Source organism: Caretta caretta, chromosome 24 (assembly GCF_965140235.1).
Source record: "Caretta caretta isolate rCarCar2 chromosome 24, rCarCar1.hap1, whole genome shotgun sequence".
Taxonomy (NCBI): Eukaryota; Metazoa; Chordata; order Testudines; family Cheloniidae; genus Caretta; species Caretta caretta.
In genome coordinates, this window is record NC_134229.1 from 18,461,586 (window position 1) to 18,600,387 (window position 138,802).

At 54.9% G+C, this 138,802-nt stretch overlaps 4 protein-coding genes, 2 long non-coding RNA genes and 2 pseudogenes across 13 annotated transcripts; 2 read left to right on the top strand and 6 right to left on the bottom strand.

The window, feature by feature from the left end:
- Positions 1-450: 450 nt before the first annotated feature.
- Positions 451-4,908, bottom strand: LOC142068289 (persulfide dioxygenase ETHE1, mitochondrial-like). 2 transcript variants are annotated; one of them, XM_048827829.2, is made up of 7 exons: positions 4,123-4,279; positions 3,161-3,305; positions 2,744-2,892; positions 2,299-2,428; positions 1,757-1,846; positions 1,446-1,562; positions 451-1,250 (listed from the first exon to the last, which is right to left on the bottom strand). In XM_048827829.2, the coding sequence occupies exons 1-7, from the start codon at positions 4,180-4,182 to the stop codon at positions 1,198-1,200; spliced, it is 744 nt and encodes a 247-aa protein (XP_048683786.1). In that variant the 5' UTR covers positions 4,183-4,279; the 3' UTR covers positions 451-1,197. The 2 variants fall into 2 exon arrangements, with proteins under 2 accessions (XP_048683786.1, XP_074979001.1); XM_075122900.1 differs by lacking the exon at positions 1,446-1,562 and having other exon boundaries at positions 4,123-4,908.
- LOC142070007 (uncharacterized) lies at positions 2,288-6,505 on the top strand. The gene is made up of 3 exons (XR_012665976.1): positions 2,288-2,377; positions 3,123-3,272; positions 6,025-6,505. It is a non-coding gene; the product is annotated as an uncharacterized LOC142070007 (long non-coding RNA).
- A 1,343-nt stretch (positions 6,506-7,848) lies between these two features.
- On the bottom strand, positions 7,849-12,220 carry LOC125625582 (uncharacterized). The gene is made up of 2 exons (XR_012665977.1): positions 10,715-12,220; positions 7,849-9,703 (listed from the first exon to the last, which is right to left on the bottom strand). It is a non-coding gene; the product is annotated as an uncharacterized LOC125625582 (long non-coding RNA).
- Positions 12,221-13,688: 1,468 nt separating this feature from the next.
- LOC125625578 (persulfide dioxygenase ETHE1, mitochondrial) lies at positions 13,689-38,268 on the bottom strand. 7 transcript variants are annotated; one of them, XM_048827821.2, is made up of 22 exons: positions 38,149-38,268; positions 37,802-37,894; positions 36,586-36,693; positions 36,193-36,351; positions 34,757-34,837; positions 34,426-34,543; positions 33,957-34,105; positions 33,153-33,273; positions 32,702-32,912; positions 32,161-32,277; positions 31,758-31,857; positions 31,404-31,578; positions 31,253-31,307; positions 30,767-30,906; positions 30,384-30,474; positions 29,921-29,996; positions 17,552-17,696; positions 16,902-17,050; positions 16,464-16,593; positions 15,941-16,030; positions 15,630-15,746; positions 13,689-14,497 (listed from the first exon to the last, which is right to left on the bottom strand). In XM_048827821.2, exons 1-22 carry the CDS (start codon positions 38,197-38,199, stop codon positions 14,445-14,447), a joined length of 2,529 nt encoding a protein of 842 aa, XP_048683778.2. In that variant the 5' UTR covers positions 38,200-38,268; the 3' UTR covers positions 13,689-14,444. The 7 variants fall into 7 exon arrangements, with proteins under 7 accessions (XP_048683778.2, XP_048683773.2, XP_048683779.2 ...); XM_048827816.2 differs by having other exon boundaries at positions 32,702-32,918; XM_048827822.2 differs by lacking the exon at positions 15,630-15,746 and having other exon boundaries at positions 32,702-32,918.
- Positions 38,269-44,089: 5,821 nt separating this feature from the next.
- Positions 44,090-50,633, top strand: LOC125626073 (phospholipase A2 inhibitor and Ly6/PLAUR domain-containing protein-like). The gene is made up of 7 exons (XM_075123053.1): positions 44,090-44,268; positions 46,567-46,667; positions 46,720-46,896; positions 47,244-47,360; positions 48,449-48,601; positions 49,234-49,374; positions 50,308-50,633. Exons 1-7 carry the CDS (start codon positions 44,090-44,092, stop codon positions 50,463-50,465), a joined length of 1,026 nt encoding a protein of 341 aa, XP_074979154.1. The 3' UTR covers positions 50,466-50,633.
- Positions 50,634-86,428: 35,795 nt separating this feature from the next.
- On the bottom strand, positions 86,429-91,222 carry LOC125629807 (phospholipase A2 inhibitor and Ly6/PLAUR domain-containing protein-like; annotated as a pseudogene).
- Positions 91,223-122,272: 31,050 nt separating this feature from the next.
- Positions 122,273-127,052, bottom strand: LOC142070075 (phospholipase A2 inhibitor and Ly6/PLAUR domain-containing protein-like; annotated as a pseudogene).
- Positions 127,053-130,738: 3,686 nt separating this feature from the next.
- LOC125629809 (phospholipase A2 inhibitor and Ly6/PLAUR domain-containing protein-like) lies at positions 130,739-136,737 on the bottom strand. Its single transcript, XM_075123055.1, has 5 exons — positions 136,689-136,737; positions 135,051-135,167; positions 134,540-134,692; positions 134,206-134,349; positions 130,739-130,899 (listed from the first exon to the last, which is right to left on the bottom strand). The coding sequence occupies exons 1-5, from the start codon at positions 136,735-136,737 to the stop codon at positions 130,739-130,741; spliced, it is 624 nt and encodes a 207-aa protein (XP_074979156.1).
- Between the last annotated feature and the right edge of the window lie 2,065 nt (positions 136,738-138,802).

Sequence of the window (138,802 nt, forward strand, 5' to 3'; positions counted from 1 at the left end):
TGGCTCTCCCCTCCCTGGAGAGGAGGGAAGGGAAAACGGAAGACGGAAGAACTAGCAGGATTGGATGAAGGAAGGATGGGGGGCAAGTTTGGCTCTGCAGGGGGCAGGAAGCCGAGTCTCCTTCCCTCTCGCCGTTCTTTGGGCCAGGGCCAGGGCCACGTGTAGGCACCTGCGGCTGTTCCTAGGGGGGAGTCGAGGGGGCATGGGGGAGGAGAGTACCCACAACCCCCCAGCTGCAAAGCCGGAGAACAGGCCGGGAAAAAAGTGAGGGAGCAGCACCCTCTGGTGGGAAACTGCAGTAACAGGCTGGCCCCATGGGCCCAGCCAGCCTGGGGTCCTGCCCCCCAACCTCAGCCCCAGGAGCCCACTAGCCCAATATCCCACCCTGCCTGAGTCACATGGGCCCATCTACCCCGGCATCTCGCCTTGTGAAGCAAACTCAAGTCCAAATGGGTCCAACAGAATTTTATTCTCTTGGCAGCAGCAGCTCGTTTCCAAACCCCGCCGAGGTTCAGCCCTGCTCCCAGACAGGGCCCCCTTCCCTTGCCCTCGCCCCCCACAGAGCAGGGAGTCCAGGGCCGGGCTCGCCAGAGACCCAGGGGGCAGAGATGGGGAAAGTCCAGTGAGTGCAAACAGCACTAACCCCGAGCCCCTGGGAGGGGGGGTTCCGCCCTGTTCAGCTGCAGGGTGGGGGAGGGACCTAACCAAACCAAGTGGGGTTCCCCCAGGGCACCCCGCTATTCAAACACAGGGCATGGAGGGTTGAGGTCTCTCTCGAACCTCAATGCAGGCCACTGGCCTGTGTTGGGGGTTCTCTGCTATCAGCACTGCAGGCTCAGGGAAGAGGAGGGGTGTCTTTGCTTCCCAGGGGAGGCCAGGGGGACACCCCCACATGACAGCCAAAGCAGAGGAAGGTGCAGACTCCCTAATGCCAGACTGGGGGTGTCAGAGGAATGGGGGGCTGGCGGGGGGCGGGGGAAGGGAACCTTAACCACCCCCATTAATGGATGCACAATGCCGCCGAGGACACAGAGGAGGGAGCTCCCAGCTTTCACTTAAAGGTGGGGACCGGAGTGAGACTCAGGGACAGCCACCCCCAAGCCAAAGGGCCTTACGGGTCAATGAGAGGCCATGGCCTATGTGGAGGTGGGAGGGGCTTGTTGTGAGGGGTGTGGCCTTGGAGTAAAGAGGGTGGGGCTAAGTCTCCACATCCTGGATCCCGCACTTCAGGTTTGCCGGGACAGCGATACCTGCAAAGGACAGAAAAAGAGACACAGGTTAGACAGAACGGGACGGGGTCCTGGCCTCCTCTACACCATCCACGGCCCACTACTGGGAATAGAACCCAGGAGTCCTGGCTCCCAGCCCCCCGCCGCTCTAACCCACCAACCCTTCTCCCTCCCAGCCCATGGAGAGAACCCAGGCGTCCTGGCTCCCAGCTTCACCAATTTGTTTGGGTTGAGGAAGGTTCAAGCTGTTCATCAGCTGGACAAAGGCCTCGCAGCTCTGGGTCAGTCGGGGGTTCAGGGTCCTCTCCTCCTCCACCGTGGACACCGTCTGGCCTGCAGGGGGCGCCAGGGGGCAGGTGAGAAACAGCACCAGCAGGGGGAGCCCCCACCCCTGCGGGCCCCCCACCCGGCTCCCTGGAGCACAGCGCCCCCTAGTGCCGGGCTGGGGCATCGGGGCCAGCCCTGACTGCCCCACTGAGCCCCGCCCCCTGCAGCACAGCGCCCCCTAGCGCCGCGCTCGGACTCACCCGTGTAGTCGTGGGCGGGGTAGATCAGACAGTCTCCGGGGAGCGTGAAGATTTTCTCGTGCACGGAGCGGTACAGGGTCTCCGGGGAGCCTGGGGGGCGGAGAGAAGTGGGGCCTGGTTACCATGGGGTGAGGGACACACCAACCCCCTGGCATGGCACCCCTGACATCCCCCAGTGCCCATGGGAACCCCAGCTCCCTCTTGCCATACCCCCCCAGCATAGCACCCTGCCCGTCCCCCACAGCGCCCCCTCTCTGAACCCCCTGGCACGGCACCCCCACCATCCCCACAGCACCCACTGGCTGAGCCCCAGAGACACACCCTGCCATCCCCTTGGCAACCAGCAGCCATGGTCCTCATCGCTATGGCAACTGCTGGGCATGACCTGGAGATGTCCCCCGTTGCCATGGCAGCCACCGTCATATCCCGGGGATGTATCCTCTTGTCCCCACGGTAACCATTCACCAGCCCTCCAAGAAACCCCTCCCCCTGGTAACACATTCCCCCCCACCCACCTCCCCATCACCCCAGCTCGCCCTCACCCTGCTGGAAGTCGGTGCGGCCGCAGCCCCGGATCAGCAGGGCGTCCCCGGTGAAGGCCATGGTCCTGTCACTGAGCACGTAGGTCAGGCAGCCGTCCGTGTGTCCAGGGGTGGAGCGGGCTTCCAGGGCCTGCAGACAGGAGGAGCCAGCGACATGACCTCTTCATGGGACCCAGGAGTCCTGGCTCCCAGCCCCCCCTGTTCTCACCACTGGAACCCCAGGCCTTCCAAGAGCCAAGTACAGAACCCAGGAGTCCTGGCTCCCAGACTGCTACTCTGACTCCACTCTGCTCCCAGAGCTGGGGAGAGAACCCAGGAGTCCTGGCTCCCAACTCCCCCTCCCTCCACACACACACGCTCTAATCACTAGACCCCCCTGCCCTTCCAGAGCTGAGGAGAGAACCCAGGAGTCCGGGCTCCCAGCCCCAGTGCCCAGGTGACTTACGAAGGCCCCGAATTCCAGGGCGTGGCCCTCGCGGAGGAGGATGTCGGCCAAGGCCCCGCTGTCCTGGGAGATCACACTGCGGCAGCCTGGGAGCATCGTCTTCAGCAGCCCGGTGCCCGTGATGTGGTCTGCATGGCAGTGGGTGTTGGCTGCGCGGAGCAGAACCAGGGATTTACAGATGGGAACCTGACCCGCTCCCCACCCGCCCCGCCAGCCGGTCCCTGCCCTGGGGCCGGATCGGGGCCGATGCCCTCTAGAGGGACATGGGGCCTTTCCCCATTCTCCACCCCCTGAGCCAGCCAGTCCCTGCCTTGGGGCTGGATCTGAACCGGCGCCCCTTAAAGGGGAACGGCCCTGACCCCATTCCCTTCCACAACAGGACAGTCCCCATCCAGATCCCATGGGAGCTGCTCTCACCTGCGTACAGTAAATTGAGGCCCAGCTCCTTCACCAGCTTCACGTCCCGCTTGGCCGTCTCCAGAACCGGGTCGATCAGAACCGCTTCCTTGGTCTTCAGATCCGCGAGCAGGTAGGTGTAGGTGCAGCTCACGGGCTCAAAGAGCTGTGGAGGGGAGATCCAGTTAGCACCGGCAGGAGAGTGGGGTCTAGTAGTTAGAGCAGGGGGCTGGGAGCCAGGACTCCTGGGTTCTATTCCTTTCCCTCCCCCCTCCAGCATGGCATCAGTTGACGGTTGGTAAATCTCTCCCTCCCAGATATAATCACCCCTGACAGCCCAGCAGGAGTTACCGTCTCTTCACACCCAGCAGCTCCGTCTCCCCTGCTCGGCACCGAGCCACGTTACTGGGTTCCCAGCCTGCGCCCTTGGGCCTAAAATCACACACCCCCTGCCCCGGAGCCCACACAGGCCTTGTAACCACAGCGCAGCCAGGAGGGAATGATCACGGCACGGCCCCGGGGCTGGCCCCCAGGGACCCAACACCAGTGCACTGTATGCACTTATCTCTACAGAACCCAGGAGTCCTGGCTCCCAGCCCTCCCGCTCTAACCACTAGACCCCACTCCCTTCCCAGAGCCCCACAGAGAAAACCCAGGAGTCTAGGCTCCCATCTCCCACCACCAGCCACCTCTCCCCTCCCAGAGATGGGGCTAGAACCCGGGAGTCCTGGCTCCCAGCCCCCTCTGCTCTAACCACTCGACCCCACTCCCCTCCCAGAGATGGGGAGAGAACCCAGGAGTCCTGGCTCCCAGCCCCCTCTGCTCTAACCACTCGACCCCACTCCCCTCCCAGAGATGGGGAGAGAACCCAGGAGTCCTGGCTCCCAGCCCCCTCTGCTCTAACCACTCGACCCCACTCCCCTCCCAGAGATGGGGAGAGAACCCAGGAGTCCTGGCTCCCAACCCCCATGCCCGGAGCTCACCTGCCGGAAGAGCAGCCCCTGGCCCTGGGCACGGCAGGTACAATGCTGTCTCAGGGTCATGGCCGGAGCGTGCTGGTGGCTGGAGCCTTGGGTGATGCGCTGGTGCCAGGCTGGGGGGGGGTGAGTCCTTTAAATGCCAGACGGTGGGGGCGGGAGGGGAGGAAGGGGGCGGAGGCAGAGGCGGGGAGGACAGGGCAGGCTGGAGATCTAAAAGCGGTTGGAGCTGGGGGGTGGGGCTGGGAGCCAGGACTCCTGGGTTCTATTCCTTTCCCTCCACCATGGCATCAGTTGCCGGTTGGTAAATCTCTCCCTCCCAGAGAGAATCACCCCCCAGCAGGAGTTCCCGTCTCTTCACACCCAGCGGCTCCGGTTCCCCAGCCATGTTATTGCCACGGCACGTCCCCAGCCTGCTCCCAGGGGCCCAAAATCACCCCCCTTCCCCGGCCCCGGAGCCACCACAGGCCTGGTAACCACGGCGCAGCCAGGAGGGAATGATCACGTCACGGTCCCAGGACTGGCCCCAGGGACCCCACAGACAACGGGATTGAACGGTGTGCGCTCATCTCTAGAGAACCCAGGAGTCCTGGCTCCCAACCAGTCTAACCAGGCCTTTGCCCTTGCGGTGTAGTTACACTGAACTCTGCCCTTTCAGCCCTTTTGGGCGGTGACAGTCGTGGCAGGCAGGATTCTCCCTCACCTGCCTTCTCAGGGACCCCCTGGCCCCCAACGGAGTCCCCCCTTCTCGCTATGGAAGCCCTGGTCACCAGCCGGCCAGGGGCCTCCTCCAGATCTCTAGGCTCCCCTGCTTCCAACCCTGCGGGTTTCTGCTTTTCAGGAAGCAGCTGAGCTGTTTGTAGAGTGGCTGGGGAGAGGTAATGGGTTGGGGAGGGGGGAGCCCAGACACCTGAGTTCTCTCCCCGGCTCTGGGAAGGGAAGGGAAGGGAAGGGAAGGGAAGGGAAGGGAAGGGAAGGGAAGGGAAGGGGGTCTCGTGGGTTAGAGGAGGTGGGCCGGAGCCAGGATTCCTGGGTTCTCTCTCCAGTTCTGCCAGGTCCTTTCCCCTCTTTGTGTCTCAGTTTCCCTGCCTTGCAGCAGGCTGATCGTTCCGAGCCAGGGCGTGGGTTGGCTCCCACCCCTGGGGGGCCAGTTAATTTTAGGGTGACCAAACAGCAAGTGTGAAAAATCAGGATGGGGTGGGGGGTGATAGGAGCCTAGAAAAAGACCCCAAAATCGGGACTGTCCCTGTCAAACTGGGACACCTGGTCACCCTAGTTAATTTCAATGGAGTTGGATGTTCAGGGAGACACACAGCGGGATGGGGGATCCACGCAGAGCCACAAACAATCCCCCCCCCCGGCCCCCAAGCCACCCCTGCCACCCACTCCGGGCACCTTCCCTCCTGGGAGCCTTTCCCCGGGCACAGGGCCCTTCTCCTCGAGGGGGTGCCGACTCCAATCCTGCGCCAGGTGGGCGACTGGCTATCTCAGGGGAGGCTGGGGGGGGGGGAGAAATCAGACACTCATAGACATGTCAGCCTGGAAGGGACCTCGCTCGGCCATCCAGTCCAGTCCCCTGCACCGAGGCAGGGCTAGGTATTACCCAGCCCACCCCGGCCGGTGTCTGTCCCACCTGTTCTGCAAAACCTCCAGTGATGGAGATCTCACCACCTCCCTGGGCAATTTACCCCAGAGCTTAACCCCCCTGGCAGGTAGGAACGTTTTCCTAATGTCCAACCTAAACCAGCCTCGCTGCCATGTAAGCCCACTGCTCCTTGTCCTGGCCTCAGTGCACAAGAACAATCTGCCACCCTCCTCTTAACTTTTTAGGTACTTAAAGATTGTTATCCTGTCGTCCCCCCGCCCCCGTCTTCTCTTCTCCCGACTAATTTCAATCTGCCCTCGTAGGCCATGCGTTCCAGACCATTCATCGTTTTTATTGCTCATCCCTGGACTCGCTCCGATTTGCCCACATCTTTCGTCGCGTGTGGTGCCCAGAACTGGACGCGAGACTCCAGGTGAGACGTCATCAGGGCTGAGCAGAGCTAAAGAATCACTTCTCGTGTCTTGCTTACAACACTCCTGATGAGACATCCCAGAAGGACGGCCTCTGGTTTTGCCACATCATTGCACTGTTGACTCACATTTAGCTTGTGATCCACTCTGACCCCCAGATCCCTTTCCACAGGACTCCTTCCTAGGCGCTCATTTCCCATTCTGTGTGCATGCAACCTTCCGAAGTGGAGCACTTTGCATTTGTCCTTATTGACTGTCATCCTGTTTACTTCAGACCATTTCTCCAGTTTGTCCAGATCATTTTGAATCTTAATCCTGTCCTCCAGCGCGCTAGTGTAACAAAGTGGGGGATTTTCTTAGTGTTTTGCATGAACACTGTGTGTGCCTCAGTTTCCCTGTGTGCTGTGTGTGTAACGAGGGGGTGGGAGGGGGTTTGTGGTTGCAGGGGACCAGGTGTGACCTCGCCTAGCAGCCAGGACCCCAGACACGAGTCTGGAGATTGGGAGCCAGCCGGGTCCAGCCGGGGGCGAACAAAGGACCGCAGAGAGGGGCCCAGGCTGCCTGTTTACCTGGCATGGAAGACAAAGGGCAGAGGAGGGGCTGGTGGGGGAGGGGATTTAGGGGGCTCGGCTGGAAGGAGGGGCTGGGCTGGGGACAGGGAGCAGCCGGAGCCCATGGGGACGGGGACAGAGCCAGTTGGATGGTGCTGAGACTGGCCAGGCCCGAGGGCCCCGAGAACTGCCCGGGCTGGGTCCAGACATTCAATAAACCTCCTGTTTTATGCTGGCAAAGAGTCCCTGCAGCTAGAGATCGGGGGGTGCTGCTCCCTCTGGGGGTGGGGGTCCCGGGGGCCCAGAGCGAGGGGACTCCCTGAGGGGGCCCACGGCAGAGCCAGGCTGCTGGAGGCTCAGACATGCGTTTCCAGGAGGCACTGGAGCCCATTAACCCCCATGAGAGATTGTGACCCCCAAGAAGGGCTGTCACACTGGGGGGTTCGTCCCAGGGGCTGTACGGAGCTGAGAGAGCCCGGGGCCTGGGAGACTGTGACAGCTTGCAACCCCTCCCACCCTGGTGTTGTCCTCAGACTTTATAAGTGCGTTCTCTATGTCATTATCCAAATCACTGAACAGAACCGGACCCAGGACAGATCCCTCCAGGACCCCACTCAAGGGGTCCTTCCAGCTTGACTGCGAACCGCTCACACCTGCTCCCTGGAGCGGTTTTCCAACCAGGTGTGCACCCACCTTCGAGTAGGTTGGTCTAGGTTGGATTTCTCTGGTTTGTTTATGAGGAGGTCATGTGAGACTGTATCAAAAGCCTTACTCAAGTCAAGATAGACCACGTCTACTGCTTCCCCCCGATCCACCAGGCTTGTTACCCTGTCGAAGAAGGATCTGAGGTTGGTTTGACACGATTTGTTCTTGACAAATCCATGCCGAGTGTTACTTATCACCTGATTATCTTCTCGGTGCACACAAATGGATTGTGTGATTATTTGCTCCATTATCTTTCTGCGCACCCCAAGTGAAACCGACTGGTCTGGAATTCCCTGGTTGTCCTTATTCCCCTTTTTGTAGCTAGGTACAATATTTGCCCTTTTCCAGTCTTCTGGGATCTCTCCCGTCCTCCAGGAGCTCTCACAGAGAATCGCTACAGGGTTCAGAGTGGTGGCGGGTGTTCGTCTGTATCAGCAGAAAGAACGAGGGGTCCTTGTGGCACCTTAGAGACTAACCAATTTATTGGAGCATGAGCTTTTGTGGGCTAAAGCCCACTTCATCGGATACATGCAGTGGAAAATACAGTAGGAAGATCGATATACACAGAGAACATGAAACAATGGGGGTTGCCATACACACTATGATGAGAGTGATCAGTTAAGGGGGGCTATTATCAGCAGGAGAAAAAAAAACTTTTGTAGTGATTATCAGTATGGCTCATTTCAAACAGTTGACAAGAAGGTGTGAGAAACAGTAGGGGGAAATTAGCCTGGGGAAATAGTTTTTAGTTTGTGTAATGACCCATCCATTCCCAGTCTCTATTCAAGCCTAATTTAATGGTGTCCAGTTTGCAGATTAATTCCAGTATGCTGTTTCTCATTGGAGTCTGTTTTTGAAGTTTTTTTGTTGAATAATTGCAACTTTTAGGTCTGTAATCGAGTGACCAGAGAGATTGAAGTGTTCTCCGACTGCTTTTTGAATGTTATAATTCTTGACGTCTGATTTGTGTCCATTTATTCTTTTGCGTAGAGACTGTCCAGTTTGGCCAATGTACATGGCAGAGAGGCATTGCTGGCACATGATGGCATAGATCACATTGGTAGATGTGCAGGTGAACGAGCCTCTGATAGTGTGGCTGATGTGATTAGGCCCTGTGATGGTGTCCCCTGAATAGATATGTGGGCACAGTTGGCAACGGGCTTTGTTCCAAGGATAGGTTCCTGGGTTAGTGGTTCTGTTGTGTGGTGTGCGGTTGCTGGTGAGTATTTGCTTCAGGCTGGGGGGCTGTCTGTAAGCGAGGACTGGCCTGTCTCCCAAGATCTGTGAGAGTGATGGGTCGTCCTTCAGGATAGGCTGTAGATCCTTGATGTGTTGGAGAGGTTTTAGTTGGGGGCTGAAGGTGACGGCTAGTGGCGTTCTGTTATTTTCTTTGTTGGGCCTGTCCTGTAGTAGGTGACTTCTGGGAACTCTTCTGGCTCTATCAATCTGTTTCTTCACTTCCGCAGGTGGGTATTGTAGTTGTAAGAATGCTTGATAGAGATCTTATAGGTGTTTGTCTCTGTCTGAGGGCTTGGAGCAAATGCGGTTGTATCGCAGAGCTTGGCTGTAGACGATGGATCGTGTGGTGTGTTCAGGGTGAAAGCTGGAGGCATGTAGGTAGGAATAGTGGTCAGTAGGTTTCCAGTATAGGGTGGTGTTTATGTGACCATTGTTTATGAGCACTGTAGTGTCCAGGAAGTGGATCTCTTGTGTGGACTGGACCCGGCTGAGGTTGATGGTGGGATGGAAATTGTTGAAATCATGGTGGAATTCCTCAAGGGCTTCTTTTCCATGGGTCCAGATGATGAAGATGTCATCAATATAGCGCAAGTAGAGTAGGGGCATTAGGGGACGAGAGCTAAGGAAGCATTGTTCTAAGTCAGTCATAAAAATGTTGGCATACTGTGGGGCCATGCGGGGACCCATGGCAGTGCCGCTGATCTGAAGGTATACATTGTCCCCAAATGTAAAATTGTTATGGGTGAGGACAAAGTCACAAAGTTCAGCCACCAGGTTTGCCGTGACATTATCGGGGATAGTGTTCCCGACGGCTTGTAGTCCATCTTTGTGTGGAACGATGGCGTAGAGGGCTTCTACATCCATAGTGGCCAGGATGGTGTTTTCTGGAAGATCACCAAGATCGCTAGTGGCTCAGAGATCTCGCCAGCCAGTTCCTTACGTATCCGAGGTCAGATTTCGTCAGGCCCTGCCGACTTGAAGACATGGAACTTATCTAAGTAATTCTTAACTCGCTCTTTCCCTCTTGTAGCCTCAGATCCTGCCCCATGTCCGCTGATGTTCACTATGGTAGTCGGCTGATGAAAACGGAAACAAAAAAAGCATTTTACACTTCAGCCATTGCTTCGTTTTCTGTTACTGGCTTTCCATTCTCACTGAGTAACAGACCTGTCCCATCCTTGGTCTTCCTCTTGCTTTTCACGTATTCACAGAATGTTTTCTTGTTGCCCTTGCTGTCCCTAGCTGGTTTAATCTCGTTTTGTGCCTTGGCCTTTCTCATTTTGTCCCGACATGTGTCGTGTGTTTATGTTCACCCTTCGCAATCTGACCTAATTTACACTTTTTGCAGGATTCTTTTCTGCGGTTCAGCTCATTGACGATCCCCTGGTAAGCCAGAGTGGTCTTTTGCCATCCTTCCTACGCAGCAGGGTAGTTTGCTCTTGTGCCCTTAATAACGTCTCTTTAAAAACTGCCCTGAATTCTGTGGCCCTCAGACTTGCTTCCCACGGGATCTCACCACCAATTCGCTGAGTTCACTGAAGTCGGCCTTCTCCAAGTCCATTGTCTGATCTCTGCTGTTTTCCCTCCTCCCGTTCCTTAGCAGCGTGAGCTCTGTCATTTCCTGACCCCTTTCACCCAGGCTGCCGTCCACCTGCAGATTCTCAACCAGTTCCTCCCTGTGGGTCAGAACCAAATCCAGAACCGCCTCCCCCTCGCTGCTTTCCCCAAAGCTGTCTCCAATGCATTCCAAGATCTGTGCCCGGCTGTGTTATTTTCCCAGCCGTTCTCTGGGTGGTTGAAACCCCCCGTCGCCACCACGGCCTGGGCTTTGCATGATTCTGTGAGTTGTTTAAAAAAGCCTCACCCACCTCTTCTTCCTGGTTAGCTGGTCTGTCGCTGACCCTCCCATGGCGTTCCCCCCCCCCCCCCCCCGGGTTGTTACCCCTTTTATCCCGACCCGGAGACTTTCAACAAGTCCGTCTCCTATTCCCATCCCAGCCTCTGAGCAGGTGCAGACACCTTGGCTATACCAGCAACCCCTCCTCCCTCTGTCCCTGCCCGCCTGAGTAAACCGTGCCCTTCTGTACCGATATTGCAGTCACGGGAGTTAACCTGCCGAGTCATTGTGATGCACCGTGTGTCGTAATTGGGATTCTTCACGGGGATCTCTAGCCCTTCCTGTTGACTCCCCATACTTCGTGCATTAGCACACAGGCAACTAGGACGTTCATTAGATTTGCCCTTTAGTGTCTCCTCTGCCCCTGCCCACGTTCCCCCCAGATTCCCACCCTTCACCCAGGTTCTGCCACCTTGGCTGGCATCATATAACCTCAACCCAACACACCTGTGGCGTGGGCCTGGTATAAACATGGGGCGGGTGGGTGGGAACTGGAGAATCGGCCACACCCCGGATTTCACAGGTCACCTGGCTGAAAGCAGGGGGGCCTGGGAGCCAGAACTTCTGGGTTCGCTCCTCAGTTCGGCGAGGGGAGGGGAGTCTAGTGGTTAGAGCAGGCGGGGTTGGGAGCCTGGACTCCTGTGATCTATCCCTGGCTCTGGGAGGAGAGTGATGTCAAGTGGTTAGAGCAGGGGCCAGCTGGGAGCCAGGACTCCTGGGTTCTCTCACAGTTCTGGGAGGGGAAAGGAATCTAGTGGTTAGAGCAAGGGGGCTCTAGGACCCAGGGCTACTGGGTTCTATCCCCAGCTGTCCTGCACAGATTTCACCTCTTTCTGCCTCAGTTTCCCTCACTGTATAATAGCATTGAGTTTGCTTGACTCAGTTTCCCCAGGGAAGGAAAGGTTTGTCAGGGTCCACTAATTAACCTGTGTTAATTGCTTTAAGATCCAGGGCTGGAAGCAACAGCAGAGAATGCTGCTGGGGCAGCTCGGCGAGATGGTGCCAGGCTCCCTGCTCTGGGGGGAATTCTGCACCAAAAAAACAAAAAGTTCTGTGCACAACATTTAAAAACCCTGTGCATTTTCTTAGAATTGTAGAATATCAGAGTTGGAAGGGACCTCAGGAGGTCTCCTAGTCCAACCCCCTGCTCAAAGCAGGACCAATCCCCAATTTTTGCCCCAATCCCTAAAGGGCCCCCTGAAGGATTGAACTCACAACCCTGGGTTTAGCAGGCAATGCTCAAACCACTGAGCTATCCCACCCCCCAAATCCCATATCATCCCCTCACTTTCAACTACTTTGGTAATTTATTGCAAAATCCCTGTCAGCCAGTCTGTCTGTAACGAGACAGACAACCCCCCAGGAGCAGAGAGAGACAGAAACCCCTGTGCCCACGTGGATCCTTGCTGCAGGCTCAGGGTGCAGGTTACCCGGAAACACGGGAGCTGGGGGTAAGGCAGAGAGAGCTGATGGCACAGAGAACGCATTAGCATAGTGGGATCTGTCCCAGTCTCTTCCCAGGCAGAGGTGAGGGGGCTCCCTGCTTCTCAGTAGGCAAACACACCCCAAGACCCACATAGCTACTCCTAGCCCCCCCACGCTTCCTCAGCTTCCCCTCCCTCATCAGGATCCTTGTCCCATGGACCGTTCCCCCTCAGCCCTGTGCCCTCATCTCTCCCTTCCCCTGGAGATTGACTCCCCTTTCCCATCCCACAGCCCCCCCCACCCCCAGGCTCCAAAAAACCCCGTTCTACCACTGGGGAGCTCTCCTCCTCCTCCCCCATTCCACTGGGGTCCCTCTGCTTCCCCCTCACACCCCAACTGACCCCTTACTTGCCTGGCCCACTCCCAAGTCCCTAGCACTGGGAGCCGCAGCTGGAGAACCCCGCTCCTGGAGAAGCTGTGCAGCCTGAAAATCAGGGGGCAGGTGCCCCCCCCCATGGCACCCCTGGCCAAGGCTCCCCATGGTTTCCCCACAGCTGCTTGCGTCAGCCCCACGCCTCTGCAGGGCAGGCGCGGCGACGTGGACAAGGGGCACACTCCGGGGCTGCCTGCCAGTGGGGAGCGCGGGCCCCTGGCTGCACGGAGGTGGCGGGGGGGGGGATCACCTGCAGCCCCCCCCCCGCCCCCTGACACAGACTCAGCCGTGCACCCGCCACCGCAGAAGGGCCTGCTTTTCTGCAGCGGGCACGCCCAGCCCCAGCGGTGATTTACACCCCTCCCGGCTGCTCCCAGCGTGCCCGCTCGAGACCACGGCCAGGGAAGGGCGCGTGGCCCCAGCGGCATCTCGTATTCTGCAGGGAAACACAGAAAAGCTGGGGGGGGGACACCCCAAATTCTGCACATGCGCAGTGGTGCCCAGTTGCCCCAGGAGTGTCTCGCAGCGGCTGGCTAGCTAAGGTGTCCAACCCCCCATATTTACCCGGACCCTCCTCTTGGTAGCCGAAAAGGGAGCCCCTTTTATAGCCCTGGTCCCTTCCCAGCATGCCTTGCTGCCCAGCTTACAACACCCATCGACCCCGGGGACTACATCTCCCACACTTCCTTTCTTTCAGGGCTGCAGCCTTAAAGGGGCAGCACCCCTTATTGAAGGGGGGTGTCTGGGGTGGCTCCATCCCAACCCTGTGGAGTTCGCTGGGCAGAAAGACCTTCCCCCTCCAGCTGGGATGGAGCCCCACCAGCGTTGCGCCTGGCTCCGAGGTGGTGTCCAGCTGGCTGAGCCTGTTTGCAGGGGTCAGGGTGGGTGGGAACAGACCGAGGGATGGGGGGCTCCCTTTTTTAAGCAGTGGGGGTTGTGGCCGGGGTTTACCCCTCCCTAGAGAGGAAGGAAGGGAAAAGGAAAGAACTAGCAGGACGGGAGGAAGGAAGGAATGGGGGGTGGGGGTGGCGAGTTCAGCTCTCAGGGGTGGGGGGGGGGGGAAGCCGATTCTCCTTCCCTCTTGCCCTTTCTCTAGGCCAAGGCCACGTGCAGGCTCCTGCAGCTATTCCTGGGGCGGGAGGTGAGGGGGTCTGGGCCCCCTGGGGTCTATGGGGGAGAGCAAACCCCGGGAACAGGCCTGGGAAAGTGAGGGAGCAGCACCCTCTGGTGGGCAACTGCAGTAACACGCTGGCCCCATGGGCCCATCTCACCCAGCATCCCGCCTTGGGAAGCAAACGCGATTCCGCTGGGTCCAGCACAACTTTATTCTCTCAGCAGTGGTTCATTTCCAACCCCCTCCCTCCCCAAGACTGAGCCCCATTCATAAAGAGGGCCCCACCCTTCCAGCCCAGAGTGGGGAACACCCGCTCCCAGCTCTAGGCCCACGGGTGCCGACGCCCCACAGAGCAGAGGCAGTCCAGCTGGTGCAAACAGCAAGTGGAGGGAGCCCTGCAGCGTGGGTGGGACCCCCCAGTTCAGGCACAGGGTGGGAAGCAGGGCCTGACAGAACTGAGCAGGGTCCGCCCAGGCACCCCGTTATTCAAATGCAGAATATGGGGGCCTGGGGCCTCTCTCAGACCCTAATGCTGGCTGCAGGGGTTCCCTGCTGTCTGCACACCAGGCTCAGGGAAGGGGGGGGGGCTTTGCTCCCCAGGGGAGGCTAGCAGGAAGCTCCCACCCCACAGTGAATGCAGAGGAAGGTTCAAACTCCCTAATGCCAGACTGGGAGGGGAGGGGAGGGGAGGGGGGGGGGTCGGGAAGCTGCCATGGTTGAAGATCATTAACCCCCTCCCCAGTCAAGGGATGCACCCTCCCACTCAGGACCCCAAACAGGGAGCCCCCAGATTTCGCTTAAGGGAGGGACCAGAGTGAGAGTCAGGGACAGCCAGCCCCAGGCCAAAGGACCTTCCATCATCATAAGGGTCAATGAGAGGGTGTGCCCTATGATGAGGTGGGTGGGGCTTAATACAAGGGGGCGGGGCATTAGAGAAAGAGGGCTGGGCTAAGTCGCTGCATCCTGTATCCCACACTTGAGGTTCGCTGGGACAGCAAAATCTGCAGAGGATGAAAAAACAGACACATTAGACAGAGCGATAGGGGCCCTGGCCTCATCTACGCCCCCTGCCAGCCCTCAACTGGGATAACTCCACCCCCCCGCTTTAACCACTAGACCCCCCACTCCCCTCCCAGCCCCGTGAGAGAACCCAGGCGTCCTGCCTCCCAGCCCCCCACTGCTCTAACCCACCAACCCTGAGGGGGGAGGGATAGCTCAGTGGTTTGAGCATTGGCCTGCTAAACCCAGGATTGTGAGTTCAATCCTTGAGGGGGCCATTTGGGGTCTGGGGCAAAAATTGGGGATTGGTCCTGCTTTATTTTTCACTTAGGACGGAAGAACCCAATGCACAGCTACAGACTAGGGACCGAATGGCTAGGCAGCAGTTCTGCGGAAAAGGACCTAGGGGTGACAGTGGACGAGAAGCTGGATATGAGTCAGCAGTGTGCCCTTGTTGCCAAGAAGGCCAATGGCATTTTGGGATGTATAAGTAGGGGCATAGCGAGCAGATCGAGGGACGTGATCGTTCCCCTCTATTCGACATTGGTGAGGCCTCATCTGGAGTACTGTGTCCAGTTTTGGGCCCCACACTACAAGAAGGATGTGGATAAATTGGAGAGAGTCCAGCGAAGGGCAACAAAAATGATTAGGGGACTGGAACACATGACTTATGAGGAGAGGCTGAGGGAGCTGGGATTGTTTAGCCTGCAGAAGAGAAGAATGAGGGGGGATTTGATAGCTGCTTTCAACTACCTGAAAGGGGGTTCCAAAGAGGATGGCTCTAGACTGTTCTCAATGGTAGCAGATGACAGAACGAGGAGTAATGGTCTCAAGTTGCAGTGGGGGAGGTTTAGATTGGATATTAGGAAAAACTTTTTCACTAAGAGGGTGGTGAAACACTGGAATGCGTTACCTAGGGAGGTGGTAGAATCTCCTTCCTTAGAGGTTTTTAAGGTCAGGCTTGACAAAGCCCTGGCTGGGATGATTTAACTGGAAATTGGTCCTGCTTCGAGCAGGGGGTTGGACTAGATGACCTTCTGGGGTCCCTTCCAACCCTGATATTCTATGATTCTATGAACCCTTCTCCCTCCCAGCCCATGGAGAGAACCCAGGCGTCCTGGCTCCCAGCTTCACCAATTTGTTGGGGTTGAGGAAGGTTCAAGCTGTTCATCAGCTGGACAAAGGCCTCGCAGCTCTGGGTCAGTCGGGGGTTCAGGGTCCTCTCCTCCTCCACCGTGGACACCGTCTGGCCTGCAGGGGGCGCCAGGGGGCAGGTGAGAAACAGCACCAGCAGGGGGAGCCCCCACCCCTGCGGGCCCCCCACCTGGCTCCCTGGAGCACAGTGCCCCCTAGTGCCGGGCTGGGGCATCGGGGCCAGCCCTGACTGCCCCACTGAGCCCTGCCCCCTGCAGCACAGCGCCCCCTAGCGCCGCGCTCGGACTCACCCGTGTAGTCGTGGGCGGGGTAGATCAGACAGTCTCCGGGGAGCGTGAAGATTTTCTCGTGCACAGAGCGGTACAGGGTCTCCGGGGAGCCTGGGGGGCGGAGAGAAGTGGGGCCTGGTTACCATGGGGTGAGGGACACAGCCAACCCCTGGCATGGCACCCCAGCCACCCCTGGCACTACCTGGCCAAAGCTCCCTGGCATGGCACCCCCATCATCGCCCCAGCACCCACTGCCATCACCTTGGCAACCAGCAGCCATGTTCCCCAGGGCTATGGCGACTAGGAGGTGAACCCAGAGATGCTCCCTCCATCTCCATGGCAACTACCAATCATGTTCAAGAGATAATGCACCCCCCCCCCCCACCCCTCACCATGGCACCAGCAGGTCATGCCCAGCGGTTGTCACCATAGCCATGGCGGTCACCATCATATCAAAGGGATGCACTGTCTTGTCCCCACGGTAACCATTCACCAGCCCTCCAAGAACCCCCCCCCCCCCCCATCACCCCAGCTCGCAGCTCACCCTGCTGGAAGTCGGTGCGGCCGCAGCCCCGGATCAGCAGGGCGTCCCCGGTGAAGGCCATGGTCCTGTCACTGAGCACGTAGGTCAGGCAGCCGTCCGTGTGTCCGGGGGTGGAGCGGGTTTCCAGGGCCTGCAGACGGGGAGCCAGCGACATGACCTCTTCATGGGACCCAGGAGTCCTGGCTCCCAGCCCCCTACTCTGACTCCATTCTGCTCTGCTCCCAGAACTACGGAGAGAACCCAGGAATCCTGCCTCACAACCCCCCTGTTCTGACCCCACTCAGCTCCCAGCTCTGGGGAGAAACCCAGGAGTCCCAACTCCCAAGTCCCCCTCCCTCCACAAACACATGCTGTAATCACTAGACCCCCCTGCCCTCCCAGAGCCAAGGAGAGAACCCAGGAGTCCGGGCTCCCAGCCCCAGTGCCCAGGTGACTTACGAAGGCCCCGAATTCCAGGGCGTGGCCCTCGCGGAGGAGGATGTCGGCCAAGGCCCCGCTGTCCTGGGAGATCACACTGCGGCAGCCTGGGAGCATCGTCTTCAGCAGCCCGGTGCCCGTGATGTGGTCTGCATGGCAGTGGGTGTTGGCTGCGCGGAGCAGAACCAGGGATTTACAGATGGGAAGCTGACCCGCTCCCCACCCGCCCCGCCAGCCGGTCCCTGCCCTGGGGCCGGATCGGGGCCGGTGCCCCCGAGAGGGGACAGGCCCCGTGCCCCATTCTCCACCCCCTGAGCCAGCCGGTCCCTGCCCTGGGGCCGGATCAGGGCCGGTGCCCCCGAGAGGGGAAAGGCCCCGTGCCCCATTCTCCACCCCCTGAGCCAGCCGGTCCCTGCCCTGGGGCCGGATCAGGGCCGGTGCCCCCGAGAGGGGAAAGGCCCCGTGCCCCATTCTCCACCCCCTGAGCCAGCCGGTCCCTGCCCTGGGGCCGGATCAGGGCCGGTGCCCCCGAGAGGGGACAGGCCCCGTGCCCCGTTCTCCACCCCCTGAGCCAGCCGGTCCCTGCCCTGGGGCCGGATCGGGGCCGGTGCCCCCGAGAGGGGAAAGGCCCCGTGCCCCATTCTCCACCTGCCTTCCAGGGCTGCTCTCACCTGCGTACAGTAAGTTGAGGCCCAGCTCCCTCACCAGCTCCGCGTCCCGCTTGGCCGTCTCCAGAACCGGGTCGATCAGAACCGCCTCCTTGGTCTTCCGATCCGCGAGCAGGTAGGTGTAGGTGCAGCTCACGGGCTCAAAGAGCTGTGGAGGGGAGATCCAGTTAGCACCGGCAGGAGAGTGGGGTCTAGTGGTTAGAGCAGGGGGCTGGAGCCGGGACTCCTGGGTTCTACCCATGGATCTGGTGCTATCCCTCCTGCCCCATCAGTCATTCCCAGCTCCAGACTCCCTTTACCCTGGGAGCGGGACAGGAAGTCAGGAGCCCCGCAAGCAGGGCGGGGAAGTTACAGCACCAAGGATCTGATCAGACCAGCAATAAGGCGGGCTGGGATTTCCTGACTGCCAGAGCGCGTTCTTCTGGGGAGAGAACCCAGGAGTTCCAGCTCCCAGCCCTGCCCCCCTGCTCTGATCACCAGCCCCCACTCCCTTCCCAGAGCTAGGGAGAGAACCCAGGCGTCCTGGCTCGCAGACCCGCCCCCGCTCTAACTACCAGACCCCACTCCCTTCCCAGAGCTGTGGGGAGAACCCAGGAGTCCTGGCTCCCAGCTCAAACCACCAGCCCCCACTCCCCTCCCAGTGCCAGGGAGGGAACCCAGGAGTCCTGGCTCGCAGACCCGCCCCCGCTCTAACTACCAGACCCCACTCCCTTCCCAGAGCTGTGGGGAGAACCCAGGAGTCCTGGCTCCCAGCCCCCCCTGCTCTAACCACCAGCCCCCACTCCCCTCCCAGTGCCAGGAAGGGAACCCAGGAGTCCTGGCCCCCACTCCCCTCCCAGTGCCAGGGAGGGAACCCAGGAGTCCTGGCTCGCAGCCCCCAGGCCCGGCCCGGGGCTCACCTGCCGGAAGAGCAGCCCCTGGCGCTGGGCGCGGCGGGTGCAGTAGGGTCTCAGGGCCAGGGCCAGGGCGCGCCGGGCAGCGGCCGCTGCAGGGCGGCTCCGGGACAGCCACATGGCCGGGGCAGCGGGCGCTACGCTGGTGCCAGCTGCGGGGACGGACCCTTTAAATGCCAGGGGTTGGGGAGGACGGGAGGGGGCGGGGACAGGGAGCCTGGAGCCCTTAAAGGGCCAGCTGCACGGGGGGGAAGCTGGGTCCGTGGACATAGAGATGCCCCTGACACACGAGGGAAGGGTAACACAAACAGATACACACACTAGGGAAGGGTAACACCCACACACAGAGACACGTGCATAGAAATATGGAGTGCCACACATGTACACACAGGGATATAATTACACACAGGGTTCCAGATACACACACACATACACACACACTAGGGAAGGGTAACACAAACAGATTCACACACAAATACACACACACTAGGGAAGGGTAACACACACACATACACAGACACTAGGGAAGGGTAACACCCACACACAGAGACACGTGCGCAGAGACATGGAGTGCCACACATGTACACACAGGGATATAATTATACACAGGGTTCCAGATACACACACAAGTCCCTCTCATAGATACACACTCTCCCTGGAATACAATTATACACACAGCAGCCCTGGCACGTGCGCGCACACACAGAGATACAATGCAACACACACTGGGTTACACACATATCCAGAGTCCCCCTCTCTGTCTCACAATGTACACAGGGTTACACTTACACACACACATGCAGCCACACTGGGCTACAGTCCCGCTGGCATACCCCAGGTGCACCGAGAACAAGACACAAGCACTCACAGGTCAGCCTCTTTGGAAACACACACCCACACACAGTAAAGATTTACCCCTGCAACCTGTTAATTGCACTGCTTTGTTGCTGTAGGGTCTTCCAAGGACAATTAGCAAACACATGGAAGAGGGTACAACACTGGGCCCACAGCTACAGATCGAGTCCCCTTTAAATATGCAAATGAAGGTCGCAATCCCTATCCTGATTGGTCCATTCTGCAGGACAGCTCCCGGGCTGGTAGTTTCATTTCCTGTTCATCTTATTAACCCTACAAATGCCAGATATAGGGGAGGCCGCATCACCTAGCGGAAAGGGGTGGGGTGGGGTGGGGTATGGAGCCAGGACTCCTGGGCTCTCTCCCCAGGGCTCTGTTAAGGCAGAGGGGTGAAAGGGGCGAGAGCCAGGGGCAGGGCTGGGAGACAGGACTCCTGGGTTCTCTCCTGGGCTCTTGGGAAGGCAGTGAGACCTAGTGTTTAGAGCAGGGTGGGGCTGGGAGCCAGGACTCCTGGGTTCTCTCCCCAGCTCGGGGAGGGGAGTGGGGTCTAGTGGTTAGAGCAGGGTGGGGGGCAGTGGGCAAGGACCAGGGGACTTTAACTGTCCCTATAGATTCTTGTCCAGCTGGTCTCTGCCCTTTGCCAAAGAAGCAGCTGAGATTAACCCTTCTCCTGCCAGCCCTTTCCTCCGGGACAGGCGCCCGCAGCCCACCTGGGAGAGGGTTAGAAACCCACGAAGCAGCTCAGCGCCGGGGGTCGGGATAGGGATATGGGGAGGGGGGGAGAAGTGACGTCATTGTTTATTGTCTTGGCCATATGGACTTCGTTCCCAGGGCACAAGTCAGGACTCCAAGCCCGGCCCCTGGCTCTAAGTACTGGGTGTGAGCTCCAGTCGTTAAAAGGGTGTGGCAGGCCTGCCAGCCAGGACTCCTGGGTTCTCTCCCCGGCTCTGGGCGGGGAGTGGGATCTCATGGTCAGAGCAGGGGGGCTGGGAGCCAGGACTCCTGGGTTCTCTAGAGATGAGTGCATTCTGTGCAGACCCGTTGCCTGTTGGGTTCCCAGGGGGCATGAGGCAATCATTCCCTCCTGGCTACTAGGCCTGTGTGGGCTCTGGCAGGGGGGTGATTTGGGGCCCCCGGGAGCAGGCTGGGAACCTGCTGTGGCAATAACATGGCTGGGTGCAGGGCTGAGGAGCCCGAGCCGCTGGGTGTGATGAGACGGTAACTCCTGCTGGGGGCTGATTATATCTGGGAGGGAGAGATTTGCCAGCTGGCAACCGATGCCATGATGGAGGGGGGAGGGAAAGGAACAACGCCCAGGAGTCCTGGCTCCCAGCCCCCTGCTCTAACTACTAGACCCCACTCCCCTCCCTGAGCTGGGGAGAGAACCCAGGCGTCCTGGCTCCCAACCCCCTTCCTTTGCCCTTGCGGTGTAATTACAGTAGCGCTGAACTCTTCCCTCCTTTCAGCCATTTTGGGCGGTGACAGTCACCGTGGGCAGAACTCCCACGCCATGGAGTCCCCCTATCTTGTCAAGGAAGCCCTGGTCACTGGCCAGCCAGGGGCCTCCTCCAGCAATCAGCCCGATCTCCAGGGTTTCACATCGTTGCTCCCCTGCTCCCAATCCTGCGTTTTTTTACTTTTCAGGAAGCAGCTGGCTTGGGAGCTCTAATGGGTTAGAGCCGGGGGCCAGGACTCCTGGGTTCTCGCCCTGGCTCTGGGAGGGGAGTGGGGTCTAGCGGTGAGAGCGGGGTGCTGGGAGTTAACCCTTCTCTTCCCCCCGCCCCCCACCACAGGCTGTTTTCTGTATTTCCTGCTCCCTCAATGATCTTTTCTGACAGAAATTAAAATAAAATGTCGAGCCAAAGCCACTGAGCAGAGGGAAACCCTACGATAATAAGCCAGCCTGTGCAGTGTCAGTTCTCAGGGCAGACCCCAGAATAAACAGCATGCCCGGCCGCCCAGCGCTCATAAGCAACCCTACAGCAATAACCCTAGGCGGTGCAAACCAAGGTCTCCGGAGAGACCCCGCAATAAACAAACCACTCTGCCCAGTCACCCTCCACGGAGCAAGGGAGCGTGCATAGCCCCGGAGAGAGCCAACAGACAACACATTAGTGTCTGTAGCCCCAGGGCACGTGAGAGACCCTACCGTAAACAAACATACCAGTGTTCACAGGAGACCCTACCGTAAACAAACAGGGCTCTGCGGCCCTGGTGCTCACAGGAGACCCTACAATAAACAAACGAGCCCGTGTGACCCCAGTGGTCACGGAAGACCCTACAATAAACAAACGAGACCTTGCAGCCCCAGCATGCACAGGAGACCCTACAATAAACAAACTGGGATGCCCAGATACTCCACCATCAACAAACCATCCTGCTGCACAGCCCCGTGGTTCATGAGAGACCCTGGCCTGGGAGGGGAGACCGAGCCTGGAACAGCCTGCTGCTGGGAGCTGCGGCGGGGGGGGGGGCGGGGATGGACGCATAGAAAGAACAGCCACCGCGCGTTGGCACGATGAATTTTGTCCCTTGCCCGAGCTGGTGAGAGAAACCAGCGCGCGAAGGGGGAGCCCTGACGCGCCCCCGTGCGGGCACTTGGTATAGCCCAGCGCTCGCTCCCTGCTCCTGGCCCCTCCCAGCGGCTGGGTTGATTCGGCCGCGTCCGGCGGCGGCTCCTCCCTCCTCCCCCTCCTTCCCCGGTGGATTCTGCTGCGTCCGCCCCCTGTTCCCTGGGGATTCCCCCCTCCCAGGGATTCCCCCCCCCCGCGATATTTACCCCCCTTCCCGCTGGGATTTGCCCCCAGCCCCAGGAATTCACCCCCAGGATTTGCCCCCCTCCCTCACTGAGCCTCCTGCATTGTCCCCTCCCCCTGCTCTGCCCGGACTCCAGGGTTCTCTCCCCGGCTCTGGGAGGGGAGTGGGAACTGGGGGAGGGCTGGGAGCCCGGACTCCTGGGTTCTCTCCCTGGCACCAGGAGAGGAGTGGTGTCTAGTGGTTAGAGCGGCAGGGGGCTGGGAATCAAGCCCCAGAGGCAGGAATGGAACCCAGGAGTCCTGGGGGGCATGCGGGCCCCGTATACGGGTGAACCTCCCCTCTTATGAAACAGGGCTCAGCCGCCCTTTGGGGGAGCTGAGAGCCTGCATGGCCAGGCTGACAAATAGAAAATCCTAGGGAAATTAAATGCAAACGACCCCAGTTAACGCTTCATTACAGGGCTGAGATATTCCACGCCCCGCAGCTTATCCCACCCCTGCCACCAGCTCTGCCCTGACAGTCTCAGACACGGGATTTTCCCTTCTCCCCTCTGCACGTCCCAAACCAACCAGAGCCAGGGCTCTTGATGGCCCGCCAGTCCTGCACCCTTTAGAGTAGGATCCCTGAGGAGAAAGCTGCCCGTCTACATACGTCTGTCCCATCTTTGTTACCCAAGATCAGAGCCCTGTCACTCCGGGCGCTGCACAGACCCAGACTAAGATCAGCCCCCCCCCCCATGTGCTCCATCCTGACCCACAGCGACCCATCCAATATTCCAGTGAGGAGATGAACTGAGAACAAGTCTTTGGGGGGAGGGCACTGGGAGGGGTATATGGCACAGGATCGAGGGGTAGGCGGGGTCTGATGTGGGGCTGGATCTGGGGGATATGTGCATGGTGGAATGGGAGGGAGAAAGCTATATAGATAGATGAGGTTGATGGGGGAGTGGGTATATGGGGTCAGTATGTGGGGCTGGAAGCTCCCCGGGGGGTGTGTGTGTGTGTAGCCAGGTCCCCCTAACTCCAGCCCTGTCATAACCATAAGGGTAGCCTAAAATTCCTCCTTACCTGTAAGGGGTTAAGAAGCTCAAATAACCTGGTTGGTACCTGACCAAAGGAACCAATGGGGACAAAAGATCTTTTCAAATCTGGGGGGGCCTTTGTTTTGGGTTCTTTGCCTTGGTGTTCCTTTGCGCTTGAGACTAAGCGGGACTGGACATCAGTCCATGTCCTCCAAACCCTTCTGAACCAGTCTCTCCTATTACAGAAATTCTAAGTACAGCCAGGCAAGGTGGATTAGTTTCTCTTTGTTTTCTCAGCTTGTGTATTTTCCCTTTGCTGGAGGGAGGTTTATCCCGGTTTTGTTGTAACTTTGAAGCTAAGGCTCTGGGGGGGGGGGGGGGGGGGGGTTCTTCTGTGTTTTGTGCATCGTTTGTTACCCTGTAAAGTTATCTTCCAACCTGACTTTACAGAAGGGATTTTTACCTTTTCTTTTTCTTTTTAAATAAAATTCTTTTAAGAAGGGATTGATTTTTTTTTTCAGTGTCCAAAGATCTAGGGGTTTGGGTCTGTGTTCACTTTGTAACCAATTGGTTAGGATATTCTCAAGCCTCCCCAGGAAAGGGGGTGAAGGGGCTTGGGGGACTATTTTGTGGGAACAGGAACACCAAGTGGTCCTTTCCCTGATTCTTTGTCTAAACCCCTTGGTGGTGGCAGCATACTGTTCAAGGACAAGGTGGAATTTGTGCCTTGGGAAAGTTTTTAACCTAAGCTGGTAAAAATAAGCTTAGGGGGTCTTGCATGCTGGTCCCCACATCTATCCCCCAGAGTTCAGAGTGGGAAGGGAACCCTGCCATGGTGGCAGCGGTGGGCCCCATACGCAGCCCCGACACTGCCCCGCTCCCCGCAGCTGCCTGCACTGTGCCCATCACCCCGGGCCAGCGGGTCTGAGGGACCAGCTGGAGAAGGACAGAGACCAGTGGCTGGGGCGGGGGGGGAAGGAATATGACAGGTGAGCAGGGGATGGGGACAGGTGAGCAGGGGGGATGGGGACAGGCGAAATGGGGGTGTAGGGAGATGGATGGAGGGACAGAGGACATGGGATGGATGGAGGTATAAGGGGATATAGAGACGTGGGGCTGGGGAGCTGGAAGGGGGACTGGTACCCAGAGGGACGATGGCCAATTGTAACACAAGGGTCAGTTTTGGCCCGTTTGTATCTTGGGCCGGGTCTCAATGGGGCCAGAGCCCCAGCGGGCAGGAACTGGCCATCGCTCTGGCGACACTCCCTTTCTCATTCACAGCAGGGCATTTCCCCTGTGTAAATCCCAGCCCGGTTTTGCTCACCCCGATCTTGGCCTGAATCCGGCCCCCGAGACTGGATTCCCGCTTCTTGGGCCCAAATCCCACCCAGAGGACTAAACTCCAGCTGCTGCTGGTGACATGCAGGCCAGGCTGGACTATTGGTGCATGACAGTGAGGTGACGCCAGCGAAATGCCTGAGGGACAGCACCATGCGGACTGGGGGGACCGGGAAACCATCGATAATCGGTCAAATGACATCATTCATTGCAGGGCCCCGCTCTCGGCCGGGGTCTGCACAGCGCCCCGGCGCGAGGGGACCCCCGCTCTCGGCTGGGGTCTGGGTTTATTGTTGTACAATCTCTAATTTATAATATTAACTAACAATATGATAATACTTATAAATGATATAATTATCAATTACTACATTTTAAATGAGAGATTGAACAATACTTTATATTATAAATACATTATTTGTAATTAATTATAAATTAGATATTGCATATTATATATGTTAAACAATATTAATCATTTCTAATAAACACAATTATTTAACTAAATGATTACTACTATTTATCATTTATAACATATTATATCATAAATGAGAAATTAGTAATAAATCAGGGACTATATATTAAACACTACTTTGTATTATAAATGATAAATTAGTAATTATTATAAATTGGGCACTATTCAGAATATATTAAAATACATTAGTAGTAAGACTAAGCTTTTATCAGGGATATTTTTAGTAAAAGTCGGGGACAGGTGATGGGCAAAAAAGAAAAGTTCATGGAAACTGTGACCTGTCCTTGAATTTTACTAAAAATATCCCGGACAAAATGGGGATCGGTGGGTCCCCACACTGTCTGAAGCGGGGCAGCTGAACTGGGGCTGTGGGGTGACCCTGCCCCCTGCAGCTCTGGGGGCCCACAGCGGCTGGGAGCTCGGGGGTTCCGCCATCGCAGCTGGGGGCTGTAGGGGCTGCCAGAGACGGTAGAGGTACCCCACAGCTCCCTGTCCCCGCGGGCAGCGGGGGACCCACAGCTCCCGACCACCGCAGGCTGAAGTCACGAAGGTTGCTGGAAGTCACAGATTCTATGATGAAATCAGTCTTATTAGTAATTATCAGTAATTATAAATTAGCAATTGATACTCACTCTCTGTATTAAACACCACTAATATTTTCTATTACAGATGATAAACTATTTGATTCTTCTCCTTGCCTCAGGCCCGTCTCCCTGGGGCTGGCTCGTCTCCATTCCCATCTGTCTTGGAGCAGTTCCTCAGAAACGCTGCTGTTCATCGAAGCCCAGCTAGCGCTGGGTCTTCCAACCCAGCTTTTACCTGCCACGTCTAACTTCAACCCCCCCATTTCCTGGCTGTTCTTCCGATCTTCCAGCCCCCTGGCCAAACCGTCCAAGCCTGGATCCCCTCCGCAGTTCTAGAATTGGTGCTACCTTCCCCGAATTCGTTTGTTCCAAGCACAAATTCATCCTCGTTACCCCCAGGGTCCAGCTGAATGGGTTTATTACCATTCTCTGCAAGATCTGCACCGGTCGCTTCCTCCGTTCCCAGCATTCGGAGCCATACACGCTGCAGGCCCAATTACCGACTCGTAGTTCTGACTTGTCACTGTGCTAGCCAGCCTCCTACCGCAGGTCACGCCTCACTCCTCTTTATGGACTCGACGCCTTTCCTGCTTCGAAGATCCTTGCTGAGTTCCCCATTTTCCTGCTGCGGGGACTGACCGCTGGCTGTAAGACTTTGCCAGAGACAGGATAACTGACCAATTGGTTGTGTTAATTATTAACATTTTGTTGTAAAACCCAGATTGCACGTTTAACGAACTCTGACAAGTCATGTTATACCTAAGCCTTGGAAGGGGTTGGTTTTTTATCAGTAAACATCGATAAAAGTCAATTTCACCGCACCCACGGAAACTGATGGAAAAATCTTTCTATTGATGATCATCAAAATGTCCGGATGGGCGACGTGAGACCAGCCCGGCTGGGGAATGGAGCGGAGCTGGATTTCAGGATATTTGCTTTGTACATGTCGACAATGTGTGTTTTAACAGGTATAAAGCTTTCACTTTTTAAAATCAACGTTTAGTCATTCAATAATTATTGTCTGACCCGCCCTGTTGCATGACTGCCCCATAACTTCCCGCAACAGCGAACATTTAAATCAGTAAAAAAATTTAAAATGCTTTAAAAATTGGTATGTCAAAAATGATAAAAACTCAAATTGTCAAGCCTAATTATACATTAGCCATTAGTTCCTAATTATTAATAAGTATGAATTCTTACTATACATTCTCAACAGATCTTGGATGATAGATTATCAGTGATCAGTTACCAATTATTATAACCAGGTGACAATGTGTTGGCTACAAATCGATAGTCACGCAGTAAAATTAATCAGATGAAAGAATGTGACGGAAAAAAAACAACAAAAATAACAAAGATAAATTGTGAACTGGGAAATTTCTGTAGCAGGTTAAAAAAAAAGTCGAGTAACAAAAATAACTTTACCCAGATTTTAATTTTAAACATGTAGGTGAAATTTAACCAATCTGCAAAAAGAATTGAGAGAAAGAAAATACTAAACAACAGAGTAAAAATAAATCACCCTTGAGGGGGATAAATAGCTGGGTAGAAATTTTGAGGTTTAAAAAAATCTGGCATTTGAGGGCTGGGTTTCTAGTGATGAGAAATTAATGCCCTAGGAGTTCATGGTCCATTTCATACTGGGGTGACAGATTTTCATTCAAAAGTCAATCCTGACCTGCAGCCCCCTGTTATCCCAGCCCTGAGATGCCCCCCCACAGCTCTGCCAGTGCCCCTCACTCCTGACCCGCAGCCCTCTGCACAAGTCACAGATGTTTTCTGGGTCCTGTAGGTTATAAGTACCCCAAACCCAACCTGCTGCTGCGGCTGGAAAGGGGATGAAACCATGGGGCAAGGTTGATCCCTGTTATAGAAACGTCTTCCAGTGTATTATATGCACCCCATGGGGAGGACAGGGCGGGGGAGGGAGGGGGGAAATTCGCTCATTTTATTTTTTGGTACATTAATCTAAAAAAAGTAATGACTCTGTCTGTCCATCCTCTGCTGGAGGGGCTGACTGCCCCCTCCCCCAATCTTACACACATCACCCCCTGGGAAGTCTTGAATTCCCCCAAAGCCCAACTTCTCCACAACACCCCCTGCCCCTCCGAAAAGGTTCCAGACTCCAGCTCAACAGGCCCCTCCCCGGTCTGTGAGTGCCCCTCAATTCCAACCCACAGCCCCCTGCTATAACAGCCCCGGGCTCCCCCCCGGCTCCGTTCATGGACCTACCTCTCGGTCTCTGTCAGCCCTGCTATCAGCCCCACTGCTTCGTTTCTGCCACTCACTAGCAGCTGTGCGGTCAGATCAACACAAGGGGGCCACAGCTGGGCTCATTAACAGGTTTAATTAGGAAAGATACACACTGGCCATGCAGCAAAGGACAGGGCCCCCCAGGTGGTGTGGGGAGCAGCTGAGCTGGGCTCTGGCTCAGGACCCCCACACCCTCTCTTCTCCCCCAGCTGGTCTGAGTCAGGAAAGCACTGTGGGGCACAAGAGAGAAAGTTCCCCTGCTGGATTCCCCTGCCCAGGCCAGACAGAACATGCGGAGACCCCCACCCCTGGCTACAGCTCAGAGGGAGAATGGATGGGTTATGACTCCATGGCTGGAGATGGGGGTCACGCAGACCCAGAGCAGCTGAGGGGTGGAGCAGTAGCTCCAGCCCCATTCAGGCCCAGAGAGCGAGATGCCGCCGCTCATCACACACGTGTCCTGAGTTTCAATACAGAGGCCGCTCCCTGAACCAGTGTGTGTGTGGGGGGGTGTTCGAGTTCATGGCAGCAGGGCCAGTAGCTTTTCCGCAGCAGCTCCCTGGGGGATGTGGGTTTATGGGGGCACAGGCTCAGCAGCACATCTTCTTTCGAAGGACAATGTGGGGCCCTTTCAAAAAATCCCACTGGGACAGAGCAGGGTCCCCAGCATGCACCCTCCGCTGTGCTGGGTGGGAGGGAGCCCAGGACTTGCAACCTAAATTCAGTGTGGGGCCCAAGCCAGGGCCTCAGGGAGACCAGACCCACCCCCCTGTTAAAGGGAGTTTTTAAACCAAGCTTCACCTGAAAGCCCTTTATTTTGCTCAAAGAAAATGTTGTAGAAAAGAGCTCCCCCCCCAAATACAAACAGCACCCCAGGATCTAGGGCAGGAGAAAGGGAAACCATGGAGACAGGCACACAGCAACCCTGAAACTGACCAGACACACCCACCTAGGTCCCTCTCCCCCCAGCCTGAAACCGACCAGGGAGAGAAGGAAAGTAACCAGCTTAATTTCCTTGCTCAGAGCAGTCAAATGGTAAGACCTGAACTCACCCACCGCCGTGGCTCGGTGAAAATTCACGGTGCCAAGCGGTTCCTGGCTGCACCGTTCCCAGGGCGGTAAGGCAGGGAGGGAAGGTTTCCTGCATTTCATCTGGGTTTGTAAATTCTCCAGAGTTTAGCATCTAACCCCGCCCCGCGGGTTCCTCCCTCCCAGTCACAGACTCTGTCCAGCACAAGTCACCTGGGTTTAACTGAAAAGGGGGCCCACGCAGGTGAAGGGGACTGGACATGGGGGGTCCAGCGGATGCAGACACCCGTTCAAAGGGATGTGATTGTAGGGCGGGCGAATGGCGAGAAGCAGAGTCAATCCAGGATTAACCCAACAGGTGGAAACGACAGCGCTGGCGGAAAGAAGGTTGAGGGGATGGGTGGTGAGGGCGCCTCACAGATTGGGGGGAGGGGTATATTGAGGGGAACAGGGAGGAGGAGTCAGATCAGCTGCGGGGGGTGGGTACATGTGGGGCGGCCCTGCCCCGGCACAGAGCCCAGCTCAGCCCCTGCAGTTGACGTTGATGCGAACAGGAGGCTCAGGCAGGGGCCGGAACCGCCCCGCCCAGCGTGTCATCCGTACCCAGGTACACGGGGGGGCTCCCAGCCCCGAGTCTGCGCTGGGGGGGTCTGCGAGCGCCGCCCTATGCTTGGGGCACCACCACGTAGGGCTGGTGCGGGATGAGCCGCTGGCGCTGGTTGCAGGCGTAGATCCAGCGGGGGCGGACGAAGGAGAGGTTGGCATTGTCGTTCAGAGCCTGCGGTGGGCGACGGCAGGGAAGTGAGGGCCACGCGCAGAAGAGCATCTGACCAGCCCCCCTGCTTTAAGCCCCTCGACCCCACTCCTCTCCCAGAGCTGGGGAGAGAACCCAGGAGTCCTGGCTCCCAGCTCCCCCTGCTCTGAGGCACTGGACCCCACTCCCATCCCAGTCAGGGACAGAACCCAGGAGTCCTGGCTCCAGAAACTCTAGCCTGCACCCTGCATTAAACACCCAAATGCGACAAACAGGTTAAAGGCCCCGTGTCCCGTTCCCTGCCCCACGGAGCCAGCCAGCCCCCTGCCCGCTCCAGGGGAGGACACGTGCACCTCATCCATTAGGGGTTGCTATTCTGGTGCTGGGGGGCAGGGGGAGAACGGGGGGAGCCCTCTCACCTCCTCGAAGGTGTCGTCCCACTCCTGGGCCGTGATGACGTAGTTCACCCGCTCGTTCATGTAGCCCTCCACCTCCCTGGGGGCAGGACGGCAGCATCAGTGAGAACCCCTCGCTCCGACCCACCGTCCGTCCCCCCAGCTCTGCCCGCGCCCCTCGCTCCGACCCGCGGGGTTCCCCCCAGCTCTGCCCGCGCCCCTCGCTCCGACCCGCAGCCCCCGCGGGGCTCCCCCCCAGCTCTGCCCGCGCCCCTCGCTCCGACCCACCAATCGATTATAAAGAATTGCTCGCTGAACACAGATGTGTGTCCAGCACAGAGATGCAGCTGTCTCTAGGGTGGGGCGCGGAGGCTGTTTAACAACCTCCCAGAAACAGATCATGCCTAGGACAGCAGCGAAGGAGAATTTTATAACTACAAAGGGGACTTCGGGAGCTACCCCCAACCAGCAGGATTTCACCCCTCACCCGCTGAACGCCGTGATGTAGCGATTCAGGAGGCGTCGCTCCTGGGAGGGGAACTCGCCATAGAGGAAAAAGCGTTTGCCCACGAAGAAATCTGGAGGAGGAGGAAAGGGGTCACGTAAAGAGCGGGATGCTCGAAAACCGCTTGGGCGTCTCCCTGTCAGAGTCGTATGGTGTTCACCTGTGGGACTCCCTGCCGCAGGATATTAAGAATCTCCTTCATGTGTTCTACTCAAACTCACTGTTAACTGCGGTTACCCATCCCCTAGAGGAGACAGGCCCCGTGCCCCATCGTCCCCCACCCAAGAGAGCCAGTTCCCCCCATGGGGCCGGATGGAAGCCAGAGGTCCCTGGAAGGGAAAGGTGCCATGTCCCACCACACATACCAGGAAGCTCCGGGATGGGCTGATCTGGCTCCTCCTCTACATCTGTGTTCTCATCTGTAGACCCACCATAGGGGTCGTCATCGGGGTCCGGAGCTGCCTCCCGACCCGCTTGCTGCTTCTTGCGGTGCTCCTCCTCCACCCTACATCAGGGAGTGTGGGTCAGCCAGGGGGTGACACCCCTCCCGCTCCTCTGCTGAAGCAATGGAACCCCCTGCCCTACCTCATCTCCACCCCCCTCCCAAAGCCAGGGAGAGAACCCAGGCATCCCGGCTCCCAGCCCCCCTGCTCTAATCACTACACCCCACTCCCCTGAGCTACAGAGAGAACCCAGGAGTCCCTCCCCAGAAAGAGCACCGGGGGGGAGGCGGATCTCCCCCTGGGGCCCTTTTCCCATCCCTCCTGTCCCCACCCCCCTCTCTGGATCAGCCCCCATGGCCAAGGGGCACTCGCCCCAACTCACCGGGGGCCAAGCTCTGCTGTACCCACCTCCTCAGCTCATCGTCTGTGTCGCCGGAGTCGCCCTCCCCGCTGTCTCTTGCCCCTGGAGAACAGCACGGGAAATCAGTCCCAGCCACCCCACAGCATTGTGGGATACCTCCCGGGGCAGGGAGCCAGGACTCCTGGGTTCTCTCCCTACCTGCAGGCTCCCCGCTGTCCGTGGAGGCCGGGGAGCTCTCCCCCCCGGCCCGCGAGTTGCCGGCGTTGGCCCAGGATGTGCCGGGCTCTGTCTCCTCCCCCGAGGACTCACCCTGAGGCGGCAGGGCCCTGGCAGGTGCCTTGCCCTGGTGGTTGGAGCTAGGCAGCCCGGCTCTCTGCAAGAGAAAGGTCCGAGGGGGGGGGTCTGTGCAAGGTGGTGTAATGGGGGCAGGGGCTTGGGAAGCTAGACCCCACCCCCCTCCCAGAGGTGGGGAGAGAACCCAGGAGTCCTGGCTCCCAGCCCCACCCCACTCCCCTCCCCGAGCCAGGCCCTGCCCCATCTGATGCCCCCTACCTGTCGGGGGGAGGGGGTCTTGCGGGGCCGGGCAGGCGGCTCTTCCTCACTCTCCTCTTCCTCCTCACTGCCCGAGGCAGGAGGACCGTCCATCAGGTACCTGCCCAGGGACACCCCTCGGTTATCCCCTCAGCCAAGCGCTGCTCCCCAGCCCCAGGGAGATCCGCCTATACCCCCTGGAGCCCCCCCACCCCCCTGCAGTCCCCTACAACAGGACTGAACCCCCTGGGCTCCAGCCATCACTGATTGCCCCCCCCCCCATGAATGACCCCCCAGCACCCTCCCCCACCAGTCTTGCTCCCCATCTGACCCCGATAGCATATAACCCCCCAAGCCCCAGCCAGTGCTGACACCTCCTGGATGGCCCCCCAGACCCACTGGATGTAGGGTGCCCCCTCCTCACCGTTTGCAGGGCAGGTGCCGCCGGGCCCGGTGGCAGTCCAGCACCCACTCTTTCCGCACAATGGTGCCCCCGCGCCCCTTCACCTGGCTGTACTTGGGGGTGTTGGCGAAGGCACAGCTGGGGGAGAGGGAAGCAGAAGGGAGATCAGAGAGAGGTAGATCAAGGCATCAGGACTCCTGGGTTCTTTCCCCAGCTCTGGGTTGGGAGTGAAGTCTAGTGGTTAGACGAAAGTACCTAGATGAGGCGGGTGCTGTCGGGGGTCCAGTTGGGCTGGCCGGGCGGTACCGGCCGGGCAGAGGCAGGGAGCCGGCAGTACCAACGTGAGGTGGGTGCTGTCCCGGGTCCTGTCGGGCGGTACCAGCCAGGCGGGGTGGGGAGGGGAGCCGGCAGTACTGATATGAGGTGGGTGCTGCCAGGGGTCCAGTCCGTCTGGCCGGGCAGGGAGCCGGCGGTACCCACATGAGGTGGGTGCAGTCGGGGGTCCAGTCCGGCTGGCTGGGCAGTACCGGCCTGGCGGGGGCAGGGAGCTGGCAGTACCTACATGAGGTGGGTGCTGTCGGGGGTCCAGTCGGGCCGGTACTTGGCGCCCATCTCCAGCGCCTTGTCCCGCAGTTCGGAGCGGAAGGGGTTCTGGAAGCCGCTCAGCACGAAGACCGTCCCCTGCAGGAGCCTATGAAAATCCTCCCCTGCCCCCTCCGGCGACGGCTCCTTCGGCTGCTTCTTGTGGGCCGGCAGCCTGCTGGGGGGTGGCTCTGGGGTTGGGGGAGGACAATAGGGGGGGTTCATGATAACACCCACCTACTGGGACACCTGAGCCAACTGAAACACTCGGCCAAATGAGTGACAGATCTGCCCTCCCCTCCTTACACTGTACCCCGCCCCCCTTTCTCTGGCCCTTAAGGTACCAACAGACCTCGACCCGTCATACTGTAGACCCGTCATACTGTATACTATGGAGAGAGCTGGGGAGAGAACCAGGAGTCCCCTCTCACCTTTGGGCTTCTTGGGGGCTGGCTGCATGGAGTGGGGGGCCTCGGGGTCAGGCTTCCGAGCAGAGGCGGGGACCGAGTTCTCCTTGCTGAACTCAAACTTCCTCTTGGTGGGAGCCGGATCCTGAGGGAGAAGAAGTGAATCAGGAGCGAAAGATAAACAACTGGTACGATCAGCATTGGATTCCTGAACGCAGCCACCACTGCGGGGGCTGTTTATACAGGGACCCCTCACCGGGTGCTGAGATGCGGCAGCTTTAAGACAAAACGTGAAGGAGAACCCTGTACCCAAGCAAATCTGCAATGCAGCAGATTGTGGGTACCAGAATGCAGTCCCCAGTGATGGGAGCCGGCCCGGACGCCAGGGTTCACATAGATGACTACATTCCCAGGTCAGCAGGGCCACCTGTGCCCGTCAGCCCGTTCCAGACAGCCCAGGCCAGAGACCGGCCCCCCAGTCACTCCTAGGGTCGATCTTACCAAGGAACCCCCTGTCTCAACTGAGAAACTGCCTGGGATGGAGAATCCCCCGCGCCCCTTGGGCACTTGTCCCAATGTTTCATTGCCCTCCCTGGTGAGCACTGATGCCTTATTCCCAGGGTGAATAGAGACGGGATCGCAGCTCCCGGGAGCCTTCCCTGGGTTAAACCGAACGGGTCAAGTGCCTGGCGTCACTTGCTCTGCGGGGAATTTTCAAGCCGTTCTTTGTTCTCGCGGCTCTTTGCCAGGGGAGGACACAGGAACTGGCCCCCGGGTTCCAGCAGCCCCCGCCACTGCGAGGGCTGCGCCTGGCCGAGAGGACTGTACCTTGGGGGAGGCTGCAGCGCGGCTCGGGGAGGTCCTGGCGGTGGGTTTCTCTGCAGCGGGTGGGGAGGGGGAGGAGGCGGCAGCGCTGGGTGTACTGGCCTGGAGGGTGGCCACGGCGTAGCTGGGGGACAGTTCCTCCGTCTGCGGGGCTGCACGGGAGAGCAGACAAGAGATGTCGCAGCCACAAATCACAGTAGCAGCCCGCGGAGCCAGAGCTAACCAGACGTACCACAGAGGGCAGGGGACAGCCCCTGGAAACCGGCATCTCTGGGTAACCTAGGCAGACGGCCAGCACACCCAGCTGTGGAGAGAACCCAGGAGCCCTGGCTCCCAGCACCCACCACTAGACCCCACTCCCCTCCCGGAGCCGGGCAGAGAACCCAGGAGTCGTGGCTCCCAGCCCCCACCCCATTCTATCCCACTAGACCCGCCCCCCCCCCCCCGGCTCCCCTCCAGGGGTTCATGGTACCTCTGGGTGGTGTGAGAAGCGGTTTGCTAGCTCGGCTGAAGAACAGGGCCCCGGGCCTCATTGAGGCAGAACTGCTGTCCTCGTCCTTCACCTTAAACTGGCCCAGCTTGGTCACCTTCTGTACGGAGAGAGATGCACAGGGCTGGGCTAGTTCGGGCTGCAGGTCGGGCGTGAGGGGCACCGGCAGAGCTGGGGAGGGGGGAGCCCAGGGCTGGGCTAGCAGGGGGCTGCAGGTCAGGAGTGAGGGGCACTGGCAGAGCTGAGAGAGGGGAGGGGGGAGTCCATGGCTAGGCTAGCAGGATTGAGGGGCACCACCAAAGCTGTTACTCACCGGGGAGGCAGATTTTGATTGGGTTTCGTTGTTTTCGGGTGGCGAGTGGAACTTCACAAAAGACAGCCCATACGCTAGGGTCTATGGGGAGAACAGCCAGAAAGAAAGTGACCCATTGGCAGAGCTGGGAAGAGAACCCAGGAGTCCTGGCTCCCAGCCCGCCTCCCCTGGTCTAACCACTAGACCTCACTCCCCCCGCCCCCGCCGAGACACCCTGTACCCCATGTTAGGCACTTTTATAAGGTTATGAAATATTTGGTACAAAGTCTGCTTTGTGAGCTATCATTTGAAAACTCATCATTTGCTGAACATCACTGTCCTTTTAAAATGTGTGTAACAGTGTGTGTAAAGCTACGTACTTTTACTATACGATGTTACTAAAATATGTTAGGATTCTGGGGAGCACCCACAGACTAGCTCTTCAGAGACCACAAAGGACAGAACAATACCCCACCAGGTGTTAAGAAACTATCAGCTGGGTAGGCGGCCGTTCTCTGGCAGGGGGAAGGTGTGAGTAAGAAATGTACATTTCGCCCCAGAGATGGTTCAAGCCTCACGTACACAAGGTGTGGGGTAATCCTCAGGGGGGAGGGGGTAAAGGAATGAAACAGTGGCTTCTACCTCACCTCTCCCATCTCTCTGCTCATGACATCAGTGTATTCCCTGGAAAGACACTGAACCAAAGTGGGGGATCCCAGGCTGAAAGGAAATCCAGCCTGTGAAATCTACCACAAACTTTTGGCGAGAAAAACCCTTTTTTGCTTTTAACTCCACTCAGGGGGTAAATTAGGCAGTAGCTTGCGTGCTTATTTCCTGTCATTTTTCTTTGCACCCCATTCTGGCTTTTACGTCTCATCACTTGTAAGCGATTGGAATCGACCTTTCAGCAGGTAAAAACCTTCTCAAATAGTTTCATCCAAAACAGAGTGTTTGGAGCGAAGTGTTTGGGAACCTCCACTTGGCTGGTGCACAATACCTTCCCTTTGATGGGATTTCTATGAGCTCGTGCTGTCCAGGAGGGTGCTGGGCAGTACAAAACGCACATTTCTGGGGGACAAGGCCGGGACTAAGGATTTGCGGGTGCTGCCCAGTGTGTAATTGAGGAAGGGCTGGGAAAGTGTTCCTGTAACTCAGCTCGGGGTGACTTTGCATGCTGCAGGCTGTGTGAGAGGGCCAGGACTGGTGGCAAAGCAATGTCAAAGAGACCCAAGGGGACACAGCTGTTCCCCACTCCAGACTGTACCCTGGGGAACATCACCCCCACCCCGCTTGAGCGGGTCGCACTGACAATGGATCACGACGTCACCACTGTTCTGCACTGCCCACTTTCACTCACCCACGTGTAATCCCTTCCACCCCTGCCTGGCCAGTATGCGAGGGGTCCCCAGACCAGGCTGTACTGCGGAGGAAGGTCCCAGGGTCGGGAGGGGTCCCACCTTGGTGTAGGGCTGGGTGCAGACAATTTTCACCCGGTCCCATTTCTTCTCTGCTGCTGCCTTCACCAGCTTGTCCGGGCCGAACATCCGGACCCGGTTGAGGTTGGTGCCAGCCTTGCTCTCCGAGGGCGACATGAAAGACGAGGTGACCAGCAGCACCTTGCGGGGGGGGGGTGGGAGAAGAGAGCCCGGGTTAGAGAAGCCTCTGCAAACCCCTGACATCCCCCCACCCCAAATCCTGTCGTCGCCACAGTCCTAAACAGTTAAGCCCCCTGCCGTCGCTCAGCTGGGCCCCACCCCACAGGGCTCACTGAACCAGGTCGACCCCTCTGCCCCCCACCTTAGACCTGGGAGTTCCCCAAAGCTCAGCATGCACTGCTTCCTCCCCCTCACCTCGTAGTCCTGCTCGCTGGGTGAGGCAGAGCTGCCGGCCAGCACCTCCACGAAGGCTGAGCCCTCGTTGCCCACGTCGATGCTGTGGATCCGCTCCTCCTTCTCAAACTGCCGCGGGCGGAAGGGGAGAGAGTCAGGGGCCGGGGATGCGGTGCCCACCCAGGGCCCATTCCCAACCCACTCCGGGAACCAGGAGTCCAGGGTCCCCCCTACACCCTAGTCCCCTCCCAGGGACAGAACCCAGGAGTCCCGGCTCCCCCTTGCCCCCCCCCCGCTTCCAGGGACAGAACCCAGGAGTCCCGGCTCCCCCTTGCCCCCCCCCGCTTCCAGGGACAGAACCCAGGAGTCCCGGCTCCCCCTTGCCCCCCCCGCTTCCAGGGACAGAACCCAGGAGTCCCGGCTCCCCCTTGCCCCCCCCCCCCGCTTCCAGGGACAGAACCCAGGAGTCCCGGCTCCCCCTTGCCCCCCCCCCCCGCTTCCAGGGACAGAACCCAGGAGTCCCGGCTCCCCCTTGCCCCCCCCTTCCAGGGACAGAACCCAGGAGTCCCGGCTCCCCCTTGCCCCCCCCTTCCAGGGACAGAACCCAGGAGTCCCGGCTCCCCCTTGCCCCCCCCCCCCGCTTCCAGGGACAGAACCCAGGAGTCCCGGCTCCCCCTTGCCCCCCCCCCCGCTTCCAGGGACAGAACCCAGGAGTCCCGGCTCCCCCTTGCCCCCCCCCCCCGCTTCCAGGGACAGAACCCAGGAGTCCCGGCTCCCCCTTGCCCCCCCCCCCGCTTCCAGGGACAGAACCCAGGAGTCCCGGCTCCCCCTTGCCCCCCCCTTCCAGGGACAGAACCCAGGAGTCCCGGCTCCCCCTTGCCCCCCCCGCTTCCAGGGACAGAACCCAGGAGTCCCGGCTCCCCCTTGCCCCCCCCCCCACTTCCAGGGACAGAACCCAGGAGTCCCGGCTCCCCCTTGCCCCCCCCCCCTTCCAGGGACAGAACCCAGGAGTCCCGGCTCCCCCTTGCCCCCCCCTTCCAGGGACAGAACCCAGGAGTCCCGGCTCCCCCTTGCCCCCCCCTTCCAGGGACAGAACCCAGGAGTCCCGGCTCCCCCTTGCCCCCCCCCCTTCCAGGGACAGAACCCAGGAGTCCCGGCTCCCCCTTGCCCCCCCCCTTCCAGGGACAGAACCCAGGAGTCCCGGCCCCACGGGGGGGGGAGAGGAGGGGGAGCTCACCTGCAGGATGACCGACAGCTGCTTCTCGCCCGCCTGCGCCGCCTTCCACTTGCGGTAGGTGTCGGCTTTGAGCAGGTTCTCGGCGCAGTGAGTCTGGGGAATGGGGGGGGGGTGGTCAGGGGGGCGAGACACCCCCAAGGATGGTCTCTCCCCCCCCCCAGGAATGGTCTCTCCCGTCCCCCGACAGGGAATGGTCTCTCCCACTCAGCTCTCCCGTCCCCCCCCACAGGGAATGGTCTCTCCCGTCCCCCCCCACGGGGAATGGTCTCTCCCGTCCCGTCGTGGTCTCGCCGACCCAGACCTGACCCCCCGGCCCGGCCCGCCCCCGGGAATGGGCTGCCCCGCACCGGGTCGGCGCTGCTCGCGGACACCACATGGCGGACCCCGATCTCCGGCATCCCCGCGCGCCGCCGCTGCTGCCCCCCCCCGCCCGGAAACAAAACTCCGGCGCCCCCGGAAGTGAAACCGCTCTGCGCCGCCCGCTCCGCTCTATGTGGGCTCGGCCCTCCGAGCCGCTCTGCGCAGGCGCCGTTGCCCAGCGAGGGATTGTGCGCGTGCGCAGCGCCCGATCTCGCCCGAGCAGCGGAGCGCGTGCGTGGTTCCTTCGCGCCTCTTTCGCCCGGTCCCCGCTCGGTCGCGGCGCATGCGCCCCGAGTGCTGCTGGCGGCTCTTACTAGTGCGCATGCGCCTTGCTCTCGTGCAGCCCGCTCGCACCTGTTCCACCTCCTGGCGGCGCAGAGGTGAAGTCGCATCAGAGCGCGACATGACGTCATGCTGTGGCGCACGCGGCCCCAATTTTAGTTAATTGTGGTGTCTTAGTGACTAATAATGACATCATCATGACATGACATCATCAGCATGAGCAGTCTTCCTGGTGTAACATCATCTGCGGTGACATCATCAGCCTATGACACCACATCACCAAGTGGTGATGTCATCAGCCCCATGGTGTGATGTCATCAATACGTGCAGACACCTGGATGTGATGGCCTGAGAATGTGACATCATCAAAATAGGCAGACATTATGATGTGACATCATCATGGGGCTGTCACGGGGTCCCCGGGCGTTTCTCGGGAACTGCTCCCTGCGAAGCCGGGCAGGACTCTGGGAGCAGCCTGTCCCCAGGGCAAGAAGCTTCCCCGGCTTCCCCCTTCCTGCGTCTGACCTCGGAGCATTCAGCGTCGCCTGCCCCACCGTGCGCTTCCTGCAGCGAATCTGCCCAGGCAGGGTCCTGGGGCAGCCAGAGGGTCCTGCCCCCCAACTCCACAGTCAGACGGGACTCTCAGCCAGGCGGGAAAACAGAAGGTTTATTAAACAACTAGAAGACAAGCCTTTCCCCTGCGCCCCAAGCCTGCAGAGACCGACTTGCTCCAGCTGCCTGGCACTGCCCTGCCCGATGCTCCTCCTCCGGCCTTTGTCTCCCTTCTGGGCCGAGAGACACCTGGTCGCATCCCCCTCCTGGGTCTCAGGTTACGAAGGGGCAGCCACAGCATCCATGCAGGCAGCTGGAGCAGCCCTCGCAAAAGTCACACGCTTATTCCCACCACCCAGACATTGGTGCAATACATAGGGAAACAGAGGCACACGCAGCATTCATGCAAAACAGTAAGACTCACATAGGCTCACGTAGGCCCCACTTTGCAACATCTCTCCCCTCTTCGAGACCGAACTGAGCGGGGTTTCTTTAGCCAGTGACCTGGGGAAGTTCAGGCCCTGCTCTCCGGGACAAAGCATCAGCTATAACATGTGCACTCCCCTGAACATGGACCGCCTCCATCTCATATTCCTGGAAGGACAGACTCCACCTCAGGAGCTTGACGTTGGCCCTTCTCATCTGGTGCAGGCACGGTAGGACAAGTGGTCCGGGTACACAGTGAAGCGCCACCCAAACAGATCCGGCTGCAGCCTTTCAGGAGCCCACTCCATGGCCAGTCACGTCTCCTCTATGGCCGCAAAGCCTTGCTCCCGGGGCAGCAGCTTCCTGCTCAGCTACTTGATGGGGTGTTTCTCCCCTTTTGCATTGGCCTGCCTTGGCACCGCACCCACCGGCAGCCAAGCTCCGCCCCGCCCCCCGCCTCGCCTTCCCCCACAAGTGTGCTGCGTTCCCGCTCCTCCCCCTCCCTCCCAGCTCTTCCTGCTCCCTGCTGCCTAACAGCTGTTTGGCGGCGCTTAGGACTTTCCCAGAGGGAGGAGGAGGAGCGGGGACACGGCATGCTCAGGGAAGGATGCGGAGAAGAGGTAGGGCAGGGGCGGGCACTTGGGGGAAGGGGGTGGAATGGGGGTGGGGTGAGGGTGGTGCAGGGATGGGAAGAAGAAGGACGGGGGAGGGGCCAGAGGCAGGTGTGGGGGTTGAGCACCCACTGGGCAGAGGGGAAGTCGGCGCCTATGCCCCACTGATCATGGACTCACAGGCCTGTGCTCTGTTCGCTGCCCATGATCCCTGGGAGGAACCCCTTCAGTGCGACAGCCCTTCTCGGGGGTCCACTCTCTCTTGGGGTTAAGCCATAGGCTCCTCCACCTCCTGGAACCGCACCTCTTGGAGCCTTCAGCACGCCCATCTCCCGCTAATCCCCCTTCGTTTTACTGCTCCCCAGTGACTAACTGCAGGATGGTCTGTCCGTGGGATGCAGTTGATCCCACCACTGCCACCAGGTGTCATGGAGTCATTGGGGTGATGCTCTGGAACTATTCCCTACAAAGCCAGTCAGGAGTCTGTGGGAGCCTCTTCTCTCTGAGCATGCTGTTTCAAGGGCAAAAAGCTCTGAGCTTCCTGGGTCTGATCTCGGAGTATTCAGCATCCCCTTCCACACCGTGCGCTTCCCGCAGTGAGTCCACCCGTAGCGGAGCTTCTGGGGGAGCCAGAGGGCCCTGTTGTGACGAAGTGGGACTGTTCTTAATGTTTCCTCTGAATAGTGTGGGGGTGCCTCAGTTTCCCCTAGGCAGTTCTTAAGTATCTAGGGGGTGGGGTAAGGGTGTCTGATCATTGCAGAGCCCTAGAGGGCAGGGGTGTGCAGGGGTCTGGAGACAGAGAATGGCCGACACCCTGTTTCCTGGCCACTGATGGCCTGGGCCCTTTCCCCCTGCAAGGTGAGAGCTGAAGGGTTGGAGAACAAAGGAATCAGGTGACCTCCTGGCCCGGGAAAGGGACAAAGCCCAGAGGAGGAGGGGCTGGAGGGGGAGGGAGTTTGGGGCTGGCTGGGACATGGAGTGAAGGGCAGATGGGGTTGTCTGGCTCACTGCCCCCCAAAATGGACCCAGCTGAGGGGTCCCGTTCTCTGCACCTGCAAGCTCTGTGTTAGACCATGTCCCTGTCGTCTAATAAACCTTCTGTTTTACTGGCTGGCTGAGAGTCCCGTCTGACTGCGGAGTTGGGGGGCAGGACCCTCTGGCTTCCGCAAGACCCCGCCTGAGCGGACTCGCTGTGGGAAGCACACAGAGGGGCAGAGGATGCTGAATGCTCCGAGGTCAGACCCAGGAAGGTGGAAGCTGGGCAAGCTGTGTGTCCTGCAGACAGGCTGCTCACAGAGAGGAGACTTCCCCAGAGTCCTGACTGGCTTCATGGGGAGCAGGTCCAGAGCATCGCCAAGGGACTCCCTGCACCCCAACTCCGCACTCACACCTGACTCTCAGCCAGCCAGGGAAACAGAAGGTTTATCTGTCGACAGGAACACAGCGTAGGACAGAATGTGTTAGCACAGAAATCAGTGACTTTAAGCTAAGTCCATCTTGGGGGGACAGTCCTCCCCCTGAGCCCCAAGCCTGCCGAGACCAACTCGCTTCCAGGTGCCTGGCGCCTGCCCTGGCCATTGCTCCTCCTCCGGCCCTTGTCTCGCTTCTGGGCCGAGAGTCACCTGGTCGCATCCTCCTCCTGGGTCTCAGGTTATGAAGGGGCAGCCACAGCATCCATGAAGGGAGCTGGAGCAACCCCCACAAAGGTCACACGCGCTTATTCCCACCACCCAGACATTGGTGCAATACACAGGGAAACTGAGGCACACCCGGCATTCATGCAAAACAGAAAGACTCACATAGGCTCACGTACAACATAACAAGGGGAAATCCCCACTTTGTCACAGGGGCACAGTGCATGCAGTGACATCAGCCTGATGTGACATGACATCACAGGCTGGTGACATCATCCAGATGAGCAGACGTGATCAAGATGGCCCCATCCCAGCACGCCGTCACCATGCCAACAGCCCAAGGCCCTCATGGCAGCAGTGTCCCTGTGGCACAGTGGCGTTACGGTGGTCCGGCAGCACGATGACAGCATCGTTAAGGGACATCGCCATCACGTAACATCACCTGGGGTTGATGGGCTGGAGCAGGTGGTTGGGAGGGATGTGAGGGTGTCTCTGGCTGAGGGTGTGGGCTCTGGGGTGGGACTGGGGATGAGGGGGTTGGGGTTCAGGAGGGGGCTCTGGGCTGGAACCGAGGGGTTCGGATTGCGGGAGGGGGCTCAGGACTGGGGCAGGGTGTTGGGGCATGGGAAGGGGTGAGGGTTGCAGGCTCTGGGTGGCGCTTACCTCGGGTGGCTCCCAGAAGCGTATCTGGCTCCCAGGCGGAGGCGTGGCCAGGTGCGCTCCCCCCATCCGCAGGTGCCGCCCATGCAGCTCCCATTAGCTACAGTTACAGGCGGTCCCCGGAGACTCTCCAGTCTGTCTTGTCACCCAACTAAACTGGGCTTAGTGACCAGTAATCACTTACACCAAAAATCACCCCACAGAAGGTCACTTCCTGAGATCAATTGGTGCCCTAGATCCTACACCAAAGACAAGGCCTGCTGCAAATCCTGTAATAAACCATCTAACGCATGCCTGACTTGTAGTGATCTGTCAATTCGAAGTGGCTTCCAGGGTGGGCCCAGGGGTCACCCTTGGGGATCTCGGCCTCAGTTTAGAGATTCTGGCCCTGTCGGAATTCAAACAGTGAAGAGAGAGATGGACAATTTTCCCGTGCTTGGTTTTATTTCCTTCATTCAGCTTCCAAGCCTGCAGGCCGAGCTTCTGTGCACCGTTTCCCAGGTGCGACAGGGCCGTTAACCAACCCTCTGGATTGCAATGGTCCTGGCTGGCCCGTCTGATTCGGATAGGCCTGCTGGCTGGGCGGGGGGACGATTCCCAGGCTGGGTTCACAAGTTCAAAGCAAACGTTTTCAAACTCTAGAGCAAAACTGAGCTATTTCCTTGTAGGCTGGAACCCAGACATGGCACGGGAGGTTAATGCAGGCAGCCAGCGGCCTCTCTCGAGGCTAAACGTTAAATACAGTCGTACCAGACTGGCACCAGTTCTGAGCAAAGTAACACACGGGTAACCTGGGCTGGTCCCCAGTTCTTAGCTAATTCCGGCCTGCCAGTGTCACCCCATCCCTCCCCACCCGTCCTGCTTCATACACATCCCTCTGACTGTCCATCCGTCCCCATGCACACCTTCCTGCCCATCCACCCATCTCCATCGCCACAGTGGTGCTGATTCTCATGATTCTGTCATGAGTCTCATGATAAGTATTGTTTTCGTTTAAGCCCCAGCTCCCGGAGTCAGGTGGGTCTGGGCTGGTTTCAGCCTTAAAGAAGAGGGCCGTTTCGAGTCCTCCCGGCTGTGGAGAAAGCTAGAAACCGTGACCCCCGGGGCCCCCTAACGGCTCAAAGAGCAGACGGCAAATAACAAGACCCCCAGATCTCATATCTTTACGTAATCTCATCACTTCTGAACCTTTGGGGTTGGCAACACTGCCTCCATCTGTCCTGTTCGCCATCCCCATCCCCAGTCCTCAGTCTCCCTGCCTATCCCCATATAGACCCATCCGTGCAGCTAAGGTGCCCCTCTAGCCTAGCATCAGGGCCCCCCTGGGATCACTCTCCCCCCCAGATAAGCGGGGATCCGCGGCCCACTGGGGATCTGTGAGCCCTTTCGCTGAAACCCTGCGCCCTGGTGCCCAACTCCCCTGCCATGGGGCTGAAACCAGGAGTGGCGTGGGGCTGAAACCCCGAGCTCCCTTCTCCCCCTCCTCCCACTGAAGCCGGGACCAGCATGGGGCTGAAACCCTGAGATCCCCCCCCCCCCGACCCCCGCTGAAGCCCCAACGTGGGCAGAAGCCCTGAGCCCATGGACAGAGGTGAGGGGGCATGAGGTCATTGCCCCCCCAAACTGCAGAGTCTTACCCAGAGTGGGGCAGTCCTGGGGGCAGCTCCACCCCGCCCCCCTCAGGTCCTGCCCTCTGGCCAGGTCCTAGGTGAGAAGCCGGAGCCAGGCAGTGTGGGGCAGCTCCTTCTCTGGCTGGTGGTGCCATGGGGCGGGCAGCCATGGCATTCCCCGTCTGCTGCTGGTGCCCGGGGCTGCGGCTGCTCCCAGCCCCCTTTGACTGCTCCTGCAGCCGGTCAGAGCCGCCCGGGCAGGGACCCGGGGCCGGCAGAGCCCTCGGGGAGCAGCTGCCGGCACAGCCCCAGACAGGCGGGGGGCTGCTGAGGTGAGTCCGGGGCTGGAGGCGACTTTCCCTCCCTGGACCCCGCTGTGCAGAGCTGGCCCCTCCCCAAATATAGAAGTCAAACTATGCCTATGCCCCAGGGTCCCACCCCTGGCCGGAGCCTCGAGTCCCCCTGGCCCCCGCACCGGGCCCTGGAGTCTTTATAGCACTCAGGGTCCCGGCGCGGGGCTCAGGAAGGGAAAGGCTGAGAACCCCATGCTAGATCCCAGCCAGCCGGGGGTCCCTGGCTTGTCACTGGAGCCGGCTGGCCAGACCTCAGTCTTTGCTGCTGTCTGACTGTCCCAAAGGCCTTTCTCCAGGGCCCTGCCCAGAAACTCTCCGTCCTGCCCGCGCTGGCCCCCAGCCAGGCCAGCCGCGCCTCTGCCAGCAACCTGGGCGCTTGGCTCAGCTTCCCTCGGCCCTCTGCCCGGAATCAGAGCCGGGGAGAGAACCCAGGAGTCCTGGCTCCCAGCCCCCTCGCTCTGAGCCTCAGCTCCCCCTGCTGGTCTCGGGAGGGGGTTCTCTGCCCTGGTCTGAGCCCACCCTGCTCTCTGTAACCGCCCCCTCCCCACATGTGGTTCCTGGTACCTCCAGCGGATGCCCCCCACCTCCCATGGGCTGAACTGCCCAGCCTCCTTCGCCATGGACGCTGACACCTGCCAGGGGGACCCCGGCTTGAGCTGCGCAGGGGCCGAGACCCACTGGGCTGGGGTGGAAAAGGTGTCGTGCCGAGCTGGTGCCAGGCCAAGCGCTGGATTTGCTGCACTTAGGGCAGGGCTGAGGTGTTGTCAGGTGGGGGATTCTCCAGGCCCCGTTGCTGTCCCTGGCCTGGCCATCTCCCCGATGCGACATAGAGCAGCCTTGGGGCTGCTCTATTTTACAATCTGCCCTATGGGCCGTGAGGGGCAGGGAATAGCCACAGCGCAGAGCGCCCCAGCTACACCCCCGATCCTTTGGGCCCTGGAGACAGGAAATAGCCACAGCACAGTGCGCCCCGGCCATGCCCCGATCCGTCCCATGGGCCCTGGGGGGCAGGGAATAGCCACAGCAAAAAGCAACTCTCTCTCACGCTCCACAAGGCCCCTTTGTCCCTCTTCACGGTGTGGGGCTCTCTGCCCCCCGACATGTGTCTGCCCCGTGGGGTTGCTGTATACCCGGAGAGAGGCCATCTGCACCCTGGCCTGACAACAGCATCACCCAGAGGGGATGGCCCCCGGGGCACCTGCTGCTCCAGCCCACCCCCTCCGGATTGCCCCCTCCCCCCACTGGGATCTCATTGTGGCTGGATCTGTGCTCCAGCTCCTCTTCCCCCAAGGGTCTCCCCCAAGCGAGGGTCCTGGACCCCCCCCATCTTGCCACTTTTGGGGGTGGGGGCAATTCTCATTGCTTTCCTGCAGCCTGTCCCCGAATAAACCAGTGCTGGGAAACAAAAGGCTATTGTTTGATGTCTATCCGTTTCCAGCCTACTCTGACCCACCAGCCCCTGGTCCCCTGCCAGGGCTGGAAAGGGAACCCAGAAGTCCTGGCTCCCAGTCCCCCTGCTCTAACCCACTAGCCCCTACTCCCCTCCCACAGCCGGGGAGAGAAAATCCCTGGTGTGGACTTTCCATTCCCCCCTCGGCCAGACAAAGACACTCCCTCTAGGACCCCGCCTTTATACAGGAATAGCAACAAAGTAGGTAATATCCCCTGATGGGGCTAGTTACCACCCGTGTACCGGCTGGTTGACCCAGGCTCAAGCCATCTCTGTTCATGCCCCTGTCATTCTGAGTCTAGCCTTGGGAGGGGTCCGGGTGTCCCCGTATCGCCTTTGGGGAGTGTGTTTACCCCTAACTCGGTACCCGGGGGGATCCTTCGGGAACGTCTTTGGGGAAGTGCCCAGCACCCCGCCTAGCACATCTTAGGAGTGTCTGTGGGTTTGCAACCCCAACCGGGTTCTTGCCAAGTTCCCGTACCGGACGGAGAACCTGCAGGAGTCCTGGCCCCGGCCCAGCCAGCTCATCCTCCCCTCTGGACAATTTCACTGGATGCTCAGAGGCCTGTCTCCTTGGCATCGGGGCTACATTCCCCCCTTGATCTCGGCCCCCTGCCACATGCTGAGGCACTGGCTGGCCTGTGTCCCTCCTGGGCTCCCTGGGCTGGGGACAGGGAGAGCCCTTGGCCGGATTACAGGCTGGGGCAATAGGGGGGTCAGGCCGCACCGGTCCGGTGACAGGCTTCCCTTAATGAGATCCCCCATATTCCACCCCCGGGCTCCCCAAACTCTCACCCCAACCCTGGCCCCCCTCCACCCACCCACAGATACCCCATGGTCGGAGAGCGGCAGCCCCAGGCCTGTGGGTGCCACGTCCCCAGGCCGGGCGGGGTGCGTGGCAGGGATCGAAAGGGAGACGTGGCCGGCGGTGAGAGGTCCAGGCCAGGGTAATTGATGGCCCCGGAGCCGGATCCCTCCAGGAACTGGCTGTTCCCAGGCCCTGTTCCCTGCCCTGGCCCAGCCCCGGGGCTATAAATCCCCACTGGGCGCAGTGCTGGCTGCATCCGACGGCCAGCTGTGCTCGCTGCCCCGCGCTCTGCCCTGCACCATGGTGGCCCACCTGGCCCTCTGCCTGCTGTCTGCGCTGCTGGCCACGGGTGAGTGGTAATGTCTGTCCAGCACCAACCGCCAGCTCCCACTCCCCTGCAGAGCTGGGGAGAGAACCCAGGAGTCCTGGCTCCCAGCCCCCCTGTTCTAACCCACTAGACCCCATTCCTCTCCCAGGGCTGGGGAGAGACTCCAGTAATCCTGGCTCCCAGCCCCCTGCTCTAACCACTAGACCCCACTCCCCACTCAGAGAACCCAGAAGTCCTGGCTCCCAGAACGGCAGCCCCAATCTAAGCTCCGCTAGTCAGCTGCTGCACCCCCACTGGAACTATCCATTAAGGGGGGGCTGGTGGCCCTGCAGATTATCCCTCTCCCAAGTCCTCCCCTCTCTCCCCAGGTGGCTGCCTGAAGTGCGAACACTGCAGGAGCGCTGACAAGGCGTGCTCCGGAGAGCCACAGGACTGCGCACCCTCCCAGACTGCCTGCCTCATCCTCAGCTCGGAGACCAGAATCGGTGGGTGACGGCACCATGCCCGGGCATTGCCCCTGCCCCGATGGGGAGGGGCTGGGCTCTGCTGCTGGCCAGCCAGTGGTGCCCCCGTCGCACCAGGCACTGCCCAGACCTCAACTGAGATCGGGGCCCGTTGCGCTGGGAGCTGTGGAGTCAACTTGTGGAACTCCTTGGTAGAGGACATTGTGAAGGCCAAGACAATAACAGGGTTCAAACAAGAACTAGATGAGTTCCTGGAGGACAGGTCCATCGATGGCTATTAGCCAGGATGGGCAGGGATAGTGTCCCTGGCCTCTCTTTGCCAGCAGCTGGGAATGGGCCACAAGGGATTGGTCACTTGATGATTCCCTGTTCTGTTCATTCCCTCTGGGTAGGGTGGCCAACTTTCCAATTGCAGAAAACCAAACACCCCTGCCCCGCCCCCTTCCCGAGGCCCCACCCCTTCTCCTCCCCACCACTCCATCCCCCCTCCCTCCATCGCTCACTCTCCCCCTCTCTTGTTCAGTTTAACGGGGCAGGAGGTTGGGGTGTGGGAGGGGGTGAGGATTCCAGTGTGGGACCAGAAATGAGGGGTTGGGGGGGTCCAAGCTGGGGCAGGGGGTCGGGCTATGGAGGGGGGTGCGGGCGCTGGTGTGGGACTGGGGCTGAAGGGTTCAGCATGCCGGAGGGGGTGTGGGCTCTGGGAAGGAGTTTGGGTGTGGGAGGGGGTTCGAACCTGGGGCAGGGGATTGGGGTGTAGGAGGGGTTTTGGGGTGTGGGGTCTGGGCGGCACTGACCTCAGGTGGCTCCCAGAAGTAGCCGGCATGTCCGGCTCCTAGGTGGAGGCGCGGCCAGGTGGCTCTGTGCGCTGCCCCCATCCACAGGTGTCGCCCCCGCAGCTCTCATTGGCCATGGTTCCCAGCCAATGGGAACGGCGGAGCCAGCACTCGGGGTGCGGGCAGCGCATGGAGCCCCTGTTAGGAGCCAGAGGGGGGACAGGCTGGCCGCTCCCAGGAGCCGAGCAGAGCCAGGGCAGGCAGGGAGCCTGCCTTAGCCCCGCTGTGCAGCAGCCCGTTCGGCTTGGTGACGCCTCCCCCGTGTCTTGCCCCCAGGGCAGGAGCAGAAGCTGGGCACCTACAAGGGCTGCACCGAGACCAAGTTCTGTCCCCCGCGATCCTCCAGCCTCAGCGCCGCCTTCGGCCTGCGTGTGCGGAGCGCTGCCAAGTGCTGCCAGCGGGACCTGTGCAACAAGGGAGCCGTGAGGTGTACGGGACCAGTCGCCTGCCCGGCCCCCACTCGAGCCACAAGACCCCGCTCCCCTGCCTGAGCCGGGGAGAGAACCCAGGAGTCCTGGCTCTCCTAGTTCCCCCGCTCTGACTCACGAGACCCCGCTCCCCTGCCTGAGCCGGGGAGAGAACCCAGGAGTCCTGGCTCTCCAAGTTCCCCCGCTCTGACTCACGAGACCCCGCTCCCCTGCCTGAGCCGGGGAGAGAACCCAGGAGTCCCGGCTCTCCTAGTTCTCTCGCTCTGACTCATGAGACCCCGCTCCCCTGCCTGAGTCGGGGAGAGAACCCAGGAGTCCTGGCTCTCCTAGTTCCCCCGCTCTGACTCACGAGACCCCGCTCCCCTGCCTGAGCCGGGGAGAGAACCCAGGAATCCTGGCTCTCCTAGTTCCCCCGCTCTGACTCACGAGACCCCGCTCCCCTGCCTGAGCCGGGGAGAGAACCCAGGAATCCTGGCTCCCAGCCCCCACCCACACTTCCCATTCCAACCCAGTACACCCCACTCCCATCTCAGATTCAGGAGTCTGCTGCTCTGACCATTAGGACACCCAGCCCCATCCCAACGCCCTTCCCTGCTCCGAGCACAAACACTGACTGTGTCTCTCTGTCCCTAGTGCCACGGGCCCAGCCCAAGCCCAGCGGGCTGCAGTGCCCGGGCTGCTTGTCAGAGGGCACCGAATGCCAGGCCAATGAGACCGTGACCTGCCTGGGCCCCGAGAACCACTGCGTCTATTTTGCTGGATCCATCACAACTGGTAACCGCTCGGGGGAGACATTTGGGGCGGGGAAGGGCTCTTGCATCTAGCGGAGGACGGCAGGGCAAGGAGCGAGCGCGGGCGTTAACGCCAGGCACAGTCCAGTCAGAGATAAGGCCCCGTTGTAACAAGCTCCTGCGGGCTGGGGTGGGTTTGCCCCCGCAATGTGTCCTCTCTGGCACCTGCTTTAGCGGAATACAAGTCACTGACCTCCGTGCCGGGGGAGACTCACCGGGGCTCTGCGGGAGGGGAAACTAGCCAAGAACATTGTTAAATTAAAATGCAGGTAAGATTCAGAAGAAGAAAAACCCCTAGGAAAATTCCCCACCCGCGGGAAAGCTCTGGAAAGCCAGCCACGCAGAGGGTGAGGTCCTGGCTCGGGGCCGGCCAGGCGGAGGGTGAGGTCCCGGCTTGGGGCCGGCCAGGTGAACGGACAGAGGGTGAGGTCCCGGCTTGGGGCTGGCCAGGTGAACGGACGGAGGGTGAGGTCCCGGCTCAGGGCCGGTCAGGTGAACGGACGGAGGGTGAGGTCCCGGCTCGGGGCCGGCCAGGTGAACGGACGGAGGGTGAGGTCCCGGCTCGGGGCCGGCCAGGTGAACGGACGGAGGGTGAGGTCCCGGCTCGGGCCGGCCAGGTGAACCGACAGGGGGTGAGGTCCTGGCTCGGGGCAGGCTGGTCAGGCTCTGGTAGCCCTGGGACCTGCATCCAGGATACCCTGTGGCTGGCAGCATGGTACCGTCCCGGCACCCACAGGACCTCCCACCTGGTGAGCTGCGGGGGGCGGAGGGGCTGGGATCAGGGCGTCCCCCTCCCCTCAGCAGGCAGGTGCCTGGCAGAGTTTGGTCGCAATCGAAGCACCTCGGGGGGGCTGTTCCCAGGGGCCTCTCCGGGGCGCGGTCCCCTCGGTGACGCCCTTCTCCACTCTGCTTCCAGGCACCCGGAATTACACCTATGCCGTGCGCGGCTGTGCCACGAAAAGCACCTGCACCAGCAAGGTGGGGGTGTACAAGCTGCCGGGGGTCTTCACCGACATTGTGATAACGTCCGAATGCAGCCCGGCCCCCACCCCTGGCCCCAAGCAGGGCACTTAGCCCCCCACAGCCCGGGGCACACGCAGCCCTGCTGGGTGGTCGCTCCTGTCACCGTCGGCTCTCAGCATGATCCAGCATCGAGCTCCGGCATCGGGCGTGTGCCGCAAACGGCCGTGTTGGGGGGTGAGGGTGATTTCCTGGGAGAACGTCCCTGAATAAAGCATCACCAGAGGGCGAGGGGCAAAAGACGTCTGATTTTTTAACACTGGCGCAAACATGGCGCAACAGGGTGTCACGGCCTCCCAGGTCGTGCCCTCTCCTGGCCCTGTACGGTCCCTGGGGGGACCCCCCTTCGGTGTGACAGCCCCTCTCGGGGGGCCACTCTCTCTCGGGGGTTAAGCCCCTCCACCTCCTGGAGCCGCACCTCTCTGAGCCTCAGCACACCTGTCTCTCCACTCCCAGAGGGAATAATCCCCCCCCCCCCGGCATCTCTCCACTCCCAGAGGGAATAATCCCCCCCGGCATCTCTCCACTCCCAGAGGGAATAATCCCCCCCGGCATCTCTCCACTCCCAGAGGGAATAATCCCCCCCCCCGGCATCTCTCCACTCCCAGAGGGAATAATCCCCCCCCCCGGCATCTCTCCACTCCCAGAGGGAATAATCCCCCCCGGCATCTCTCCACTCCCAGAGGGAATAATCCCCCCCCCGGCATCTCTCCACTCCCAGAGGGAATAATCCCCCCCCGGCATCTCTCCACTCCCAGAGGGAATAATCCCCCCCCGGCATCTCTCCACTCCCAGAGGGAATAATCCCCCCCGGCATCTCTCCACTCCCAGAGGGAATAATCCCCCCCCCCGGCATCTCTCCACTCCCAGAGGGAATAATCCCCCCCCCCCCCGGCATCTCTCCACTCCCAGAGGGAATAATGCCCCCCCCGGCATCTCTCCACTCCCAGAGGGAATAATCCCCCCCCCGATCTCCCCACTCCCAGAAGCAATAATGCCCCGTGTCCTCTAGCCCGGAGCGACTCTCAGCCGGGGTAACACAGGAGGGTTTATTGAGCATCTGAACCCAGCACAGGATACTCTCCAGCCTCAGGCCTGGCCTCCCCCAGCCCAGCCCAGCCCAGCCCAGTCTCCCCTGCACCCAGGGGGGCTCTGCCTGCTCCCTCCCTCCAGCATCGAGCCCCCCTGCTTCCCCGCTGGGCATCTGCTATCACTGGCCCCAAGCCCCCCCTCTGTCCATTGTCTCCTCTCCAGGGAAATGGGGTCACCGGGGCCCCCTCTCCCCTCTTCTGTCCTCTGGCCCCTCTGGCTGGACCCGGCTGCTCCGGTCACCAGGGTCCCCGCAGCCCCTTGTCCTCCCGCTGGCCAGACCCGGCTGCAATTCCCGAGCTGGGCTCCGGGTCCCCAGGTCCCCAGTTGCTGGGGTCTCCATTCTCCAGGCCATTGGCCGGGGTCCCAAGTGCTGTCGCTGGTCCTGTGTCCCAACAAACTCCCTCTCCCCTCCCCTCGTTAAACCTGTAACACCCAGGGAAACTGAGTCCCACCCCCTCTGCATGCAACCCATTGGAAAAACCAAGGAAAAACCAAGAACCCTCCACCCCCACTTCATCACACAGGGCCCCAATCTCGGCTGGGGTCTGGACAGCACCCACCACCGGGGGGACCCTGGACTTGATTGGGGTTGGGGCAATACCTGACACAGGGGGACCCTGGTCTTGTGCAAGGTTTAGGCAGCGCCCAGGGAGTCTTGGCTGTGCCTGGTGTGAAGGGGTCTCCAGTCTTGTTTGGGGGTTGGGACCTCCCCCACACACACCCAGAACCTCCCGCACTGAGTGCCCCCCAGACCCTCTGACGAGCCCCTCCCCGCACTTGAATCCCTCCGCTGCTGAGCCTCAGCCCCTGCATGCGGATCCCGCCCCCCAGATCCTCCACGAGCCTGCCCCCCACCCCTTGTCCCCCCAAATATGGACATCAGACAACACCTATGGCTGCAACGGCCCTGATCTGGTGCCACTTTGTCACTCTGAGCCTCAGTTTCCCCTTCTGTGCAATCATCTTTTTCTTTGTCTGTTTAGATTGGAAGCTCTCCAGGGCAGGGGCTGGCTCTCAGTGTGTGTCTGGGCAGTGCCTGGCACAACAGGGATTCCCTGATCTCAGCCAGGGGGTCTGGGCAGAACCGGCATAATAGGGCCCCCAACCTCAGTTGGGGTCTGTGGCCCCCGGCACCCCATTGTGACACCCTGTACCCCAAAGCAACACCCTCACACCCCCATATTTACCATGGTGATAGCATTGTGATGTGTTTTGTACACAGTCTGCCTTGTGAGGTATCATTCTAAAAGTCTTGATCTGTTGAGCATTAATCTCCTGTTGGATTGTGTGTGCTAGCATTGTATGGGGAGTGTCACGGAGTGTGGGGGAGTCCAGGCCCTGCACCCCTCTTCCTGGGATCCACTGAGACTCTCAGCCAGCCAGTAAAACAGAAGGTTTATTGGACAACAGGAACACAGTCCAAAACAGAGCTTGTGGGTACACCCAGGACCCCTCAATCACGTCCTTCTGGGGGAGCAGGGAGCTTAGACCCCAGCCCTGGGGCTCCCTGCGTTCCTCCACCCAGCCCCAAACTGCCAACTAAACCCACCCAGCAGGTTCCCTGCTGCAGTCTCCCTCCACATTCCTGGGCAGAGGTGTTACCTCCCCGTCCCCCTCCTGGCTCAGGTGACAGGCTCTCAGGTCTCCCAACCCCAGGGCACATTCCCAGGTCAACACTCCCCCCTCCCTGCTGAGTCACATCGTCACATCTCTCCCCCCTTCGAGACTGAACTGAGCGGGGTCACTGTGACCAGTGACCTGGGGAAGTTCGGGGCCCCCTCTCCGGGACAGCGCATCCGCTATCAGGTTGGCCCTTCCCTTCACGTGGACCACGTCCATGTCGTAATCCTGCAGGAGCAGGCTCCATCTCAGGAGCTTGGCGTTGGCTCCTTTCATCTGGTGCAGCCAGGTCAGGGGAGAGGGGTCGGTGTAGACGGTGAAGTGCCGCCCGAAGAGATAGGGCTCTAGTTTCTTGAGGGCCCACACCATGGCCAGGCACTCCTTCTTGATGGCTGCATAGTGTTGCTCCCGGGGTAGCAACTTCTTGCTCAGGTACACGATGGGGTGTCTCTCCCCCTTTTCATCCTCCTGCATTAACACCACCCCCAGTCCCGTGTCGGAGGCGTCGGTGAACACCACAAAGGGCTTGTCAAAGTCTGGGTTTGCCAGAACTGGGCCACTGACCAGAGCCTCCTTCAGCGCCCGGAAAGCCTCCTGGCCCTGCTCGGTCCAGACCACCTTGTCTGGCTTCCCCTTTTTGCATAGCTCAGTGATGGGGGTGGCTATGGCGCTAAAGTGGGGCACAAATCTTCGGTAGTATCCTGCCATCCCAATAAAGGCTTGGACCTGCTTTTTGGTGCGGGGAGCGGGCCAGTCTCTGATCACCTCCACCTTGGCTGGTTCCGGCTTTAGGCGGCCGTTCCCCACCCGATGGCCCAGGTAAGATACTTCAGCCATCCCCACCTTGCACTTCTCCGCTTTTACAGTCAGCCCAGCCCCCTGGAGTCGGTCCAGCACTTGTCTAACCTGGGACACGTGGTCCTCCCAGGTCTGGCTAAAGACACAGATGTCATCAATATACGCCACGGCAAAACTCTCCATCCCCCTCAGGAGCTGGTCCACCAGGCGCTGGAAGGTGGCCGGCGCTCCCTTGAGGCCGAAAGGCAGGGTCAGGAACTCATAGAGCCCCAGAGGGGTGATAAAGGCCGATTTCAGTCGGGCATCTGCATCCAGCGGCACTTGCCAGTAGCCCTTTGTAAGGTCCATGGTGGTGAGGTACCGAGCTCCTCCCAGTTTGTCTAGGAGCTCGTCTGGCCTGGGCATGGGGTAGGCATCCGATACAGTGATGGCATTGAGCTTCCGATAGTCCACGCAGAACCGGACCGACCCGTCCTTTTTGGGGACCAGCACCACCGGCGAGGCCCAAGGGCTGGCCGATGGCTGGATCACCCCCAAAGCCAGCATGTCCCGGACCTCTCTTTCCAGGTCCTGAGCAGTTTTCCCTGTGACTCGGAAGGGGGAGCATCTTATCGGCGGGTGCGACCCTGTCTGCACCCGGTGGACAGTCAGATTAGTGCGTCCAGGCTGGTTGGAAAACAGCTGTCGGTACGGATGCAGCACCCCCCTGACCTCAGCTTGCTGGGCAGGGGTTAGCTGATCCGAGAGGGGAATTGTTTCCAGGGGGGAACCAGCTCTGGTCCCAGGGAATAGATCTACTAAAGGGTCATCTCCCTGCTCCTCCCACTGTCCACACACGGCCAACACCACATTCCCCCTGGCATAATATGGCTTCATCATATTCACATGGTACACCCGGCGGTGGTGCGCCCGGTTCGACAGCTCCACCACATAGTTTACCTCATTGAGCTGCTTGACGACCTTGAAAGGGCCCTCCCAGGCGGCCTGTAGTTTGTTCTTTCTCACGGGGATGAGAACCATCACCGGATCCCCGGTGGCGTAGGCACGGACCCGCGCCGTGCGGTCATACCAGACCTTCTGTTTCCTCTGGGCTCTGGCCAGATTCTCCCTGGCCAGGCCCATGAGTTCAGCCAGTCTCTCTCGGAAGATCAGGACATACTCCACCACTGACTCTCCATCGGGAGTGGCCTTCCCCTCCCACTCGTCTCTCATCAGGTCCAGGGGCCCCTCACCCTCCTTCCATATAACAGTTCGAAAGGCGAAAATCCGGTAGACTCCTGGGGCACCTCTCTGTACGCGAACAGCAGGTGAGGTAAGTACTTGTCCCAATCCTGCGGGTGCTGGTTCATAAAGGTTTTCAGCATCATCTTTAGCGTCCCGTTAAACCTCTCCACCAGCCCGTTGGACTGGGGGTGATAAGCTGAGGCCCAGTCGTGCCGGACCCCACATTTCTCCCACAAGCACCGGAGCAGGGCCGACATGAAGTTGGAGCCTTGGTCTGTCAAGACTTCCTTGGGGAACCCCACTCGGCTGAAAATGGTCAGGAGCGCGTCGGCCACGGTGTCGGCTTCGATGGAAGCTAAGGGCACTGCCTGGGGGTAGCGGGTGGCAAAATCTACCACGACCAGAATGTATTTCTTCTCCGACTGGGTTGTCTTGCGGAGAGGTCCCACGATGTCCATGGCCACCTTCTGGAAAGGCTCCTCTATGATGGGCAAAGGTCTCAAAGCCGCTTTCCCCTTGTCCCGGGCCTTCCCCACCCTCTGACAGGGGTCACAGGATCGGCAATACTGCCGGACCGTGGTAAAGACCCCGGGCCAGTAAAAGTTCTGTAGCAGCCTCTGCCGGGTGCGCCGGATTCCCTGGTGCCCTGCGAGGGGGATGTCATGGGCCAGGGACAGGAGCTTGCGGCGATACTTCTGGGGGACCCCCAGCTGCCTCCTGATCCCACAGGACTCTACTTCCCTTGTGGGAGCCCATTCGCGGTATAGGAACCCCTTCTCCCACAGGAACCTCTCCTGGCAGCCTCTCCTCATGGTCCGTACCACACCAAGGTCGGCCAGGTCCCTGAGCTTCCGCAAGGAGGGATCTTTCCTCAACTCGGCCTGGAACTCAGCGGCTGGGGAAGGGATGGGGACCGGTTCCCCCACAGTGGCCAGGTCTGAGGCCTCCGCCTCTCTGAGCCGTGCCCCTCGGCACTCCCTCCCCACCAGGGAAGGGTCCTGCGCCTCCGGTGCGGTACCCTCCCCGAGGTCAGGGAGCAGTGCCCCTCGCCGGCTCTGGCTACGGGTCACAACCAGGGCGGTCTGGGGCTTGCTTGGCCAGTCCTCTAGGTCTCCCCCCATCAAAACTTCAGTGGGCAAATGGTGGTGTACCCCCACATCCTTGGGGCCCTCCTTGGCCCCCCATTTCAGGTGTACCCTTGCCACGGGCACCTTGAATGGGGTCCCGCCCACCCCTGTCAGGGTCAGGTAGGTGTTGGGCACCACCTGATCTGGGGCCACCACCTCAGGCCGGGCCAGCGTCACCTCCGCGCCCGTATCCCAGTATCCATTGACCTTCCTCCCATCCACCTCCAGGGGAACAAGGCACTCTCTCCGGAGGGACAGCCCCGCGCCCACCCTGTAAACCGAGCACCCTGAGTCCAGAGCCTCCAGCCCTCTGTCGGAGCTGGCCGGGGGTACTCTTCCCTCCTGAGCAGGTGGTAAACTGGTAGGCCCCCTTTCCTGGGTCGTCTGCCCCTTGTCCAGCTGGGTCCCTACCCAGTTAACCCTGGGTAGGTTGGGTCTGCTCAGTTTGTCCCTGAGCCCGGGGCACTGGGACCGTACGTGGCCTCTCTGGCCACAGTGATAGCAGCTCAGGTCACGTTGGTCCCCTCGAGCAGGTCGGAGGGGCCCGACGCCAGGCGTTCCCCTTTGGAGGGGGTTCTCCCTATTTCCCCGCGGGGGGCCCCCTGGTGACTCTCTCTCTGCATCGGGGGGACCCTGTTCTTTTGGGGCTCCTCCCGGCTACCCCCTGACCGACAGTTCACAAACTCGTCGGCCAGCTGCCCTGCGTGCTGGGGGTTCTCTAGCTTTTTTTCCACCAGCCACAGCCTCAGGTCGGAAGGGCACTGTTCATACAGTTGCTCCAGTACAATTAGGTCAAGCAGGTCCTCTTTAGCTTGGGCCCCAGCTGTCCACTTGCGGGCATATCCCTGCATCCGGTTGACCAGTTGTAGGTAGGTGACCTCAGGCGTTTTACGCTGACTCCGGAACCTTCTCCGGTACATCTCGGGGGTCAGCCCAAACTCACGGAGCAGGGCCTGTTTGAACAGTTCATAGTCCCCTGCCTCCGGCCCTGTCATCCGGCTGTACACCTCCACGGCTTTGGGGTCCAGTAAGGGGGTGAGGAACTGGAGCCTGTCTGCGGGGTCAACCCTGTGCATCTCGCAGGCATTCTCAAAGGCCGTCAGGAAGCTATCTATGTCCTCCCCCTCCTTACGCTGGGCCAGGAAGCACTTATCAAAGCTCCTTGCAGTCTTGGGTCCCCCCTCACTCACCACAGCCGGGGCCCCACTGCTCTTCAGCCTGGCCAGCTCCAGTTCGTGCTGTCTTTGTTTCTCCTTCTCCTGACGTTCCCTCTCCTTCTCCTCCTGCTCATGTTGACGTTGTTTCTCCTCATGTTGACGTTGTTTTTCATGATCCTCCAGCTCCCTCATTTTCATCTCCCTCTCCCATTCCAGCCGCCTCCGCTCCAGGGATGGGGAGCTCCGCCGGGAGGATCCCCTGCTGGCTGCTGGGGTCAGGGTGCCCTCGGTATTCGCTGGGCTTCCCCCAACCCCTCCCCCAGGCATAGGTAGGAAGGGTCTCGGGATGTCCTCGGCAGCAGTCTCAGGGACAGGGATCGGGTTATCCAAGCGATCCCTCTCCTCCAACTGGGCAATCAGCTGTTCCTTGGTGGACCTCCCAATGCGCAGCCCCCTCTGCCTGCACAGCTCCACCAGGTCGCTCTGAAGGCGTTTAGCGTACATCTCCCTGCTGGCCACTCGCAGGCCGGGCATCTTCCCACGGTTTCCAGGAAAAGCCCTTAGTGTGCCAGTCCTTCTTGAGGTCACCGACTCTTTGCCAGGGTCGAGCTGCAGACTCCTCCGCCCCTGGGACCACTCGCTGCAATCCCCCAGGGGACCCTGTTACTGCAAAAGTCCTTCTCTCTGGTCACACATTCCCAGGGGTTAACCGCCCCCTGAAACCGTCTCTCTCTGAATCTTCAGCATGCCTGGTCCCTGTCAATTCCCCTTCGTTTTACTGTTCCCCAGTCACTTACTGCAGGAAGCGCCGTTCACGGGGTGCAGTACATCCCACTGCTGCCACCAGTTGTCACGGAGTGTGGGGGAGTCCAGGCCCTGCACCCCTCTTCCTGGGATCCACTGAGACTCTCAGCCAGCCAGTAAAACAGAAGGTTTATTGGACAACAGGAACACAGTCCACAACAGAGCTTGTGGGTACAACCAGGACCCCTCAATCACGTCCGTCTGGGGGAGCAGGGAGCTTAGACCCCAGCCCTGGGGTTCCCTGTGTTCCTCCACCCAGCCCCAAACTGAAAACTAAATCCACCCAGCAGGTTCCCTGCTGCAGTCTCCGTCCACATTCCTGGGCAGAGGTGTTACCTCCCCCTCCCCCTCCTGGCTCAGGTGACAGGCTGTCAGGTCTCCCATCCCCAGGGCACATTCCCAGGTCAACACTCCCCCCTCCCTGCTGAGTCACATCGTCACAGGGAGTTATGACGTTTTGCTACGTGTGTGTTACTGAAATAGGTTGTAAGGTTGGGAACACCCACAACCAGCCTTTCAGGTGCAACAATGGAGCAGCCAGACAGTGTTGCCCATTGAAGGGACTCCACACTCCCAAGGACGACCCCAGGAACTGGATACGATGGAGACCTCTCAGGGAGAGCACGGAGACAATGGAGGCTGCTAGACTCACATCACAGCGAAAGCTCTTTCCAGCCAACTGGAGGAACCTGTAAAGGGAGGGAAGTGACGTCTTCACTTGTCTTCTCTCCCCCCACAACCCAACACCTGCAAACACGTCTGGAGGACAAAGACTGAATGGGGGAGCGGATCCCCGGGCTGGAAAGGAGAATGCCAGTCTGTGTATCAAGGATACTGTACTGTCAGGGTGAGACATGGCCTGATTCAAACCCTGGCTAGTTTCTAGAACTCAGCCTGTGATTTTACTTTTTATTTCGTAGGTGACCAGCTTTGATGTGCACATTCACTCCTTACAGTCACTGAACATCTCTCTGTCTGCAGTTAATAAATTGGTTTTATATTTTACCTATAACAGTGGCTTTTGCGTGAAGTGTTTGGGGAATCTGCACAAAAGCTGGTGCACGTCCACTTTCCTTTGTAGAAATGAACTTACACTGGCAGGCTTCTGACCAGGGTAGGACAGTACAGCCTGGGGGTCCTACACTGGGGAGCCGGGGGAATTGGCTGCAGCCTCTCTATTGGTGGTTCATGAGTGGCTGGGAAAAGCATTCATGTAACTCAGCTCGGAGTGTCCCTACCTGTGGATGTCTGGGTAAGTGCAGGAACTGGAGGGGTTTGCAGCTTGTCACAGCATCACAATGTGAGAGGGAGCCCAGGTTGGTGCGACAGAGGGCTCAGTGGTACCCCAGTTCCAGGTGGCTCCCCAGGGAATCTGTCACACTTGGGCAGCGAACAGTGTGAAATGCACAGCTTGTTGTTCTGAGTGAGATTTGCACTTCATACACTAGTGTAGAGCTTTGAAGCAAGATGTTAAGTGTGGTGGCTAAGAACACTCAGAGAGGTTACCAGTTTGTTATTTTCTGTTTGCTTATTTTGGGAAAGGGAAGTAGGGACAGAAAAGCAGCAAGATGAGTGAAAACAGAGAAACCATTGAGACTGGGAATGGTTGATGCATCATAAAAAGTAACCTATTTCCCCTTGTTTATTCCTCCCCGCTCCCACTGTTCCTCAGACGTTCTTGTTAAACCCTGGATTTGTGCTGGAAATGGCCCACTTGATTATCATACACATTGTAAGGAGAGTAATCACTTTAGATAAGCTATTACCAGCAGGAGAGTGGGGTGGGGGGAGAGAAAACCTTTTGTAGTGATAAACACCCATTTTTTCATGGTCTGTGTGTATAAAAACATCTTCTGTCTTTTCCACAGTATGCATCCGATGAAGTGACATGTAGCTCACAAAAGCTTATGCTCAAATAAATTGCTTAGTCTGTAAGGTGCCACAAGTCCTCCTGTTCTTTTTGCGAATACAGACTAACACGGCTGCTCCTCTGAAACCTGTCATTGAGTAGCTGGAGCTGTTCAGATTGCAGGTAGCAGAAAAAGAGAAAGAACACCGGTGAATTTTGGAGCTAATGCTGGCAAACACTGCCAGAGAGGAGGCTGCACACAGTACTCCTGGGGGAATTCTGCACCAAAAAATTAAAAACTTTGCACACAACATTTGAAAATTCTACAAAATTCTCTTCTTCTCCAACACTTAGCCAGACAGTTGGCCATGGCAATCGTTCGCCATTTGGTCCATTCCTGCACAACCACAAAGGCTTGACGGCCTGAGAGTCCAACATTGGAACAGACTTGTTGAACCCATGTAATAGGGGGTCTGCCTCTGGGCCGCCTCCACCCCTCGGTTGGTGGAATTTTATCCCGGATGTTACAAGCCACCTGGAGAACGATGTTCACTGGAATGTCTTGTGGCATCCTTGGGACATGTCCGAAAAGCGTAAGGACCACCTGTAGACAGTGACCTCAGTAGTCTGTAGACCAGAGTGACCATAAACATCTGCATTACAGATGAAGTCTTTCCACTTTATGCCCAGTATACAACGTTGACATTTTGTGTGGAAAGCCTCTAGCTTTGTCCAGTCTGCATGGCGGAGTGTCCATGTTTCACAGCCGTACAACAGTATGGGAAGGATACAGCTCGAATAAATCCTGAACTTGGTTGTCACACTAAGATGATGTGGATTCCATATCCGTTGTAAACAGCCCGTGGCAGATGCTGCGATGCCAATCCGATGGAGAACCTCCGTGTGAGAACTGGAGGAGCTGGTAAGTATAGAACCCAGATAGCAAAAGCTGGAAACTGATTTGATGGTTTCGTTGTTCAAAGAGATTGGAGTCGTGGGTGGACCTGGTCCTAGATTTTGCAGTTTTGTCTTTGACCATGAAACATGGAGACCAATCTTCACTGACTTCTCCTCCATATGCTGGAGTGCCTCACAAAACCTGTCAGGGCTCCGTACTAAAAAACCAATGTCATCAGAGTAGTCAGGGTCTGTGAGCGAGAGATCACCAATCTCAGCGCCCGTGGGCCTGATGGAATGCTGCATTATGAAATCCATTGCCCGACAAAAGAGTGCAGGGGCCAGAACGCAGCCCTGCCTGACCCCAGACACTGATTTAAAAGGTGCTGCTGTCCGGTTGCTCAGACGAACATGGGCAGTGGTTCCATTAAGCAGCTCTCTAATCAAGTCCAGCAGAGTGATAGGGGCACCTATGCCCTTTAAGGCCTTCCATGACGCGACATGGTCTACTGACTCAAACGCAGCCTTAAGATCAACATCCAGTATGTGCAGGGGCTTCCTGAACTCGCGATGTATCTGTGACAACAAGTGAAGGGCCAAAATGGCATCTAATATGGACCTGTTCCTCGTAAAGCCTGCCTGTTGGGGATGACGCTTCCGATATAGCAAAGGCTCCAGGCATGCCAGAAAAACATGCACAAACACCTTCCCTGGAACGGGGAGCAAGGTGATCAGCCTGTAGCTCTTACATTCACTGCGCGGTGCCTTGCCCTGATGGAGTGAGATCACAATCCTGTCCTTCCAGGCGGCTGGTAGGGCTCCAGTTCTCCACACCAGACGAAAGATGGCCAGAGGTGATTCTGCTCCTGAATCAACAGCACCTTTTAGCAGATCTGAGGGGATGCCATCGGCACCGGCTGTGCGTCCGTTTTTCAGTTTGGAGATGGCGCACTTCACTTCATCCAGTGTTGGTGCATCCATACAAACGTCTGGATCCGGAACCGCAGTGACAGCCAGATCATCCAGCTCTGAACAAGTGGCAGCTGGAGGACGGTTCAGGACACTGTGAGAACGTTCCACCCAGCATGAGAGAATGAGATTTCCATGGATGGCCTCGGCTGCCATTCACGATGCAAAATACAAAATTCTGCATATTTATTTGTCAAATTAACACAATAGAATCATGTTAGTTTCAGTGATTTTGGTCATTTATTTCAAAATATCGGTCAGCAAGCATGGCCGTAACAATACAGACCAAAAAAGAATGATTCTGGTATTTTTTTTTTTTGGACAAATAGATTCCTTACGAGCATTTTAATACAGAACTTTGTGTAATTCATTTAAACGACACAACAGACCTGTATGTCCCGCATCCGCCAGAAGCAGGGCAAAGGCCAGCGGGAGTTGGGGTAACAGAGGAGCTGAGGGAGGGGGAAAAAGCCTGGGAGTGAACCTGGAGGCTGTTGGGGGGGGGAAGTTTTTCTTTGGGGGAGGGGGATTGTTAGGGAGTTGGGGAGCCTCCCCCATGCAGACCCTGCCTGACCCCAAGCCTCTCCTGTTCAGTCAGGCACATTTGCCCCTGTCCCCTTACCCCCCATCCCCATGGGTCTCTACAGCCCCCCTCCCGCGTCCCCAGGCTCAATGCTGGCTCCCCACTAGCTCCTGAGCCCCAGTCTGTGACCCCCCAGCAGCCCTGGGTGCCCCCTGTACTATCCTGGCTCCGCAGGCAGGGGGGCGGTGCTGAGCTCTGCTCGGGGGGCAATTCTGCAGCCCTGGGCAGAGAATTTTGTGTTTTCGTGCCCCCGAAGCGCTGCAGTCCCGCCCTGTGCCCACCAGAGGCCACTGTGGCCTGAGAACAACCAGCGGGAACGCAGCTGGCTGGTCTGGTGCCAGAGCGGCCTCTGTGGGCACAGGGCGGAACTGCAGCGCTTCTTGGTCCAAATATATTTTATGCAGGGAAATCCTGGTCCCAGGTCTCCTGGGGAACCAGGAGCGCCCAGAAGCTGCTATCCCTGTAATTCCCCTCCACCACGCTGAGCTTTTAATCTGCCGGGGGGGGGCCCTCAACCCCAAGTTTCAATCCCAGGCCTCGCCCCCACTCTACCCTTTCCCTGACACCCCCACCCTGCCCCGCCTCTTCCCACCCCCATTCTGCCACCTCCCCTGAGCGTGCCCTGCCTTCCCCACCCCCAGTGCCTCCTGCATGCCTCGGAACAGCTGATCCACGGGGGGCAGGAGGCACTTGGAGGGAGGGGGAGTTTCTGATCGGCGGGGTGTTAGGGAAAAAGGGTTCCCCTCCCGTCTAGGGTTAGGAGGGTAGCCTTCCCTGGACTTCTGTATTAGCCAAACAAAACACAGAGTCTTGGCTCTTTGATAAAGTGAGGCACTTTATTGCTAGCAAATACGACAGCTGAAGGGCTCACCAATTCCTTTTCAGAGGAAAATGGTGAAGCCCCGAACAAAGAACAGGGATGAGCTTTTATAGCTTGGTTCAACATACATTGTGATATCTCTTCCAGTTCGAACCGGTTAACCCAGTCTGTTTGAAGTTCTGGGGTAGGTACGAGCATGGAGGCTTATCTGTATAAGGAATTCTCTCCCCAAAAGCAGGGAGTGCAGGTTACACACAGTTCACATTCTTTCTATCCATAAACAAAGTAGAAAGGACAGATAAGCATAGAAAAAAGACAGCAGCGTAGCTTTACATGATTATAGGGTCGTTTTCTGGGTTTTTTTCCCTATCAGTTCCCCCCTTTGAGCCTGAAGATAATTATCTTACATGGCTCATTATTCATTGTTTAACATGTTCATATGTTTCTCATCTTGGTTAACACCACCCTTCTTTACATATAGTATCTTTGCTGGGCTCATGGTTTTGGTACATACCCGGTGGAAGAGGGCACAACAACTGGACGCACAGCAGAACAGCAGACCCACAATCATAAGGAATCCCACTCCATACACAAACAAGGTTTTTAGCCATCCAAAGTTAGGCAACCAGCTGGTGAGCCAGCCCCACAAGTCAAAGCCCACACTGGGAGAAATAGAGGCCTGCTTATGAAAGAAGGCTGACACGTTTGCAATTATGTTAGTATCTGTGACTATGCGTCCGCTTTGATTTACATAAAGGCAGCATGTGGCATTGAGAAATGTGCACACCCCTCCCTGTGCACTTAAAAGCTGATCCAGGGCCAACCTGTTTTGCATACTGTAGCGAGCTAGTGAGCTTATTTCTTCTTGCAAAGCTTGGATTGCATCTCGAGTGGCGTTAGTAAATATTTCCATTTCGGCTGACATATTTTTTAGCGCGTATTCAAGTTGGCCCACCCCCACCCACGGAAAAAGAATACGGAAGGCGCGCATACCTGTACTGCCTTCCTCGACAATAGGATTATAACTGGTATCTCGACGGGTTCGTCGGGTTGTGTCTCTGATTTCTATTAAGTCTCTACGATGCATCCCTCCTGGCCAGGCAAAGGTCACCGTGCATCTTCCCAACCACTTTGGGGGCAAGGTCTTTCCTGCCCAAGTGCCACATACCCACCATAAGTGATGATCTCCTAATACTATGCTATAGTTGCCTTTATTGCCCCCTGAGTTCTGAGATACTTCCTGCAATCGTCCCACCAGGGATGCAGCATCATCAGGATTGGGTCCTATTCCCCCCCATTTCCATAATGTAAGGCCAGCAAATTGAGTCGCATTTTCTCTGAGAATGTACCCCACATAGCCTCCAGCACGGGCATAGTTGGCTACCTCAGTACCATTGGGATACAGCAAAAGAGTGGTACTTGCATTGTTTCCCAAAATTAGAATTTTCTCACAGTGGGTTTTCGGGTATTTTCCCAGAGTAGTTTTGCCTCGGGTGCGTAGCGACCTTTTTTCTACGCACAAGGGGGCCTTAACGAGCAAGTCTGGGCGATGGTTCGGGATCCAGGTCCTAAAATCTATGGGTCCCCTTCCCCTTTTTCCCTTTTGGCCGTACCACGCCAAACCATTTTGCCAAGAATTGAGGAGCGCTGGAACCGGCAAAATGGGGAACCCTTGCAGTGAATGGGAAGAGAAGTGGGAACACACCCAACAGTCACTAACATTCCATGCGTTGGTTAAATTTTGGGCTAATTGTAGAAATGTATTTTTATCCCAACCCCCCAGGGCAGAGGTCCAGGTTAACGCCCATAGCCATACATACATTATAAACACTACCAGCTACTAACAACTCTAAAAAAAATAATTTTAATACAATATTTGTAACAGTATACTAATACTCCAGAGTTCTGTAACTGCTTCTGATTCCGCTGATTGACCGGTACCCAGTTCATGTAGAAGCGGCGGTCGTGATGGGAGTCGTTGGGGATGTTGGAGCAGGAACCTTTTTACAGTGGCTGCAGTGCACCCATCTATCGATGCCCTCGACCTTCACTGCAGTTGGAGTAGTCAGAAGGACTTGGGCCGGGGCCGACCACCTTGGTTCCAGGCAATGCTTCCTTCGATGGATTTTAACACAGACAAAGTCTCCTGGAAAAAGAGAGTGCGCACAAGTATCAAGCGGTAAAGGTTGGGCATCTTTTACTCTGGCCCATGCATCACTCAAGGCATCTTGCAACATGCGACAATAACCCGCCAACTTATCTTGCCCAGCCATTAATGAAGTTTTTGCTGGGGCAAACCCGTCTACACTGGTTAGAGGAATCGGCAAGGGTCGGCCAAATAGAATTTCGAACGGTGTCAACGAATGCTTCCTATGGGGTGTATTACGAAGATTGGTTAACACTATGGGTAACACTTCAGGCCACTTTAATCCAGTCTGCTCGCATAGCTTTGCCAATTGGGTTTTTATCAGCCCATTCACCCTTTCTACTTTTCCTGAACTTTGTGGATGATAGGGGGTATGCAAGGCTTGTTTTATGCCGAGGGCCTTTGCTAAGTGTTGAATAATTTGGGAAGTGAAATGGGGGCCTTGGTCACTTTCCAAACGAGTCATTATCCCGAAGCGGGGCACTATCTCCTTGAGGAGACACTTCGCTACGGATACTGCATCTGCCCTTCGAGTGGGGAAAGCCTCAACCCACCCTGAAAAAAGATCAACCAGGACAAGCAAGTGTTTTAGTCCTGTCACTGGTGGTAAGTCCATGAAGTCCATCTGGACCACAGCAAATGGGTACTCAGGCAGTTTGCAATGTCCCATAGCTTGTGGTTTGACTGCTCCTTGGTGATTGTACCGTTGACACAATTCACACTGTGCAGTGACGGTCTTCGCAGCTGCATGGACCCCCGGAGCAAAAAACAACTTCTCCATTTGAGCCACTAATCCCCCCTTTCCCAGGTGCGAGGCCAGGTGGAGTGCCTGGGAAACCTGAGGGAGGAGTTGTCTTGGGAGAACCAGACGACCGTCCGGGCTGACGTAGAGGTTGTCCTCATTTAGGTGGCATCCAATGGATTTCCAACGGCTAACTTCGGCCGGGGGCGTCGTCTGCTGGGCAGAGAGCAAAACGGCTGGCGTCACTGGTTGCAGTAGCAGGGGTGCCAAAAAAGGAAAAGGGGCTGGAGCCCCACAGAGGGCAGCATGACGGGCCGCCGAATCGGCTGCAGCATTTCCCTTGGAAACCTCGTCCGAGGCGCGGGAGTGGCCCTTACAGTGTGTAACCGAAACAGCTGCAGGAAGTTGAATAGCCTCTAACAGGGCAGAAATCAAGGCAACATGGGAGATCTGAGAGCCACTGGAGGTAAGGAACCCACGATGCTTCCAAAGTTGTCCAGTAGAGTGGCATACCGAAAAGGCATATTTGGAGTCAGTATAGATGGCCACAGTTTTGTTTTCGGCTAATTGACAGGCCCTAACAAGCGCCACGAGATCTGCTGCTTGCGCTGACTTTTGTGTAGGTAAGGCATGCGCTTCAAGCGTTGCCATCAGGGTAACAATTGCATAGCCAACTCGTAAGGCCCCAAACTCGTCCCGACAGGCGGAACCATCACAAAATAATTGGAGGTCAGGATTCCGCAATGGAATATCAGAGAGGTCAGGACGAGGCGTGGAGATCAAATCCACCACGTGGAGGCAATTATGAGGTTCCCCATCCTCAGGCAGAGGCAAAAGGGTTGCAGGATTCAGGACTTCGCAGCGGCGTAGGGTAACAGCCTGATTGGCGAGCAAGGCCAATTCGTACCTGGTCAGTCTGGCTGCTGTGAGGTGCTGCGTGGATCCACGATTAAGAAGTGCTGCAACGGCATGAGGCACTTGAACTAGAAGAGGGTGGCCCAAGGTAAGCCCCGAAGCTTTCTCGACCAACACAGCGGCAGCCGCAACAGCGCGGAGACAGGGCGGAAGACCCTGAGCCACTGGGTCAAGAAGGACCGAAAAATAAGCCACCGGTCGCTGGCCAGGCCCAAAGGGCTGAGTTAGCACACCAGACGCCGTGCCAGATTGTTCATGGCAAAATAAGGTGAAAGGCTTTGCGTAATCCGGTCTGCCCAGGGCTGGTGCAGAAGTTAATGCTTGTTTGAGGGCGGTAAGGGCGTTGTTGTGTAGAGTCGTCCATGGTAAGGGTTCGGGAACGGAATCCAGCAGCAAATCGGTGAGGGGGTGCACTAACTCCGCATAAGCCGGAATCCAGGCTCTGCAATAGCCACTTGCTCCCAGTAACTGGCGGAGTTGCTTTTTAGTGGTAGGCCTTGGCATACTCAGAACGCTTTCAATCCTGTCCTGAGTAAGTGCAGTAGAAGCATATGAAATACGATGCCCCAAATATTCCACCTCGGGTTGGGCAAACTGTAGCTTGGAGAGTGCCACCTTGTGACCTTTTTCGGCCAATGCAAAAAGAAGGATTCGAGTGTCCTGTACACAGGCAGCCTTGGCTGTAGAGCACAATAACAGATCATCAACGTATTGAATCAAAGTAGAACCCATAGTCAATGAAATAGAGTCCAGATCTCGCTTTAAATACTGGCTGAAGATGGTAGGGCTCTCCCTGTAGCCCTGAGGGAGGCGGGTCCATACGTATTGACATCCGTCAAAGGTAAAGGCAAATAGGAACTGTGAATCTGGGTGCACAGGGATGCTGAAAAATGCTGAAGACAGATCAATCACAGTAAAATAAGTAGCCCCTGGGGGAATAGCAGTTAAAATAGTTGCTGGATTGGGAACAACCGGAGCTCTCGGGATCACAATAGCATTAATCAGTCGGAGGTCATGCACGAAACGGTAAACCGGTTTGCCATCGGGGCCAGGCTTGGGTTTCTTAACAGGAAGAATAGGTGTATTGCAAGGGCTGGTAGCCTCCTTAATGATTCCTTGAGTTAAAAGCTGTTGTAGGACTGGCCGAATGCCCTCTCTGGCCTCTTTAGGCAATGGATATTGCATTTTTCGGGGCAGAGGGATATCTGTACGGTAATTGATATACACCGGTTCTGCTGACTTTAAAAGTCCAGTTTCAGTGGACGCCGAGGCCCACAATGCTTCAGGAATATCAGATAACTCAGCAGGGACAAAGGGGGCGGTGGGTGTAGTGGCTAACAATGCCATTACCGTAGCTTCAGGGACCGAAGTAGGGACTGAGAGATATAGCCCCTCCGGGCTGCAAGTTATAGTTGCTCGTAGTTTACATAACAGATCTCTACCTAATAAATTTGCAGGACAGGAAGTTGCAATTAAAAAGCTATGATCCTCTGATAACGGGCCAAGCTGGACCGTTTGCTCCGCAGTTAGAGGAAGGGCGCACACGGTGCCACCAACGCCTATAGCTTTTACGGTTGCAGAAGTGGTAGGAAGGGTGGGGTCCTGTAGAGTACTTCTATCTGCCCCGGTGTCAATTAACATTGAATAAGTTTTTCCTCCCACCACAACTGGAAGCTCCGGGTGGTTTGCATCCAACTGCACTGTCCAAGAAGCGGAGGGGGTTCCTGGCGAGGGGGACGAAGCATTGTGGGCGGCTAGCTTTCAATCAGTACTTCCTTTTTCTCCCCCCCTTTCCTGTACCCTCTGGTAGGCTTGCATAAGAGGGTCAGTTGGCTGGAGGGGGTAATTTGGGCACTGGGCAGCCCAGTGTCCTTTTTGTCGGCACCGCCGGCACTCATCTGGCCCTGCCCTCCCGGGCCGTGGCTGGAAGTTCTGACCTTGTGGTCCCCATCCCTGGGTAGAGCTGCCTCCTCTTCCGCCTTGTCCCCGAAAGCCTCCCCTCCTGCGGCTTGCATCCCGTCCCCGAGAGCCGTCTTGGAAACCTTGCAACTGCAGATTAAGGAGCTTTTCGGACCTCCTAGTGTCTAATTCCTTCCTATTCCTCCAGGCATGGGCTGCTAACCCCACCACCTCCTCCAGCGTTTTGTTTTCATAAGCTGGTTGACTACACACATACTTCCGAGCGAATGGTAATAAATTTTTTACATACTGGCCGATCACTTGTGTTTTCGCTACAGGGGAGGTTGGATCTAAGCCGCCGTGGTTTTTCAAAACCTTACAAAGGCGGTGGAAGAATTCCCCTGGGTGCTCATCGTGCTTTTGAACACATGGATCTACCTTTCCCCAATCATACACAAGCTTAGACATATCCTCTAATGCTTCTAAGATTCGCTTTCTCATTTTATCCCACTCTTGAACGGTCTCTGGAACATCCCAATCCATTTCAGGTTTCTCTTGCGGATAAGCCGCCCTGCCTTGCACCGTCTCTCTAGCTTTCTTATGCACCGTTTCCTTCTCACCCTCGCTTAGCACTTGATTTAAAATCATTTCCACATCGTCATAATTACAATTATACATTGTGAAAATACCCTTTAACTTTTTAATAAATTCTTCCGGACACTGTCGAAATGAGGGAAAAGTAGATGACCAATTCATTAGATCCATGCTGGTAAAAGGGACATACACCATTTGTGTCCCCCCCCTACCGCTCGGCAGTTGTCGCATAGGCATTTGGACTGCACTAGCTATTGCAGCTCCAAGAACTTTTGCCTTAGGGGTGCCTAGAGAACCATGAGACTGGGTCTTTGCAGGGGTTGCATCACTGGGGTGTCGCGGATCAGGACGTGTCAACCCCCTGGTAGAGGTGCCAGCCTCCGGATCGCCCCCCCGCTCTGCGTTAATTGTGGGGGTATCGGTAGCTAGTGGGAGAGTGGGACCGCTCCTTTCCCCGGTTGGGGGCGTGGGTGCATCAGGGTCAGGCTGCGGTACCCCACCCCATAGCCAGCTACATTCTTCCAATGGTATAGGATCCCCCGCTTCTTTCAATGGGAGTTGGGGATAAATAGACTTTGACGTTTTTAGCTTCTGGTCAGCATGACTAGATTCTGGATTGTATGGTGGGGGCCGCATGGCTTTAAGTTTTTCTACCTCAGCACGTAAACTAGTAGTTACACTGGCACTTTTGCGCCGTTCGGCCTCCCTTATCCGTACATCAGAATACTTAAGTTGCCGCGGTTGTAAATCATACAATACTTTTCGTAATTGAACAATGTTATGTAACTCAAATGTTCCTTCCCCCGGCCAGCGATTTCCTGGTTCCGGGTCGTCTTGCGTCATTCCCACCCAGGGACCTTGACACAAAAATATAAACTTATACAAAGCTTTGTTGCCATCCGATTGTAAGGCCTTGATAACCCTATCATAATGTTTTAACATATAGCCCAGAGGCGTAGAAGGATCAACAGTTCTACTGGACCCCCCCGCCATCTTTTCCCAAAGACGGGACCCCCGGCTGTTGTCTAGACAATCACAAAGGAAAAATTCAGAACTCACCAAGTTCCCACCGGCCGGTGTTCACCAATAGGTCCGGACCCTAGTGCCTTCGGGATGCCTTATTTCGCCGAAGCGGCGGGTGGAAGCGAGACGGGAAGCCTTCAGGGTTAAAGCAACCCGGGTGCCGGCAAGAAGGATTCAGAGTCCCGACCGTCCACCGGTCCGGAGAAGAGGCGATCCCGGACGAGCCCCCAAATTGTTAGGGAAAAAGGGTTCCCCTCCCGTCTAGGGTTAGGAGGGTAGCCTTCCCTGGACTTCTGTATTAGCCAAACAAAACACAGAGTCTTGGCTCTTTGATAAAGTGAGGCACTTTATTGCTAGCAAATACGACAGCTGAAGGGCTCACCAATTCCTTTTCAGAGGAAAATGGTGAAGCCCCGAACAAAGAACAGGGATGAGCTTTTATAGCTTGGTTCAACATACATTGTGATATCTCTTCCAGTTCGAACCGGTTAACCCAGTCTGTTTGAAGTTCTGGGGTAGGTACGAGCATGGAGGCTTATCTGTATAAGGAATTCTCTCCCCAAAAGCAGGGAGTGCAGGTTACACACAGTTCACATTCTTTCTATCCATAAACAAAGTAGAAAGGACAGATAAGCATAGAAAAAAGACAGCAGCGTAGCTTTACATGATTATAGGGTCGTTTTCTGGGTTTTTTTCCCTATCAGGGGGCAGGAGGTGCTGGGGGGGGGGGGGGGAAGGTGGCTTCTCCAGCCTCTGCAGAACCAGGCAGGAAGCACATAAAGGCTGTCAGCGTTAATGGCAGGGAACACCTTGGGTGGGAAGATACAGGTGCAGAAATGTCTGTGATCGGGAGGAGAACCGTAGGAGAGGGTGACATACTGCCAGGGCAGCTGGCAGAGCTTGTATCAGTAGCAGGCTACAAAATCCTTATAGAAACATATAGAAACTGAGGGGATAGAAGCTGTATTATCAGTGGGAGTGGTGGACAATAGCCCCATTGATATGCCCATCGGTAATGATTTCTTCCTTGTACCTCAGGCTGTTAGGGGTCCTCCTGCCCTAAGAAGGAGCATTCTGCTGGGACTCCAGAGGGGAAGGGCAAGGTCCCAGGACCTGCTGAACGAATGGGAGGGAGTCTCATTGATTCCTCTGCTGCTGGGGGGAAGCGGCCTACTTCCAGTGGTGGGGGTGGTTGAGCCCCTCTCCTGCATTGCAGCTGGAGACCACACCAGCTCAGGAAGGGAGAGGGGTGTAGCACCTGTCAGTGACACAACTGCCCAAGCTGTTAGCTGTGAGCCCTACACAGCTGGACGGGGGATAGATCCCACTTAGAGAGAACAGAGCTGGGTGTCTTAGAGGGGGCCCAGAGGAAGAAACTGGGAAGGAACAGTGGGAACTGGGGAACTGACCTCCCGGAGGGGAGCGGCCACACACCTGACCTCTCCGGATAGAGAGGGGGTGACGGAAGGTACCGCACTCCAGCTCCCAGGTTTTCAGGAGACTGTTCCTGACGGGCTTGTGAAAACGAACTCTGGGCGGGTCTACACTGGTAACGCGAAAGCCCTGCCGTGGTAGCACTGGAACGGGGCTTGCGTAGCCGCGGCAGAGAGCTCTGCGAGCGCTCTAGTTACCACGAGGCGCGCGGCTCCCAGCGCGGGGACAATGTCTCCGCTGGCCTGCAGCGCGCGGGGGGTTCCACGGCTCAAGCGAGAAAGTTGCAGCTCAGTAAAGTGCCCGTGTAGACAAGCCCTCTGTCTCTTTAAGACAGGAGGCAGATCCTACTGACAGAGGGGAGGGGAGGAAGACACAGAACAGCAGCTGTTTATTCATCTTAGCCCAGACAGCCCAGATCACAACCCTCTGGGAGAAGGGGCCAGGGAAGGTCCCGGTGCTGAGAGTGAGGATCACAGGGTAACCCCATGGGGCAGGTGGATTTTTTTGCCTGGGCTGAGAAGCAGCTCCACAGAGGGCCAGCCAACCCGCAAAGCCCCCCGGTGTCCTCACCTCACCAGTCCCTGGAGTGCCAAACCCCCAAAGGCACGATGGGACTCAGTTCCCACACTGAAGGGAACACTGAAGGGAAAGAAAAACCGGTCACTGAACACATGCTAAGGTTCAGGGAGGAGTTGCAAGACACAGTGGGAATGGAACAAACCTGGCTGTCTAAACAGGAGGCATGGTATGAGAAGGATGCTTGGAAAGGCCCCCCTGTGATAAAAGATTTGGTGTTACTGTTAAATCTCATGATAAAACGTTAGATGGTAATGGTAAACCGTACGAGAAGGAATTTGGTACCGATGGTAAATTCTGTGAAAAGATGCAACAGGCATGATTCTGGGGAAAAGCTTTTGGACATGCTAGGAGTGGTAAATAAGAACGCGTCCTGTGTGAAGAGGCCCTGTGGAAATACAACTTCTCAGCTACTACCTGGAAGCAGCCATGAAGCTTGGCACAGCAGAAAAACCATAATAAACCTGGCCTGCTGTGTGGAAGGGGAAACCGAGGCACACCACCTCATGGCATTGGTGGCTAAATGCCAAGATACCTACACTCCAGAAAACATTAATATCTCCACTGAGTTAACAGCAGTTGGAAAAGCACAATGCTTAACAATGCTGCACAGATACAAAGAGATGTTTTCTAGCAGGAGACACACTGGCTTGCTTCTGAGATCACTAAACTGAGCCACAAAATGTTAAATGGGACACAGAACTTTGCAAGAGCTCGTGTGCGTAATGCTACGAGGTTTAGCAACACTTGGAAGTTGTATGCTATGACTGAAAGAGAAACTTGGGCCCAAGGCCTCTGCATTAATCAGTGACTAACACTTCTGCAGTAAACTAAGCGGGGAGGTGTGACACTCTGCACCACAAAGCAACACCCCGGCACCCCTATATTTACCATGGTGATAGGATTATGTTGTGTTTTGTACACAGTCTGCCTTATGAGGGATCATTTTAAAAGTCTTGATCTGTTGAACACTAATCTTCTGTTGGATTGTGTGTGCTGTCTTTGTATGGGAGAGCTATGGAGTTTTGCTGTTTTGCTGTTATTCAAATATGTTGTGAAATTGGAAACACCCACAACCAGCCTTTCAGGTACAACAGTGGAGAAACCAGACACTGATGATGGTCCATTTAGGGGACTCCATACTCCCAAGGACAAACCCAGGAACTGGGTACGATGGTGATGATGATCGGCCCTGCTCAGTGGGAGCACAGAGACAGTGGAGGTTGCTTGAGTCACATCACAGCAAAAGCTCTTTCCAGCCAGCTGGAGGAACCTGTAAAGGTGGGGAAGTGATGTCTTCACTTGTCCTCACTCCCCCCACAGCCCTCCCCCACAGTGCTGGCTCGTGGCTTGGAGCACAGTGTCAGAGGTCAGGGCTCCTGGATTCTATTCTGGACTCTGCTGGGTGACCTTGGGGAAATCACTTTCCCCCCCATGCCTCAGTTTCCCCTCCCGTCCATGGTCAACTCACACCATGAGCCTTTGGGGGCAGGGCCTGTGTATCTGGGCCGTGCCTGGCAAGACAGGGGCCCTGCCATCTGTCTCTCCATCCATCCCCACATGCACTCCTCTCCTACCCATCCCTCCCATGCACCGCATTGAGATGAACAGAGCAGCTCCTCCCTCCACAGCAATGGGCTCAGGCTCTCAGCAGACTCAGGCAAACATAAGGCATGCACATTTTCCCACTTTTCTTCCCAACCACAAAGGCTAGAAATTTCCTTCTTATTTCTTTGAAAAGGGAAACTGTGATTCTGACTCAAACCGAGGAGCCAGGGGCCCAGGCAAGGATGTACCATAAAAAACTAGCCACGTATGACACCTGGACTTTTACCCCATCACTATTGCGCTAGCTGTAAAACACCTCATAAAGGCAGCATCTTTCACGCACTGCCCCATGCCACGTACTCATCCCTGCCTCTGTTTACCCAGCCGTTCCCCTTTTACTTCCCCACCCCACAGCAATTCGGCCCCTGCATGCAAATAACCCCACCCCCATTCCCTGGTGCCCTGCCCCAGGTTTGAGCCCATCCTTGAACTTTCCCCTTCACAGTGCTGCCTTGCCTCACTGGGGGATGGTGGGGATGGATGCATTGAAGACTGGGAGGTGCCCAATGATGGGCGGCCACATGAGGTATTTTCATTCCCTGTGTTTCCTGGATCCCGTCTGGTGATTTTCCACGTCCCGGCACCACTCCCTGCTCTGTCCATAAAACCTACTGGCAGGGGAGCCAGCAGCATCAGAGACCCATGCGCCATGCCCGCCCCACACGTCCTCTGCCTGCTCGCCGCTCTCCTGGCTGCGGTGGAGGCCCAGGGGACAGCAGGTGCGTCTCTGGCTTCCGGGGGAGCCGTGGTGCCGGGTGTGTCCCTGAGACACAGGGGGCACTTCAGTGGGACAGCCGCTCTGGGAAGTGGGGAGACGGAGGAGCGTGTGTGGGGATGGTTGGGTCATTGGATAGAAGGGAGTGTGGGGATGGATAGATGGATGGATGGATGGGCCATGTGGTGAGGGAGGAAGATATGGATGGTGTGACGAAGTGGGACTGTTCTTAATGTTTCCTCTGAAAAGTGTGGGGGTGCCTCGGTTTCCTCTAGGCAGTTCTTAAGTATCTAGGGGGTGGGATAAGGGTGTATGGTCATTGCAGAGCCCTAGAGGGCAGGTGTGTGCAGGGGTCTGGACACAGACAATGGCCGACACCCTGTTTCCTGGCCACTGATGGCCTGGGCCCTTCCCCCCTGCAAGGTGAGAGCTAAAGGGCTGGAGAACAAAGGAATCAGGTGATCTCCTGGCCGGGGAAAGGGACAAAGCCCAGAGCAGGGGGGGCTGGGGGGAGTTTCAGTTTGCGGCTGGCTGGGGACATGGAGTGAAGGGCAGACGTGGTTGTCTGGCTCACTGCCCCCCAAAATGGACCCAGCTGAGGGGTCCCGTTCTCTGCACCTACAAGCTCTGTGTTAGACCATGTTCCTGTCGTCTCCTAAACCTTCTGTTTTACTGGCTGGCTGAGAGTCCCGTCTGACTGCGGAGTTGGGGGGCAGGACCCTCTGGCCCCGCCAGGACCCCGCCTGGGCGGACTCGCTGTGGGAAGCGCAGGGAGGGGCAGAGGAGGCTGAATGCTCCGAGGTCAGACCCAGGAAGGTGGAGCCGGGGGAGCTCTGTGTCCTGCAGACAGGCTGCTCCCAGAGAGGAGACTTCCCCAGAGTCCTGCCTGGCTTCATGGGGAGCAGTTCCAGAGCATAGCCCGGGGACTCCATGACATCCTGCACACACCTGCCTTCGAGGGCTCTGCAATGATCATACACCCTTACCCCACCACCTAGATACTTAAGAACTGCATGGGGGAAACTGAGGCACCCCCACACTATTCAGAGGAAACCTTAAGAACAGTCCCACTTCATCACAGGTGTGTCAGGGATGGATGGAGGGGTGTGCCCTGCACAGCCTTGCAAAGCACAGAGGGAAACTGAGGCACTCCATGGCATCGTAGAAATAGGAGCTCAACTCCCACTTTGTCGCATCCCTCTGCGCCCCAAACTGCTGCAGACACCGGCCGGTGCACCCTGCCACTGCCAGCACCGATCCCAGGCACTGGCTTTAACAGGGGGAGTGAGATCAACCCAGCCAAGGCCACCTCCACGAGCCCGAGGCCTGTGGGGACCGGACGAGAAAGGGGGGACGCTGGCACCAGAAATAAAATGGAAATCCTGCTTTATTTCCCTCCTCACCAGATCCTGTCTCCTGTTACCAGTGTAGGAGAAATTCTGTGACCAACTGCCCTGCTCAGCCACAGCCCTGCCCTGCTGGTCACAGCACCTGCCTCAGTGTCTGGGAGGCAAACACACTGGACAAAGGTGGGTGGCGCTGACTTTCCACCATCGGTCTCCGCACCGACCGTTTGCTGGCTGTGGGCGGGACACGCGCGCCAAGGGCTTAGCACACCTGGGCTCCAGGCCCCTCTCTGCCAGCCGCCCTGTGTGACCTGGGACACACCACTTAGGCCCAGAGCTTCAAAGAGTTAGGTCCTGCTGAGGATCTGTGCCTCAGTTTCCCCCATCTGTTCAATGCGGGTGACAGCCCTGCCCCATCCCACAAGGTGGCTGTGAGGATAATACATTAAAGATGATGAGGGGTTCAGATACCATGATGATGGGTGCCAGATAAGTATTTAGCTAGACATGCTGGGGAGGGTGGTTAACAAGCTCCCCAGGGATGCGGTGGATGCACTGTCCCTCGGCATCCCCCAGGCCAGGCTGGCTGCCCTCCTGGAAGATGCTTTCATCAAACGCACGTGATCGGGCACAATGGAGGGAGGACTTCTCCAGCCTGGGCTATGCGGCAGGTCAGACTAGATGCTGGGAATGGGCCCTTCTGGCCTGGGACGCCAGGAAAAGGGGTGAGGTGGCTCCCAGGAATCACCAGCCCTCGGGGCGCTGGTTTCATCTGTAAATAATTTTTGTAACTGTTTTGCTTCTAACCAGAAGCGAAGGAAAATGCAGGCTATTCCTTCTCCTGTGTATCCTCCGCCACGCCCAGGAACATCTCCCTCTTCTTCGGGAACGGGGTCTTTGTGAAGATTCAATCCCAGACCTGCTCTACGAACAGCTGCAATACCCGGTTCTCTCCTGTCTGTACGTCTCTGCATCCCTCCCTGCTCGTTCCCAGTGGCCCAGACTCCGACTGAGTGTCAAACTGGTTCGGAAAAGGTTCTTTTCTGGAGAAGGGTGGGGTCCCGTGTAGCACCTGGTGCCATAGGGGGGACCCTGATCTCAGGGGAGGGAGGCGTGCAGTGCTGGGCACAATGGGGGGCCCCCAGTAGCAGGCTGGGGGGGATCTATGCAGTGCCCAGTGCAATCAGGGCCCCTGCTCTGGGGAGTCTGTGCAGCTCTTGGAACAAGGGGGTCCCTGATCTCAGTTATTGCGGTGCTAGAAATAAGTGGTAACAAAGTAGAGAAGGCACCTGTCCTCAGCCCTGCCCGTCAACCCCCACCAACCCTCTCTTTCGGGGTCTTGCAGGGCCGATCATCAACACCGTCTACACGGGAGGCCGGTGCCCGATCTGCATTGCCCCAGGTCGGAGCAGCTGTTCCAGCACGGAGACCATGCAGTGCGAGGGCCGTGCCAGCCAGTGCATTTCCATCAGCGGGCAGATCTCGGAAGGTGAGCGCCTGTCCTGGATTCCTTCCAGCCCCGGCTCTCCGGGCCCATAGGCACTAGGACAAAGGGAGGCCCGGGGCCGGGATTTCCAGTGGGCCAGGCCCCCGCAGCCTCCCAGCATTTCCCGCTTTACCTGGCTATGCCCTTGGCCCAGCTCTGGGCAAGGCTCAGCCCCAGGCTCCCTAATGGGCCAGAGCCTCTTGTCACACCCTGTGGCTTTGCAAGCGAGTTCGGAGCCACGCTCCCCTGTTCCAAGGCCAGCCGGCTTCCCCCTCTCCCTGTGGACATGGCTCTGACCTGTGTTTAAACCCAAACCCCGCTCCGTCCACACACAGAGCCCCCTGCCCCTGCCCTCACCTGCCCCGCCCTGCCAGGCCAGCTCAGCCAGGGGAGCCTGCACCCCTACCCGCAGTGCAGCGGTGGCGGATTAGCCAATGGGCTGTCAGGGCCTGTGCCCAGCAGCCTCAGCCCATTGGGGGCCCCCTGGAAAATGGGCACCCCTGCACCCCAAGCCCGGTGCCTGGCAGAAGCGCCAGGTGGCGGGGGAAGCCTCAGCACCCGGATTCCAGCTGCGGCTGTGGCCCGGGGACTGGAAGAGCTCTCACCCCCAGTTGGCGGCGGGACAGATCTTTCCTGGTCTTGGGGACGTGGGCGGGGGGGCTGCAAGGGGGTGGGTGGACTGGGACAGGACTGTGGGTGGAACCGGGGCAGGGCCACGGGGGAAGGGGCAGAACAGGGGTGGGACTGCAGGCAGAAGGGGCGGGCGGACCCCAGGGCCTGCACAGCCCAGCCTTCCCGGCTTCTCGCTGGCCACCATGAGCCTGAAGTAGCAACCGCCGCCGATGGAAGAACAAGAGACGCGTGCGGCCAGCTGCTCCCCAGGGCCGGCCAGCTGAGCTCTCACCACTGTGACCTGCCCTGGGGTCCCGGTTGCTGTCCCGTGGATGCCGTCCCTCCCCTCCCCGGGCGTTACAAATCAATGCCCGGTTGCTGGGGTTTTCCTCTGTCCAGGGCAGTTACCCGGCTAGGTGGCTGTCACGCTGTCTGGGGCGGCTCGTGACCGTGAGTGCCTATCTCAGGGCGGACTGACAGACGCAGGACAGACCCCCGAGCGGATGGCGTGTTCTCTGATACGATTTCACCAGGCGAGATTTCCTGGCTCGCTGAACCAGTCTCACTGCGGAGTGACAGCCTGAGATGCTCCAGTTGTGTCTGGCCACCCAGACAAACGGCACTTATGAGCAATGGTCCCTTCCACCAAAACTCACCCACAGCAGGTTGCTCCCAGTCACTTATCCCAGCCCCGCTGGTACTTTCCATCTCACAGCAAAGGCGACGCTGGCAGCCAACTCTGCAGTAAACCACCTCCAGGTTTCGTAGCTAGTCAACGCGGTTATAGCAGGTACAATAGATGCCCAGGGGAGGCCGTCTGTGAGCCCCAATGGCAGCAACCTGCCAGGTTCCCAAGTGTCACTCAGGGCTGCCCCGAATAACCCTGGGGAATCGCCGTCTGTGCGTCCAGCTATTCCGCCCCGTGAGACGCCAAACCGGCCAGAGATGCAGGATCTTTCCTGAAGACAAACTTCCAGCTCCCGCTCACAGAGAACAAGCCGCCAGGGTCCCACCCACGTGGGCTCTTCCTTCGGTGGTGGAGAGCGAGGAACGCGCTCTGCGTCTTTACCAGCCCATCCGCTCACGCAGTGGCCACTTGCTTTGGAATTAACCCTTCTCGGTTAGTTGCAGGGGAGACATGGTGTCAACGTTTGCTCTGACACCAAAACAGGAGGCGGATCAGCGCACACAATGCGGGGAATGCCCCATTCGTTTTCAGGACGTTTCAACGCCGAAGACGCTCTTCCAGCTTCACCATCACTTTGACCTACGCTGACCCACAAGTGAAGCGGCCTGAGGCTCTGCCATGAGCTGGCACCTGCCTGCCAGTGTCACAGCGACCAGTTCCTGATACTCCATTCAGAGCAACTCCGACAGGCCCACTGCCTACGTCACCAGGCCTTAGCTAATGGGAGTTAAGAACCTGCATTTTCCCCCAGGCCCAAGAGAACCCCGCAACCCGCAGTGAGTCTCCAGGCAGGCTCAAACCCACAGGCCCCAGGGGGTGACACATGCCCGTTCTGTCTCAACAAGGTGTTGACTCTGAAGCCTACTAATTACCATTGGCATCGTGGGTGCCACTCTGTGCTAAGGATGCAATGTGGGGGGGTTCCAGGCTGCAGGATTGTGGGGGGGGGGTTTGTTATGTTGGCTCAGCAGAGCTGGGATGCCCCGTGTCTGATCAGCGTCTCTTTCTCTGCACAGATAACATCACGATACCCTTTGCAGCCAGCGGCTGTGCTACCCCGAATGCCTGCGAACTCAAGAAGGGAGAGATTCTGAATTCGGGAGTGTTCACCTACAGAATAACACAGACTGAGTGTTACACGCCCAGCGGTGCTCAGCGGATGCTGGGCCCCGTCGTCCTGGGCAGCATCTTGCCCAGTCTGGCTGGGCTCCTGGCAGTGAAATTCCTCTCCTAAAGCCCCCTCTATGTTGCCCCCCCTCCGCCAGGGGGAGCCACCCCACAGCTGAATGAGGCCCTCATAGTCCGTGGGTCTCTCTCCTCTCCCCACACCCACCCACGCCTCAGTTTCCCCATCTGTGCCTGAAGGATAATGAAACTGAACTGCTTTTGCAAAGATCCAGGGAGTCAGGGCCCCAGGCAAAGCCCATTATTGCCAGAGTGGGAGGAGGGGGCGCGTGTGTCTCTGGACAGACTGTGACGTGCTGTGGAACAGCGCTGGGTCTTATTGTATTCTGCAGGAGCCCCTGAAAGTCCAGCGTGGGGACAGAACCCAGGAGCCTGGGCTCCCAGCCCCCACTGCTCTACCCCATCAGCCCCCACTCCTCTCCCAGAGCTGGGATAGAACCCAGGAGTCCTGGCTCCCAGCACTCCCTGATTTAACGCTATCTATTTCCAGAAGTAAAGGCACTGAATAAAGCTGGGTCCTAAACTGAAATTCCCCAGAGCTCGTGTGTGTGTTTGGACAAGTTGCTACACCGCTGCCCGCATCTGCACTGAACCCAGGTGTCCTGGCACACACACCCCTGGTCTCCGGGAGCTGGGATATTGGATTAAGCTCGGCTGGAGCTGAATCCAATATCCCAGCCTCAGCTCCCAGAGACCAAAGAGGCGGGGAGGGGGAAGGGGTCTCCTTTGTTCTTTCTCCTCTTGATCCTCCCGTGCAAAGGGCGTCCCTGGGACATTCCCCAGCCTACAGCCTGGACCCATGACCCGCCAGGGCCCCTCAGTTCTCCACCCCAGGGGTGGGCAAACTATGACCCGGGGGCCGGATCCGGCCCTCCAGATGGTTTAATCCGGCCCTCGAGCTCCCACCGAGGAGTGGGGTCCAGGGCTTAGCCCGCTCTGGTGCTCAGGCCAAGGAGTGGGGTGGGGGGCTTGCCCCGTTCTACACGGCTCCCAGAAGCAGCAGCAGGTCCCCCCTCCAGCTCCTATGCGTGGGGACCCCCGCAGCGCCCACTGGCTGGGAACTGTGGCCCATGAGAGCTGCAGGGACGGCGCCTGCGGACGACGTGGCGCCCAGAGCCTCGGCGTAGGAGCCAGAGCGGGGACGTGCCGCTGCTTCGGGGAGCTGCTTGAGCAAATCCCCCTGCCCAGAACTCCCAGCGCCCTCCAGGCCAACACAAGCTCCTAGAAAGTCCATCACTGATTCCTTGAAAGGAGACGCCCCAATCCTGTTGGCCCAAGGGAAGGTCCCAGACACACCCTGCTTTAGATCGAACACTGAGAACCAGGGAAGGGCAGGAGCTAAGTGATTACAAGCCAGAAAAGGCAGAAACGGTCTGTGTGGGGGGTGTGATGGCGCCTCTCTCTGGCCAAATGTGGCAGAGCCCCAAGGTTCACGTAGCCCAACCGGGGCAGGGGGGATCCCAGGCCTGCCCAATCCTCTGACTGCCGGCTCAGGGCCCTCCAACGAAATAAACGGGCTCAGAGGAGCTCCCACCCTGCCAGAGCCCGGAGCACCTCCCTACCTCCCCCCGGGGCTCTGCGTCCCTGCACCTTTGGGGGCTTGCAACCAGCCGCTCCCTCCTCTCTGGCAGCTGCTCTGCCCCACGGCTTTCCAGCCCCTTTATTCCTCCCAGCTGTGGTTAGCAGGGCACGCTTTAAACCTTCAGTCTCTGGAACACCATGGGGTGCGTACACCCCAAGACAGGTACAAAGAAATCAAAGGTCAAAGGCAAGCGACGCCTCCCTTCACAGGCTAAGTCAGTTCAAAGAAAAGTTTTCCTGGCTCCCAGCTCCCACCCGTTGCACCCCCATTCCCCTTTCAAACCCGGGGAATGAACCCAGGAGTCCCGGCAGGAATCTCAGCGCTGATGGGCAGGGGAACATTTCCAAGCAGGATGACATGTGGATGGGGGTAGTGCTCCTCATCGGGATGACCCCAAGCCCAGGCGAGAGCTGGAGGAGGAACGAGAAGAAGGAAGGACAGACAGACTCAGACCCGCTGGCCAGGCCCCTAGCGTTGGCTGTGGGAGTCCCAAGCTCCAATCCCTGCTCTCCCCGATTCAGTCGGGGGACATGGCCCCGGGTTTTCCTCTCGCTGGTTTTACCCACAAATTCCATCCTGACCTCAGAATCCGCCATCCACAGCGGCACGTTCCCCAAGTGAAATCCCGCCCCCACCACCCGGCTCCCTGTGCCTGGGGACGGACAGGACTCACCTGTGGCTAGGAGAGTTGACAGCAGGCAGAGGGGCAGAGCCACCCACATGGTGCCCGGGTGTTTGCTGCAGTGAGCAGAACAGCGAGGAAGCATCTGGCTGTGGTTTTATCCAGCAGGTTGGCAAATACCTGCCCCCTGGGGGATCGGCTGCGGCTGCCCCATGACATCCTGGTGGACCCGGAGATGGGAGATTTCACAGCCCTGCATGTGACACTGGCTGATCAGGTGATGCCAATATGTACTGATGCCAATTCCCTTGTGCATTTGTGGAGATCTGTGGTTCTCAGCCAGGGGTCCGTGTACTCCAGGGGTACACACAGGTCTTCCGGGGGGTACATCAGCTTATCTTGATGTTTGCCTCATTTTACAACATGCCAGATATAAAGCACTAGTGAAGTCAACGCGAGCTAAAATTTCCTGACACAATGACTTGTTTGTGCAGCTCTATGTACTGTCCACTGAAATGTAAGTGCAATATTTATATCCCAGTGGAGTTATTTTATAATTACACAGTGGAAAGGAAGAATTACACAGTGAAAAGAATTATAGTGGAAAGGAAGAATTACACAGTGGAAAGAAAGGAAGCTATTTGTCAGTCACAGTGTGGCCGTGACACTTTTATATATTTTTAGAATAACATAAGAAAGGACCTGTCATAAATATAAAGGGAAGGGGAACCACCTTTCTGTCCCCGCTGCTGTAAAATCCCTTGTGGCTAGAGGCAAAACACTTTCACCTGTAAAGGGTTAAGAAGCTAAGGTAACCTTGTTGGCACCTGACCCAAAATGACCAATGAGGAGACAAGATACTTTCAAATCGGGAGTGAGGGAAACAAAGGGACTGCTTGTCTGTGTGATCTTTTGCTTGGAACAGCTCAGGAATGGAGTCTCAGAACTTCTGTTAGTAAGTAATCTAGCTAGAAATGCGTTAGATTTCCTTTTGTTTAATGGCTGGTAAAATAAGCTGTGCTGGAGGGAATGAATATTCCTGGTTTGGTGTCTTTTTGTAACTTAATGTTTTGCCTAGAGGATTCTCTATGTTTTGAATTTGATTACCCTGGAAGGTATTTACCATCCTGATTTTACAGGGGTGATTCTTTCACCTTTTCTTTCATTCAAATTCTTCTTTTAAGAACCTGTTTCCCTTTTCATTGTTCTGAAGATCCAAGGGTTTGGGTCTGTGTTCACTTGTACAAATTGGGGAGGATTCTTATCAAGCCTTCCCCAGGAAAGGGGGTGTAGGACTTGGGGTGATATTTTGGGGGAAGACGTCTCCAAGTGGGCTCTTTCCCTGGTCTTTGTGTAAGACGCTTGGTGGTGGCAGCGTACGGTTCAAGGACAAGGCAAAGTTTGTACCTTGGGGAAGTTTTGAACCTAAGCTGGTAAGAATAAGCTGAGGGGGTCTTTCCTGCGGTCCCCACATCTGTACCCTAGAGTTCAGAGTGGGGAAGGAACCCTGACAGGGCCATACTGGGTCAGACCAAAGGTCCATCTAACCCAGTATCCTGTCTTCCCACAGTGGCCAATGCCAGGTGCCCAGAGGGAATGAACAGAACAGGTAATCAAACATCAAGTGTTCCATCTCCTGTCACCCAGTCACAGCTTCTGGCAAACAGAGGCTAAGGACACCATCCCTACCCAGCCTGGCTAATAGCCATTGATGGCCCTATCCTCCATGAATTTGTCTAGCTCTTTTTTGAACCCAGTTTACTTTTGGCCTTCGCAACATCCTCTGGCAAGTAGGTCCACAGGTTGATGGTGCATTTGTGAAAAAACACTTCCCTTTGTTTTTTTAAACCTACTGCCTCTTAATTTCATTTGGTGGCCCCTAGTTCTTGTGTTATGAGAAGGAGTAAATAACACTTCCTTATCTACTTTCTCCACACCACTCATGATTTTCTAGACCTCTCCCCTATCCCCCCTTGTCCATCTCTTTTCCAAGCTGAAAAGTCCCACTCTTATGAATCTCTCCTCACAGAAGCTGTTCCATCCCCCTAATAATTTTATGACCCTTTTCTGAATCTTTTCCAATTCCGATATCTCTTTTATACGCTGGGGTGACCACATCTCCACACAGTTTTCAAGAATGGGAGTAGCATGGATTTATATAGGGGCAATATGACATTTACTGTCTCATTATCTCTCCCTTTCTTAATGATTCCCAACATTCTGTTCTCTTTTTTGACATGCACTGCGTACTGTGAACTATCCACTGTGACTCCAAGATCTCTTTCTTGACTGGGAACAGCTAATTTAGACCCCATGTCTGGTTTTGGAAGCAAGTAGTTTTAAGTGAGGGGAAACTTGGGTTATCCAAGACACATCAGACTGCCACAATGGGTACAGCTGTCCGGAAATGTCGAGAGCGCCTGGCCTAGATCAAAGGCATGGCGAAGGTAGAACAGTGTGTTTGGAGTTTCGATTTCATGAAAACCAATGGGCCGTGGTATGGTTTTCCCTTCCCCGTCTGCTCTTTTAACGGAGTAACAACCATTCACCCTGAGCACAGCCCTGGGACTCACTGACCCAGCAGAGACGCCGGAGGGATGCTAAGGAGGAACTTTAGCACCAGAAAAGTGCTGACCCCAAAGGCAGGGGCCATCGCGTGTGCTGACCGCCGCGTTCCTCCCTCCCCACATCGAAGGCAAAGCCCACGTGGGTGGGGGCCCTGCCAGCTTGTTCTCTGGGAGAAGAAGCTGTAAGGATGGATTCAGGGAAGGATCCTGCCTCACTGGGCCAGCTGGACTCTTACAGGGACCGGAACCGGATGCAAAGTGGGGATCCCTGGAGACCGTCTGGGGGCACCTGAAAAGACTTGGGAAAATGGCAGTTTCTTCCATCACCGCCACTGTTTGGAATTACAGACTGCGACTCACCTGGGCATGAATTTTACCTGCTTTAACCCCTCGTGACCCTAATTCCCTTTCCTTGGCTCACGAACCTTTAGCATTTTCCTACAGACCTGGCTGCCAGCGTTGCCTTTGCTGTAGGATCTGGGGTCCCGTGGCTCTGGGGTAAGTGACCGGTCTCCTGGGGCAGGGGACAACCTGGGTGGGCTGGTTTGGGGTGTACGTGACCTTACCTCACAAAGTCCAGCTTGTCTGAGAGTATCTGAGGGGACTGGCTGTGACTCCGGGGTCAGACGGGGGCAGCGATCCAGGAGTTCACGCTGGGTGAAATCTGCTCACAGAGCACCACCGGCTGGGGGGATCTGCCCTGTTTCCTGACACCTTCCCTGAGCCCGGCACTCCCAGTGGAGCCGCCCCAGAGAGCGGGACGAACTGAGCCCTGCAAAATCAACCTAGAAGGACATTTCTCCCCTCCAGGGCGTTCCCGCCCGCCTGGACAGCTGGGTGAGCCACGGCCTCTCCTTCCCACAGCCCTCCTTCCCCAGGGGAGCTCAGCCAGCCGGTGCCTTTCCCCCAGCCATGGGCCTTGCCTTCCGGGAGGGGGTCCAGGCAGGACTCCTGGGTTCCATTCCCTGGCCCTGCAAGGGGAGAGGGGTCCAGTGGTTAGAGCAGGGGGCTTGGGAGCCAGGACTCCTGGGCTCTATCCCTGGCTTTCAAAAGGGAGTGGGGTCTGGTGGGTTACAGGGTGGGGTACTGGGAGTCAGGATTCCCGGGTTCTCTTCCTGCCAGCATCACTTGAGCACAGATAGGGGCGGGAGGGCCCGGTAGGGGGCAGTCAGGGGACAAGGAGCGAGGGGGGTGCTTTCCCCACAGCTTGCTTTATTCAGCCAATGCACAAAAGGAACCCGCAATCCCCCCTAAAGAGAAGCAGCAGCCGGTGGCTGCTGAAGGGAGGTTCACTGCAGCCCAGCACGCAGCAGAAGGGGAGGACGACAGGGCAGGGCTCAGGGCTCCCCGATGCCTCCCCTGGCCCTGGGAGCTGGGTAGCATATGGCCTGGAAGAGCCACTCCAGCGCGCCCCGGGCGTATTTCTTCTTTCCCGCTCTCTTCACACAGGCGCCAGGGGAGGCACATCCAACCGCAGCCTTCCTCAGGGTGATGCCAGCTGGACGGGGGGAGACAGACGTGATCGGGGGCTCCCACATTCCCCCCCCGACCCCCAAGAGGTCTCTCACACACTCCCCTCCCAGCAGGACTGCACCAGGCTCTGCAGGCAGAGGAGTCTAGTGCTCTGAGCAGGGGGCTTTAACTACGTGAGAACATAACAGAGGAACGGCCCTCCAGGGACACCCCAAAGGTCCACCTAGCCCAGTATCCTCTGGCCAATTCCAGGTGCCACAGAGGGAATGAACAGAACAAGGAACCATCCAGTGATCAATCCCGTCGCCCATTCCCAGCTCCTGGCAAACAGAGGCTAGGGCCACCTTCCCTGCCCATCCTGGCTAATAGCCACAGATGGACCTGTCCTCCAGGAACTTCTCTAGTTCCTGTTTGAACCCTTCGCCTTCACAACATCCCCCGGCAATGAGTTCCACAGGTTGACTGTGTGTTGTGTGAAGCAGTACTTCCTTTTGTTTGTTTTGAACCTGATGCCTCTGGTGACCCCTCGTTCTTATGTTAGGAGGAGTAAATAAAACTTACTTATTTACTTCCTCCACACCCTCCAATCTTCTCTAGACCTCAATCATATCCCCCCTTAGCCGTCTCTTTTCCAGGATGAAAAGTCCCACTCTTATTAATCTCTCCTCATATGGCAGCCGTTCCATCCCCCTCATCATTTTGGTTGGGCTTTTCTGAAGCTTTTCCAATTCCAATAGCTCTTTTTTGAGATGGGGCGACCACATCCGCATGTAGTGTTCAAGCTGTGGGCGTCCCATGGATTTATACAGAGGCAACATGCGATTGTCTGTCTTATTCTCTGTCCCTTTCTTAATGATTCCCAGCATTCTGCTCGCTTTCTTCACAGCCGCTGCACATGGAGTGGATGATTTCAGAGAACTCTCCGCAATGACTCCAAGATCTTTCTTGAGTGGTAAATTCGACCCATCATTGTGTATGTCTACTTGGGATTACGTTTGCCCATGTGCGTTACTTTGCATTTATCAACCTTGAATTTCATCTCCCGTATTGTTGCCCAGTCTCCCAGTTCTGAGAGACCCTTTAGTACCTCTTCACAGTCTGCTTTGGACTTAACTATCTTGAGTAGCTTTGTATCTTCTGCAAATTTTGCCACCTCACTATTTACTCCTTTTTCCAGAACATTTCGGAATATGGTGAATAGCACTGGGCCCAGTGCAGATCCCTGGGAGACTCCCGCTATTTACCTCTCTCCCTTCTGAAAACTGATCATTTCTTCCTACCCTTTTTTCCCTAACTTTTAACCAGTTACTGAGCCATGAGAGGATTTTATCCCATGACAGCTCACTTTGCTTAAGAGCCTTTGGTGAGGGAGCTTTTCAAAGGCTTTCTGAAAATCTAAGTACACTATATCCACGGGATCCCCCTTGTCCACACGCTTGTTGAACCCTCAGAGAATTCTAGTAGATTGGTGAGGTCTGATTTCCCTTTACCGAAACCATGTTGACCCTTCCACAACAAATTATGTTCATCTATGTGGCTGACAGTTCTCTTCTTTTCTATAGTTTCAATGAGTTTGCCCTGTACTGAAGTCAGACTTATTGGCCTGTAGTTGCTGGGATCACCTCTGGAGCCCTTTTTCGAAACTGGCATGTCATTAGCCGTCCTCCAGCCAGTTGAGACAGAAGCTGATTTAAATGGTGGGTTCCAAACCAGTTAGTAGTTCTGTTATTTGACATTTGAGTTCCTTCCGAACTCTTGGGCGAATCCCACCTGGTCCTCGTGACTTATTACTGTTTAATTTATCAATTTGTTGCAAAAACTCCTGTAATGACTCCTCAATCTGGGACAGTTCCTCAGATTTGTCACCAAAACAGAATGGCTCAGGTATGGGAATCTCCCTCCCATCCTCAGCCGTGAAGACTGATGCAGAGAATTCATTTAGTTTCTCCGCAGTGGCCTTATCCACCTTGGGTGCTCCTTTGGCATCTCGACAAGTAGGACTCCAGGGTTCTCTCTGCAACTCTGCCAGGGGAGTGGAGTCTAGTGGGTCAGAGCAAGGGGGGCTGGGACTAAGTCAGGACACCTGGGCTCCACCTCATGCTCTGTGTTCAGAACCCTCCAACATCTGGAGGACTTACCCCGTGTTAATATCCCAGATTCCTCAACACAATGGTCCTCGGTGCCAGTGCAGGCCAAGAGCTCCTTCCTGTTCCAGTGATGTGGCCCCACTCAGAGGAACGACGGGCACTGCCGGCCGTTGGGGACGGAGCTCACAGTTGTCACTGAGAACAGTCAGACACACACAGTCAGCCAGGGGTGGGGAGTCACCACACATTGGGCTCAATCCCAGCTCGGGGAAGCGAGTGGGGTCTAGTGGTTAGGGATGGGGGCTTTGGGCTGGGAGCCAGGACTCATGGGTACTCTCCAGGCAGGTGTGGCCGGAGCAGGGCTCTAGGTTTGCAGCACACACACCTGGGATGGCCCCGGCGTTGCAGCCGTCGGTGTCACAGCAGGCGATGTTCGCCCGCACGGTGATATTGTGCGCGTAGGTCAGTGAGAAGGGGCCGGGCTCACAGTTCTTGGGCTCCAGGCACGATTTACCCGTGTAGGAGAAGGAGTTTCCCACTGTGGAAGAGAAACGTAGAATCACCTCTGAGCTCCCCAATGGACCCCGAGCTGCTCCATCCTCCCCTTTTGTTCCATCCACCCCACCCCCAACTAATCTCATCTTCCCCCCCACCCCCGATAAAATCCTCTCTTCTGTCTGATCCAGGGCCCACAGCCACCCACTGCAACTCCCATCTCATCCCATCCCCTGTCTATGACATTACCTTTCCAGACGGAGCAGTCCCTGCTCCTGGAGAGGAGCAGAGTCTATTGGTTAGAGTAGGGGGAGGGGCTGGGAGCCAGGACTCCTGGGTTCGACCCCTGGCTTCAGGAGCACAATGGTGTCTACACTTAGTAGGAATCTTCTTTCACTCACCCAGCCTGAACTCTGCCACGACAGTGATGCAGGCCCCTTCCGAGGGGGCGCAGGGCTGCAGGGGGCCGGAGCATGATTGCTTTTCGAACGCACATACCTCGCATTGCAGAGCGCTCCCTGGAGGTTGGAAAAATCCCTTCTCAGTACAAACCGCGGCTCCCCACCCCTCCCCAGGCAGTCCCCGTTGGCGAAATACCACCACCAACCAACTGTGGGAGTTGTTACCACCAATGCCTCCTCACTGAACGTGTGGGCCGGCAGATCTTGGAGAAATGCCACCTGCTTTTGCAGCAGTTCTGCCCAGTTCCATTTAACGCTCCGGATGGGGAAAGGCATCTTGCTAGCTGGTCATTTGTATCTTACTCAAAACCGCAGACAAGTCCGTTTGCTGCCTGAGTGTCTGTGGCTAGAATACATTTTCAGCTGTTGACGTGGCTATCTGGGGTGCAGCTTGTGCCTGCAAACAAACCCCACTCGTCTGTGTAGACAGAAAAAAAAAGAATTCAGCTGCTCTGAAGAGGTGTTTCTGCCTGGCTTTGCGGTGAACCTTTCACACACACACACATTTACACACACACACCCCGCTGTCACTCTCTGCTCCAGGCCTCTGCCTCTTAGAATTACGTCAGCTCAGCCACACTCAACTTCAGCCCACTTTTCATGGCTGATCCTGCCAATTCGCTTTTTTAGGAATACAATTGACGCTTGTTAAGCCTTTGGGTAGATGGCTATGCACCTCCATCCAGCGATCCCAGGAGCATCAACTCTTTCCTCTCCAGAGCGTGGGGGCCTTTAATTCATTACGTGAGCGTAAGGTAGTTTTAAGAAGAAAGAAAGAAAGAAAGATTTTCCCACTTTAGTTTTTTTTGAGCTTTCATGTGGAAACATCAATTAAACCTCACAACACCTTCCCCTGCCCTTCTATGTCCCTAGATGGTTCAAAGTTATATTATCCCTATCAAAGAAATATGGAAACTGAGGTAAAAAAAGATGTGTTCAATTCAGGGTTAGAACCAAGAAGACAGCTGAGAAGTCCTCACTCCTGACTCCCAGCCCACTCTCACCCACGAGATCCCACTCCTCTTTCAGAGCCACGGACAGAGCCCGGGAGTCCTGATTTGCAGCCATCTCTGCTCAAACTCACTACACCCCAGCCCGCTTCTACAGCTGGGGAATGAGCCCAGAAGACCTGGCTCCCAGCCCCCACCCGTTGCACCCCCATCCCCCTTTCAAACCCGGGGAATGAAGCCAGGAGTCCTGGCAGGAATCTCAGCGCTGACAGGCAGGGGAAAATTTCTAGGCAGGATGACATGGGGATGGGGGTGCTGCTCCTCATCCGGATGACCCCAAGCTCGGGCGAGAGCTGGAGGAGGAACGAGAAGAAGGAAGGACAGACGGACTCAGACCCGCTGGCCAGGCCCCTAGCGTGGGCTGTGGGCATCCCAGGCTCCAATCCCTGCTCTCCCCAAGTCAGCCGGGGGACGTGGCTCCGGGTTTTCCTCTTGCTGGTTTTACCCACAAATGCCATCCTGACCCCAGAATCCACCATCGACAGCAGCACTTTCCCCAAGTGAATTCCCGACCCCACCACCCGGCTCCCTTTGCCCGGGGACGGACAGGACTCACCTGTGGCCAGGAGAGCGGACAGCAGGCAGAGGGGCAGAGCCACCCACATGGTGCCTGGATGTTAGCTACAGTGAGCAGAACAGCGAGGAAGCATCTGGCTGTGGTTTTATCCGGCAGGATGGCAAATACCTGTCCCCTGGGTGATCGGCTGGGGCTGCCCCATGACATCCTGGTGGACCCGGAGATGGGAGATTTCACAACCCTGCATGTGACTTGGCTGATCAGGTGATGCAATGTGTCTTGAGGCCAATTCCCTTGTGCGTTAGTGGAGATCTGTGGTTCTCAGCCAGGGGTCCGTGTACTCCAGGGGTACACACAGGTCTTCCGGGGGGTACATCAGCTTATCTTGATGTTTGCCTCATTTTACAACAGGCCAGATATAAAACACTAGTGAAGTCAGTACGAGCTAAAATTTCCTGACACAATGACTTGTTTGTGCAGCTCTATGTACTGAACTGTAAGAACAATATTTATATCCCAGTGGAGTTATCTTATAATTACACGGGGGAACTGAGAAAGGAAGCTATTTGTCAGTCACAGTGTGGCCGTAACACTTATGTATTTTTATAATAACATAAGAAAGGACCTGTCATAAATATAAAGGGAAGGGGAACCACCTTTCTGTCCCCGGTGCTATAAAATCCCCCATGGCCAGTGGCAAAACATTTTCACCTGTTGTCATAAATAGAAAGGGAAGGGTAAACTCCTTTATAATCCCTCCTCTCCAGAGGAAAAATCCTCTCACCTGCAAAAGGGTTAAGAAGCTAAAGGTAACCTCGCTGGCACCTGACCAAAATGACCAATGAGGAGATAAGATACTTTCAAAAGCTGGGAGGAGGAGAAAAACAAAGGGTCTGTGTGATGCTTTTGCCGGGGACAGAACAGGAATGGACTCTTAGAATTTAGTAAGTAATCTAGCTAGGTATGTGTTAGATTATGATTTGTTTAGATGGCTGAGAAAAAGCTGTGCTGAATAGAATGGATATTCCTGTCTGTGTGTCTTTTTGTAACTTAAGGTTTTGCCTTGAGGGATTCTCTCTGTTTTGAATCTAATTCCCCTGTAAGGTATTTGCCATCCTGATTTTACAGAGGTGATTCTTTTCTACTTCTATTAAAAGTCTTCTTGTAAGGAAACTCAATGCTTTTTCATCGTTCTAAGATCCAAGGGTTTGGGTCTGTGGTCACCTATGCAAATTGGTGAGGATTTGTACCAAACCTTCCCCAGGAAGTGGGGTGCAAGGGTTGGGAGGATTTGGGGGGAAAGACGTGTCCAAACTACGTTTCCCAGTAAACCCAGTTAAAGTTTGGTGTGGCAGTAGAAATCTAGGGGCAAAGGACAAAATTAATTTGTACTTTGGGGAAGTTTTCACCTAAGCTGGTGAAAGTAAGCTTTGGAGGTTTTCATGCAGGTCCCCACATCTGTACCCTAGAGTTCAGAGTGGGGAAGGAACCTTGACATGGTGGCAGAGTGGTGGGATTAACCTGAAATCATTTTGAGATCAATTTGAGATTTTTTTGAACCAGAAAAAAGGATTTTAAAAAGGAAATATTTTTTTTCCTTTGGGGCTGCTGGAAAGGAGGTCCAACTGAAAGCAGCTAGTTTTTTCTCTGCTTTGGGGCCAGAGCAGAGACAAAAGGGTATTATCTTTGTGAATTGCAGGTTTTCTTTGCCTGGAGGCAGAGTAGTTAATCTCCTGCAGAGAAATTCACAGTCTTCGAAAACCTGAGGTTTTTTTCCCCCTAAAACTAAATGGGGGGGGGGGGGTGTTCTACACATTTTCCTGGAGACAAAAGTGGCAGGGTTTTTTTTTTTAGGATTTTGATTTTTTTTTAGAAGGAGCACAGAATTGAACACGAATTTCTTTTTTCCTTTGGGGCTGCTGATAAGCAGGTTTCCAAGTAGTTGGAGGTTTTTTGCTTTGATTTGGGGCCAGAGCAGAGACAAAGGGAATTGTCTTTTTCTGTAGGCTGACAATCACTATCAGAGAATAGGTATCCTATTCCAGCACAGAAAAATTTTACAGCCAAGTTTTGTTTGTTTGTTTATTTCCAAACCTCGGCTGTAAAGTTAGTTAAAAACAGAGAGGTTAGGATGACAGAATCCACGGCTCAACAAAAGCTGGCATTAGCCAGATTTCAGGCTGAGGGAAAAACAAAAGGAACATGAAAGACAGATAGAACTCATGCGGCTGGAGAAGGAGGTACAGGAGGCTGCCCACAGGAGGGAAATGGAGGCAAGGAAGCATGTGGAGGAAGAGAAGGAAAAAGAGAGGCAGCATGTGGAGGAGGAGAAGGAAAAAGAGAGGAAGCATGAACTGGAGATGGAGAAGGTAAAGACTCAGCAGAATATACCTACAAACCCTAGCAATCCTTCTAAAGGTACCACTTCCCATCCCAGAAAGTTCCCCACCTACAAGGCAGGCGATGATACCGAGGCCTTCTTAGAAAACTTCAAAAGGGCCTGCCTTGGGTACAGCATCTCTACAGACCAATACATGGTAGAGCTGAGGCCGCAGCTCAGTGGACAATTAGCTGAGGTGGTGGCCGAAATGCCTAAAGAACACATGAACAAGTATGAACTGCTTAAATCCAAGGAGAGAGTCAGAATGGGAATAACACCCGAACATTCTCGTCGGAGGTTCAGAGCCCTAAGCTGGAAACCAGACTTGTCATTTACCCGACATGCCTACCACATTGTGAAACACTGCGATGCCTGGATATCAGGAGCAAGTGTAGAATCTCCAGTAAATTTGCCCTTCCTAATGCAAATGGAAAAATTCTTAGAGGGTGTTCCTGAGGAAATAGAAAAATACATCCTAGATGGGAAGCCCAAAACTGTAATCGAGGCAGGAGAGACTGAAGACAGATGGGTAGAGGTGGCAGAGAAGATGAATACTGGTCGCAGTTGTAGCGGAGACCAGAAGGGACAACCCCAGACCACACCCTATTACCGGGAGCCACCCAAGACCCCACCTACCTCCCAAAGAACCCTCCAAACACCTTATCGTCCCACCACCCCGTTCTCCAGCAACCCACCTCACCCCAGTGACCCCTCAGCTGGACGATGTTTTAAATGTAACGGGCTGGGGCATGTAAAGGCCAACTGCCCCAAGAACCCCAACAGATTACAGTTCATTGCACCGGAATCACACCAAAGATCCGCAGGCCCAGATACCTCCCAGATACCCTTGGAGTGGAGGGAAACTGTGAGTGTGGGCGGGAAGAAGGTCACCGCGTGGAGGGACACCGGAGCACAAGTGTCAGCTATCCATGCTTCCTTAGTGGACCCCAATTTAATCAACCCAGAGATCCAAGTGACGATTCAACCCTTCAAGTCCCACTCTTTCAATTTGCCTACAGCCAAATTGCCTGTCCAGTACCAGGGCTGGTCAGGAACGTGGACTTTTGCAGTCGATGATGATTATCCCATCCCCATGCTGTTGGGGGAAGACTTGGCCAATCATGTGAAGCGGGCCAAGAGGGTGGGAATGGTCACCCGCAGCCACTCTAAACAAGCGATGAGGCCTCGCTCTGTTCAGGAAACTTCTCTCAGGACCCGGTCAGAGGTGGTGGACCCGGACCCCAGGCCAATGTCTGCAACAGCACTAGTGGATCCAGTCCCAGAGACCCAGACGGAACCAGTCCCAGAACCGGAACCAGAGGAACAACCAGCACCAGACCCATTGCCAGCACTGAATCCAGTACTTGCAACCTCAACACCAGAGGGCCCTACCGAACCTGAACCAGCAGCAGCCCATAACCCTACACAAGAGGCTCAGCCAGAGCCTGAACCCCAACATAGTGTCCCAGCGGAGAGTGGTTCACAGTCAACGGAAACAGCCCCATCCCCTACATTGCTTCCAGAAGGACCAAGGATAGGTCCACAATCCAATAAGGAACTGATGTCTCCAGCATCAAGGGAACAGTTCCAGACAGAACAGGAAGAGGATGAAAGCCTCCAGAGAGCTTGGACGGCGGCACGGAGCAACCCACCGCCTCTCAGCTCTTCTATTCGATCCAGGTTTGTTATAGAAAGAGGACTTTTATACAAAGAAACTCTTTCTGGTGGACACCAGGAAGACTGGCATCCTCAGAGACAGTTGGTAGTTCCAACTAAATACCGGGCCAAGCTCTTGAGCTTAGCCCATGATCACCCTAGTGGCCATGCTGGGGTGAACAGGACCAAAGACCGTTTTGGGGGGGCATTCCACTGGGAGGGAATGGGCAAGGATGTTTCTACTTATTTCCAGTCTTGTGAAGGATGCCAAAGAGTGGGAAAACCCCAAGACCAGGTCAAAGCCCTTCTCCAACCACTCCCCATCATTGAAGTTCCATTTCAGTGAGTAGCTGTGGATATTCTGGGTCCTTTTCTGAAAAAGACACCCAGAAGGAAGCATTACAGACTGACTTTCATGGATTTTGCCACCCGATGGCCGGAAGCAGGAGCTCTAAGCAACCCCAGGGCTAAAAGTGTGTGCCAGGCACTAGCAGACATTTTTGCCAGGGTAGGTTGGCCCTCCGACATCCTCACAGGTGCAGGGACTAATTTCCTGGCAGGAACTATGGAAAACCTCTGGGAAGCTCATGGGGTAAATCACTTGGTTGCCACTCCTTACCACCATCAAACAAACGGCATGGTGGAGAAGTTTAATGGGACTTCGGGGGCCATGATACGTAAATTCGTAAATGAGCACTCCAATGATTGGGACCTAGTGTTGCAGCAGTTGCTCTTTGCCTACAGAGCTGTACCACATCCCAGTTTAGGGTTTTCCCCATTTGAACTTGAATATGGCCGTGAGGTTAAGGGGCCATTACAGTTGGTGAAGCAGCAATGGGAGGGATTTACACCTTCTCCAGGAATTAACATTCTGGACTTTGTAACCAACTTACAAAACACCCTCCGAACCTCTTTAGCCCTTGCTAGAGAAAACTTACAGGATGCTCAAAAAGAGCAAAAAGCCTGGTATGATAAACATGCCAGAGAGTGTTCCTTCAAAGTAGGGGACCAGGTCATGGTCTTAAAGGCGCTCCAGGCCTATAAAATGGAAGCATTGTGGGAAGGGCCATTCATGGTCCAGGAGCTCCTGGGAGCTGTTAATTACCTCATAGCATTCCCCACCTCCAACTGAAAGCTAAGATGTACCATATTAATTCTTTAAAGCCCTTTTATTCCAGAGAATTAAAGCTTTGTCAGTTTACAGCCCAGGGAGGAGACGACGCTGAGTGGCCTGAAGGTGTGTATTACGAAGGGAAAACTGTTGGTGGTGTGGAAGAGGTGAACCTCTCCATGACCCTTGGGCGTATGCAGTGACAGCAGACCAAGGAGCTGTGCACTAGCTACGCGCCGAAATTCTCATCCACCCCAGGACTGACTGAACGGGCATACCACTCCATTGACACAGGTAATGCTCACCCAATTAAAGTCCAACCTTACCGGGTGTCTCCTCAAGCTAAAACTGCTATAGACCGGGAGATCCAGGATATGTTACGGAGTGCATGGGCATCTCCAGTGGTTCTAGTTCCCAAACCAGATGGGAAGATACGTTTTAGTGTGGACTACCATAAGCTAAACGCTGTAACTCGCCCAGACAACTATCCAATGCCACGCACAGATGAACTATTAGAGAAACTGGGGCGGGCCCAGTTCATCTCTCCCTTGGACTTAACCAAGGGGTACTGGCAGGTACCGCTAGATGAATCCACCAAGGAAAGGTCAGCCTTCATCACACATCTCGGGCTGTATGAATTTAATGTCCTCCCTTTCGGGCTGTGGAATGCACCCGCCACCTTCCAAAGACTTGTAGATGGTCTCCTAGCGGGATGAGGAGAATATGCATCGCCTACCTTGACGACGTGGCCATATTTTCAGATTCCTGGGCAGAACACCTGGAACATCTACAAAAAGTCCTTGAGCGCATAAGGGAGGCAGGACTAACTGTTAAGGTTAAGAAGTGTCAAATAGGCCTAAACAGTGTGACTTACCTTGGACACCAGGTGGGTCAAGGAACTATCAGCCCCCTACAAGCCAAAGTGGATGCTATCCAAAAATGGCCTGTCCCAAAGTCAAAGAAACAGGTTCAATCCTTCTTAGGTTTGGCTGGTTATTACAGACGATTTGTACCGCAATAGAGCCAAATCGCCACCCCACTGAGAGACCTAACCAAAAAGAAACAGCCAAATGCCATTCAGTGGACCAAAAAGTGTCAGGAGGCCTTTAACCAGCTTAAAGCGACACTCATGTCTGACCCTGTACTAAGGGCCCCGGACTTTGACAAACCGTTCCTAGTAACCACAGATGCGTCCGAGCGTGGTGTGGGAGCAGTTTTAATGCAGAAAGGACCTGATCAAGAATTCCACCCTGTAGTGTTTCTCAGCAGAAAACTGTCTGAGAGGGAAAGCAACTGGTCAGTCAGTGAAAAAGAATGTTTCGCCATTGTCTACATCCTGGAAAAGATACGCCCACACGTTTGGGGATGGCGTTTCCACCTGCAAAGCGACCATGCTGCACTACAGTGGCTTCATACCGCTACGGGAAATAACAAAACACTTCTTCGGTGGAGTTTAGCTCTCCAAGATTTTGATTTCGACATCCAACACATCTCAGGAGCTTCTCACAAAGTGGCTGATGCACTCTCCTGTGAAAGTTTCCCACAATCAACTGGTTAAAATTGTCCTTGAGATGTGGAAAAGATTGTTAGTCTTTATGTACTTGGTAGTATATTTAGAAGTGCATGTGTCTTATTAACTCTGTTTTTCCTAGAGCTCCAGGAAGAAATCCCAGCCAGCGTTTCACCGTAGCTGAGATTTGGGGGGCGTGTCATAAATATAAAGGGAAGGGTAAACCCCTTTAAAATCCCTCCTGGCCAGAGGAAAAATCCTCTCACCTGTAAAGGGTTAAGAAGCTAAAGGTAACCTCGCTGGCACCTGACCAAAACGACCAATGAGGAGACAAGATACTTTCAAAAGCTGGGAGGAGGGAGAAAAACAAAGGGTCTGGCTCTGTCTGTATGCTGCTTTTGCCGGGGATAGAAAAGGAATGGAGTCTTCGTACCTTTAGAAAGTAATCTAGCTACGTATATGTTAGATTATGATTTCTTTAATTGGCTGAGAAAAGAATTGTGATGAGCAGAATGACTATTCCCGTCTGTGTGCCTTTTTTGTAACTTAAGGTTTTGCCTAGAGGGAATCTCTATGTTTTGAATGTAATTACTCTGTAAGGTATCTACCATCCTGATTTTACAGAGGAGATTCCTTCACTTCTATTAAAAGTCTTCTTGTAAGAAAACTGAATGATTTTTCATCGTTCTAAGATCCAAGGGTTTGGGTCTGTGGTCACCTATGCAAATTGGTGAGGATACCAAACCTTCCCCAGGAAGTGGGGTGCAAGTGTTGGGAGCATTTTGGGGGAAAGATGTGTCCAAACTACGTTTCCCAGTAAACACAGATAAAGTTCGGTGGTGGCAGTGGAAATCCAAGGGCAAAGGGTAAAATTAATTTGTACCTTGGGGAAGTTTTAACCTAAGCTGGTGGAGGTAAGCTTAGGAGGTTTTCATGCAGGTCCCCACATCTGTACCCTAGAGTTCAGAGTGGAGAAGGAACCTTGAGAACGGCGTAGGGATGCTAACGAAGAACTTTAGCACCAGAAAAATGCTGACCCCAAAGGCAGCGGCCATCGCGTGTGCTGAGCACCGCATTCCTCCCTCCCCCAATCGAAGGCAAAGCCCATGTGGGTGGGGGCCCTGCCATCTTGTTCTCTGGGAGAAGAGGCTATAAGGATGGATTGAGGGAACACTGCCTCGCTGGGCTGGCTGGACTCTTACACGGACCGGTACCGGATGCAAAGCGGGGATCCCTGGGGCCCGTCTGGGGGCACTTGAAAAGACTTGGAAAAATGGCAGTTTCTCCCATCACAGCCACCGTTTGGAATTACAGAATGCGACTCACCTGGGCATGAATTTTACCACTTTAACTGCTCGTGACACTCATTCCCTTTCCTTAGCTCACGACCCTTTAGCGAGTTTCCTACAAACCTGCCAGCGTTGCCTTTGCTGTAGGATCTGGGGTCCCGTGGCTCTGGGGTAAGTGACCGGTCTCCTGGGGCAGGGGACAACCTGGGTGGGCTGGTTTGGGGTGTACGTGACCTTTCCTCACAAAGTCTGGCTTGTCTGAGAGTATCTGAGGGGACTGGCAGTGACTCCGGGGTCAGACAGGGGCAGCGATCCAGGAGTTCACGCTGGGTGAAATCTGCTCACAGAGCACCACCGGTTGGGGGGATCTGCCCTGTTTCCTGACACCTTCCCTGAGCCCGGCACTCCCAGTGGAGCCGCTCCAGAGAGCAGGATGAACTGAGCCCTGCAAAATCAACCTAGAAGGACATTTCTCCCCTCCAGGGCGTTCCCGCCTGCCTGGACAGCTGGGTGAGCCACGGCCTCTCCTTCCCACAGCCCTCCTTCCCCAGGGGAGCTCAGCCAGCCCATGCCTTTCCCCCGGCCTTGCCTTGTGGGAGGGGGCCTAGACAGGACTCCTGGGTTCCATTCCCTGGCCCTGCAAGGGGAGAGGGGTCCAGTGGTTAGAGCAGGGGGCTTGGGAGCCAGGACTCCTGGGCTCTATCCCTGGCTTTCAGAAGGGAGTGGGGTCTGGTCGGTTACAGGGTGGGGTACTGGGAGTCAGGACTCCCAGGTTCTCTTCCTGTCAACATCACTTGTGCACAGATAGGGACGGGGGAGAGAGGCGGGACTGCGCGGTCAGGGGACAAGGAGCTAGGGGGGTGCTTTCCGCACAACTCGCTTTACTCAGCCAATGCACAAAAGGAACCCACAATCCCTCCCAAAGAGAAGGAGCAGCCGGTGGCTGCTGAAGGGAGGTGCACTGCAGCCCGGCACTCAGGAGAAGGGGAGGATGCCAGGCCAGGGCTCAGGGCTCCCCGATGCCCCCGCCAGCCCTGGGAGCTGGGTAGCACTCGCTCTGGATCTGCCACTCCACCACGCCCTGGACGTATTTCCTCTCCCCCACTCTCTTCATGCAAGCGCCAGGGGAGCCACATCCAGCCACAGCTTTCGTCGCGGTGATGCCACCTGGACTGGGGGAGAGAGATGTAATCAGGGGCTCCCACATCACCCCTCCCCTGACCCCCATGTGGTTTCTCAAACACTCCCCTCCCAGCAGGACTGCACCTGGCTCTGCAGGCAGAGTGGGGTCCAGTGCTCAGAGCAGGGGGCTGGAACTATGTGAGAACATAACAGAGGAACCGCCCTCCTCGGTCACACCAAAAGTCCATCTAGCCCAGTGTCCTCTGGCCAATTCCAGGTGCCCCAGAGGGAATGAACAGAACAGGGAATCATCGAATGATTCATCCAGTGTCGCCCATTCCCAGCTCCTGGCAAACAGTGGGTAGGGCCACCTTCCCTGCCCATCCTCGCTAATAGCCACAGATGGACCTGTCTTCCTGGAACTTCTCTAGTTCCTGTTTGAACCCTGTTATAGTCTTGGCCTTCAAAACATCCTCTGGCAAGGAGTTCCACAGGTTGACTGTCTTATTCTCTGTCCGTTTCTTAATGATTCCCAGCTTTCTGTTCCCTTTCTTCACGGCCGCTGCACATGGAGTGGATGATTTCAGAGAACTCTCCACAATGACTCCAAGATCTTTCTTGAGTGGTAAATGCGACCCATCATTGTGTATGTCTAGTTGGGATTACGTTTCCCCATGTGCGTTACTTTGCATTTATCAACATTGAATTTCCTCTCCCGTTTTGTTGCCCAGTCACCCAGTTCAGAGATCCTTTAGTACCTCTTCACAGTCTGCTTTGGACTTCACTATCTTGAGTAGCTTTGTATCTTCTGCAAATTTTGCCACCTCACTATTTACCCCTTTTTCCAGGACATTTTGGAATATGGTGAATAGGACTGGGCCCAGTGCAGATCCCTGGGGGACTCCCACTATTTACCTCTCTCCCTTCTGAAAACTGACCATTTCTTCCTACCCTTTTTTCCCTATCTTTTAACCAGTTACTGAGCCATGAGAGGATTTTATCGCATGACAGCTCACTTTGCTTAAGAGCCTTTGGTGAGGGACGCTTTCTGAAAATCTAAGTACACTATATCCATGGGATTCCCCTTGTCCACACGCTTGTTGACCCCCTCAGAGAATTCTAGTAGATTGGTGAGGCATGATTTCTCTTTACCGAAACCATGTTGACCCTTCCCCAACAAATTATGTTCATCTATGTGGCTGACAGTTCTCTTCTTTCCTATAGTTTCAATGAGTTTGCCCAGTACTGAATTCAGACTTATTGGCCTGCAGCTGCCGGGCTCACCTTTGGAGCCCTTTTTAGAAATTGGCGTGTCATTAGCCATCCTCCAGCCAGTTGGAACAGAAGCTGATTTAAATGGTAGGTTACAAACCACAGTTAGTCGTTCTGTAATTTAATATTTGAGTTCCTTCCGAACTCTTGGGCGAATCCCATCTGGACCTGGTGACTTATTACTGTTTAATTTATCAATTTGTTGCAAAAACTCCTGTAATGACTCCTCAATCTGGGACAGTTCCTCAGATTTGTCACCAAAACAGAATGGCTCAGGTTTGGGAATCTCCCTCCCAGCCTGAGCCATGAAGACCAATGCACAGAATTCAATTACTTTCTCTGCAGTGGCCTTATCCTCCTTGGGTGCTCCTTTGGCATCTCAGCAAGTAGGACTCCAGGGTTCTCTCTGCAACTCTGCCAGGGGAGTGGAGTCTAGTGGGTCAGAGCCAGGGGGGCTGGGACTGAGCCAGGACACCTGGGCTCCACCTCGTACTCTGTGTTCAGACCCCGCCCCCATCTGGAGGACTTACCCAGTGTTAATATCCCAGATTCCTCAACACAATGGTCCTCGGCGCCGGTGCAGGCCAAGAGCTCCTTCTCCTTCTCCTGCCAGCCATCTGCCCCCATTTTGAAGAACGACAGGCACTCCCGGCCGTTGGGGACGGAGGTCACAGTTGGTACTGAGAACAGTCAGACACACACAGTCAGCCAGGGGTGGGGAGTCACCACACGCTGGGCTTGATCCCAGCTCAGGGTAGGAGTGGGGTCTAGTGTTTAGAGCAGGGGGGCTGGGAGCCAGGACTCCTGGGTTCTCTCCAGGCAGGTGTGGCCGGAGCAGGGCTCTAGGTTTGCAGGAGACACATGCCTGGGATGGCCCCGGCGTTGCAGCCGTCGGTGAGCCAGGAGGCGATGTTCGCCCACACGGTGACATTGTGCGCGGGTGTTTGCTTCAGTGAGCAGAACAGCGAGGAAGCATCTGGCTGTGGTTTTATCCGGCAGGTTGCCAAGTATCTGCCCCCTGGGGGATCGGCTGGGGCTGCGCCATAACATCCTGGTGGACCCGGAGATGGGAGATTTCACAGCCCTGCATGTGACACTGGCTGACCAGGTGATGCCAGTGTGTACTGAAGCCAATTCCCTTGTGCGTTAGTGGAGATCAGCGGTTCTCAGCCAGGGGTCCGTGTACCCCAGGGGTACACACAGGTCTTCCGGGGGTACATCAGCTCATCTGGATATTTGCCTTGTTTTACAACAGGCCACATTAAGGCACGAGTGAAGTCAGTATGAGCTAAACTGTCGACCCCTTGTTCATATTGCTCTATATTCTCTACACTGAAATGCAAGCACCAGAAAAGTGTCGACTCCAAAGCCGGGGACCATCCTGTCCTGTCAACTCTCTTCTTCCGAATTTGATTGGTGATCGTTCACCCTCGCCACTGATGGCTTCACACCTCCATCATGCATGCAAAAACTCTGGGCTGGCTGAAGAGATCCCATGATCGTTAACTCTTTCCTGTCCAGAGCTTGGGAGAGTTTCAATTCAGTCAGTGAACATAAGATTTTAATTGAAGGATGAAAGAAAGAAAACCAATTGGTTCACTTTGTTTTTTTCCAGAGCTTTCCTCTGGAAACATCACTTCAACCTCCAGACGCCTTCCCCTGCCTTTGCCAGGGTCCCAGGTGGGAGGAAGGGAACATTGTCACGGAGTCCCTGGGCGATGCTCTGGAACTGCTCCCCATGAAGCCAGTCAGGACTCTGGGGAAGTCGCCTTTGTGTGCAGCCTGTGTTCAGGACACACAGCTCACACGCCTTCCACCTTCCTGGGTCTGACCTCGGAGCATTCAGCATCCTCTGCCCCTCCGTGCGCTTCCCCCAGCGAGTCCGCTCAGGCAGGGCTCCTGGGGAAGCCAGAGGGTCCTGCACCCCAACTCCGCAGTCAGACGTGACTCTCAGCCAGCCAGTAAAACAGAGGTTTATTAGACAACAGGAACATGGTCTAACACAGAGCTTGCAGGTGCAGAGAACAGGACCCCTCAGCCGGGTCCATTTTGGGGGGCAGTGAGCCAGACAACCACGTCTGCACTTCACTCCATGTCCCAGCCAGCCCCAAACTGAAACTCCCTCCCGCCCCTCCTCCTCTGGGCTTTGTCTCTTTCCCAGGCCAGGAGGTCACCTGATTCCTTTGTTCTCCAACCCTTTAGCTCTCACCTTGCAGGGGGGAAGGGCCCAGGCCATCAGTTGCCAGGAAACAGGGTGTCGGCCATTCTCTGTGTCCAGACTCCTGCACACACCTGCCCTCTAGGGCTCTGCAATGATCATACACCCTCACCCCACCACCTAGACACCCAAGAACTGCCCAGGGGAAACCGAGGCACCCCCACACCACTCGGAGGAAACATCAAGAACAGTCCCACTTTGTCACAAACATTACCCCCATCTTATAAACAGGGAAACTGAGGCAGAAAGAGGCAGTGTCAGACTCGGAGCCACGAATACAGCCAAGGAGTTAGATTTCAGAGTAGCAGCCGTGTTAGTCTGTATCCCCAAAAAGGACGGGAGTACTTGTGGCACCTTAGAGACTAACCAATTTATATGAATTTGTTAGTCTCTAAGGTGCCACAAGTACTCCTGTTCTTTTAACCAAGGAGTCCTAATTGCTGCTGGCTTCCAGCCTATTCTAGACCCACCCTGTCCCTGACCTGGGGATAGAACCCAGGAGTCCTGGCTCCCAGAAATGAGACTATGTGAGTCAGTGCGATGGTGCAACAGTGTCCCCTCCTGGCCAAGCAGGGCGCGGTCCCGGCTCACCCAGCTCAGCGCGGCCCTCACGCTAGTCCCTGTGCCCAGGAATCTGCAAAACCCTCTCTGCTGCTCGGCCCTTTTCTCCCTGCACTCCTTGGGCCAGCGTGGGGTACATACACCCCAGAAGAGACCCCCCACTCCCTCCCAGAGCCTGGGAATGATCCCAGGAGTCCTGGCAGGAATCTCAGCGCAGGGGGCAGGGGAACATTTCCAAGCAGGATGACAAGGGTGGGGGACGGTTTTCCTGACTCCTGAGAATTGTCTGTGATTTCCAAATGTTTCCTGCTCCTCATCGGTGCCCGGCTCTATGTGCCTGGGGACGGATGGGACTCCCCTGTGACCAGGTGAGCAGACAGCAGGAAGAGGGGCTGGGGCGCCCACATGGTGGCCGGACATTTTCTGCAGTGACCAGAGCAGCGATGAAGCTGCTGGCTGTGGGTACGGCAGGCAGGTTCAGAGAATCGGAGAACCATAGAAGATCAGGGTTGGAAGAGAGCTCAGGAGGTCATCTAGTCCAACCCCTGCTCAAAGCAGGACCAACCCCAACTAATTCATCCCGGCCAGGCCTGTGTCAAGTAGGCCTTAAACACCTCAAAGGATGGAGATTCCACCCCCTCCCTAGGGAACCCAATGCAGCGCTTCACCACCCTCCTATTGAAATAGTGTTTCCTGATCTCCAGCCTAGACCTCCCCCACTGCAACTTGAGACCATTGCTCCTCGTTCTGTCATCTGCCACCACTGAGAACAGCCGAGCTCCACCCTCTTTGGAATCCCCCTCAGGTAGTTGAAGGCTGCTCTCAAATTCCTCCTCACTCTTCTCTTCTGCAGACAAAAGAAGCCCATTTCTCTCAGCCTCCCCTCCTAAGTCACGTGCTCCAGCCCCCTAATCATTTTCGTTGTCCTCTGCTGGACTCTCTCCAATTTTTCCACATCCCTTCTGTAGTGGGGGGCCCAAAACTGGACCCAGTACTCCAGATGTGGCCTCACCAGTGCCGAATAGAGGGGAATAATCACTTCCCTCCATCTGCTGGCAACGCTCCTACTAATACAGCCCAATATGCCGTTGGCCTTCTTGGCAACAAGGCCACCCTGCTGTCTCATAGCCAGCTTCTCATCCACTGTAATCCCCAGGTCCTTCTCTGCAGAAGGGTTGGCAAATACCTGCCCCCTGCGGGATCAGCTGGGGCAGCCCCAAGACATCCTGGTGGACCCGGAGATGAGAGATTTCACAGCCCTGCATGTGACACTGGCTGATCAGATGATGCCAATGTGTCTTGAGGCCATTTCCTTGTGCATTCATGGAGATCAGTGGTTCTCAGCCAGGGGTCCGTGTACCCCAGGGGTACACACAGGTCTTCCGGGGGGAACATCAGCTCATCTTGATGTTTGCCTCATTTTACTACAGGCCAGATATAAAGCACTAGTGAAGTCAACACGAGCTAAAATTTCCGGACACAATGACCTGTTTGTGCAGCTCTATGTACTGTCCACTGAAATGTAAGTGCAATATTTATATCCCAGTGGAGTTATTTTATAATTACATGGTGGAACTGAGAAAGGAAGCTATTTGTCAGTCACGATGTGGCCGTGACACTTATGTATTTTTATAATAACATAAGAAAGGACCTGTCATAAATATAAAGGGAAGGGGTACCATCTTTCTGTCCCCGGTGCTGTAAAATCCCTCGTGGCTAGAGGCAAAACACTTTCACCTGTTGTCATAAATATAAAGGGAAGTGTAAACCCCTTTATAATCCCTCCTGTCCAGAGGAAAAATCCTCTCACCTGTAAAGGGTTAAGAAGCGAAAGGTAACCTCGCTGGCACCTGACCAAAATGACCAATGAGGAGATTAGATATTTTCAAAAGCTGGGAGGAGGGAGAAAAACAAAGGGTTTGTGTTTGTCTGTGTGATGCTTTTGCCGGGGACAGAACAGGAATGGACTCTTAGAACTTAGTAAGTAATCTAGCTAGGTATGTGTTAGATTATGACTTCTTTACATGGCTGAGAAAATAGCTGTGCTGCATAGAATGGATATTCCTGTCTGTGTGTCTTTTTGTAACTTATTTTTTGCCTAGAGGGATTCTCTCTCTTTTGAATCTAATTCCCATGTAAGGTATTTGCCATCCTGATTTTACAGAGGTGATTCTTTTCTACTTCTATTAAAAGTCTTCTTGTAAGGAAACTCAATGATTTTCATTGTTCTAAGATCCAAGGGTTTGGGTCTGTGGTCACCTATGCAAATTGGTGAGGATTTTTACGAAACCTTCCCCAGGAAGTGAGGTGCAAGAGTTGGGAGGATTTTGGGGGAAAAGACACTTCCAAACTACGTTTTCTCAGGAACCCAGATGAAGTTTGGTGGTGGCAGTGGAAATCCAAGGGAAAGGGTAAAATAGTTTTTACCTTAGGGAAGTTTTAACCTAAGCTGGTAAAAGTAAGCTTAGGAGGTTTTCATGCAGGTCCCCACATCTGTACCCTAGAGTTCAGAGTGGGGAAGGAACATTGACAATGCTGTAGGGATGCTAACGAAGAACTTTAGCACCAGAAAAGTGCTGACCCCAAAGGCAGGGGCATCGCGTGTGCAGACCACCGTGTTCCTCCCTCCCCCCATCGAAGGCAAACCCCACGTGGGTGGGGGCCCTGCCACCTTGTTCTCTGGGAGAAGAAGCTGTAAGGATGGATTGAGGGAACCCTGCCTCACTGGGCTGGCTGTACGCTTTACAGGGACCGGAACCGGATGCAAAGTGGGGATCCCTGGAGACCGTCTGGGGGCACCTGAAAAGACCTTGGAAAATGGCAGTTTCTTCCTTCACCGCCACCGTTTGGAATTACAGACTGCGACTCACCTGGGCATGAATTTTACCTGCTTTAACCCCTTGTGACCCTCATTCCCTTTCCTTAGCTCACGAACCTTTAGCGAGATTCCTACAGACCTGGCTGCCAGCGTTTCTTTGGTGTAGGATCTGGGGTCCCGTGGCCCCCTGTCCAGGTAAAATCAAACTGAGGAATACTGTAGCTGGATGTGGCTCCCCTGGCGCCTGCGTGAAGACAGAGTTGGTGAAGAAATACGCCCAGGGTGTGCCTGAGATCCTGAGCCAGGCCAAGTGCTACCCAGCTCCCAGGGCCGGTGGAGGCATCGGGGAGCCCTGAGCCCCGGCCTGGCATCCTCCCCTTCTGCTGCGCGCTCGGCTGCAGTGCACCTCCCTTCAGCAGCCACTGGCTGGTGGTTCTCTTTGGGGGGGGGATTGCGGGTTCCTTTTGTGCATTGGCTGAATAAAGCGAGTTGTGGGGAAAGCACCCCCCTTGCTCCTTGTCCCCTGACCACCCCCTACCGGGCGCCCCCCGCCCCTATCTGTGCACGAGTGATGCTGGCAGGAAGAGAACCCGGGAGTCCTGACTCCCAGTACCCCACCCTGTAACCCACCAGACCATACTCCCTTCTGAAAGCCAGGGATAGAGCCCAGGAGTCCTGGCTCCCAAGCCCCCTGCTCTAACCACTGGACCCCTCTCCCCTTGCAGGGCCAGGGAATGGAACCCAGGAGTCCTGCCTAGACCCCCTCCCCCAAGGCAAGGCCCGTGGCCTGTGGAAAGGCACCGGCTGGCTGAGCTCCCCTGGGGAAGGAGGGCTGTGGGAAGGAGAGGCCGTGGCTCACCCAGCTGTCCAGGCGGGCGGGAACGCCCTGGAGGGGAGAAATGTCCTTCTAGGTTGATTTTGCAGGGCTCAGTTCGTCCTGCTCTCTGGGGCGGCTCCACTGGCAACAAGAAGAAAGCCAAGGAAAGGGTGGGAGGAGGATTTGTTTCATATTCTCTGTGTGTATATAAAGTCTGCTGCAGTTTCCACGGTATACATCTGATGAAGTGAGCTGTAGCTCACGAAAGCTCATGCTCAAATAAATTGGTTAGTCTCTAAGGTGCCACAAGTACTCCTTTTCTGTTAACCTAGTGACAGAGGATGTGATATCAGGAGGCCAAATCGCACCTGGAGCTACAGCTAGCGAGATATGTCAAGAGTAACAAGAAGGGTTTCTTCAGGTATGTTGGCAACAAGAAGAAAGCCAAGGAAAGTGAGGGCCCCTTACTGAATGAGGGAGGGAACCTAGTGCCAGAGGATGTGGAAAAAGCTAATGTACTCAATGCTTTTTTTGCCTCTGTCTTCACGAACAAGGTCAGCTCCCAGACTGCTGCGCTGGGCATCACAGCATGGGGAGTAGATGGCCAGCCCTCTGTGGAGAAAGAGGTGGTTAGGGACTATTTAGAAAAGCTGGACGTGCACAAGTCCATGGGGCCGGACGAGTTGCATCCAAGAGTGCTGAAGGAATTGGCGGCTGTGATTGCAGAGCCATTGGCTATTATCTTTGAAAACTCGTGGCGAACGGGGGAAGTCCCGGATGATTGGAAAAAGGCTAATGTAGTGCCCATCTTTAAAAAAGGGAAGAAGGAGGATCCTGGGAACTACAGGCCAGTCAGCCTCACCTCAGTCCCTGGAAAAATCATGGAGCAGGTCCTCAAAGAATCAATCCTGAAGCACTTACATGAGAGGAAAGTGATCAGGAACAGTCAGCACGGATTCACCAAGGGAAGGTCATGCCTGACTCATCTAATTGCCTTCTATGATGAGACGACTGGTTCTGTGGATGAAGGGAAAGCAGTGGATGTATTGTTTCTTGACTTTAGCAAAGCTTTTGACACGGTCTCCCACAGTATTCTTGTCAGCAAGTTAAAGAAGTAAGGGCTGGATGAATGCACTATAAGGTGGGTAGAAAGTTGGCTAGATTGTCGGGCTCAACGGGTAGTGATCAATGGCTCCATGTCTAGTTGGCAGCCGGTGTCAAGTGGAGTGCCCCAGGGGTCGGTCCTGGGGCCGGTTTTGTTCAATATCTTCATAAATGATCTGGAGGATGGTGTGGATTGCACTCTCAGCAAATTTGCGGATGATACTAAACTAGGAGGAGTGGTAGATACGCTGGAGGGCAGGGATAGGATACAGAGGGACCTAGACAAATTGGAGGATTGGGCCAAAAGAAATCTGGTGAGGTTCAATAAGGATAAGTGCAGGGTCCTGCACTTAGGACGGAAGAACCCAATGCACCGCTACAGACTAGGGGCCGAATGGCTCGGCAGCAGTTCTGCGGGAAAGGACCTAGTGGTGACAGTGGACGAGAAGCTGGATATGAGTCAGCAGTGTGCCCTTGTTGCCAAGAAGGCCAATGGCATTTTGGGATGTATAAGTAGGGGCATAGCGAGCAGATTGAGGGACGTGATCGTCCCCCTCTATTCGACATTGGTGAGGCCTCATCTGGAGTACTGTGTCCAGTTTTGGGCCCCACACTACAAGAAGGATGTGGATAAATTGGAGAGAGTCCAGCGAAGGGCAACAAAAATGATTAGGGGTCTGGAACACATGACTGATGAGGAGAGGCTGAGGGAACTGGGATTGTTTAGTCTGCAGAAGAGAAGAATGAGGGGGGATTTGATAGCTGCTTTCAACTTCCTGAGAGGTGGTTCCAGAGTGGATGGTTCTAGACTATTCTCAGTGGTGGAAGAGGACAGGACAAGGAGTAATGGTCTCAAGTTGCAGTGGGGGAGGTTTAGGTTGGATTTTAGGAAAAACTTTTTCACCAAGAGGGTGGTGAAACACTGGAATGTGTTACCTAGGGAGGTGGTAGAATCTCCTTCCTTCGAAGTTTTTAAGGTCAGGCTTGAGAAAGCCCTGGCTGGGATGATTTAATTGGGGATTGGTCCTGCTTTGAGCAGGGGGTTGGACTAGATGACCTCCTGAGGTCCCTTCCAACCCTGATATTCTATGATTCTATGATTCTAATTACCCTGTAAGGTATCTACCATCCTGATTTTCCAGAGGTGATTCCTTTACTTCTATTAAAGGTCTTCTTGTTAGGAAACTGAATGCTTTTTCATCATTCTAAGATCCAAGGGTGTGGGTCTGTGGTCACCTATGCAATTGGTGAGGATTTTTACCAAACCTTCCCCAGGAAGTGGGGTGCAAGGGTTGGGAGGATTTTGGGGGGAAAGACATGTCCAAACTACGTTTCCCAGTAAACCCAGTTAAAGTTTGGTGGTGGCAGTGGAAATCCAGGGGCAAAGGATAAAATTAATTTGTACCTTGGGGAAGTTTTAACCTAAGCTGGTGAAAGTAAGCTTAGGAGGTTTTCATGCAGGTCCCCACATCTGTACCCTAGAGTTCAGAGTGGGGAAGGAACCTTGACATACTGCATTCCAGCCGAGTTATTTTGTAATGGTGGAAATGAGAAAGGAAGCAATTTGTCAGCAGCAGTGTGGCCGTGACATTGTGCATTTTTATGGATGGTTTTGTGAGCAAGTCGTTTTTAAGTGAGGGGAAACTTGGGGTACCCAAGACACATCAGACTGCTGCAAGGGGTACAGCTGTCTGGAAAGGTCGAGTGTCACTGGCCTAGATCAAAGGCATGGCAAAGGTAGAACACTGTGTTTGGAGTTTCGATTTCATGAAAACCAATGGACCATCGTATGGATTTCCTTTCCCTGTCTCCTGTTTAATGGAATAACAACCATTCACCCTGAGCACAGCCCTGGGACTCACTGACCCAGCAAAGACGCCCGGCGATGCTAATGAAGAACTTTAGCACCAGAAAAGTGTCGACTCCAAAGCCGGGGACCATCCTGTCCTGTCAACTCTCTTCTTCCGAATTTGATTGGTGATCGTTCACCCTTGCCACTGATGCCTTCACACCTCCATCACGCATGCAAAAACTCTGGACTGGCTGAAGAGATCCCATGATCGTTAACTCTTTCCTGTCTAGAGCTTGGGAGAGTTACAGTTCAGTCAGTGAACATAAGTTTTTAAGTGAAGGAGGAGAGAAAGAAAACCAATTCATCCACTTTGGTTTTTTCCAGAGCTTTCCTCTGGAAACATCACTTCAACCTCCAAATGCCTTCCCCTGCCTTTGCCAGGGTCCCAGGTGGGAGGAAGGGAACATTATCCCCAATCTTATAAACAGGGAAACTGAGGCAGAAAGAGGCGGTGTCAGACTCAGAGCCACGAATACAGCCAAGGAGTCAGATTTCAGAGTAGCAGCCATGTTAGTCTGTATCCCCAGAAAGAACGGGAGTACTTGTGGCATCTTAGAGACTAACAAATTTATATGACTTTGTTAGTCTCTAAGTTGCTACAAGTACTCCCGTTCTTTTAAGCAAGGAGTCCTAATTGCTGCTGGCTTCCAGCCTATTCTAGACCCACCCCCTCCCTGACTTGGGGATAGAACCCAGGAGTCCTGGCTCCCAGAAATGAGACCATGTGAGTCAGTGCGATGGTGCAACAGTGTCCCCTCCTGGCCAAGCAGGGCGCGGTCCCGGCTCACCCAGCTCAGCGCGGCCCTCACGCTAGTCCCTGTGCCCAGGAATCTGCAAAACCCTCTCTGCTGCTCGGCCCTTTTCTCCCTGCACTCCTTGGGCCAGCGTGGGGTACATACACCCCAGAAGAGACCCCCCACTCCCTCCCAGAGCCTGGGAATGATCCCAGGAGTCCTGGCAGGAATCTCAGCGCAGGGGGCAGGGGAACATTTCCAAGTAGGATGACAAGGGTGGGGGACGGTTTTCCTGGCTCCTGAGAGTTGTCTGTGATTTCCAAATGTTTCCTGCTCCTCATCGGTGCTCGGCTCCCTGTGCCTAGGGGCCGATGGGACTCCCCTGTGACCAGGTGAGCAGACAGCAGGCAGAGGGGTTGGGGCGCCCACATGGTGGCCGGGCATTTTCTGCAGTGACCAGAGCAGCGATGAAGCAGCTGGCTGTGGGTACGGCAGGCAGGTTCAGAGAATCGGAGAACCATAGAAGATCAGGGTTGGAAGAGAGCTCAGGAGGTCATCTAGTCCAAACCCTGCTCAAAGCAGGACCAACCCCAACTAATTCATCCCAGCCAGGGCTGTTTCAAGCTGGGCCTTAAACACCTCAAAGGATGGAGATTCCACCCCCTCAGAAACGACTCAGAAGAACGCAGACCGCAACAAACATCGATATGATGCTAGAGTGCGTTCGCAGGAACTCCAGCCGGGGGACAGAGTCCTGCTGCGAAATTTGGGTATTGCCGGCAAACACAAGATAGCTGACGGATGAAAGGCAATACCTTACCTGGTGATGGAAAAGCTGGGAGATCTGCCAGTCTACAAGATCAAACCTGAAGACGGTCCAGGGCAAATAAAGACAGTGCATAGAAACCTTTTGCTCCCTGTGGGGGAATTGGTAAGCACCCCTTATGAGATGGGCCACGACAGGGCAGCCGGGCAGAACAGAAGAGCTAGACCAAAACTGCCATCCAACACAGACAGCAGGCCCCCGGCAGCTAACTTACCCCTATTCTGCACATCTGAGAGTGAGTCTGAGGAGGAAGACACAACCCTGGTGTATCCTGGGATGGAGACAAGATTTCAGTCTCGATCAGCTGAACCAAATGAGAGTTCTCCCTCTTCCACCCTAAACCCCATAGCGGAATTATTTAGGCCCATTTCTGACACCCCTGTGCCGCTGATGACACACACAGGTTATTGGACAGTGGACACACAGGTAGAGGATGTCCTGGGCACCTTGTACCCTCCCGCGTTAGACCTAGGAGTGCAGGAGCCTACGCCAGTAGCCGAGGGACCCTCCAGGGAAGCCTCTCCATCCGTCACTCAAGAGGATGTTCCCCCTACCTCGGCAACAGAGATTCTCAATAGACGAGACAAGGTGATAAGACCAGTAAAATGGTTAACTTATGATGCACCTGGGGTGACTAGTGAGGAGCCAATACATTTAGCACACAGGATTGTGGAAGCTCAAGTGGGCTTTCTGAGGCCCTTTGGAGGAAACCAATGAGTTGGTATAAAGGGAGTGTGATTTGTCGGGACGACAAATTCTCGGCCGGGGGGAGGATGTAAGCAGAGTCAGGATGAGCTCCACCCTGACGTCTGGTGGTGAGGTGCGGCAAGTTGTGGAAAAGAACTTCAGGGGCCGATCTCATTTGCATAGGCACACCCACCCCGCCAAGAATGAGGCCATAGCTGCCCAAATGGTCACTTTGGCTGTTGTGGGATCCCCAGTGTCTCTGTTATTGGGGCAGGAAGAATAACTTGCTATTACCCTGATTATGGGAACTGTGCTTGGAACTGTACTTGGCCTTTTGTTATGATGGAGGGACTCACCATCAACTAAGTAGCACTCGCTAGGCAAGGGACATGGGTTCCAAAACTCTGTGACTGGAGAGAGGCTTGAGACAGGTATTAGTACCTGGTGGTGTGGGCCCCTTTGTGAGGGCCTGAAACACCAGTTGCACCTCTGTCTGTCTCTCTCCACTGTGGAATGTCAGAGCTAATTTTGGGTCTATTAAGAGTCTTGCTACAGGTACTGTGCTGAATTCACTTTGGCCTTATGGTGCACCAGCACTAAGGCTCCCACTACTATGAGCTGGAATCACTGAGCGCTGTGTCAAGTAGTGGGGAGCCGGAAGATCTAGAGTGCAGCGGTGCTGTTCGTGCACAGGCTGGCGGAGCCGTTCCTGAGACGCCGAGGCGAGCTGTGCAGAGCGGAGCCGTTCGTGGCGGAGCGGAGCCGTTCGTGAGACGGTGGAGTGGAGCGGAGCCCTGTGGGGCAGTCAGCTTCAGGTCACGTAAGGTGCCCCTTACCTCTTTCCCCCACACACAGGCACATTTTTAGCCAGACTGGGGAGTAACACTCTGCAGATGAACTTTTGAACTCTGGGGCTTGACTTTTTGGACTTTGGGTGATTTGTGGATTGCTGGACTCGAGACATTTGGGTTCTGGGACTCAAGAACCCGAGGGAAAGGATGTGGCCCAATTTGCTGGGGTGGGTCTTTGCTCATGGTTTGGTTAATGAACACTAGTTGTGGTGTTTCCCCAATTTAATGCTGATGTCGTTTACCTCATGTTATTAAAGATTCTCTGCTACACCGAGACTCTGTGCTTGCAAGAGGGGAAGTATTGCCTCTTTGAGGCATCCAGGGGGTGTGTAAGATTTTCCCAGGTCACTGGGTGGGGGCTCGAGCCAGTTTTCCATTTGCTTTGATGAGAGGGAACCACTGTGTACTGAACCCGGCCCTTGCTGCTATCAACTTGGCCTGGCAGAAGGGTTACATACGCATCATCACCTTTGGAACTGTGCGCTAGGAACGTGTAGTCCCGGAACTCTTTGCCAATAAAGGTCTTAACAAACATTGAAAGACATTCGTCACCCTTAAATTCCCAGGATTTTTCTGGCTTTAGGGACATAGCAAAAATGTAATTGGGCACATGCAACCCAGTCTCCTGCGTACATTCAAAATCATAAAAAATATACTTTTCTGAGGATTCGGGCTTCCTAAGGCTGTCCATAAAACAGAGGTGACTGTCTATATCTCCAACGACCAAACCCTGACCCTGCTTACAGCGCCTCCCTTTACACCGGTGCCGCTTGTCCACGTACGACGGACACTGATCACACAAAGTTTTAGACAGGCATTCAACTGGTTTTTTTTGATGCACAGTTGACATGTCTGTCTAAACACTCTTTGGGCCGACAAAACAGTCTACAGCTAGGACACCTCAGCAGCACCCCCACGCCAGAACCCCATAGTAATGTTCATCATGCAACAGGATGAAATAAGTCTTAGGGTACACAGGGCCCCCCCGTTTTAATAAAACCCCAGCCACCTTTCACTGCATACAGCACCACCTCCTAAATGCTGTTCAAACTTTGCTACATCACTGAGGAGAACCTTTTTTGGATCTGACCACCCCAGTTTCTCATGCAACTTTCTAGCCTCTGCTAACAATTCCGCATCCGTAGGTTTATGACCGGCCATGACGGACAAGAGCCCACCCGCAAAACATAGAAATTGGTACCAGTGTAAGTCAGGTCTACTAAACATTGTCTCTTTTTTGGAATAATTTGACTACTAAGGATAGAATTTAAAACTCTTCGAGCGCCCCCACCCCTATTTTTTACAACTGTCACAACGAGGCGCAATGTCCCATCGACATGCAATTCTCTGTCGCTCTGTAGCAGCTTTGAGGTCTGGTTTAAGAAATCCTCAGCGGACAGCTCATCCCTACTTCTTCTGACTGAAAACAAAGGGTCAGTTCAATGACGGCTCTCTAAACATAATTGTACATAATCATCAGGGCCTACCCTACCATTAATGTCATCAAGAACTAGCTGTATCCCTCTGTGTATGGCTTCAACAACCTCTTCAGCTGAATTTATTTCCTCAAGATTGACAAAACAAAACTCCTCACAATACACCGACCCCCCAAATCTAGGTAATTCACGTTGCCAACTTCTCACACTCTCCATATAGATCTCTGCATTTTCAGGGTTACTTGGGGGTTCCTCTACAGAACCATCAGTGGCATCTTCTACATCCCATACTAATTGAGAGTCAGACTCTGAGACGCCTCCGTGAGGGTCATTGGGAGTAGATGGGGCCCCCGTCTAGAGAGCCCTCTGGGGAATTTTCTAAACCAGAGTCTGATTTCGCCTCCCCATTTTCAGACATGCCAGTTGATGCCCCCTACCGGAGGCTCTCATCTTTTTGGGTTTTTTTCCTCATTACCTCTTTAGCCCTTTTTAAATTTTTTACAGTGACCCTGGCCTGGAACTTTTTGGCAGCCATCTGTTTATCCCCCAGGCGCTGTCCGCCCTTTTGTTTACACATGAGCTGACGTGCACCCTTCAGGGTACCCCTTTCCACACCTAGTCATACCTTATCAGAGCCACCCTTTCCAAACCCCCTTTCTTTTAGGCCCCCTGAGGATTCAGCATCCATCAGTTTTCTGAACAAAGCATCGTATTTTTCCAAATCTTTTGAGAATGCCGTTGTTTTAGACCCCCCGAGAATACAGCGTCCATCAGTTTTCTGAATGAAGCATCAAACTCTTCCAAAATACTAGAATATGGGGGATCTGTGACAAGCTTATGGTTTTGGGAGAATGGCTTATCAATCCTTGGTTTTTTGTTCACAACCCCTAGAGCGCCTGCTCCGGGTTTGGAATGTGCGTGTTTCTGGGCACATTCAGAGCCCCTAGAGTGCGTGCTCTGGGTTTGTGAATGTGGGCGTTTTCGCTCACAGTTTTCTCAGGGCTCGGTGTGGCGGTGGCCGCTGAGGAACTGGAGTTGTGTTTGCATGGATGTTTTTTACCAGAGTGTTTGTTTTGTCCTTGGCTTTGACGTAAATGAGGTTTGGACTGGCCTGATGCTTCATCTACTCTCTTGTGCTGTTTTGCCTTGTTAAAGGTCTCAAAGCAGATTCCTGGTTCTTTGGTGGTTCTCGGGGTTGTGTCTTGGTAGCTCCCACTACAGCCTTGTCAGAAGGGCTGCACGTGACTGACTGGGGCAGGGGGGAAAAATGCATTTTTTACAAAAACGTAACTTTGCCAGCTTTCTCACCCACACCTATGTATTTACTTAAAATACAAAACCTCATAAATTAACCAGACTAATAAGCAAAATATATTTACCCGGCTTCATCCATCCATCCGTCACTGATACTGGTGAATTTTTCTTTTCAGTTGTCTCTTTCCTTTTTCTTTTGAGGCTGTTTACCCCCTCACGTTTTGACCGTACTGTAAAGCAAACAACATTCTAATAAGACACATGAAACTGTCTAGTAAACTTTAAAATCAAAAAATATTCATTAGGGTGTTTTTTCTATTTAAAAAAGTCATAGCTTTGAAACAAAATAATCCATTTCAGGCTGTACAACAAACACAGGTTTTGAGTTTATTTCTACCGCTTTAAAAACAATCCCCACAAATATATATATACATTTTAAAATACATCTCATTTTACAAAGTAAAAACCCTGTTAATTGGAAACACACCATCACCATCACTTTGTAGACATATACTTTTTAAAAACCACCTATGTTTTACACACACACACACACACACACACACACACAGAGCAGTTTTAAACCCTGTTTGCAACAAAATACTTTTCAATAAAACCACATGCTTTTAAAGAGACCCCTGGTTGTTCTGTCCCCCGCCCCAGCCATGTGTGCTTGGAGCCTTTGGGTTAAAAAACAAGCCAAAATGTTAGTTAGTATTAGCCCCCACATCCCTATTCATCCTATGTAATACCTGAAGTTATTAAGCAAAACTACAGTTAAAAATGTTTTTTTTTTTACCTTGGCCTGGTGATGAACTGCAACTTAAAGTTACTGGCTCCATGCTAAACAGATCACACTGCAATAAAGATAGGCACCATTATTTACTAAGACAGCATGGCCAAAGCGTGGCATTATCTAATAAATATATATTTTTTTCAGAGTTAAAAACAGGGAACATACCTCCTCTTGCAGTCCAGCAGCAATTCAAGAGAGTTTCTGTTGAAAGAGAAAGTCTCCAAGCTATCTGAGGTTTTTAGACCATCCTAACTCTTTTGTTTCAAAATAGTTAGCAGGTTGATTGGATCACCCCTCCCTAGCATTCCCTTTTGTGATCTGGGGGGAATAAGTTTTCTGCACAATTGGCCTGCTTTTCTTTTTTAAGTTCAAATACATATTTTTCCCCCACCCCTGTAGGGCCTTCTTACAATAACCGTTTCAAGTGAGAGACCCTTTGCAGATATCAATGAATGTCTTGGGGCTTGTGTTTTTTGTTGTTGTTGTTTTTTTTAAACATGTGTCTTTCATGCTTAAAGTTGGGTGGGGTGGGGGTGCTTTCTAGAAAAAGTGCCCCATGGCCTTCAGCCAACTCCTGGGTCATATTTAAACTGGCCTATAGCGTTCCACCAACGCCTGGCGTCATATTTAAACTGTCCAATAGAGTTCTGCCAACTCCAGGGGTTATATTTAAACTGTCCAATAGCATCTGCGAACTCCTGAGGTTTTATTTCATTTCATATTAATCAGAACTCACCATCCTCGCCCACCCACCTCCCTGACGATGGGTGCACCCCCCCCCCCCGCATCAAAATTAACCCTATGGCAACAAGGGTGAGTAATCACGGTCACCCTGGCTATTCAGTGAGGGGGGTGATTAAACCCATTCAGTTCAACAGGATAAGTCAGCTCTATTGTCCTCAACCACATGTCTGAACAATCCCTGTTTGTTTTATTGTAAACACGTTTTTAGGATATTTTTTCCCCTTCCACAACATACATTTCAGCTTTTTCTTTTTTTTTTTTTGCTGTCAGTGCGTCTCTCTCTTACACAAAAGACACAAGAGCAAGGTGCTCACAAACAATTTTTTATTTAAAAGACATACAGCTCCTTTAAAACAAACCAGGATGCTCCATTAAAAAAAAAAAGAAAGAAAGAAAGAAAACCTTTAAACTCCCTTAAGGGCCAGAGCCCTTTTAACAGAAATACAGATCGTCACAAAGCCCTTTTCAATAGATTTTTTTTTTTAAATTTACAGCTACCAAGTTTTATATCGCATGTTTGGCCCCTCGCCATTTTCTAACTTAATCCTTTTAGATTTCTTACAAATAGCCATTTTCTTAAGCAGGGTTCTGTAACTTCTTGTGCGGACCAGCTGGTCAATATAACGCTCTAAGCAGGCATCTTCCGGTTTGGTCATTTTCTTTAAAACACAGCCAGGGTCTCCACTGAATTGCACAGCATTTATCAAGGTCACCCCTTGCGCTAAATGTTCTTGGGTTAGACACAGACAGTGCGTAGCATAACCTATGGCAATCACAGTGGTTAATAAGCTTTCCAAACCCAGCTCAGCACACAGGCCCCGGAGCTGGCAGTTTATATCCACTGAAGTCCAAGTCACACAGTCATGGTGCCGCTGGCCTGGCGCATCTATGACACAGCCCTCACAATCTTCAAAAAGCTTTTCCCTGAGACAGTGATTAAGAACAGCATAAACAGCAACGCGTACAATAGTCCGCATGACTTTGTTACACTCACGACGTGACACTGGCTCAGTCAGTTCCATGCCAAGCCTCCTGCTAAACTCCTCCTAGCCGTCATCCTCGGAGTCCTCTTCAACATTTTGTATCGGCGTTGAGCAAAAACAAGGGGGGCCCAGTTCATCCTTGCCGCTTGTTGCAACGCTGTCCAGGGTGTCCGGGTCCTCTAGAACGGCATCATCGAGCTGTCGAGAGATTTTTTCAAAAAAGAAACAGCGTAAGCACCCCACTGCTTGGTGTTTGATTTACACAATCCCTGGTTCCTAGCCCCCCATTACACACCCCACCCCGACCGTCACCTCTTAAACATTGATTTACCTGAGCCATGTCTTTTGCAGTCACCTTGTCTGCCCGTAACTCCCCCAAGCCATGATCTCCTTCCTCCTCTCGGGGGGTGGACAACAAGAGGCTATCACGCTCATCGCGGTGCCTCACAAGCAGCCGGGTTTCGGGGTCCCGTGTGTCCATCAACGGTTGGGCCAAAGGGCTCCCCTCAGTCGCCCCCACCTCCTCCTCAGAACTCTCGCTGATGTAGCGCTTTCTCTGCGGTTTGTCGAAGGCCCTGGGGGCTAAAACAAAGTCCGAAGTTCTCACAGGGGTGGTGAAGGAGTCCATGTTTCCACGATTTCTAAAACACGAGCTCTTGGTAAAAGACAGCCTCTTCTGCCCGATGCTGGGACTTATGGGGTGATGGTGCTGCGTTCTGATTGGCAGACGGGGTCATATGCCCCTCTTCTGGGCGGTTCACCCCATCCCAGAACCTGCCCTATTTTGGTCAAATCTTCTCTCGGTGCGGCCTGATTGGCAGACGTTGGTGGGAGGAGGAGTTGTTAGAGGGGTCACACGAATCATTTCCAGATTGGTCACCCCGCTACGGAACTCATCCTGATTGGTCAGATCTCCTCTTGGTCCTATAGGGACAAAACCCCTCCTGATTGGTAGAGGGTGGGGGGGAGGAGTTGGTAGAGGGGTCACAAGACGCACTTCCGGGGAGGACATACCGCCCCGGAAATCGCCCTGATTGGTCAAATCTCCTATTGGGGGAAGTCCTACAGGGGCGAAACCTCTCCTGGTTGGTAGAGGGCAGTGGGAGAACTTGTTAGAGGGGTCACATGACATACCTTGCTTCCGGTCTTGTGGCAGCCTTGACACCGGAATTAATACCCCATTGGGGTGGGACTTCCGGTGGGGGGCAGAGCTCAAGGACTAAGTGGTCAAGGGGCGGAGTTAGGGTTTGATTGACGGTAGGGCCATTATACTACTAACCTCACTGTCACCTGACCAAAATGACCAATGAGGAGATAAGATACTTTCAAAAGCTGGGAGGAGGGAGAAAAACAAAGGGTCTGTGTCTCTCTGTGTGATGCTTTTGCTGGGGACAGAACAGGAATGGACTCTTAGAACTTAGTAACAGGTTTCAGAGTAACAGCCGTGTCAGTCTGTATTCGCAAAAAGAAAAGGAGGACTTGTGGCAGCTTAGAGACGGACCAATTTATTTGAGCATGAGCTTTCGTGAGCTACAGCCCACTTCATCGGATGTATACTGTGGAAACTGCAGCAGATATTATATACACACAGAGATCATGAAACAATACCTCCTCCCACCCCACTGTCCTGCTGGTAATAGCTTATCTAAAGTGATCATCAAGTTGGGCCATTTCCAGCACAAATCCAGGTTTTCTCACCCTCCACCCCCCCACACAAATTCACTCTCCTGCTGGTAATAGCCCATCCAAAGTGACAACTCTCTTCACAGTGTGCATGATAATCAAGGTGGGCCATTTCCTGCACAAATCCAGGTTCTCTCAACCCCTCACCCTCCTCCAAAAACCACACACACAAACTCACTCTCCTGCTTTTTGTGTGAGGGATGATAATGAGGAACTTGAGCACCAGAAAAGTGCTGAGTCCAAGGTCAGGGGACATCGCGTGTGCTCACTGCCATGTTCCTCCCTTCCCACATCGAAGGCAAAGCCCACGTGGGTGGGAGCCCTGCCAGCTTGTTCTCTGGGAGAAGAAGCTGTAAGGATGGATTCAGGGAAGGATCCTGCCACGCTGGGCTGGCTGGACTCTTACAGGGACCAGAACCAGATGCAAAGCGGTGATCCCTGGAGACCGTCTGGGGGCACCTGAAAAGACTCGGGAAAATGGCAGTTTCTTCCATGACCGCCACCATTTGGAGTTACAGACTGCAATTCACCTGGGCATGAATTTTACCACCTATAACCCCTCATGACCCTCATTCCCTTTCCTTAGCTCACGAACCTTTAGCGAGTTTCCTACAGACCTGGCTGCCAGCGTTGACTTTGGTGTAGGATCTGGGGTCCCGTGGCCCTGGGGTAAGTGACCGGTCTCCTGGGGCAGGGGACAACCTGGGTGGGCTGGTTTCGGGTGTTCGTAATCTTTCCTCCCCAAATCCGTCTAGTCTGAGAGTATCTGAGGGGACTGGCTGTGACTCCGGGGTCAGACAGGGGCAGCGATCCAGGAGTTCACGCTGGGTCAAATCTGCTCACAGAGCACCACTGGCTGGGGGGATCTGCCCTGTTTCCTGACACCTTCCCTGAGCCCGGCACACCCAGTGGAGCCGCCCCAGAGAGCGGGACGAACTGAGCCCTGCAAAATCATCCTAGAAGGACATTTCTCCCCTCCAGGGCATTCCCGCCCGCCTGGACAGCTGGCTGAGCCACGGCCTCTCCTTCCCACAGCCCTCCTTCCCCTGGGGAGCTCAGCCAGCCAGTGCCTTTCCACAGGCCACGGGCCTTGCCTTCCAGGAGGGGGCTTGGGAGCCAGGACTCCTGAGCTCTATCCCTGGCTTTCAGAAGGGAGTGGGCCCTGTTGGGTTACAGGGTGGGGTACTGGGAGTCAGGACTCCTGGGTTCTCTTCCTGCCAGCATCACTTGTGCACAGATAGGGGCGGCGGGGGCCCGGTACGGGGCGGTCAGGGGACAACGAGCTAGGGGGGTGCTTTCCCCACAACTCGCTTTATTCAGCCAATCCACAAAAGGAACCCGCAATCTCCCCCAAAGAGAGCCACCACCCGGAGGCTGCTTAAGGGAGGTTCACTGCAGCCCGGCATGCAGCAGAAGGGGAGGATGCCAGGCCGGGGCTCAGGGCTCCCCCATGCCTCCGCCGGCCCTGGGAGCTGGGTAGCACTTGGCCTGGCTCAGGATCTCCAGCACGCCCTGGGTGTATTTCTTCACCCCCTATCTCTTCATGCAGGCACCAGGGGAGCCACATCCAGCCGCAATCTTCCTCACTTTGATGTCACCTGGACAGGGGAGAGACATGATCGGGGGCTCCAAATTCTCTCCCCGACCCCCATGAGGTCTCTCACACACTCCCCTCCCAGCAGGACTGCACCCGGCTCTGCAGGCAGAGTGGGGTCTAGTGCTCAGAGCAGGGGGCCTGGAACAACGTGAGAACATAACAGAGGAATGGCCCTCCTGGGTCACGCCAAAGGTCCATCTAGCCCAGTATCCTCTGGCCAATGCCAGGTGCCCCAGAGGGAATGAACAAAACAGGGAATCATCCAGTGATCCATCCCCTGTCGCCCATTCCCAGCTCCTGGCAAACAGAGGCTAGGGCCACCATCCCTGCCCTATAGCCACAGATGGACCTGTCCTCCCGGAACTTCTCTCGTTCCTTTTTGAACCCTGTTATAGTCTTCGCCTTCACAACATCCCCCGGCAATGAGTTCCACAGGTTGACTGTGCGTTATGTGAAGCAGTACTTCCTTTGGTTTGTTTTAAACCTGCTGCCTGTGGTGACCCCTCGTTCTTATTTTAGGAGGAGTAAATAACACTTCCTTATTTCCTTCCTCCACACCCTTCAACCTTCTCTAGACCTCGATCATATCCCCCATCGCCGTCTCTTTTCCAGGCTCAATAGTACCATTCTTATTAATCTCTCCTCATATGGCAGCCGTTCCACCCCCTCATCATTTTGGTTGGGCTTTTCTGAAGCTTTTCCAATTCCAATAGATCTTTTTTGAGACAGGGCGACCACATCCGCATTCAGTGTTCTACTTGTGGGCATCCCATGGATTTATATTGAGGCAACACGATCTTTTCTGTCCTATTCTCTGTCCCTTTATGAATGATTCCCAGCATTCTGTTCACTTTTTTCACGGCTGCTACAAATGGAGTGGATGATTTCAGAGAACTCTCCACAATGACTGCAAGATCTTTCTTGAGTGGTAAAATTTGACCCTTCATTGTATATGTCTACTTAGGATAACGTTTGCCCATGTGCATTACTTTGCATTTATCAACATTGAATTTCATCTGTTGTTTTGTTGCCCAGTAATCCAGTGATGAGAGACCCTTTCGTACCTCTTCATAGTCTGCTTTGGACTTCACTATCTTGAGTAGCTTTGTATCTTCTGCAAATTTTGCCACCTCACTATTTACCCTTTTTTCCAGAACATTTCGGAATATGGTGAATAGGACTGGGCCCAGTGCAGATCCCTGGGGGACTCCCACTATTTACCTCTCTCCCTTCTGAAAACTGACCATTTCTTCCTACCCTTTTTTCCCTATCTTTTAACCAGTTACTGAGCCATGAGAGGATTTTATCCCATGACAGCTCACTTTGCTTAAGAGCCTTTGGTGAGGGACGCTTTCTGAAAATCTAAGTACACTATATCCACGGGATCCCCCTTGTCCACACGCTTCTTGACCCCCTCAGAGAATTCTAGTAGATTGGTGAGGCGTGATTTCCCTTTACCGAAACCATGTTGACCCTTCCCCAGCAGATTATGTTCATCTATGTGTCTGACAGTTCTCTTCTTTCCTATAGTTTCAATGAGTTTGCCCAGTAATGAAGTCAGACTTATTGGCCTGCAGCTGCCAGGATCACCTCTGGAGCCCTTTTTAGAAATTGGCGAGTCATTAGCCATCCTTCAGCCATTTGGGACAGAAGCTGATTTAAATGGTAGTCTACAAACCACAGTTAGTAGTTCTGTAATTTCATGTTTGAGTTCCTTCCAAATGCTTGGGCAAATCCCATCTGGTCCTGATGACTTATTACTGTTTAATTTATCAATTTGTTGCAAAAACTCCTGTAATGACTCCTCAATCTGGGACAGTTCCTCAGATTTGTCACCAAAACAGAATGGCTCCGGTTTGGGAATCTCCCTCCCAGCCTCAGCCGTGAAGACCGATGCACAGAATTCATTTACTTTCTCCGCAGTGGCCTTATCCTCCTTGGGTGCTCCTTTGGCATCTCAGCAAGTAGGACTCCAGGGTTCTCTCTGCAACTCTGCCAGGGGAGTGGAGTCTAGTGGGTCAGAGAAGGGGGGCTGTGACTGAGCCGGGACACCTGGGCTCCACCTCGTGCTCTGTGTTCAGACCCCGCCCCCATCTGGAGGACTTACCCAGTGTTAACACACTATAATCCTCAACACAATGGTCCTCGGCGCCGGTGCAGGCCAAGAGCTCCTTCTCCTTCTTCTGCCAGTGATCTGCCCCCGATTTGAAGAATGACAGGCACTGCCAACCCTTGGGGACGGAGCTCACAGTTGGCACTGAGAACAGTCAGACACACACAGTCAGCCAGGGGTGGGGAGTCACCACACGCTGGGCTCGATCCCAGCTCGGGGAAGGGAGTGCGGTCTAGTGATTAGAGAAGGGGGGCTGGGAGCCAGGACTCCTGGGTTTTGTCCCCAGCTGTGTGAGGGGAGTGGGGTCTACGGGTTAGAGGTGGGGGGTGAGGCTGGGAGCCAGGACTCCTGGGTTCTCTCCAGGCAGGTGTGGCCGGAGCAGGGCTCTAGGTTTGCAGCACACACACACCTGGGATGGCCCCGGTGTTGCAGCCGTCGGTGTCACAGCAGGCGATGTTCCCCCGCATGGTGACATTGTGCGGGCAGGTCAGTGAGAAGGGGCCGGGCTCACAGTTCTTGGGCTCCAAGCACGATTTACCCGTGTAGGAGAAGGGGGATCCTTCTGTGGAAGGGAAACAGAGCATCACCTCTGAGCTCCCCAATGGACCCCCAGCTGCTCCATCCTCCCCTTTTGTTCCATCCACCCCACCCCCAACTAATCTCATCTTCCCTCTGACCCCTGATAAAATCCTCTCTTCTGTCTGATCCAGGCCCTACAGCCACCCACTTCAATTCCCCATCTCATCCCATCCCCCGTCTATGACATTATCTTTCCAGACTGAGCAGTCCCTGCTCCTGGAGAGGAGCGGAGTCTATTGGTTAGAGTAGGGGGAGGGGCTGGGAGCCAGGACTCCTGGGTTAGACCCCTGGCTTCAGGAGGACAATGGTGTCTACACTTAGTAGGAATCTTCTTTCACTCACCCAGCCTCATCTCTGCCATGACAGTGACGCAGGTCCCTTACAAGGGGGCGCAGGGATGCAGGGAGCCGGAGCACGACTGATCTCTGGACGCACACACCTCGCATTGCAGAACGCTCCCTGGAGGTTGGAAAAATCCCTTCTCAGTACAAATCCCGACTCCCCACCCCTCCCCAGGCAGTGCCCGTAGGCAAAATACCACCAGGAACCAAGAGGTGGCGCTGTGGGAGTTGTTACCACCACTGCATCCTCACTGAACGTGTGGGCAGGCAGATCTTGGAGAAATTCCACCTGCTTTTGCAGCAGTTCTGCCCAGTTCCATTTAACTCTCCGGATGGGGAAAGGCATCTTCCTAGCTGGTCATTTGTATCTGACTCAACACTGCAGACAAGTCTGTTTGCTTCCTGAGTGTCTGTGGCTAGAATACATTTTCATCTTCTGACGTGGCTATCTGGGGTGTAACTTTTGCCTGCGAACAAACCCCACACGTCTGTGTAGACAGAAAAACAAGAATTCAGCTGCTCTGAGGAGGGGTTTCTGCCTGGCTTTGCGGTGAACTTTTCACACACACACACCCCGCTGTTAATCTCTGGTCCAGGCCTCTGCCTCTCAGAGTTACGTCAGCTCAGCCACACTCGACTTCAGCCCACTTTTCATCGCTGATCCTGCCAATTCTCTTCTTCAGAATACGATTGACGCTTGTTAAGACTCTGGATAGATGGCTGTACGCCTCCAGCTAGCGATCCCAGGAGCATCAACTCTTTCCTCTCCAGAGAGTGGGGGCCTTTAAATTCACAATGTGAGCATAAGGCTTTTCAAGAAAGAAAGAAAGAGAAAAATTTTCCCACTTTGGTTTTTTCAGAGTTTTCATGTGGAAGCATCAATTAAACTTCAGAACGCCTTCCCCTGCCCCTTCTATGTCCCTAGATGGTAGCAAAGTGATCTTATCCCCATCTAAGAAATAGGGAAACTGAGGTAGAAAAAAGATGTGTTCAATTCAGGGTTAGAAGAAAGAAAACAGCCGAGAAGTCCTCACTCCTGACTCCCAGCCCACTCTAACCCACGAGACCCCACTCCTCTTTCAGAGCCACGGACAGAACCTGGGAGTCCTGATTCGCAGCCATCTCTGCTCAAACTCACTACACCCCAGCCCTCTTCCACAGCTGGGGAATGAACCCAGGAGTCCTGGCAGGAATCTCAGCGCTGGTGGGCAGGGGAACATTTCCAAGCAGAATTACAAGTGGACGGGGGTGGTGCTCCTCATCAGGATGACCCCAAGCCTGGGCGAGAGCTGGAGGAGGAAGGAGAAGAAGGAAGGACAGGCGGACTCTGACCCGCTGTCCAGGCCCCTAGCGTTGGCTGTGGGAGTCCCAAGCTCCAATCCCTGCTCTCCCCGAGTCAGCCGGGGGACATGGCCCCGGGTTTTCCTTTCACTGCTTTTACCCACAAATTCCATCCTGACCCCAGAATCCGCCATCGACAGGAGCACGTTCCCCAGGTGAATTCCGGCTCCCTGTGCCCGGGGACGGACGGGACTCACCTGTGGCCAGGAGAGCGGCCAGCAGGCAGAGGGGCAGAGCCACCCACATGGTGCCCGGGTGTTTTCTGCAGTGAGCAGAACAGCGAGGAAGCATCTGGCTGTGGTTTTATCCGGCAGGTTGGCAAATACCTGCCCCCTGGGGGATCAGCTGGGGCTGCCCCATGACATCCTGGTGGACCCGGAGATGGGAGATTTCACAGCCTTGCATGTAACACTGGCTGATCAGGTGATGCCAATGTGTACTGATGCCAATTCCCTTGTGCATTAGTGGAGATCAGTGGTTCTGAGCCAGGGGTCCGTGTACTCCAGGGGTACACACAGGTCTTCCGGGGGGTACATCAGCTTATCTTGATGTTTGCCTCATTTTACAACATGCCAGATATAAAGCACAAGTGAAGTCAACGCGAGCTAAAATTTCCTGACACAATGACTTGTTTGTGCAGCTCTATGTACTCTCCACTGAAATGTAAGTGCAATATTTATATCACAGTGGAGTTATTTTATAATTACACAGTGGAGATAAGAAAGGAAGCTATTTGTCAGTCACGATGTGGCCGTGACACTTTAATATATATTTTTATAATAACATAAGAAAGGACCTGTCATAAATATAAAGGGAAGGGGAACCACCTTTCTGTCCCCGCTGCTGTAAAATCCCTCGTGGCTCGGGGCAAAACACTTTCACCTGTAAAGGGTTAAGAAGCTAAGGCAACCTTGCTGGCACCTGACCCAAAATGACCAATGAGGAGACAAGATACTTTCAAATCGGGAGTGAGGGAAACAAAGGGACTGCTTGTCTGTGTGATCTTTTGCTGGAACAGCTCAGGAATGGAGTCTCAGAACTTCTGTTAGTTAGTAACTAATCTAGCTAGAAATGCGTTAGATTTCCTTTTGTTTAATGGCTGGTAAAATAAGCTGTGCTGGAGGGAATGAATATTCCTGGTTTGGTGTCTTTTTGTAAACTTAAGGTTTTGCCTCGAGGATTCTCTATGTTTTGAATTTGATTACCCTGGAAGGTATTTACCATCCTGATTTTACAGGGGTGATTCTTTCACCTTTTCTTTCATTCAAATTCTTCTTTTAAGAACCTGTTTGCTTTTTCATTGTTCTGAAGATCCAAGGGTTTGGGTCTGTGTTCACTTGTACAAATTGGGGAGGATTCTTATCAAGCCTTCCCCAGGAAAGGGGATGTAGGACTTGGGGTGATATTTTGGGGGAAGACATCTCCAAGTCGGCTCTTTCCCTGGTCTTTGTGTAAGACGCTTGGTGGTGGCAGCGTACGGTTCAAGGACAAGGCAAAGTTTGTACCTTGGGGAAGTTTTGAACCTAAGCTGGTAAGAATAAGCTGAGGGGGTCTTTCCTGCGGTTCCCCACATCTGTACCCTCGAGTTCAGAGTGGGGAAGGAACCCTGACAGGGCCATACTGGGTCAGACCAAAGGTCCATCTAACCTAGTATCCTGTCTTCCGACAGTGGCCAATGCCAGGTGCCCAGAGGGAATGAACAGAACAGGTAATCAAACATCAAGTGTTCCATCCCCTGTCATCCATTCACAGCTTCTGGCAAACAGAGGCTGAGGACACCATCCCTGCCCATCCTGGCTAATAGCCATTGATGGCCCTATCCTCCATGAATTTATCTAGTTCTTTTTTGAACCCAGTTTACTTTTGGACTTTGCACATTCCTCTGGCAAGGAGTTCCACAGGTTGATGGTGCATTATGTGAAAAAACACTTCCCTTTGTTTTTTTAAACCTACTGCCTCTTAATTTCATTTGGTGGCCCCTAGTTCTTGTGTTATGAGAAGGAGTAAATAACACTTCCTTATCTACTTTCTCCACACCACTCATGATTTTCTAGACCTCTCTCCTATCCCCCCTCGTCCGTCTCTTTTCCAAGCTGAAAAGTCCCACTCTTATGAATCTCTCCTCACGGAAGCTGTTCCATCCCCCTAATAATTTTATGACCCTTTCCTGAATCTTTTCCAATTCCGGTATCTCTTTTATAAACTGGGGTGACCACATCTCCACACAGTTTTCAAGAATGGGAGTAGCATGGATTTATATAGGGGCAATATGACATTTACTGTCTCATTATCTCTCCCTTTCTTAATGATTCCCAACATTCTGTTCTCTTTTTTGACATGCACTGCGTACTGTGAACTATCCACTGTGACTCCAAGATCTCTTTCTTGACTGGGAACAGCTAATTTAGACCCCATGTCTGGTTTTGGAAGCAAGAAGCTTTAAGTGAGGGGAAACTTGGGGTATCCAAGACACATCAGACTGCCACAAGGGGTACAGCTGTCTGGAAAGGTCGAGAGCCCCTGGCCTAGATCAAAGGCATGGCGAAGGTAGAACAGTGTGTTTGGAGTTTCCATTTCATGAAAACCAATGGGCCATGGTATGGTTTTCCCTTCCCCGTCTGCTGTTTTAGCGGAGTAACAACCATTCACCCTGAGCACAGCCCTGGGACTCACTGACTCAGCAGAGATGCCTGAGGGATGCTAAGGAGGAACTTTAGCACCAGAAAAGTGCTGAGCCCAAAGGTAGGGGCCATCGTGTGTGCTGACTGCCGCGTTCCTCCTTCCCTCATCGAAGGCAAAGCCTACGTGGGTGGGGGCCCTGCCAGCTTGTTCTCTGAGAGAAGAAGCTGTAAGGATGGATTCAGGGAAGGATCCTGCCTCGCTGGGCTGGCTGGACTCTTACAGGGACCGGAACCGGATGCAAAGCGGGGATCCCCGGAGACGGTCTGGGGGCACCTGAAAAGACTTGGGAGAATGGCAGATTCTTCCATCACCGCCACCGTTTGGAATTACAGACTGCGACTCATCTGGGCATGAATTTTACCGCCTATAACCCCTCGTGACCCTCATTCCCTTTCCTTAGCTCATGAACCTTTAGCGAGTTTCCTACACACCTGGCTGCCAGCGTTGCCTTTGGTGTAGGATCTGGGGTCCCGTGGCTCTGGGGTAAGTGACCGGTCTCCTGGGGCTGGGAACAACCTGGGTGGGCTGGTTTGGGGTGTACGTGAGGTTTCCTCACAAAGTCCGGCTTGTCTGAGAGTATCTGAGGGGACTGGCTGTGACTCCGGGGTCAGACGGGGGCAGCGATCCAGGAGTTCATGCTGGGTGAAATCTACTCACAGAGCACCACCGGCTGGGGGGATCTGCCCTGTTTCCTGACACCTTCCCTGAGCCCAGCACTCCCAGTGGAGCCGCCCCAGAGAGCGGGACGAACTGAGCCCTGCAAAATCAACCTAGAAGGACATTTCTCCCCTCCAGGGCATTCCCGCCCGCCTGGACAGCTGGGTGAGCCACGACCTCTCCTTCCCACAGCCCTCCTTCCCCAGGGGAGCTCAGCCAGCCGGTGCCTTTCCCGCAGCCATGGGCCTTGCCTTGGGTGAGGGGGTCCAGGCAGGACTCCTGGGTTCCATTCCCTGGCTTTCAGAAGGGAGTATGGTCTGGTGGGTTACAGGGTGGGGTACTGGGAGTCAGGACTCCCGGGTTCTCTTCCTGCCGGCATCACTTGTGCACAGATAGGTGCGGGGGGGGGGGGCGGTACGGGATGGTCAGGGGACAAGGAGCTAGGGGGGTACTTTCCCCAGAACTCGCTTTATTCAGCCAATGCACAAAAGGAACCCACAACTCCCCCACAGAGAAGCAGCAGCCAGTGGCTACTGAAGGGAGGCGCACTGCAGCCCGGCACGCAGCAGAAGGGGAGGATGCCAGGCCGGGGCTCAGGGCTCCCCGATGCCTCCACCGGCCCTGGGAGCTGGGTAGCACTTGGCCTGGCTCAGGATCTCCACCACGCCCTGGGCATATATCTTCACCAACGCTGTCTTCACGCAGGCACCAGGGGAGCCACATCCAGCCGCAGTCTTCCTCAGTATGATGTTACCTGGACAGGGGGAGAGACGTGATCGGGGGCTCCCAATTCCCCCCCCGACCCTCATGAGGTCTCTCACACACTCCCCTCCCAGCAGGACTGCACCCGGCTCTGCAGGCAGAGTGGGGTCTAGTGCTCAGAGCAGGGGGCCTGGAACAACGTGAGAACATAAGAGGAATGGCCCTCCTGGGTCACCCCAAAGGTCCATCTAGCCCAGTATCCTCTGGCCAATGCCAGGTGCCCCAGAGGGAATGAACAGAACAGGGAATCATCCAGTGATCCATCCCCTGTCGCCCATTCCCAGCTCCTGGCAAACAGAGGCTAGGGCCACTTTCCCTGCCCATCCTGGCTAATAGCCACAGATGGACCTGTCCTCCAGGAACTTCTCTAGTTCCTGTTTGAACCCTGTTATAGTCTGCGCCTTCAAAACTTCCCCCGGCAATGAGTTCCACAGGTTTCTTGTGCGTTGTGTGAAGCAGTACTTCCTTTGGTTTGTTTTATACCTGCTGCCTGTGGTGACCCCTCGTTCTTATGTTAGGAGGAGTAAATAACACTTCCTTCTTTACTTCCTCCACACGCTTCAACCTTCTTTAGACATCGATCATATCCCCCCTTAGCCGTTTCATTTCCAAGGTGAAGAGTCCCACTCTTATTAATCTCTCCTCATATGGCAGCCATTCCATCCCCCTCATCATTTTGGTTGGCATTTTCTGAAGCCTTTCCAATTCCAATAGATCTTTTTTGAGACAGGGCGACCACATCCGTCCGCAGTGTTCAAGCTGTGGGCGTGCCATGGATTTATATTGAGGCAACATGATCTTTGGGGTTAGATCTCTGTCCTATTCTCTGTCCCTTTATGAATGATTCCCATCATGTGTTTGCTTTTTTGACGGCCGCTGCACATGGAGTGGATGATTTCAGAGAAATCTCCACAGTGACTCCAAGATCTTTCTTGAGTGGTAAATTCGACCCATTATTGTGTATGTCTACTTGGGATTACGTTTGCCCATGTGCATTACTTTGCATTTATCAACACTGAATTTCCTCTGCCATTTTGTTGCCCAGTCACCCAGTTCTGAGAGACCCTTTAGTACCTCTTCACAGTCTATTTTGGACTTTAATATCTTGAGTAGGTTTGTATCTTCTGCAAATTTTGCCACCTCACTATTTACCCTTTTTTCCAGTACATTTCGGAATTTGGTGAATAGCACTGGGCCCAGTGCAGATCCCTGGGGGACTCCCACTATTTACCTCTCTGCCTTCTGAAAACTGACCATTTCTTCCTACCCTTTTTTCCCTATCTTTTAACCAGTTACTGAGCCATGAGAGGATTTTATCGCATGACAGCTCACTTTGCTTAAGAGCCTTTGGTGAGGGACGCTTTCTGAAAATCTAAGTACACGAAATCCATGGGATCCCCCTTGTCCACACGCTTGTTGACCCCCTCAGAGAATTCTCGTACACTGGTGAGGCGTGATTTCCCTTTACCGAAACCATGTTGACCCTTCCACAACAAATTATGTTCATCTATGTGGCTGACAGTTCTCTTCTTTTCTATAGTTTCAATGAGTTTGCCCTGTACTGAAGTCAGACTTATTGGCCTGTCGTTGCCGGGATCACCTCTGGAGCCCTGTAGCCAGACAGCCAGCCCCCCCCCCCGCCCCCTCAGACCAGCATTGCTGGAAACACAGGAGGAAGCTGGAACAGGGCACTGAACATATATTCCAGCACAGCCTTGAAGCTGTGAAAAGCACAGGTGTGCTGCTACAATGTGCCTCTGGGAACAGATACAACGATTAAGCTCACAGCAGGCAGAGGCCCTGTGACAGACATGGCTCTTAGCCCCTACTAAATAGCGTGATGCACACACCCCAACATCCTAGGTGGGAAAATATTTACCCCGATAAAAGAAATGTCCAGTAGTCGACACTTATTGTTTCTCTCCCTTGCAAGTGTGAACTACTCTTGCGAAAGCTGGCGTCACCCAGACAGACCAGCCCCAATTTGGCATAAGAAAGGAGAAAGAGAATAAAGGAGTACAGAGGTATAAGTAGGGGACCTACAGCACCATGATTTTGGAGTGCTTTTCACTATCTATCTGCTGGTCAGATAAGTGACAGCCTCCCAAGGCTTCTGCAGCTAAGAGGGTCCCTAAGCCTTGTCCCTTATTCGTCTTTCCGTGGAATTGAGTGACCGATCCTGGCTGGGCACCGCTGGAATCGAGAGATGCAAGGAGGGTAAGAAGCACCCACACCTGATCTCCTATCTTTAGTGTACACATATTTTGAAATAGAGCTCTGTACTTTGTTTTCTTTCTTTGGGATTGTGGCTTCAGTTTGTAACCTGTTTGTGTGTGTAACATCTCTACATTTAAATAAGTAGGCACTAGCAATTTTGTAACCACATGATTAGAATCTAGCTTCATAAATTTTGGGAACCATTTGTGCATAAGCCTGACTTGTTTTCTCAGGTTTACTGTAAAGCAGCCAACACAATGAAAGAACCTCAGCCGTTTTGGCTCTAAAGTCTGGCCATTAGGTGAGAGTACTAAGAGCCTAGCGTTGAGTTGTGCCGCCTCCACGGGGCAAACTCTTGGGGCACCTGTCAGTCAATCCTGGCTGCCCGCTGCGAAGGAGCTCTGAGCTCTAGCAGTTAAAGTCACGGGTGGTTAGGACCTTGGGGCATCCGTCAGCCTAGCCTGGGCTGCCCGCCGCGAAGGAACAGTGCGTCCTAGCGGTTAAAGTCACGGATGGTATAAACGGGCATAGCTGGCACCTCACCAAACATCCTTGGCCATCAGCTAACAAGCCCTTTTTCGAAACAGGAGTGTCATTAGCTGACCTCCAGCCAGTTGAGACAGAAGCTGATTTAAATGGTAGGTTACAAACCACAGTTAGTAGTTCTGTAATTTGACATTTGAGTTCCTTCCAAACTCTTGTGTGAATCCCATCTGGTCCTGGTGACTTATTACTGTTTAATTTATCAATTTCTTGCAAAAACTCCTGTAATGTCTCCTCAATCTGGGACAGTTCCTCAGATTTGTCACCAAAACAGAATGGCTCCGATTTGGGAATCTCCCTCCCATCCTCAGCCGTGAAGACTGATGTAGAGAATTCATTTAGTTTCTCCACAGTGGCCTTATCCTCCTTGGGTGCTCCTTTGGCATCTCGGCAAGTAGGACTCCTGGGTTCTCTCTGCAACTCTGCCAGGGGAGTGGAGTCTAGTGGGTCAGAGCAAGGGGGTCTGGGACTAAGCCGGGACACCTGGGCTCCACCTCGTACTCTGTGTTCAGACCCCGCCCGCATCTGGAGGACTTACCCCGTGTAAATAACCCAGATTCCACAACACAATGGTCCTCGGTGCCGGTGCAGGCCAAGACCTCCTTCCCGTTCCAGTGATAGGGCCCCACTCTGAGGAACGACGGGCACTGCCGGCCGTTGGGGATGGAGCTCACAGTTGGCACTGAGAACAGTCAGACACACAGTCAGCCAAGGGTGGGGAGTCACCACACATTGGGCTCAATCCCAGCTCGGGGAAGGGAGTGGGGTCTAGTGGTGAGGGATGGGGGCTTTGGGCTGGGAGCCAGGACTCCTGGGTTCTCTCCAGGCAGGTGTGGCCAGAGCAGGTCTCTAGGTTTCCAGCAGACACACACCTGGGATGGCCCCGGCGTTGCAGCCGTCGGTGTCACAGCAGGCGATGTTCGCCCGCACGGTGACATTGTGCGGGTAGGTCAGCGAGAAGGGGCCAGGCTCACAGTTCTTGGGCTCCAGGCACGATTTACCCGTGTAGTAGAAGGAGTTTCCGTCTGTGGAAGGGAAACAGAGCATCACCTCTGAGCTCCCCAATGGACCCCCAGCTGCTCCATCCTCCCCTTTTGTTCCATCCACCCCACCCCCAACTAATCTCATCTCCCCACCCCCCGTGATAAAATCCTCTCTTCTGTCTGATCCAGGCCCCACAGCCACCCACTGCAATACCCCATCTCATCCCATCCCCCGTCAATGACATTATCATTCCAGACTGAGCAGTCCCTGCTCCTGGAGAGGAGCGGAGACTATTGGTTAGAGTAGGGGGAGGGGCTGGGAGCCAGGATTCCTGGGTTCGACCCCTGGCTTCAGGAGGACAATGGTGTCTACACTGAGTAGAAATCTTCTTTAACTCACCCAGCCTCATCTCTGCCACGACGGTGATGCAGGTCCCTTCTGAGGGGGCGCAGGGCTGCAGGGGGCCGGAGCACGATTGCTCTCTGGACGCACACACCTCGCATTGCAGAGCGCTCCCTGGAGGTTGGAAAAATCCATTCTCAGTACAAACCCCAGCTCCACACCCCTCCTCAGGCAGTGCAGGTGGGCGAAATACCACCAGGAACCAAGAGGTGGCGCTGTGGGAGTTGTAACCACCAATGCCTCCTCACTGAACGTGTGGGCAGGCAGATCTTGGAGAAATGCCACCTGCTTTTGCAGCAGTTCTGCCCAGTTCCATTTAACTCTCCGGATGGGGAAAGGCATCTTGCTATCTGGTCATTTCTATCTTACTCAAAACCACAGACAAGTCTGTTTGCTGCCTGAGTGTCTGTGGCTAGAATACATTTTCAGCTGCTGACGTAGCTATCTGGGGTGCAGCTTGTGCCTGCGAACAAACCGAACACATCTGTGTAGACAGAAAAACAAGAATTCGGCTGTTCTGAAGAGGGGTTTCTGCCTGGCTTTGTGGTGAACCTTTCTCACACACACACACACCCCCCGCCGTAACTCTCTGCTCCAGGCCTCTGCCTCTCAGAGTTACATCAGCTCAGCCATACTCAACTTCAGCCCATTTTCATCGCTGATCCTGCCAATTCTCTTCTTCAGAATACAATTCACGCTTGTTAAGCCTTTGGATTAATGGCTGTTCGTCTCCAGCCAGCGATCCCAGGAGCATCAACTCTTTCCTCTCCAGAGCGTGGGGGCCTTTAAATTCATTACGTGAGCATAAGGTAGTTTTAAGAAAGAAAGAAAGAAAGAAAGAAAGAAAGAAAGATTTTCCCACTTTGGTTTTTTTAGAGCATTCATGTGGAAACATCAATTAAACCTCAGAACACCTTCCCCGCCCCTTCTCTGTCCCTAGATGGTTGCAAAGTTATATTATCCCTATCAAAGAAATATGGAAACTGAGGTAGAAAAAAGATGTGTTCAATTCAGTGTTAGAACCAAGAAGACAGCTGAGAACTCCTCACTCCTGACTCCCAGCCCACTCTAACCCACGAGATCCCACGCCTGTTTCAGAGCCACGGACAGAGCCCGGGAGTCCTGATTTGCAGCCATCTCTGCTCAAACTCACTACACCCCAGCCCGCTTCTACAGCTGGGGAATGAGCCCAGACGTCCTGGCTCCCAGCCCCGACCCATTGCACCCCCATTCCCCTTTCAAACCCGGGGAATAAACCCAGGAGTCCTGGCAGGAATCTCAGCGCTGACAGGCAGGGGAACATTTTTAGGCAGGATGACATGTGGACGGGGGTGCTGCTCCTCATCGGGATGACCCCAAGCTCGGGCGAGAGGTGGAGGAGGAACGAGAAGAAGGAAGGACAGATGGACTCAGACCCGCTGGCCAGGCCCCTAGCGTGGGCTATGGGAGTCCCAGGCTCCAATCCCTGCTCTCCCCGAGTCAGCCGGGGGACGTGGCGATGGGTTTTCCTCTTGCTGGTTTTACCCACAAATTCCATCCTGACCCCAGAATCCGCCATCCACAGTGGCACGTTCCCCAAGTGAATTCCCGACCCCACCACCCGGCTCCCTGTGACCGGGGATGGACGGGACTCACCTGTGGCCAGGAGAGCGGACAGCAGGCAGAGGGGCAGAGCCACCCACATGGTGCCTGGATGTTAGCTGCAGTGACAGAACAGTGAGGAAGCATCTGGCTGTGGTTTCATCCGGCAGGTTGGCAAATACCTGCCCCCTGGGGGATCGGCTGGGGCTGCCCCATGACATCCTGGTGGACCCGGAGATGGGAGATTTCACAGCCCTGCATGTGACATTGTCTGATCAGGTGATGCAATGTGTCTTGAGGCCAATTCCCTTGTGCGTTAGTGGAGATCAGTGGTTCTCAGCCAGGGGTCCATGTACTCCAGGGGTACACACAGGTCTTCCATGGGGTACATTAGCTTATCTTGATGTTTGCCTCATTTTACAACAGGCCAGATATAAAGCACGAGTGAAGTCAGTACGAGCTAAAATTTCCTGACACAATGACTTGTTTTTGCAGCTCTATGTACTATCCACTGAACTGTAAGAACAATATTTATATCCCAGTGGAGTTATCTTACAATTACACGGTGGAACTGAGAAAGGAAGCTATTTGTCAGTCACAATGTGGCCGTAACACTTATGTATTTTTATAATAACATAAGAAAGGACCTGTCATAAATATAAAGGGAAGGGGAACCACCTTTCTGTCCCCGGTGCTATAAAATCCCCCATGGCCAGTGGCAAAATACTTTCACCTGTTGTCATAAATAGAAAGGGAAGGGTAAACTCCTTTATAATCCCTCCTCTCCAGAGGAAAAATCCTCTGACCCGTAAAGGGTTAAGAAGCTAAAGGTAACCTCACTGGCACCTGACCAAAATGACCAATGAGGAGATAAGATACTTTCAAAAGCTGGGAGGAGAGAGAAAAACAAAGGGTCTGTGTCTGTCTGTGTGATGCTTTTGCCGGAGACAGAACAGGAATGGATTCTCAGAACTTAGTAAGTAATCTAGCTAGGTATGTGTTAGATTATGATTTCTTTAAATGGCTGAGAAAATAGCTGTGCTGCATAGAATGGATATTCCTGTCTGTGTGTGTCTTTTTGTAACTTAAGGTTTTGCCAAGAGGCATTATCTCTGTTTTGAATCTAATTCCCCTGTAAGGTATTTGCCATCCTGATTTTACAGAGGTGATTCTTTTCTACTTCTATTAAAAGTCTTCTTGTAAGGAAACTCAATGCTTTTTCATCGTTCTAAGATCCAAGGGTTTGGGTCTGTGGTCACCTGTACAAATTGGTGAGGATTTGTACCAAACCTTCCCCAGGAAGTGGGGTGCAAGGGTTGGGAGGATTTGGGGGGAAAGGTGTGTCCAAACTACGTTTCCCAGTAAACCCAGTTAAAGTTTGGTGGTGGCAGTAGAAATCTAGGGGCAAAGGACAAAATTAATTTGTACCTTGAGGAAGTTTTCACCTAAGCTGATGAAAGTAAGCTTAGGAGGTTTTCATGCAGGTCCCCACATCTGTACCCTAGAGTTCAGAGTGGGAAGGAACCTTGACATGGTGGCAGAGTGGTGGGATTAACCTGAAATCATTTTGAGATCAATTTGAGATTATTTTGAACCAGAAAAACGGACTTTAAAAAGGAAATATTTTTTTTTCCTTTGGGGCTGCTGGAAAGGAGGTCCAACTGAGAGCAACTAGTTTTTTCTCTGCTTTGGGGCCAGAGCAGAGACAAAAGGGGATTATCTTTGTGAATTGCAGGTTTTCTTTGCCTGGAGGCAGAGTAGTTAATCTCCTGCAGGGAAATTCACAGTCTTCAAAAACCTGAGGTTTTTTTTCCCCCCTAAAATTAAATGGGGGGGGGGTGTTCTACCTATTTGCCTGGAGACAAAAGTGGCAGGGGTTTTTTTTTTAGGATTTTGATTTTTTTTTTAGAAGGAGCACAGATTGGAACACGAAATTTTTTTTTCTGTGGGGCTGCTGATAAGCAGGTTTCTAAGTAGTTGGAGGTTTATTGCTTTGATTTGGGGCCAGAGCAGAGACAAAGGGAATTGTCTTTTTCTGTAGGCTGACAATCACTAACAGAGAATAGGTATCGTATTCCAGCACAGCAAAATTTTACAGCCAAGTTTTGTTTGTTTATTTCCAAACCTCCGGTGTAAAGATAGTTAAAAACAGAGAGGTTAGGATGACA

Bases quoted from the DNA above. Each gene is read 5' to 3' on its own strand.
- LOC142068289 (XM_048827829.2), bottom strand. From the start codon at position 4,182: ATGACCCTGAGACAGCATTGTACCTGCCGTGCCCAGGGCCAGGGGCTG. The intron at 3,306-4,122 runs GTGAGCTCCGGG...TCCCCTCCACAG, and splicing joins AGGGGCTGCTCTTCCGGCAG to CTCTTTGAGCCCGTGAGCTG. The intron at 2,429-2,743 runs GTAAGTCACCTG...TCCTGTCTGCAG, and splicing joins CCCTGGAATTCGGGGCCTTC to GCCCTGGAAGCCCGCTCCAC.
- LOC125625578 (XM_048827816.2), bottom strand. From the start codon at position 38,199: ATGCCGGAGATCGGGGTCCGCCATGTGGTGTCCGCGAGCAGCGCCGAC. The intron at 29,997-30,383 runs GTGAGGGGTGAA...TCCTGCCCCCAG, and splicing joins TACATCACGGCGTTCAGCGG to GGAGGTGGAGGGCTACATGA. The intron at 17,051-17,551 runs GTGAGAGCAGCC...TGCTCCGCGCAG, and splicing joins CCTCAACTTACTGTACGCAG to CCAACACCCACTGCCATGCA.
- LOC125626073 (XM_075123053.1), top strand. From the start codon at position 44,090: ATGGGGCGGGCAGCCATGGCATTCCCCGTCTGCTGCTGGTGCCCGGGG. The intron at 46,897-47,243 runs GTGAGTGGTAAT...CTCTCTCCCCAG, and splicing joins GTCTGCGCTGCTGGCCACGG to GTGGCTGCCTGAAGTGCGAA. The intron at 47,361-48,448 runs GTGGGTGACGGC...TCTTGCCCCCAG, and splicing joins CAGCTCGGAGACCAGAATCG to GGCAGGAGCAGAAGCTGGGC.
- LOC125629809 (XM_075123055.1), bottom strand. From the start codon at position 136,737: ATGTGGGTGGCTCTGCCCCTCTGCCTGCTGTCCGCTCTCCTGGCCACA. The intron at 134,693-135,050 runs GTGAGTTAAAGA...TCCCTTCCACAG, and splicing joins CGTGGCAGAGATGAGGCTGG to ACGGAAACTCCTTCTACTAC. The intron at 130,900-134,205 runs GTAAGTCCTCCA...CCCCCTGTCCAG, and splicing joins ATCTGGGTTATTTACACGGG to GTAACATCATACTGAGGAAG.